At 45.8% G+C, this 144,179-nt stretch overlaps 3 protein-coding genes and 1 long non-coding RNA gene across 5 annotated transcripts; all 4 read right to left on the bottom strand.

The window, feature by feature from the left end:
- Positions 1-9,470: 9,470 nt before the first annotated feature.
- On the bottom strand, positions 9,471-10,100 carry LOC308046352. The gene is made up of 3 exons (XR_013922880.1): positions 10,015-10,100; positions 9,720-9,857; positions 9,471-9,627 (listed from the first exon to the last, which is right to left on the bottom strand). It is a non-coding gene; the product is annotated as an uncharacterized lncRNA (long non-coding RNA).
- A 6,164-nt stretch (positions 10,101-16,264) lies between these two features.
- Positions 16,265-20,338, bottom strand: RPS15A (ribosomal protein S15a). 2 transcript variants are annotated; one of them, XM_080354323.1, is made up of 5 exons: positions 20,318-20,338; positions 19,204-19,341; positions 18,945-19,024; positions 17,624-17,709; positions 16,265-16,400 (listed from the first exon to the last, which is right to left on the bottom strand). In XM_080354323.1, exons 2-5 carry the CDS (start codon positions 19,334-19,336, stop codon positions 16,307-16,309), a joined length of 393 nt encoding a protein of 130 aa, XP_080210449.1. In that variant the 5' UTR covers positions 19,337-19,341; positions 20,318-20,338; the 3' UTR covers positions 16,265-16,306. The 2 variants fall into 2 exon arrangements, with proteins under 2 accessions (XP_080210449.1, XP_080210448.1); XM_080354322.1 differs by lacking the exon at positions 20,318-20,338 and adding an exon at positions 19,764-20,311.
- A 1,029-nt stretch (positions 20,339-21,367) lies between these two features.
- ARL6IP1 (ARL6 interacting reticulophagy regulator 1) lies at positions 21,368-29,176 on the bottom strand. The gene is made up of 6 exons (XM_080354321.1): positions 29,125-29,176; positions 26,573-26,706; positions 24,917-25,036; positions 23,945-24,062; positions 22,668-22,752; positions 21,368-22,428 (listed from the first exon to the last, which is right to left on the bottom strand). The coding sequence occupies exons 1-6, from the start codon at positions 29,158-29,160 to the stop codon at positions 22,310-22,312; spliced, it is 612 nt and encodes a 203-aa protein (XP_080210447.1). The 5' UTR covers positions 29,161-29,176; the 3' UTR covers positions 21,368-22,309.
- Positions 29,177-34,126: 4,950 nt separating this feature from the next.
- On the bottom strand, positions 34,127-103,974 carry SMG1 (SMG1 nonsense mediated mRNA decay associated PI3K related kinase). Its single transcript, XM_080353624.1, has 63 exons — positions 103,716-103,974; positions 94,722-94,885; positions 91,305-91,460; positions 86,401-86,537; positions 84,450-84,508; positions 83,941-84,154; positions 83,128-83,253; positions 82,964-83,036; positions 81,146-81,243; positions 80,065-80,238; positions 77,997-78,221; positions 77,248-77,349; positions 76,010-76,279; positions 75,380-75,510; positions 74,524-74,685; positions 74,209-74,327; positions 73,389-73,476; positions 73,203-73,304; positions 72,641-72,781; positions 72,155-72,354; positions 71,671-71,867; positions 70,832-70,999; positions 68,452-68,606; positions 67,236-67,381; positions 66,362-66,563; positions 64,538-64,647; positions 64,048-64,195; positions 63,529-63,688; positions 62,271-62,391; positions 61,385-61,633; positions 60,797-61,081; positions 59,844-59,988; positions 58,777-58,915; positions 58,289-58,519; positions 58,026-58,203; positions 57,362-57,523; positions 56,811-57,028; positions 56,457-56,611; positions 55,385-55,607; positions 54,258-54,504; positions 53,425-53,654; positions 52,607-52,855; positions 52,077-52,215; positions 51,874-51,983; positions 50,137-50,355; positions 49,532-49,722; positions 48,765-48,937; positions 48,122-48,401; positions 47,124-47,396; positions 45,875-46,109; positions 43,580-43,806; positions 42,293-42,443; positions 42,012-42,201; positions 41,306-41,775; positions 39,787-39,924; positions 38,908-39,060; positions 38,394-38,573; positions 37,958-38,185; positions 37,305-37,516; positions 37,012-37,118; positions 36,124-36,303; positions 35,894-36,000; positions 34,127-34,580 (listed from the first exon to the last, which is right to left on the bottom strand). The coding sequence occupies exons 1-63, from the start codon at positions 103,802-103,804 to the stop codon at positions 34,503-34,505; spliced, it is 10,989 nt and encodes a 3,662-aa protein (XP_080209750.1). The 5' UTR covers positions 103,805-103,974; the 3' UTR covers positions 34,127-34,502.
- Positions 103,975-144,179: the final 40,205 nt, after the last annotated feature.

Below are 144,179 nucleotides of genomic sequence, written 5' to 3' on the forward strand. Positions count from 1 at the left end.
GAGTGGTCTTCCCCAGCTGGAACGCCCTTGCAAAACATCCTCTGCCTAATTCCAGGCCAGTTAATTCAGCATGGGTCTTCAACACTCATCCCTGTCAATACGTTTTTGCTAGCACAACAGAACAAAGCAGGTTCTGCTGCATTCAGAGAACACTTGGAACTAAAATAATTTACATGTGGTACAGCTGCCCTTTAAAAAAGGGAAATCTAACATTTAAGAGAAGATTAATGCCTGGAGAGACTTGGAAGTTCTCAGTTGTGATGGGTGGCTGAGAAAAAGCAACACTCCTACCACCAGAGAAGTTGTTCGGGGTTTACTGGACAGTATCCCCATGCAGGTAATGTGTGATCTACATTATTCCAGCTGCCCCTTGCTGTCTCAGAAGCCAGCTCAACAGAAGTCTCCATCCATCACTGCTCCTCATTAACAGATCAAACACCAACAGCCCAGGCTTAATGATTCAGACACTCCAGGTTCAATCTGCACCCAGGGCCGCAGCTGAAGGCTAATGCTTCAGATCTCCAAACTGTTGTTATGCCCTGGCTGTGCTCACTCAAATTCAAGGACAGGGTCTGCCCATCCCACCACACCACACTACTGTGACACTACATTCCTTTCATTGAGGTAAGGCCAGGTTCTCCCTGCAAATTGACACCACTCACCCATCCTCAAGGCAGTGCAACCTCCTGTCTGTTGAGAGTGACCTACCCTTGATCACTCACCACCATTATAATATGAACGTCTCCTGAGGACTGCCTTTTGTGGGAAGCCTTAAATCTCAAGGCTTAGTACCATTTGTGCTTGCATTTTATATTTTTCTTTAAGATCTCTGTGCACATCAGCAGAGTGAAGCCTGAATCGATGCACACAATCGAACTACAGATGAAATTCTAAGAAATGTCTCTTTGAAAGACATGTTCCTCCTTCTAAGGGAGAGGGGCAACAGCTGGGGTTACATTCTCAACTATCCTGAGCTTCCTTTTGCCATTGTTGGAAGATCATTTGACATGCATTTGGTAGGAGCTGATGCAGAGCCACAGTTGTCATTGCACACAGTCCCTTGGGCAAGAGTCACCGTGTGTTAATCCAGGCAGCACGACAGCAGAAAACATTTCCTCTCAGAGTGAGTGAAGCCTTCTCCAAACTCTCCCTCTGCGACTCCAAAACATAGCAAAGCTGTTGTAAACATGTGGGTGAGGTGTACAAGTCATATCCCTAAAGATGTAACACTCACTTTCAGCCAGCCAGCAGAAGACAGTCAGACTTCTTTTGCCCACCAGCTCCGTTACAAGCGGGGTGGGAGCACACACAGAGCAGGCTGCACCAGTACACCTGGAATGTAAACTCACACCACCTTACCCCAGATCTCCCAGGGAAGCATTAGCAGGAACCCTTCCTCTGTCTACCATCTGCAGTGATATTTAGAGTTCTGGTGGTCCCCCTCACTCTGTAGGCTGGCTCCCAAAGCCTTTTCATATTTGGAATCTGTCAAGTAAATGGAAACACTGACAGGGAGAGTAATTTAAGCATCCAGGAACCAAACTACTATTAAAACACCAGCACACACAGGAACAAATACTAATATCCTAAGGAACAATAGCCAATCTGAAAAACAACAGGTGATTTTCTTCTGTCGCCTGCTCTTTTTAGGGCTCATACTACCTGCCATAAGTACCCATTAAAGAGCCCATACCACAGCATGGGAGAGAGGAGGGGGAACCCAGATCAGACTACAAAACATTGTCCCTCAAATTCTGCCCATCAAAGGGAATTTAATCTCCAGCTGTCTACCATTTAAGAAATATCAAGTAAAATCGTCAGAATAGACTGCAAAATGCCCCTTTTTTGCCATTATATTCACTACTGAGGGAAAACATTTTTGATGGGGTGACCTTTGCATTGAGCTGTATTCATACTGAAATGCATTTTGCAGACCATGAAAAAAGCGGCTCCTTTTGACAGCTGAACTGAATACGTAAGAACTATCTAAGAGAAGCTGTTTTACAGCCAGTGGGTGGCAGATGACAATTAGTTTTATTCTTCTATTATGGTACCGATGGGAAAAAAAAAATATTGCCATTAGTCACAGTGTGCTTGATACAACAACAAAAAGGGACCAGACTGTCTGTGTCTTCTTTGCCATGTTTTATTTGACCCGTGTATCTGCAAGCATTGCCTTTATTCCTTCGTACACACACACACACACTTCATCTTTGGTCTGGTCCCAATTTTATCTCCCTTTGCTTTAATTCAGCCCTAAATATGTTAAATATTCAAATGTGCTAAATGCAAATCCAGGCAGCTTCCTGAGCATTTTGTGTTGGCCCTTGAAGATCAGGATAAAAAGTGGAATGCAAGAAAGACAGGGATTAAGGAGGAAGAGGAGGGGAAGAAAAGCAGCGCAGAGAAGAAAGGGGGCACAGAACAAATCCTCCACCAGCACAAGTTGCTCCCTTTGGAGCTTGAATTACACAAAATTACCTTTTTTCAAGAAACCTGTGCCTCACCTCGATGGAGGGAGCTCATGTGAGCCATTCGCTGCCCTCCAGGGACACTGGCATTGCGGGTCCCACTCCAGGCCAAGGGTTTTGGGCTGCACCAGCCCTCATGGCTGGGCAGAAGGGACACACGCAGGGTTGAGAGGCCACTGGTTTGGAGAAGGCAGCTGAAAAGCAAGAGGAGACTCAGTGTCTGCAAAGCAACAGGGGAAGTGGGGCCGTGGCTGCTACAGCCCTGGCGAAAGTGGGGATCCCCAGCATGTGCCCCCACAGCACTGCCCTTCCCAGAGCAGGCACAGGCAGCAGCCGTGTGGCTGTGACAGGGCTCGGTGGGCAGGAGCCAACCTGTGCCACAGCCCCGTGTCCTTCAGGAGACTCAGGATCCTGAAACTGGGAGCACAGTGTGGTCACCAAGCTGAAACGGGGCACAGTGGGACAGCAGGGTGCCTTTGGAAACAGGGCAAGGAGAGCTTAGGGCATCAACATACCACTTGCTGGCACCTGTGCCACATGTGGAGGGGAAGCCATGTGAGGAGCAGCTGAAGTCCCTGGGTCTGCTCGGCCTGGAGGAGACTGAGGGCAGAGCTCATGGGCTGCAGGTTCCTCAGCAGGAGCAGGAGGGGCAGGCTGAGCTCTGCTCTGTGACAGTGACAGAGCCCAGGGAGCGGCAGAAGATGTGCCAGGGAGGGGCAGTGGGACATGAGGAAAAGGTTCTTCACCCAGAGGTGCTGGACACTGAACAGGCTCCCCAGGGAGCTGTCACGGCCCCAACCTGACAGTGTTCAAGAAGAGACTGGACAACGTGCTCAGACACACGGTGTGCCCCCGGCCTCAGCAGACAGCCCCCACCAGCTCTGTGAGCAGCACCGGGTTCAGAGACACAGCACAGGCCAGCTGAGTCTTCCCATCTCCTCCCCATCATTGCCAACGAACCCACCTGCAAGGAGCTGCTCCAGCTGGGGTCCTCACCAGCACCGTGGCAGCTGCTTCTTGTGGCTTTTGTTCATGTAAGTACATGGTGAGTTCATTCTGTGAGTTGGAGAACACTTCTTCAGTATCAGACAATGGGCTGGGCATGCAGCATCTTTTTACTAAGAAAAGGGCAAATTTGACCACAGCATCTGCAGAAAAGTGACGGTTTCTCTAAGCTCAGCAGACACCACATCAGACCGACGGGGCAGAGGCTGCAGACCCATGTTCAGCGTGGCCCGAGGGTGCTGTGTGAGGCTACAGACACATTCCCATCCAGGCAAGCAAATAAACAAAAGGGCAAGCAAAACTAATAAAAAAGGTATCTTGTAAAGAAGTTATTTGGCCATAAATGAACACGAGGGTGGCAGCATCAGATATGATAGTTCCCAGATACTTTTTTTCCCTGAAGGTCAAGCAGCCCTTTGACTAATAACATTTGAGAACCACAGCTATAAAGTCTATCCCTGCCTCTGTTCTCTGCCTGCAGAGAAAATATATGTGCATGAGTCTGTATTTCAGATAGCTGGGGCCAAGGATAACGCAAAAGTTCTTCAGAAAGGATAAAAACATCCTTTACCGTACAATAGCTCCCAAACCATGACTTTGGTAGAAAATAGGCACAGCCTTCTGAAAATCTACACACAGCACACAAAAGGCAACAAACAAAAGCATGTGAATTCAGGCGAGGTTGAATCATTTCCATATCAGCTGAAGCTTTGAAAATGTGATTAGCATATTGTTAGGAGACACTTCTCCTTTGCATCTAAAAATACCGTGGCAGCTCTGGAAGGGAGCAGCCACCAGCAGAGCCGGAGACCTGCAAGAAGCTCCTGTGAGCCTTTGTCTACACGGAGCAAAAGGGCCCCAGGTGCTTTCTTGGTGTTGTGGGAAATAGCAGGCAGTTTATCAAGCAGTTTGGCTTTTATGATACTCAGTGTAACAAATCCATCAAGGTCAGCCTGAAAATAGTCACAAGACACAGGTATTCACTCCATACATCGGCATACTTAGATGAAAGGCCATGCATCTCCTGTAGCACTTTAAAAGTGATAGCTATTTTTAAATGAAGGTCTAGAAATGGCTGTTTAAAACATTAAGTGGGAAACAACATTTAGAGCCCAGTTTTGTGGCTCTGATGTGCGTGTCCCGTGTGGCCGGGACAAAGCGACGTCCACGGGCTGCTCCCAGCTCGGGCAGCTCTGCCTCCCTGAGCCCGGCGCGGGTGGGTCTCTGACAGTGGAAACCTTCTCTTCCATTGTTCGGGGTCTGGATGACTGACTTGCTCAGACCTTTAAACGTGAGCTCCAGCGAGCTTTGCTGAAGAAGGCCAGTTCAGCACATACCATCCATTAAAGCTCAGCAGCTGGGGATGAGCTTCACCCGGCAGGAGCAGGCGCTGGCCGGGATCAGGCTCTAATCCTGCACACAGACCATGAATTACTTTATCCTTCAGATCAGGTGCTAACAGCAAGTACCTGGTGTCTCCTTCACTGCGAGGGACACCTGAAATCCGGATCTTTGTCAGGTCTAAGCAGGGGCTCCTTCCCTGCCCTTCCTCCCGCTGCCGCCCCGCGCTCACCCCGGTTCCCCACACCCCGTATGCTTCCCATATAATCTCAGTTGTTGTTCTAGGCAGACGGCTCTGTTTTTACTTAAGGCAAAACTATGCCTTTCATAGTGTTTTTAATTTTCATTTCACCAAGATTCACTCCCACGACCATGCTTTCTGGCTTCTTCCAGCTTTTGTCCTTTATTTTTACTGCTAGAGTCAGAGATTATTATCTCTAAGAGATTTCAGCTGCATTATGTGGACGGTAAGTGCTGTTTTTCCTGCCCTGTCTGAGTTTTGCATGCAAGACACTTCTCACATAGCTTTAAGTGTTTCATTATTTGCAAATCTGTTGCCACGTCTCCAAGTTTCCCTTTCCCTGCTGCGGGAAGTGCCAGCATCGCTGCAAGGAGGGGACGGCAGGCCCGAAGGAGCGATCAGGTGAATGTTGGAGGGGACCACGGAAACCTCCCACATACACAGGCTGCTCTGGGGCACCGTGACCCTCTCCTGGTGGTACCACAGTGTCCTCAAGCAGCTCTGCGTGCCCCGGGCAGCAAGGACCTTCCTGTGCCCTGGCCCATCGGGCTGAGACACAGCGATGGGATCCCCGTCTCCCCAGGAGCCAGCGCGTTTGAGTGCTGCGAAATAAGCTGTGACATCTCCATGTGCATCATGAGGACATGATCCTCAAATCACCAGTTCTGCTGGCACCGAGAGATGCCCGGGCAGCAGGAAAGCACTGCTGAAGTCCAGGACAGATCCTGATGTCACCTGAAGTCGAGCTGGACCTCACCAAGATTGTCCTTCTGCAGCGTCATCTCCTCCATGACAGGAGGCTACTGAAGACATCCCACGAATCTCCAGTCACGACTGAGGTCCTGCAGAGAAGCACATTGCCCTCCTTCCCGGCAGAGGAGGTGCTCCATCCCCAGCCCCTCCGGCAGCACTCTGCGTCAGCCTCCCCCGCGCCTCCTTCCCAACTGCTTCGGTCCACCAGCTCTCAGCTGCTCCCTCAGCCACGTTCCACAGGTCCACAGCGGCCTGGCTGGTCCTACGCACCTGTGGCACAGGGCCTGGCAACACCACCGGCTCTCTCACATCACTTGTGCTAGCACCCAAAGGCAGAGGAGCAGGCAGCCCTGCAAGGGAAGGCAAGAGCACTGGAACAGCACTCCTACCTTGCCACAGACCAGCAGCCACAAAAGGTGCAGTCCGGTCCTTGTCCCTACACCTGGCCTCGCTCCCTGTGCGCAGTGGTGGACACTTGTCTGACTTCAGCCACATTGGTGCCATCACCTCGGCATCTGTGTTTTTTCCTCCCTAACTACTCATTGGGTCCCTCTATCAACACGAAGTACCTGCTCATCTGTCAGCTCTGCTGAAAACCAGCAGGTCGGGGCCCACGCAGGACCCTCACACCATACAAAATCCCACAGGCTTGTGAAATAACGTATAGTCAGAACCATACAATAGAGTGAGCACCACTGAAAGCCACGACTGGCTCAGCATTTCCATCTTCAAACAAAGCAGCATTTTGAATTTTTTTGTAATAGTTCTTCCCCCCCTTTGGCATTTTCATTAGAAGATCAACAGGAAAACAAAACAAAACAACAACCTCAACAATCCCTGAGTGAAAGTGATAAGCAGCCTGACACCTGGTAATGAGGTATTTCAAGCCATGGCCTGGCACTTCTATGGTATTTCTAAACCAAGCAATCAAGCAATCATAGAAAGAAAGGAAAGTTTGTTACTCTCAGGCATATGTCTTCAGGTTTTGCATCTTACACTTCAGCAATGGAAGAATACAGTTCAAATAAGGAAGGCAAGTACCTGGCAAGTAAATATTTTTTGCCACAGTATAATTATTCCACTCAACAAAAAGGCTTCCAAGACAGCTCCTGAGACAGTACTCAGCATCCGCAGCCAACCTGAGAGGCTCTTGGCTCCTCTCATTGCAAATGCCTCATGATTTTTAAGGAAACAGAGCTCAGACAGTCCCTTTGTCTGTCCACCCCACTGCCTTCTCTTCCCCAAGCACCTGTGCAATCCACCAGCCAGTTCCACTCAAAGATTAAAAAGGACATAACCAGAAGAAATGAGAAATCCTACTGCTGTTGCAAAGTAGCATCTGAGAGTTGATGCTGAACCACCGGAGCGCTGAGAGGTTTGTCCAGAAGCTGTTGCCAGGGGCCCTTCATCCCATGCTGGCTGCAGCCCACACAGTGACCCTCTGCAGAGCTTCCCGTGGGGCAGGAAGGGCAACTACAGTGAGAAACCCTCCCTGAACTGGCCAGGGCTTTTTAGGGGTGCTGGGGGGTGAAAGCCTGGCCATGAGCTGCCATGTGGACTCACAGCCCAGAAACCAATGGTGCCCTGGGCTGCACCCCCACAGCATGGGCAGCAGGTTTGGGGGGATCCTGCCCCTGTGCCCCGCTCTGGTGAGACCCCCTGCAGTGCTGGGCCAGCTCTGGGTCCTCAGCACAGGACACACATGGACCTGCTGGAGAGGGGCCAGAGGAGCCCCAGGAATGACCCGAGGCTGGAACAGCTCTGCTGGGGACAGGCTGAGAGAGCTGGGGTGTTCAGCTGCAGAAGAGAAGCTCCGGGAGACCTTAGTGCACCTTTCTGGACTTAAAAGGGGCCGATAAGAAAGATGGGGACAGACTTTTAGCAGGGCCTGTTGTGACAGGACAAGGGGTGATGGTTTTAAACTAAAGGAGGGAGATTCAGGCCGGACATGAGGAAGGAATTGTTGCCCTGAGGGTGGTGAGAGCCTGGCCCAGGTTGTCCAGAGAGGTGGTGGATGAACCATCCCTGGAGACATCCCAGGCCAGGCTGGACGGGGCTCTGAGCACCCTGAGCTGGTGAAGATGTCCCTGTCATGGCAGGGGGGGCACTGGGAGCTGGGAAGGACCCTGCAACACAAAATGCCTGTGATTCTACAAAAATTGCTACAGGATCTGAGTCTTTGAGGCATCTGCCCAAACCCCACGAGATGAGAAGCAGCAGGGCAGCAGCAGGGCTGCCGGACCCCGACACAGCGGCAGGAACGAGCAGCTCCCTGCAGAGCCCCAACACCGCTCCCAGCACCAGGGATGCGGCACCTGAAAGCACACGGTGCACAAGCACGGGAGAGCAAGACAAGATGAGCAGGTTCCCATCCGCCAAGCAACCAACCCTATCTCCATCACCAGTCTCCACTCAGAGCCCCCGTCTCCTCAGGAAACAATAAAGCTTTCACCCAGCCACCCACGCATTTTCTATTACATTCCTATGAGATAATCGGGATGTTTCCACTCCCCTCCCGCTCCATCCACAGCTCAGGTTGAGGCTGCCAGGAGTCCCGGGGGCTGACGAGGAGCCTCTCGCCGCGCAGGGCTCTGCATCGCCTGGTCTGTGCCGCGCAGGGCTCTGCATCGCCTGGTCTGTGTCGGACATGAGGCAGGGAAGGTTTTGTCAAAGCACAGCCGCGCCTGGGCCACTCGCTCATCTCCACAACAAATGGCACCATCCAAACAGCGATGCTAATTGCAGAGGCAGGAAAATCATCTGCATTCTGCCCATAACAATCCATCGTTAGTTTTACACACGCACACACAGACACGCGTAAAGAACCCGTCTCATATCAAGCTGTGCTATTGTGCTAACTACAGAGAAATAAACATGCCACAGTGTAGCTAATAAGTGTCATTCACATCAGTATTTATTCCAAACATGTTTCCCCCATCACGCCTGCTCTGCCTGGAACTGCTCATCACTAAAGAGGAGACCTTTATTTCCATTGATTTAAGCAGACAGGAGAGAGTTAGCAATTAAAGCACACTTTTGTACAGTTTAATTCTTTTCATTTCAGCTATCAGGGAGCGTTATCTGCTATCACTGTATCTTTCTATTTCTGGAGCTGCCACCTACCAGCACTGGGTTCGTATTTTGCTGGTTTGAAAGGTGGGTTCTCCCCACGGGGCAGGTGAATGGGATTGGATCTCCACCAGGAAAACGGGCGCAGAGTCATATTTACCGAAGCTCCGACACATAGTGACACCAGCTCGCTGCCGTGGGCTGAGGTCAGTCCCCAGTGAGCATCTCTCACTGCTCCCCTGGGGGATTAACTCCTCTGCTCATCACAGCCTGGTGAGGACTGAATGTCATTCAAGAAAAGGGTTTCCGAGCTAAAAATACCCTCGTTAAACTGCAAATAGAACCGGCTCAGGAATCCTCCACCGGTTGTGGAAAACAAGCGAGGCTTTGACTTGTGCCCAAGAGAGACAGATCCAGCTGCCCGTCCCCACCAGGGCCGACCCACGACGTGCGCTCTGCTCCTGGGCGAGCTGAACGCGGCTCCAGAGCCCAGGCGTGCAGATGCTGAACTGAGGGGCTGCCCGAAGGAACGAATCCCAAGGACTGATCGGGGGCCAGCGCTAATTACCAGCCCACGAAGACTTGTGGATTTTATGCCGAGGATCCTGTTATGCAAGAATAGAGCTGGGCATGTCAGTGCAAGCAAGGAGACGAGCGTCCGTGTGAATTGCAGAGGTGTAGGGAGAAAAGGGGAAAAAAAATCCTTTCATTTTCCCCACGACTTCTTTAATTCTCATGGTCAAAGGCCTGTTTTGTAAAGACACCAAAAACCTCATTGAAGTTCCTGGACTTTGCTTTTTTGAATAAACTCATACTACACAAAACAATGGACCCAATACCAATTAGGCTCCATCCACAGAGCTAATGAGACTGGGAAAGTACACCAGAGGTGGGTTTCAGCAGCAGCTCTTCTTTTAACCTCACTTGTCACCTGCTTTTCTCCTTCTGCTCCCATGTATAATCCTTGCCTGGTCCAGCTGAAAGCACAATTTACTTGCATCAGTGGACAATAATAAGAATGGTTATGCCAGGTTTCTTCCCCACAATAGACGGGGCAAATCCCACCCTAATTTAGCTGGGGAGCGGAAGACGAAGGGGTGTTGCACGTACACGTTTCTATCCAAGATCACATACCAAGTGTTTTGCTACTGCTGCCTTTTTCATATCTTCTTATATTAAGGCAAGAGAGACATCTAGAGCTCACAGGCGGTAGATTGCAAGCTTCTGGAAAAACACTCTTTTCTGCAGAACGGGTAGTATGATGTGATTAGAGTGGGAACAATAAGTAATATGAATGAGATTAAAAACAAATCACCTCCTGGTTGTAAATGACGAAGACCCCAGAGGGAACAGCAACAGATAACAGAGCAACAGGAGGAACACTCTCCATTTCCATGGTTTGTCCTCACACAACACTCCCCCAAACAGGGAAGAAAAACGTCTCCTTGGCAGCAGCAGGTTTGGGGCAGGTCCTGGACCCTGCTCGGGCGCCCTGTCCAAAAGCAGCAGATACAACAGGAGCACAAATGCAACAACCTGCAGCCCTGGCAGATAGAACCCTCGAGGAAACATAACTTAGCCAGACTCGGAACTTGAATCCTGCCGTTCCAATGCCAAAGCAAAGGCCCACGTCCATCCCAGCAGCGCAACTGCACCAGCAGCATCTCTTCTCTCAACTTGGTCACAAGACTGATGAGATGGGGCGTCCTGAGAGGATCAGGAAAATTACAGCCCAGAGCAGGGAGAATGAACTACCCATTTCATTAAAATACACACCTGACCCATTTGCTTTTATCGACATTTTGGCACCCACTTGAACGATGTTTTATGTTGCTATAAAGCGTGTCAGTGGTGGCTGCTGGGTGCGTGCAGCTGGCTGGTCTCAAGCATCCTGCTGCATTGTGCTGTCGCGTGGCATTAAAATTTGATCAACTACAGCTGCACAAGGACTATTGCCCTGATGCCTGCACAGGAACAAAACACACATCACCAGAGGTTTTGCTTAAACAGTTGAGTGTCACAACCGGCGTGTGAAGGAGAGGGAAGAGGGCTGTAGGACACGCAACACAGCTGTAGTAGAGTCAGCTGCATTTAGTCTATTGAAGAAACCAGATATGCACTTGATTACCTTGTTGGACTGAGGCTCGTCACCGGCACATCAGAGGTTTTCCAAAAGGAGTTTTAACTTGCTGGGAGTAATTGCGGTAGCTTTGCTCCACTTGTAAAGGCAGCTCCACCACTGGCATTCCTTCGTGTTCGTGGTTGCTGCCCCACGTCTGTACAGAATGAAATGGTGAAATTCAACAGGAATGAGGTCGAGGGCCCTTGTTATAAAAAGGTGAGAGAAGATAACTGAGTGTCTCTTCTGGACTTACATCCCAACTCATGTTTTAGCAGGCAGAACAATTCTCTTAGTGACAGAAGTATTGTTTTCCCCACTTTTCCTTTGCATATATCTTTTGGCCTGCAGTTTTCCTTCCCCCACCTTCAGCCACTGAAACTCCAGGACTGAAACACTCTCAGAACACAAGTATCACATTTTACCAGGTTGTCAACCAAACATCTGCCCATCCCTTCACTCCAGGTACTGCGTGGGGAAAGACCCAGTGGGTACAGCCTGTCCTGGGGGAGCTGGAGCCCTTTTGGCGATGGGGACGCGATGCACCCAGCAGCAGAGATTTTAATTTGTGCTCTCCATATAAATAACTACAGGTTCAAGTGAGCAGCCACACACTGAGTAAGAATCACTCAGTGGCTGCTCAACCCAGTGCGGTCGGATCAAGAATGCCAGGACAGCTTTCTGGGTGACCACTGGGCCATGCTGGGTACCAGGAATACCTGATCCTGTTGGAAAGCGGTCCTGGCAAAGGTCAAAACTCTTATTGCCTGCACCAGAACCACAGTATTTCTTTGTACGTGTTCTCCTCTGTTTCTAGGGCTTTGATGAGATTTGTCTTACACGTAACACACCAGACTGGATCAACTTAAAAACGAAGCGCAATTTGTTATGTTTCAGACATTCTAATTCACTGCATCTGAGAAGAGCAGGAGATCAATGGATTACTCCCCCCCAGCACAATACGCACCTTTGCGTATGAAGTTTACCCAGTTATTCTTGTCACACCGTATGTCAGCACTTCTGTTTGTAAAAACATTTGTAAACAAAACCGAATTGGGTCACAAGCTGGCAGTCAAAATACAATGTACCAGAGCAAAGAGGTGACAAACAGCAGGAAAAATAAGAGAAAAATAGATAATTGTTTTTTTAAAATCGAACTGCATGAGTGAAATGACAGCACTTGAGCAGAGAAAGCATCGGAGGCATGAGTGAGAACACAGGCCATCAGCTTCTGAAACTCTTTGGCTCTACTAGAATAGTCCTCTGGACCAAATTGTGGTTAAATACATCTAAATACTTACTGAGGGCATAATATTTGCCTTAATGACAGTAACACTGAACAATAGATAGTCTTGGTTTAAATCTAAATTATCTAAATAGCATTAGACAAAGCCCAAAAAAATCTTATCATTTGAGAGCATTTTAATTAACCCCCCTGAAATAATAGCTTGGGCTGTCCCAGATCCTTTAAAAATAACTGGTGTCTCCTACCCTCTACTCATGGCCGCGCCAGGTGCTCAGGTCCCCACAGCAGCCACAAGCGACTTCTCACACCTTCCCTGCTGGAAACAACTGCTCAGTGTCAAACCCTGGTCTAAAGCTGGTCCTAAAGCCTCGCTCACCGCTTCAGCCCGTTTTCTGTCCCTGCTTTCTGCTGCTCCGCCACATGTGCGCCCTTGTCTATGGCCACCACTTTTCGTCAGGGCTCCAGTGGGTGTAAAAGAGCCACTGAACAACCTGCCCAGACACTGGGGATTAGGGTTTAATTACCGCTGCGTTTCTGGTGCAGGTCACTCGCGCAGGAGTTGAGGAACAGAACACACGTCCCATCCAGAGGGGTGGAGCTGATTTGTTTTCTGTGACAGAAAACAAAAAGACGAGGAGAAAGTGCATTTGCAGTGAAGCCTCTCTCATGCACCATCCTTTCTACCCTCTTGCCATATTTTGAAGATCCACACTTATTCTCACCTCTATTATCTTAAATCAGGCTCTGTTGCAGCAAAGACAGAAAAAATGATCTTTGTGGATCAGAGTACAGGAGAAGTCGGGATGTTCAGCTCTGCAAAAGCAGCAGCGAGGCCAGAGCCCTCTGCGACCCCGGCACAGATCACCTGTGGACACAACCTTCCTCTGCAACAATGAATAGGGATTTCTCTTAATGCATGGCAGGTGCTTTCAACTTGGTTTATCCTGTTCTTAAACAACAGCACAAGGAGCAACGGCAGCTGTCACCTGGAAACACTGCTCATGTGTCCAAGAGCAGAACCGAGGCCGTGCTCCGCGGGTGGGCCACCAGCCCCCTCGATGACGTCCCACTCGGTAATTTTCACAACTCAGTTAAGTTCTGACTCCATTTTACCACCTGTGAGCAGGACTACTGCTGTTTACCTCCCTGCGACAGCCCAGCAGGCAGGGACTGTGGGCAGCACATCACTGTATACCATCCATACCATAACACAGCTGGTGGGCTGGCGGCTGCGCTCAGACCCAGCTGCTCCGGTTTGGCTTCACCAGGAGGAGCAAATCTCTGGCCAAAAGGCCAAGATCTTTCAAGGTCCTTTCCAATCCCTGACATTCTGTGATTCTGTGGCCCCTCTCTACACCTCAAGAGGGTGCAGGAGTGAGACGACCCCCTCGGACTCACTGGGTGTTGGGCCGCAGGGTGCCCGGGGAGCAGCCGAGGTGAAGCTCCGCGGTTCAGGGGTTTGCGGCACAGACGTTTCCCCGCTGTCACCCACGCTCCCAGGTTTCCCCACATGAAGCTTGGCCGCCCGTCCCATAGGGTTCTCCTCTGTCATTAACGTCCCCCTCTGCTCCACAGGTACCAAACACCTTCTCTGAACTAACCGTTTGCCTTGACTGCCAGTTACAACCTGTGAGGGGCCTTTTTCTCCTCTCACCTCTCCCTGTTAATCCTTTTACTACTCCAAATGCCAGTTTTTTACCCCCAAACTCCACTTTCCCACGGCATACGCCCTCAGCTCGGCAAACATCACTGAGGCTTAACAAAACACCACTTGCAGATGTTAAACATGTCTAAGGATTTCTGCAAACCCGTGGAAAGCCATTGTGTTGCAGGGCACGTTATAATCCCCGAAGTCAGCTCCTGTGTCCCATGTCAGTTTTCTTGGATCTCAGCCGGCAGTGACAGCCCGGGAATAAAGCTCTCGTCAGGGCGGTACAAGCGATTTACTCAGAGATCATCTCACTAACTCGGTTCAGCCATATCAGCTTCCACATGTGGTAAGCCAGGGTGTAGTTACAAGTGTTACGTACAGCCAGACCTGTCGCGCTGGAGCTCGGGTTCCCACTCAGTGATTCCACACAAGTTGTTGGACGGGCTGTGAAATGTAAGAGCCTGTTCCCAGCCAGCTGAGAGGGCCAGAAATTCTCCTGCTTCACAAGTCACTGTAGTAGTGAAGGATACGCACAGGTCGACGGCTTCAGAGAAAACTGATCTGCGTGTCCTGCACCAAACTAGTTAAATATAAATCAGACTGACTGGGAACCTGAAGTCACAGTAAATTCATCTAAAGGAACCTTCTTAAACCACCGCTGACCTTTGGTCAGGTATCAGGAACACGTGTTCTATTCTGGACGGATACAAATCAAGATTTTATAAAAAGGAACAGTGGAAATATATATATATATACATACACACATATGATACTCTGCTCACGTGCGTATCAGTGCTTAGTACTGCAGAATTACCCCCATTGGGGACAGACAAAAAAGAAAACAACAAACCAAAACCCACGTGTAACAAAATAGTTTGATTTGACAATGAAACGGGGTCAAGATAGACTTTTGACTGTGTAACTGCTCTTTGTAATTCAGTACACAACCTTTATCTTCAGCTAAGCAAATTTGTCTCAAATCAAACTGAGAACCGTACTGATCACATTCCAATGTTTTGATGCCACCTGCAATCTGTACTTTGTGAACTTAACCAGCAGGTGACCGCAAGAAAACAGGTAAATTAGCCTTTTTTGCCATTCCCCTGCTCTTCAGTCAAGCTGCAGGCCCAACATGGGGTGCTAGTGCACCCCACCAGAACACCTACGTTCTTCCACAGCCTCATTGCTGCCTTGTTTCCCCAAGAGGCACCACATCAGGAAACAGCATGCTGCCTGTGCAAATACTGAAGACCTGTTTGCTGAGCAGCATCACCTTCTGCTCTCCATAGAAATTAACAGACTGGAAAGAAACAGGTTACATATTTTCAATGACCCAGCCTGGAGACAACCTCTTCCACCCCACGCTCTCCTAGAAGCGTTGTGATGAACCTTAAAGGCACGATACCTCTAACTCAAGTAACTGCACACAACAAGCAGCAGGAGACATCACTGAGAAGGAAAACTGTTTCCAACTGTTCGTACCAAGGTTCAACAGCTGGTTTAGAGCAGGGTGAAACAGGCGGTTCAAGAGGCTCCTTGCTCACGGCCTCCAAACAAAGCAAAATGAGGTATTTCCAGCCGCGGTGCCCGTCCTGCCGCCTGCAGCGCTCTCCAGCTGCAGCACTGGCTCCGCGAGCTGCTCGGGAAGGCTGCTGCTGTTTCTGTGCATCAAATACATTACGCTGTCATACATCAGATGCCTGAAACAAAGACCAACAACTCATTCAGCACTAAGCATTCACTACGTGAAGGATCAGACATCCTTATTTCCCCACCCCAAAAAGAAATCCCAAAGAGTGGCAGCATGCAGAGGAGCTGCACAGCAGCTACCCTGCCCAAATCTCATGTTTTAAAGGACTTTTAATCTAGAAATCTGAAGATCACTCACTTCTCTGCCTCAGTTACTCTAAGATGTGGAACAAGTTTGTGATCTGAAATCAAGCTTCAACCAGCTCAATTATTGCACAATCCCACATCTCATAACTTCTTAAACCATAAACAATATTTTCTGGCAAGGCAGCTACTATTATCAAGCTAAAAGATGAAACCATGGAGTCACATACACGTAACTATGGAGACACACATATCTAACACGCAAGAGACGATCCCAGCCCGCGACAGCCGAGCGTGCGGTTCAACGTCAGAGCTCCCTGCTGAGGCTGTTCCCACAGCAACCCATGGCTGTCACTCCAGTGGTAACTTTGGAGAACAGGTCACACGATTAACAGAAATGAAAGTTGTGATGGTGCAGAACCCCAACGGCATTTGCAGTAAAGATGCCACATTAAGTACTACTGAAGAGAGGTGTCACAAGCACTATCACAGGCAGTGTTAGAAGTCATTAAAATACCGACTGGAAACACCAGAGTCCTTTTGAGTAATTTATTAGTATCCTCTTTTTTTACAAGTTTTAGAAAAAGAATCCCAGGATTTTGCCTCCTGTGTGTTTTCGCCTTGCCTCCTCATGGTCCATGATGCCAGCTGAGGTCGTCAGTACAATGTACCTGTGAACAAAGAGCAGATGTTCAGTCTACCGCTTTGCTCCGCGCTCGTGCAGCACTGCCAGCACAGACTCCAGCCCTGCGCTGCACCAGCGAGATCCATTCCTGCAGGAACGGGCCCAGCAGAACTGAGATCAGGTTCTCAGACAATGAAAACTCCTCTCACAGGCATAGCTCTGCAGCGCACACACGCCATTCCCAGGCTACTGCTCTCCAAGCATTTGCATGTGTCTCCGCAAGAAGGTTTCCTGCGTGTTCCCCCGTCAAGTCAGTTCAGCTGCTGCAGCAGCAGCAACTCTACAGTCTCCAGACAAAGTCGGCTTCTATTTTAAGCAGACATCTTTCTCCAGAGCAGGTAGAGTTGCCATGGTGCCAGACAGCTCCTCAGCTCCGTGGGCTGCATCTCCCAGTGTTTGAACACCGCACACTGATGCAGACGAGGATATGGATCCAGACTGACACCCAAACCAGCCCAACTCACTGCTAATGCCAGCATGGGGATTATCCTTATTTCATCCACACATGTTGTCCCACCACTCTGTAAATACTCTTAAAAATCTCAATATGATGACACATACCAGTAAGCTGCACCAGTACTGCTAAAGCAAGGGGCTTAATGCTCGAGTTTTGGGAACAGAAATGACAAGAACTGTTCAACCTGCCTCGGATAGGACAGGCTCAGCCCCTCAACACCCATCCAGCTCAGTCTTGCTGCTGCACTGAGGTCTGTTACTCTTGACACCGTGAATTTTGGAAAGGAAAAATGTACTGTGCAATAGTAGGATTTGCTGTGTTGTGGAGGTTTGTTAAACAGAGGCTCTGAGTCTCTTGTCATTCAGCATCTAATCAATTTATACCCAATCGGGAAGTTTTAAGCAGTGGTACAACCTACTTCCATTGACCTGGTAATTTACATGATCCCTCCCCCAGCTACTAAAGGCCCCTTTATTAAACTGAGTAAGAGAAAAATCCTGTTTTCAGAGTGAACTGTAGAAGCAATGAAACCAGGATTTATAAAAGCCCAGTAAAACTAGGTCCTTGCTTAGCAGTGCCCCTTTAAAACTGGTTTAAACAGCATTCATACAGAAGATGGATTTGTTTAGACTGGTATCTACCTCCAGTTTGATAAGAAAGGTGTCAGGTGAGCCTATCTCAGGCAGTACGTAAGTGTTTTAAAACCCCCATGTTTTTTACACGACTCAGATTTAACTTTTCTCCAGACTTACCCAAACTGACGTGAAGGCAGGAGGTTGTTCTGCCACTTTTCCAAATCCTTCAGCTGAACATCAAATCTGGGACTGATCACACCGCACTAGAAAACAGAATTCCCTTACAAACTGAACAACTAACTCATTAACAGCTAAAGCAGGAAGAGTACAAAGTGCAGTAAATCGCTCAAGATTATTAAGCACCCTATCATCAGAATTCCTGCGATCGCTCAGGGATATTCTAATCATCATACAGAATTAGCCAAAAATACCTTTAGATTTTAAACAGGGAGATATAATGTATAAAAGTGATCCAAGTTTTCAAGCTAGTGGTATTACTTATTGACTGTGACCACTACTATCACCTCCAGTTACCTCACCAGCTCTAATTATCCTCATACCCAAGAGAAAAAACATAAATCCTGCACTGACAGACATTTTTCTGAAAACAACCACTCCTCTATTGCAACTATTGAGAAAAAACCACCATCCATCCAGCTGCGCCTTGCAAGATCTGCTAAAAAGTCATCTCAGAAGAGTTCAAGGAACATTATCTCAAAGTTGGCACATTAAGTTTTCATTACAGAGAGGGAACACCAGCAATTTGGAAGATCTCAGAACTCTCTGCCTACTACTCAAGCAATTTTCAACCACAATATTTGTCCATTGTGGAGAAAGCCTCCCCACCCCCAACATATTCTGACAAATTATTCTATTTGTTTAGTAAAGAGCCACCTCTCACTTGAATAACTTAATTGGAAACAATGATGCACATGTCACCACAGAACTAGAAAGCTCAATATTTCGAGATAAACACGTGTAAAAATTGCCAAAGCGCACACGAATACTTCACATGCCCCAGGAACTTAAGAAGCCCTAACTAACGTAATATTTAACTATCCCTCAACTGCAAGCAAAGCCCATCTGACAGCAGGGGAAAGGCTTGTCTTCTCAACACTTACAGGTATTAAACATCACCTGGAAAGCAACTCATCCCTTAAGCCAGGTCTTCCACGTAACTTAAACATCAAAGAAACTGAGGAATCACTAACAAGCCAGAAAGCTTTTAAAGAGGGAGAAACACACAGCACGTGCAAACAGACTGCCCTGGAAACGTGTCCTTCATATCCAGAGTTTAAAAGAAATGCAATTAGTCAACTAGACCATTACGGATCTAAAAAAATACACAGGCATTTGATAACCACTGATAATACCCGAATCACTCCCATTTACACTGACCCAATAAATACCACCTTCTTTAAATGCAATTCTTTCAGAACTGCAGCAGACAAACAACAAGTCTCTACTAGAGAACTGAGTCCAGGAAGACAAATCCTACCTTGTTGAGTCTGCCTGTGAGATTGACAACAATCTTCCCAGCTCTGTGATCGTCAATTATCTCAAACTCGCCAATGTAACCTACAAAAGATCAGCAGACAGGCAAATCAAACACATAATACTTAGCTACATTAATACAACTCAATTAACTATGTCCTACAAAACTAGTTCAAGCATCTTGATTTACTTTTGGTCAGAAAGCACCTTAACGCAACAGCAACCACAGAGACCACGAATGAGAACAAACGCTCCCGACTTACCGTGCTTCATCATCACAGTGAGAAACCGGACGATGACTTTGGAGCACGGCCTAATGAGAACTTGGCGTTTCCCACGCTTCTCTGCATTGTTGATGCTTTTGAGAGCATCGGCCAGAACATTCATGCGCACCATGGTGCCTGCGGGAAGAGGGGAGGGGGTTACATACACCGGCTTCTCAGCACACAAATACTGAGCACTGCGCTTATTTTTAAGGCTAATTTTAGACTAAAAAGACCTCAGAGTGACAGCAAGTGATATGAAATCATAACAAGCTTTCTTAGGCTAAAAAGCAAATCAAATCTCATGCTCAAGTATGCTCAAGAAGATTCACAACTATCATAACAAGTGAGGAAATCTGACACACTTATTTAAACCTGGCTTTATCAACACGCACACTCACAAGATTTAAAACCCACCATCTAGACAATATTTCATCAACGTGACACCTTTCCCAGGTGAAGGGATTTGGACTTTAAAACTCAATTATGCATTATTAGCCCTGTTCAAATACCAGGTCAGACACGGCATTAAAACAACAGACACCGCTCGCCCTGCTTACCTGCAGAACACCTGCAGGATGTAAGTGCAACACAGCGCTCCGAAAGGGGACCTGGGCACCAAGTCTTGCATTCCGGTGGCAGAGCCGAGATCCCGGCCTAGCGCAGGGCACGACCCGCCCGGCACTGCCGCCCCGCTCCCCCCCGGACCCGGGTCCCGCAGCACCGGAGGGTTCGTACAAGGCCAGGGACCCCCCACGGGCCCATTCCCGCCCAGACCCCCCGCGTCCCGCCCGGGATTCGGACCCGCCGCTCGATCCGCGCTCCCCGCAGCCGTCGCTCGGCTCCCCCGAGCGCTGCCCGGCCCGGCTCGGCCTCGGCAGCCGCCGCCCTGAGCGCCCGCCCCACAGCTCTGAGGAGAGCGCGGCCGCTTCCCCCCACCCTCCGCTCCAGAGGCTCCGGAGAGCGCCAGGGGGGACGCCGATGGCTCAGAACGGGCCGGGCCGGTCGGGCGCAGCCTGGCGGTCCCGTCAGGCCGGGCGGAGCGGGCGGCGGGGCCCGGATGGCACCGGGAGGCGGCGGATGCGGCCGGGAGGCGGCGGGAACACAAACTCACCGGTGCAGCAAGATGGCGGAAAAGGAAGGGGCCGGGCGCCCGCGCGGGATTATGGGAAGGCCATGGGCGCGAGGTGGTGCGCGGCGCCCCGCGCGATCTCGCGAGACTTAGCGTCCCAGTCGGGAGGCGCCGCGCGCCTGGCCTGGCTATCCCCATTGGCCGAGAGACATTATCGCACTTCCGGAGCGACGCGCCCGCCTGGGTTCCCATAGCAACCAGGACGCTCCGCGCAGCGAGGGGAACGGGGTACCGGATCCTGGGCCTTGCTGGGCAAACAACCGAAACAAACCAAACCACAGAACAAACCTGAGCTGGTGCCGCTACTGCGGTTCGGGGCTTTTTCTCCTGCTCACACCCTTGGTTGGATGGGTTTGGTTTTTTTGTTTGTGGGGGTTTTGGTGTGGTTTTTTTTTGTTTGTGGGCTTTTTTGCATGTGGGTTTGTTATTTTTTACCAAAAACAGGGCACAATAGAGGAAATCTCACCGTAGTTGATTCCCACTGAAGTTTAGCGGGGCCACACACACCAGAGAGCAGTGTAACTGCTCTGCACTGGCAGCAGTGGCAGGAGGCGCTGAGGGTCTGAGCTCACGAAGCTGCACCCAGCACACAGGGCACGTTTCTACCGCTTTTTACCCAAAAGACAGCTCCGCGACACTGCACAATGTCACCACGTGCCTTATTACACCCAATTTTTCCTCCAGCGAGTCCGTGCTGGGTAAGTGGTGTGTTCTCTAAGCACCAGTTGGAGATGGCACCATCACATCTCCCCACAGTTCGGGTTTATCACAGGTTTTGCTCACTGGGGCTGATCCACCCTCAGGCACTTTGATCAGCACTAAGCAGCTACAGGTGACACCGCACCTGTCCCCTCCGCAGCAGCAGCTCTCAGTGTCACAGCTGACAGCACCGTCACCACCTGCAGTGAGCCATCTCAAACAACAGGAGTATTTCTGTTAGGACACCGCACTCAGACACCATTCCCAGCTCCTCCTCTTCATCAAGATGCATTTACACAACTTTCTGTGTGTTCACAAAGAGCAAGACTCCAAGAAGTTTCTTCTCAGTCTGTATTTACCTACTCAACAGTTACAATAGACACCGAAGAGTTCATTTTAAAACAGTAAACTTTTAAAATGCATTAACACAGGTTTTAGCTTTTTCAAAGAAAAAAAGACCAGTTTTTAAAAAAGGAGGGAGATTCCATAGAAAAGCACAAACAATTCAGACAGGTTATTTACAGAGACAAACCTAGCACATTCCAGGTGATTTTGTACACAGTCAACAACACTCATAAAACCAAACGTGCTACATGGCTCCATGACAACAGCAGTTATTAGAACAATCGGCTGTTAACACCTTAACTCATTTCCTACAGTCTCAGTGCAATGAGTTGAAATTTACACTACCGCTAAATAATTGAGCTACAAATTTATATATTCCAGACTCCTATTCAACAAATAATCTGGTATATGCAGCCAAAAACAAAAAAGCAAACGGATTCAGTGAGACAATGAAATCACCTTGTGCAGCGATTCTGGGTGTGCAGCCCTGGCTGTGATCACTTCTCCAGCCCCCTGTCCCCTTTCCAGAGCAATCAGCAGCTTTCACAACCGCCTTCCACACTTGCTGTAGCCACAAACTAACAATCAGTGACACCAACACAGCTACAGAAATGCTCTCAAGCGTCACAATTCCACTGCTTCTTGCATTGGGGGATTTATTTACGGGGCCCCTCAGTTTGCTGAGGACACTGAATAGGCTCCGCACATGACAGGTCAGGATCTTTCCTACAAGCTCAGCTGCAGAACCCTGGGCAGCACAGCAAGAGACACACAAACCCACAGCAGTCGCTAGAGTGACATTTTCACTGCATCAGGGAGCCAATTAAAAAAAGCCAGTGAGCAACACAACTTCTATTACCTTAATTATACATTAATTCTCAAAACTGTTCCCAAGGAAACCTTTTACAAGAGTGAACATCAGTTCACTCTTCATTCATTTTTCTTTTCCTTGTGCTTGAGAAGTTTGTTTATCTCCCTTTTTGCCATTCCAACATACTTGGTAATGATTCCATGCTGGTTTAGTCCAGGAAACAGCAGCAAGAAACTCACTAGAGGGGGGAAAAGAAAGAAAAGGAATTACTTAATACTCTTTTAATCAACTTCTGTCACCTTGCAGTTCCTTACTGCCATTAAGCCCCATTAACTGCTTGAAAACAGAACAATGTAACCCTGCAATAAGAATAAAATATCACCACACTCATATAATCAAAAATTACTTCTACCAACCCCAGCCCATTTCAGGCAGGTAACAAAGAAGTTCATCCAGCTTTGCACACTGCACACTTACCAATCAGATAGGTCAGGAAGAGATTGTGAACTTGCTGTCCAATCCAGGCAACCACAGCAAGAGAAAAAACCATGGTCAAGAAGTACTAAAAAATGAAAAGAGGGCAGTTATCACAGATCTGCTGGGAACTCTTCCCTTCAGTACCCAGCAACACTTCAGCGTTTAAGATTAACTTGAAGTTTCCTGCCTCTCCCACACAGAGTGTGAGGGGTTGGAAGGGACCTGGAAAGCCCATCCAGTGCAATCCCCCCATGGAGCAGGAACACCCAGATGAGGTTACACAGGAAGGTGTCCAGGCGAGTTGGAATGTCTGCACAGAAGGAGACTCCACAACCCCCTGGGCAGCCTGGGCCAGGCTCTGACACCCTCACCGGGAACAAGTTTCTTCTCATCTTTCAGTGGAACCTCCTGTGTTCCAGTTTGCACCCATTACCCCTTGTCCTGTCACTGGTTGTCACCAGAAGAGCCTGGCTCCATCCTCCTGACACTGCCCCTTTCCATATTGATCCCCATGAATGAGTCCCCCCTCAGTGTCCTCTTGTCCAGCTCCAGAGCCCCAGCTCCCTCAGCCTTTCCTCACACGGGAGATGCTCCACTCCCTGCAGCATCTTTGTGGCTGCGCTGGACTCTCTGCAGCAGTTCCCTGTCCTGCTGGAACTGAGGGGCCACAGCTGGACACAAGATTCCAGGTGTGGTCTCCCCAGGGCAGAGCAGAGGGGCAGGAGAACCTCTCTGACCTACTGACCAACTTGCTGATAGTACACATGCGATGCCTCTGCACAGGTTTGTTAAAATCAAGAGCAGAGAGTCTACAACTCCGTGTTCTCGGTGATTTTCAGAGCAGCAGTTTTACAGCATGTCAGATATCCCTTGGGTCAGGCCACACCATCCCCATGGGCACAACCTCAGCCCCACGCAGCACCTCAGGCTGTTCTCGGGACAATAACTCACATCCCTAAGATGACACATGACTAAGATCCAGTTTTTTGAACAGTTCAGGTACACTGGACACAAGCTGCGTTTCCAAAAACTGACCTACTCAAAGTTACTCAATTTGGCTCCATCTTAACATCAAGGGTACGGCCCTAACTGTACAGCTCTGCAAGTCACGCATCTGGTCGCACCAGGTCTGAATAAGATGTGACTGGCCAGAACTGTTGGTTCTTGGTTTGAAATACCAGTTTATTCAGACACGTGCCTTGCTAAAATATTTAAGACAGAAAAAAAAACCAAACAAAATCTTAAGACAATAGAGATGAACTAGTAGAAGCCCATACCATTTTAGGCTTCTCTTCCTTCAGCGTGAAGAGGCGTTTCCACCAGCCAACAATTCGGCGACGAGATTTTACCAAATTGCTGCAAATCTCATGAAATCTTTGCTGCTGTTCCGTAGTCCTTTTATTAAAGAAGAAAACAAAAGCCATCTGAAATTGTAAAAGTCTCCCATGGTATTTTTCCAGAAGTAAAAAAAGTATCCAGTACTTATCCTGGCATTTACTTCACTTCGTTTTATACCTTTATCAAACACTGTAGTGCAACTGCTCACATCATTTTACTTTAACTCTTGAATTGCCTCCCAGAAGCAACCACATTCACACTAGACCATTGATTTTAATCTGATACCAGTGTGACACACACAAGTAATACACCCAATACCTTGTATTACTTTGGCTTTTATGTTGGTTCATTACCAGACAAAAACATTTATCTAGTTGTCTTAAAGCAGATCCACTAGAATTTAAACTCAAGATTTAGTTTGAATAAAGTTCTGCTTCAGCTTACTGTTTTTATATAAGCCTTGTACTTCTTCAGACCTGTTTCAATCATGATCACAGTCATACTTTCTTCCGTCATCATATTTACTACTGCCAGTCTTTACAAACATATAATCAAATACCCTTCTTCATAATTTTAGTTTTCAATATCTATTTTCCATTAATTACTAAAAACTAGTTGAGTAGAATTAACTCTCCTTAATGGAGAGCAAAGAACGTCCCTACTCCTTGGAAAAAAACCTTAGGATTCTGGAAGGGAAGGAACAATAAAGATATGATGTAGTAGTTCTCTTTCGGAAAAAGAAACACAGACACCTTACTGGTATCCTCTCTTCATATTTATACAGATGGCCGATTTCTTACTACGTGACTCCATAAAGTAAGCATTTGATATTTGTAAGTCAGATATCCATTTTGATAAAGTCCATAATTCATTTAAGCTCAAGAAGCTGTTTTAATTCAAGCTTTCCTCACCATTTATTAGAGCCAAAGATTCTGGGTGCAAGAGCAGGAACAAGATAATCGGCCAAACAGAGGAACATAACGAAGCAGGAGACGCCTGAAAGAACTGATGGGTCCAAGTAGTAGATCATCCTGCAGAAAGAAGATAACAAATGATTTCTGGATGCCATACTGTGAAATACTGGACATGTTTAGTGACCTCTTCAGATCAGCTCAGGACTTTCAACAGTAGAGCCACCCTCTTGCCTTCAAATTTGATCCTATTACAAATAAATACAGATTAAAAAGTTACAATTTTCTTAATGCACTAGATAAGAAAATGCTACAATACAGCAAGCATAGCATGAAGTAGAAATTCATCATTATTGCTCTCTCAGAAATTGACATCTAGTAAACTTAACATTGACCAGGGGTGAGGCAGTAAACATGTGAAATAACCAGGTGGAGTAAGAGCTCTGATCTTGGTTCTTAAGCGGGTGAAGAATTCACTACAGGGTGTCATTTGCTCCATCTCACCTGTGAGATGTAACCAAACCTGTTCTGCACAAGCAGCCAGAGATCTGCAGTCAGGACAGTGTCCCGTGCAGCCCAGGGCAGGAACCAGCTCATCTCCTCGGGGTCTGCTCACACTCAGCTGTGCCCCCGCTAATTATTCACGCTTAACACAAGTTCCTGAGCACTGAAGTAATCGAAGAGCCAACACAGCCCATCGCAGGGCCAGCCTCGCTCTACATCTGGCACAGCGCCCCTGTGCTGAGTGTTCATTTTTGATGAAGTATCAGTTCAGAATCTGAAGTAGTTCTGTCCCTATCCCCAAAGTATTATTGAACACAAGATCTTTCCTGTCACAATCACAGAATTTCTAACAGAATAACCTCAAGTTCATGCAATTCTTTTAAAAGTTCCATCCTTCTCACTGTGCCTTGAAAGCCATAGAATTTACATTAGCCAGAAGATCGATTATCTCTGCTTCAACACTGATTTTTTTTAACTCTCTTCTCCTTACTCCAAAACCACATGCAACTGGGGAACTCCACAGCTGCTGTGGACAGTTATCTGAACGAGGCACATTGGGGTCATCCTGACTACAACCACACTACGAAAAAGCACGTACAAGTGCCTCAAACCAGATCTGTGTCCCCAGTCCAGACACAACAGCCTCCCATTAAACTGACTGGAAGTTACGCACAGTCTTCCCTTCTCCTCCTTTTTCAAAGGACAGGAAATGTAAAAATCAAGTTGTGCAAAACAGCTGAACTCATCCTCAACGCCACATCGAAGATGCAGAATAGGAAAGTTCACAATACAAAACCAAGTTTTCCATAATGATATCGCTGTTGGTTTGGGGAAAAAGGCCAAGGGAGATAGATTTGACTAAGCAGCAAGATACAGAGGATGAGGGCAGAGTCTGAACGCTCTGATGAAGATCACACAGCTGAGCGTGGTAAAACAGGACAGAACCACGGCTGGCAAACAAACAGCTTTGCAGCAAGCGCCTCCCAGCCGGAGGTGACTCACGGCCCTTCCTGCTCTCCTCGCGTTTTTATTTTCAAAGTTTACACACGTTCAGAAACAGAACCCGGAGTGAGAGCCTTCCTATCACGGGTCTCTTACTAATTAACTTAATAGTGTTGCTGCCAGCCATGACAGTGTACTGCTGCTACTTACAGAAAAGAAAAGGAGACAGCGCTCATCAGTGCCAGAGGAAACCAGGCTCTCTCCCAGCGAAGGACTTTGTCAGTGATCAAAATCACCTCTCCCCATCCTTGCAACTGCTCTTCCAAGCTAGCAGTTTCTGAAGCCTACACAAAGAGAGAGGAAAACTCTTATTACTAACCAGAGTATCAAATATTCCCACCTTGAAGCGGCTAAAAAAGAAAGAGAGTCGTAATTAAAGACCCCAGTCACAAACCTTTCTGAGTCATTAAGTTATTAATGTTGCAAATTTTGTACCAAATTATGACATTATAGCAGTGATATTTTAAAATAGTCAAGATCCTAACAAAGCAGCAGTGGTTTATTAGACCAAATGATAGCTCCTCCCACATTTTGCCAAGGTGTTTTCCCCCAGTCCCCCATTTACAGCACTCCTTCCCCCACATTAGTAGAAAGCCAAGCTAAAACCTCACAGGTTTTCTGTGTCAACATCTGGAACACTAAAACACAATAGCTACTTAAAATATATGTATTTTTCAAATACAACTCCACGACACGAAACTGAAGCTTCCTAGTTGCTGTCCAACATCAATTTTGTATTATGTGGAAGATGGATAAAAACTAAGAAGTCACAGTAAAGTTACGCAACTGATCACACTTAGAGTGCACAGAAAGCTTTTCCACAGGTTGCCCAAGACAGTGATCCTCTTAAACTCCTCTTCCTATATTATTTAAATTCCTCTTCCTATATTATTCCCACATTCCTCCCTGCACATCTGCAAGGAGGCCCTGGCTGCTCTGGATCAGCTCGCCAGGCAGTTCACCTGAGGTTCAACACGGCTCAAGAGTTTCCCCTCCGTGGGACAAGGGATCCCAGAGATGACAAACCTCGTGTAACCAGGAGCAGAACCGATCGCTGCCCAAGGAGCGAGAGGCGAGAAGTCCCCAGGTCCTGCACGTGCGGGGCGCAGAGGGCAGAGCAGGGTTCATTCCCAGCCACGTGCTCCGCTGGCCTCGATCAGCAGCCTGACACCACCAGAATAACACAGACAGCTGAGCGCAGCTGCCACGGTAAAGCACAGACTTCCTCTGCAACACTATCGCAAACTACAGTCCAGGACAAAAATAAAGTAGAAATCTATCCAATGTGCAGCTGAACACCTTCCAGTTATTACATCTATTTCATGTCACAAACACAAACTGTCACATGCAGAAAAACAATCTGTGTTTCTCCAGAAGACATTCTATGATGAGTTGGTTTGTTTTCTTGCCTCTGTCTGCATTTAATGTCACAACCAAAACAAAATTTAATGGGAAGCAGACTGGAATAGAACAGTTCCTACCAGCAGCCTGCCCCTGCCAGCCTCGGAGACAACTGCTGCAAGTTGTCTTCTCACTGGGCCAGCTCAGGAAAGCTTAAGTCAGCTTTTGTCAATATGAATATTACAGAATCATTTTGGTTGGAAGAGACCCTCAAGATCATTGAGTCCAACCATAACCTAACACCTGCACTAACCCATGTCCTTAGGAACCTCATCTAAACACCTTTTAAACCCCTCCAGGGATGGTGACTCCAGCACTGCCCTGGGCAGCCTGTTCCAATGCCCCACAGCCCTTCGGGGAAGAAATTGTTCCCCACATCCAACCTTAACCTCCCCTGGCGCAACTTGAGGCCGTTTCCTCTGCTCCTGGCGCTTGTTCCTGGGGAGCAGAGCCCAACCCCCCTGGCTCCAAGCTCCTTTCAGGCAGTTCAGAGATCAGAAGGTCTCCCCTCAGCTCCTGTTCTCCAGCTGAACTCCCCAGGTCCCTCAGCCGCTCCATCACACTTGTGCTCCAGCCCCTCACCAGCTCCGTTCCCTCCTCTCAACTCGCTCCAGCACCTCAAGGCCTTTCCCGGTGTGAGGAGCTCAAAACTGCCCCCAGGATTTGAGGGTTGGCCCCAGCACCGAGTACAGTGGCACAATCACTTCTCTAGCCCTGCTGGCCACACTATCCTGATACAATCTCAATTCTGGAGCCCCACCATCAGAAGTGTTTCTTCACTAATCAAGTTCCCAGGAACATGAACTCCTGCTCCGAGGAGTCATTCCTCCAGAGCACCACACGTATTTCTGGCAATATAACTCCGTGCGCTATTTCTGCGGGAATCGAACCTCCCGGCCCGGCTGCCGCAGCCTCTCCCGCCCCGCTCGGTCCTGCTGCGGAACCAGCCGGGCAGCGACACCCACCACCCGCCCTTCGCCACCGCTACAGACATAAATGCACATAACCTCGTATTTATTTAAACTTTTAATATTTAAGCCCACCCTTGACATTTTTTTTCAGTTCGATCACGCAGCTCCCGCCGCTGCAGCACCTGGTAGCGCAGCCCGAGGCTGGTGGGACACGAACCGCGATCCCCGCACGCAGGTACCGCCAGACGCGATGAGCTCCGGCCTGCGAGCAGCACAGCGGCCCCGCCCGCCCGCAGGGACCGAGAAACCTCCCCACACCCAAACCAGGGCCCTGCGGCCGCCAGCCCCTCCCCAGCACCCCAGAGGGGCGCCCGGCCCGCCCGCCCTCACCAGCTGGTAGACGCTGTTGTTGTCACCCGCCGCCATCTCGCGCAACCGCTCCCCCGCCAGCAGTGCCCTCCCACCCCGCGCCGACGCCTTTTATAGCCTCCACGCCCTTCTCGGAGCTCTCATTGGCCTTCTCGAAATTCAACACCCACCAATCCCAGAGCTCCTGCGGCGTCCTATCGACAGCCGGTTGGCTGGTGGGATTCGAATAGAAACAACTGCCCAATCAGCGTGGGGCTTACGCGCCTCCTCCCCCGCCCTCCGTCGCAATGCGACTGCGAGCGGAGCGGCCGCTGGAGCCGCGGGGCGGGGTGAAGGGGCGCGGCTGAGCTGGGGCCGGTCCCCAGAGCCCGGGTGGCGGCGGGCGGTCCGGCTCGGTCCGGGGCGGGGTCCGGCTTGCCTGCGGGCGGCCGTTGGGACGTGCCCGCTGCCCGCCAGGCTGTCCAACTGTTATCTTTTCAGAAGCTGTAGCATCATGGGAATAAACGCTGGAGAAAAGCACTAGGATGTAAATGTGTTTTTCTGGTTTTTTTCTGACTCGGCTTCCTAAATGTTTGTCACATATTAATGAGCTTAATCACAGTCCCTAGGATGTAATTCGGTTCCAAAATGAGGGCAGAGAAAACCTCTCGTCCTTGCTGGCACCCAAACGGCCATGCCTTGCCAGCTCAGCTCAGCGGCTCGATGCAGGAGAAAAAGACCAAGGATGACGCTGTAAAAGCAAAACCGTGTCCGCTCTGAGCTGCTTGAGCTTCTACAGACCCATTCCAGACCCATTCCACATCGTATGTGAAGAACAGATACTGAATAGCTTCTGAATTCATTTACACGTTGCTCTGTACCTCTTTGCACTTGAAAACGACGGAGTCCGCCCTCAAAAATCTGTAGTTTTACCACAGCAAAGCTCAAACAAAACCCAGTTTCTCAAGGAAGTGATGCCAGCCGGAGCAGCCGGGCCTTGGGAAGCACAACACAAATGAAAACAGGTGTGTATGTGAACAGGGATGTGTTTATACAGTTGGTTGTTAACTCCAGAGTCCCAACACAGACCAGAGTGGCCACAGTGCGCAAAACCTGCTCCTCCCCTCCCGTGCCCCGCGGAGCTATAGGAAGCCAGTTCTGTGCGCTTCAATGTATGACACATGCTTCCTACACTGAGATTATTCTCTCTTAGCGGACGTATAGAAAATTAAACGCCCAAACTAACTTCAAAGTGAAAGGAGGAGTTTAACTGCTCCGTGCACTTAGGACAGAGACACAAATTCAACGTGCTAAGCCTCCGCGCAGCCATTATACCCAGCACAACAAATGCATCACAGACTTTCTTCTTACGCTATTAATAAAAAAATCAGGCTGATGGGTGGCAAAATTGCTCTAATCGGTTATTTACAACAGTAGTTTTATGTAATATCTGTATTTTTACTGCAATGCTCTAACTAAAACATGAACAGTTTATTCCCGAATAACTATTTTTCACTGAAGAACAAAAACATAAGGATGTTATAATGGGGTATTGTGTCAAGAAAGAAAAAGGATGGCAAGTGTCAACTTTTAAACTTTTTTCCTGCTCTTCAATGCATAAAAAAGGGTGTGTTTACCCATTTTAGGAAAAGCTTCGAAAAAAAAGGCAAATAAACGTGTGAAGCACCCGAGTGTGTTAAAACAGGTTGTTCAAACACACCAGGCACAGAACACATGGATGAATAATTGAAGCACGTTGACCTTGGCTTAGAAAAATGAAGCTTTTTTAAAAAAAATAGAAATCTAATGCATTTTCCCTTGGAAAACTAATGCTCTCAAATCCAAGGAATATCTGATTTATATGGGAGACCTGAGTCTTTACAGAGATCTGAAAAATTACAGACAAAATATATTACCACTTAAAACCACCAATCGCTAAGGGCAAAACTAGATGTTGTGAAGGAGAAATATCAAGCATCTTTAAAGTACTAAAAAAAAGAAAGAAGCTAACTGTACATGTCTGTTGTAATTTCAGTGTCAGTTATATTAACTTGGCACTGCTGTTATTCCACCAAGGTAACGTAGAGCAGCGTTAATGACGCGATTGGGAGCCGTCTGGCAGAGCTGATGGTTGCACAGGAGGGAGGAGAAGGGCCAAGGGCATCCCAGCCAGCAGGACGGGAGCAGCGCGGAACTGTGAGCATACTCTTTGTCTTAATAAGAAACGCATGATCTGTTGATAATGCAGCCTTATCTAACATGCAAGGTGCACGCACAGAACCTGCATTTTAAGTTAGAATCATAGAATCATTTTGGCTGGAAGAGACCCTCAGGATCATCGAGTCCAACCACAGCCCACCCCTGGCACTGCCCCATGTCCTGAGAACCTCATGTCCGTCTGTCCAGCCCTCCAGGGATGGTGACTCCAGCACTGCCCTGGGCAGCCTGTTCCAATGCCCCACAGCACTTTGGGGAAGAAATTGTTCCCCACATCCAACCTCAACCTCCCCTGGCGCAACTTGAGGCCGTTTCCTCTGCTCCTGGCGCTTGTTCCTGGGGAGCAGAGCCCGACCCCCCTGGCTCCAAGCTCCTTTCAGGCAGTTCAGAGATCAGAAGGTCTCCCCTCAGCTCCTGTTCTCCAGCTGAACCCCCCAGGTCCCTCAGCCGCTCCATCACACTTGTGCTCCAGCCCCTCACCAGCTCCGCTCCCTTCTCTACACTCTCTCCAGTTAAACCAAGTCTGAGCCAATTTGCCACATTGTCAACATTCAGGAAGAAAAACGCGCCAGCAAACACAAGCCGGCAGTCCCGCTGAGTCCCGAGCGCACCAGCCGTCCCCTCCACAGGGGACACGCAGCTTTAAGAATCCTGCTCCATTATGGGTTTGTTTTGTATGTTTGTATTAAGCACTTTGTTCTCCCCAGTAATTTTTACAAGTAGTTTTGCATACAAGGAAATGCTGAATACAGATCTAGAGATTTTTGAAGACTTTATTAAATGACGCAGTAAGAACCCATCTCCACACAAGTGTTTCATTTTGGGAGAGCAGAGGTATAATACATGAGCCACAGGTGAGTGCATTGCCCCTCCCATCCCCCCCAGCTTCCAAGAAATAGAACAGCAGGAATAACACAACCTCCTTCCTACAGAAATCCACAGGGATCCTTCCATGTCGTTGTTTTGAACTGGAGAAAAAGGACCAAGTGTCTTGTTCTTCACCGCACCATTCGGCGCAGGGTTCAGGAGCAGCCGAATGCATCTGCGCGGTATCATTTGATATATATCTATGACAGCCCCAATCAGGCCATCAGAACACAAAAAAGGGCTGTTTCTCTGTTGAAAATCCTTAGACTTAAGTGCATGTCCACGGAAAACTGGCAACGGAGGAGAAAGTGAATTGAAGAGCTACAGAGGAGGCAGAGCAGTGAGCGCAGTGCAAACACTGAAAATAATGCACAGTCCTTTATTACTTACGCCTGGGTTAATTTATGTTATCTGCAAGTTCCCGGCCAAGCTTTCTGCTCAGCCGAACTGCTGCGAATCCATCCCGTTAAATGAATTCGATGCCAGCAGTGAGCTTGGCACAAATCCTTTAATACTTACATTTTGATTGAAAAAAATAAAATGCCGTATTTAAAGTGTGTTTTGACTCTGAAAAGCGAATGGCATAATGGATGGCGAATGGCATAAAGGATCTTCCCAGGGCTGTCGCTTTCCAGCAGCTGCGCAGAAGGAATTCAGCAAGCTCACAAGAGAGAAACTCTTCACCCACAGCTACACAAAGGGCTCTGGGCTGGGAGCGCCAGCCTGCCTTTCTGCTTTGGCTCTGTAGTCGTAACTGAACTGTGTTACCTTTATTTGCTAGAAGAAAAGGAGCTGCCTTTTCCTAAAGGTGTAAGAAGGAAGCCAGAAGTCTTTTAGACAACCGACAGACAAGCAGGACATTGATTTAAGTAAGAAGATGCCATTTTTAGAGAGACTTTTCTGACCACAATGACACTTTGAGTGCAGAATTGATTAAAACCAAAAAACCTCGGTGGAAAACTCGCTCTCATTGAAGGGCCTATGGAAACAATATGTCAAAGGAAAGTGACTTTGCAGAAATCTTTATAGATCTAGCTGAACAAAAACTGGAGAGTCCTTCATTTCTTGGATGACACGTATACCCCGTGAACTGAAGCGCTATCATTTACAAGTGGAAACTCAAAGGATTGGGAAAGTGAAGCAAAAAGCGTATCACTCTGCCTCCACCAGAACGTCACTTTATTGTTTATCTGTCATCAACAATGTAAAACTCTACGAGATACTCTATCCTGGTTTTTAAAAAGGTAAAGGTTACATTGGATTAGCTACGTCGTACGAAAGAAACTACAGCCATCACAGTAGAATGCGACTGGAGGGAGAATTTGAGTTACAAAAAAGTGTACACTGCAAGCAGAGGGAAGTGCACATTAAATCAAATGCCTGTAGGATTCATTACTTTTAAATGCACAGTGACAATTTTGAGAAACTGTACATAATAGAATTACAGAAATGACCGGAAAAGAACCAAAATTACATTTTGTGTTTGACCATCCAAACTCATCGATGTTCTATATTTTCAGTGCTTTTGGAAAATTCGTTTACCAAACAAAATTTAAGTTGTTAATTTGACTAAAACGTGAAGTAGAAGGATTGAAATCAAAAGTATATTGGAAGTACCGCCTAACCTACAAGAATAAGCCAAGAGGGGAGGGTGCTGGGAGAGGCTGGGAGGGAGGAAAGAAAGGAAAGAGCAAAGGGAGAAGAGAAGAAAGAGAAGAAAGGCTTTTTCTTCTATCTCAGAAGTTCTTCCAATGCAGTGTATATCTGATGTACAGCTCTTTGCTTTCAGTCCATTTCTGAAGTTTACATTTTGTAGCCTTTTTCCGTACTAACCGGTCGACCCGACCAGCGCTGTTGCCACGCAACAAGAGCGACACGAATCCCAATGCATCCAATCTTCCCTTGCTGTGATTTCTTCACGGCCCCATTTTTTCTGGTTTTCTTTGAACAGGGTTCGGTGTTTTCCTGAATTGTTCACAGGGTCAGGTGGAATTGAGTTCCAAATCACTCTGCGGTTTTGTAGCATCCTGATTTCTTTCTGCGGCGAACCCCCGGCCACGTTTGCAGTTCTTCCGTAGCAGAAAGACAAACCGTGTTGCTCAAGCGGTGAGCGTTCACCCTTGACGGCGGGGGTTGCAGACCATTGTGTTGAGCGTATCCCTGAGTGCAGCTATCCTGCAGGATTCACTTCCCAGTGCACCGAGATTTCCTAGGTTTCCTCAGATGAAGCCCCAGTGTGCATCACCACCGGCTGTGGTGCGGCTCCGGATGCCTGAGGCCGAGTGGATTCTGGTGGGAACTGACCTCGCTGAACCAGACCGATCCGCTCTCCCCGCTCACACCCAGGCAGTCCAACCTTCATACAGCTGAGCCAAGTTATCTAGATTAGTTGCTTCCTTAATCACAAAGTCAACCTATTAGGAAGGTCAAACAAGGGATTACAAATAAGCGACATTTTTTAAAGTGATCTTAAAATGTACTGTTGAACATCCCCTGCAAATACAAAACTTCAGTGAAAAAAAAATCTAGAGTAGTTGTAACCTTATCTTGCACAACTTTGTGTCGTCCATGTAAGAATTTGTACTGGACGGGCAAAAAAAGATCATGTGCCATCTCTTTACAGAATCACAGAACCCCAGAGTGTCAGGGGTTGAAGGGCCCTGGAAAGCTCATCCAGTGCAATCCCCCCATGGAGCAGGAACACCCAGAGGAGGTTACACAGGAAGGTGTCCAGGCGGGTTGGAATGTCTGCACAGAAGGAGACTCCACAACCCCCCTGGGCAGCCTGCGCCAGGCTCTGACACCCTCACCCCCAACAAGTTTCTTCTCATCTTTCAGTGGAACCTCCTGTGTTCCAGTTTGCACCCATTGCCCCTTGTCCTGTCACTGGTTGTCACCAGCAGAGCCTGGCTCCATCCTCCTGACACTCCCCCTTTTCCATATTGATCCCCAGGAATGAGTCCCCCCTCAGTGTCCTCTTGTCCAGCTCCAGAGCCCCAGCTCCCTCAGCCTTTCCTCACACGGGAGATGCTCCACTCCCTTCAGCATCTTGGTGGCTGCGCTGGACTCTCTCCAGCAGTTCTCTGTCCTGCTGGAACTCAGGGGCCACAACTGGACACAAGATTCCAGGTGTGGTCTCCCCAGGGCAGAGCAGAGGGGCAGGAGAACCTCTCTGACCTACTGACCACCCCTTCTAACCCACCCCAGGTACCATTGGCCTTCCTGGCCACAAGGGCCCAGTTCCCTTTCCCCTACACTGCTCTCCAAAAGGCCTTTCCCTAACTTATATTAGAACCTAATTCCTAACCCCTATCTTGGAAATGGTCATAAAATTCTACAATTTACATGGACATCTGGGCCCACGGACTCCGTTTCCCAGAGATGGGAGCGTGGTTGTGTTACACTGGTTGCCATGGCCAAGTTCAATCCTTTTGGCCGATGTACAGACCTCGCGTTCTCCCTGGGTACCAACAAACATTCCCTCACTGATATACAAAGGGCATTTTATCCAATTCAGGAGTTTGTGTAAATCTATGGCACAGGAAACAAAAACATTTGCTAAAAACCCAGATGCAGCAGCACACCTTGCTTTGCGTTGGAAATAAATCCCCTGTCCAGAGGGATCCCCATTCACACCAGGATTTCGGTCTTTCAGGCGAACCTCAGCACATACACACACACATCAACTGCCACGTATTTAACTGGAACTTCCCTGCTGCCAACTCACCTGTTCAGCAACAGACATTCTCCTGTTGGGATCCACATCTCGGCCCTCCAGCTTGGCTTTGACCCGCTTCCACACGCTAACTGCATATGAATTCCTTTCCTGCACGGCTAAAGGTACAAAATAAAATCAATTCAATTTTCTGTTCCTGCACTGAGGTGTTTTGGGGTTTGTCGTGGTTGTTAGTTTTGGTTGTTTGGGGGACTTTGTTTGTTTTTAAGCCCTGTATTTACCTTTTCCTGTTTTAGGGTCCCTGGCTGTCTTTTTGGGACTACAGGCGACACTTTTGCCAGTTCCCGGGACTGTGCTTGGAGGAGTATCTGCTGACGTGGCAAGATTTTTCTGAATTAGCTTTCTTGCATTCTGCGACATCACCTCTGGCTGAGTTTTCTGCCCCGTATTGCTACGCACAGCTGTAAGGAAAGTTCAAAGGCACTTCGAGTATTCAAAAAACACATTATAGATGCAAGAAAAGCACCATTAAATGTGTATCAAATGCAGCTATCAACCCCTCAGATAAAAGCATTTTAAACTCTGCACCAGTTCTTGCCTCTTCACTCTGTTAAGGGATTTATTTCACTTGATAAACAAGAGGTTTTGTTCTATTGCAAAGCATTTATTTAAATAATGCAAATTTTTATGGGCTCTCTTAACCTCGAGTTCTATCATTGCGTATGGCAGTTATAAAACACAAATCTTGTACATGACAGAAATCAGGAACCTGCACTTAGTCCAAATACAGAGCAGAAGAATCCTTTAAGGAGAAAGGAATCTATGCTCGCAAGAAACTTTATTCATGTTTTTAACTGCAAAATTATGAAAACACTGCCAACATAAATGCATTTGTAGAGTTTCAGGACTCTGAAGCCACCATAATTTTAATACTAGTTTCAAGAGAAATGACAGTTCAGTTGACATAAGTGACAACGTGCCGTGTCTGTGGGATGAACCCAGACCGTGACCAAGCGGTCACTCAGTACCAAACACTGAACAAATTTAACCTCACGGGCTTTTCTAACCTTACAGAGGTTGTCTGCACTTCAAAGTGTAACAAAAAGTTCCAATCCCATCTCTAATCTATATTCCTGATGTTTTAATGCTTGTACTTTGCCAAGCGTTACCTGCAGCGAAGGTTGGCTGATACGGAGCAGCTGACGTTGGGCTCGAGCACTCGTTTGATGTATCCGTGACTAAGGGTGATGCAAAACCCACCAGGTTATTGTAGACACTGGGAAACACAATGGAGTCGATAAATATTCATGCAACTACCTGACTTAGTGAAAATTCAAAAATGAAAGCTTTGAGGCGAATTTTGCACAAGGATTTGTGCATTCAAAGCAAACCCCACGCTCCCTTTCTGTCACGTGCAAGTAGAAAAGCAAAAGCCGTCACCTAAGAGACGGCGACTCCTCACCTTTGGCTCTGCGTTTTCAGTTCTTTCAAGGTGGGAGTTATTTCCTGCAGCATTTCGACGTGTTCCTGACTGCGGACTTGACCCATAACCTGAACTAATGTAAACAAAACTGTCTGAATATTATCTTGCCACGATTTATATTCGCCCAAGAACTGCCTAACACTGTTCTCATAAGGAACATCTTCACCATCGGCCAAAGCCGCTTCTTCATCCTGTAACAAAGATGTGCAAAAAGGTTAACTCTATGATGCATATTTTGGCTAAGAGAATAAAGATGAGCATTTCCTGGCCTTTTCGGCCCCTCACTGTGTCATTTCACTGCAAATGACCAGAATTTTCATTAATTAAATTTGAAGAAAATCAATTTGAAAAAGATCAAACGTTTTACTGATTAAAAGCCAAAAGGATTTGTAAACACACAGAATCTTTCAACTGCCAAAAGAGAAAAAAAGGTTTAATTGAACCAAAGCCTGATTAGCCTAAGTCTAGAAATAAAGCTTTATCAAGTTCATTTAATCTCTAAGAATTCAGGTCTTGAACTCCATATACATGATCACATTTTCCTGTTTCCAGATACTTTAAAAAGCACATGGGAACTATAAACTGCGCTGACATGGTCTGGAGCAATAAATGCACTCAAGTTCCAGGCTTACCTTCGCCATAGCTTTCAGTAGATGTTTGACATCTCCAAGTTGCCTGTTATGACCCGTGAGCACAGTTTTAATACTATCCACCAGATTCTGAATGGTTTCACAAACGGTCTCTATTTGCTGTTCTCTTTCCGTTTGTACCGTTCTCTGGGTCGAGATTTCCTGGGTCAGCTGCTTGTGAGCCGAGTGGAGCCATTCGGAGCTGCCAATAGGATGTTCGAGACCAGTGCCCTAAAATGACAAACATTTTTGACCTGCATCCAGAGAGAAAATTCAATTACTGCATAGATGCTGCTGCCAAATGTTTAGCAGTGGATGGAATAAACTCTGTAATCCACAGCCCACCAGAAGGTACACATAACATTGATTTAGAATGAAAGACAAAACGGAGAACTCATGATTCTGTAACGTTCCGTGTTTTGCTCTGGCCGTCACTCACCACTCTCTGCAGCAGGCGAAGCTCCAGCTCAGACACCGAACTGTTGAACTGAGACGCGAATGAGCACATTTGTTGGCAGCGTTTGAGAAGTTCAAATAATGCAGCATCGAGATTTAAGGCTTCTGCTGTTCTAGTACGTAAACTTTCAAAATGAATGATATTACTGCAGAGGAAAGTGACCTGAAAATGAAAGCAAGAGCGTGAAAAGTTATTCCAATTAAAGTGTCTATTACACAAACCGCATTTGTTCCATGTCTTTCAAAGGGAGAATTTTAAATCCCGCAGTAAAGCTGCTCTGTTCCAGCAGCACTACCATTCCAGGGTCAGCCAGCCCTGCAGCAATTCTCCCAGAGATTATTTGCATTGCTTCTCAAGTGGGACTCCCAGAAGTATTTAGTTATCTACGTTTGCTCTTTAGATGCCGAGGAGGAAAAATATCTTCCACATAAAACTCAAGTAGGAAATAAAAGTGAACACACTTAGCAAGTCACTATATTGATGTATTCCAGAGTACCTGACTTGCTCTTTGACTTTCTTTCAGTACAAGGTTTCTTCTTTCAGCAATAGTGGCATCAAAATCTTGCAAGACTGGTGCCAGTGCCGGATTAGCGCCTCCTGCCCATTTTAAACGCTGCTCAATACTTGCTTCAAGTGCTGCCAGTTTCTCCTGCATTGGGGAAGAAAAACCAAAACAAAAACCAAAACAGATAATGCATATTGATACATATCACCCTAAGCCTAATTTAAAAGTTAAAATATATAACACATGCAGACACATTCTTACACTCATATATATAAAATAATGTGGTGTACATAAGTGACAAATGTCAGCTTGTGCTGTTTAAAGGTTTATATTCAGCACACACCACAACTGGATTTGATTGTTATGGAAATAAAGTCAGCTGTCCAGGTTTTAACCCACCAGAAAACAGAAACAAAACCCCACACACATCAAAACACAAAAGTAAGGGGATCGCATTGGTTGAATAAAAATGATACAAAAACATAGGAGTCCTGAATTATTTTTACAAATAACATTCAAAAAATTACAAGCATACCTTAGAAACTGAAAATAAAATTAAAATTTAAGAAGCTAAGCAGTATTTATTTTAAACAATTAAACACTCTGTATTACTGATAGTCAAAATTCTAAAAAGCTGAATGAAGCCCAGCACACAGAAGCCTCAACAAAGAGAAAAACTCATTTGCCCAGATCTACACAGGGACCGTCAGACACTGAGCTGGTAAAATGGCAGGAAGGATGACCTAAGTCAGACCAGCTTAAAGAACAGAAGCAAGAGAGAAGATAACGTGGAGGTGGCAGAGAACTCTGGGGTTTGTGTTGGAGTCACTCTCCAACGAAGCGCCGAACGAAGCTCCCAACCAGCAGTACCTGCACCGTTGCAATTGAAGCTTCGATCTGACTGAGCGTGTGGAGCTTCTTCTTCATGCTGGCTAGAATGGCAGAGCGAGGCGGAGGAGTGACCGAGATGGCTTGTGGGCGGCTGATGAGCAGATCTTCGTGTTGCCACTGCAGAAAAACACCAGAAACGCTTGATTACCAATATTGCTCAGCACAAAGTACTTTGCTTCACAAACAGCAATTCTAGTCCTCTGTACACTTTCTAAGTAAGGGCATTTAAAAATTGTGTCAGATGATACCAGCACACTGAGTTCTAAATTATTAGAGAGTGTTAAGTTATATAAGTAGCTGTAAACTGTTTTTCTGGCTTGGATATTTATACCGCTAATCAGTCATTAACCTCCTATACATGATTTACACACATTTCCTCTATCTAAAAAACCCATCAATATTCAGAAACAATTAATTTGTGACACACTAAACCCAAGACAACTTTGCTCTCCGGTCTGTGAAACGCTTTATGAATTGCCATGAGGAAAACCCGTACCCTGGATCTACAAATCACTACAAAATAAAGAGCAGTGGTGCTACAACCCAACTGGATCCAGCTCAAGGCACATGGGGGTGTTTATCTAAAGCCTCAGTAGAACATTTTCAGGACTGATAGTTCTGCTATTTACAGTGGAGCAAGGGGACAGTTAATGCATTAAAACTTGGAAGTAAAGGTACAAGACGACATTCAGTAACGCAGATTCTGCTCCAAGGAATCTCCTCCCTTAAAGTCTTAGTCTGTTTGATAAAAGGGGGAGAAGGGGACAACATTGCTAGTAAGAAAGCCAGTGAAAGACTTCTTTTCTAATGGTTAATGGTTAAAAATGGTTAAAATGGTTAAAATGTTTAAAAATTACATGTATTGCCTTGAAAAAGTATTTAAACATTGTTACATTTGCATCTTATAAAGCAGTCAGTCTGCAAAAGAAGCCAGCTGTAACTTTTTTCCTTACGTATTTACAGAATAATTTAGAATAAAATTAGGGCAACAAAGATGCTGCAGGGAGTGGAGCATCTCCCGTGTGAGGAAAGGCTGAGGGAGCTGGGGCTCTGGAGCTGGACAAGAGGACACTGAGGGGGGACTCATCCATGGGGATCAATATGGAAAGGGGCAGTGTCAGGAGGATGGAGCCAGGCTCTTCTGGGTGACAACCAGTGATAGGACAAGGGGCAACGGGTGCAAACTGGAACACAGCAGGTTCCACTGAAAAATGAGAAGAAAGTTCTTCCCGGTGAGGGTGGCAGAGCCTGGCCCAGGCTGCCCAGGGAGGTTGTGGAGTCTCCTTCTGTGCAGACATTCCAACCCGCCTGGACACCTTCCTGTGTAACCTCATCTGGGTGTTCCTGCTCCATGAGAGGATTGCACTGGATGAGCTTTCCAGGTCCCTTCCCATCCCTGACATTCTGTGAAAATATCAAGTTCTAGTTGTGCTCAGCCGCAGTATCCAGAGCTCACTTTCTGGAGACACGAGCTGGAGCGGAAGAAGGAGTGTTTTACCTGGAACATGGCGATGTGCAGCTGCACTCTCTGCAGACTGGTCTTGCAGGACGAAATGCTGGTTTCCAGCCTGCGCACCAGATCGTGCTTCTTCCAGGCGGTGTCGTAGGAACTGGCCAACACTGTCGCCCTGTTCATCACCAGCTGCGAGAACTTGCCGATCTGGATGTTGTGCTCCACGGCTTTCTTGCACAGGTCGTCCACTGAAACCTTGCTTTCTGCCCCAAAGTCTTTAGCCTCTACCTGAGCAATGATATCAACACCCAAAGCGCTGATGAAACTACACAAGGTCAGTCCCAAAGCTTGATTGGGAAGGCCAATTAAAAGCTGCCTCACAAAGTCAGCTGTAAAAGCCTTGATTGGTTTGGCCATTTGGTCTTCACTGAAGCAAGAGTTTCTGTAAAGGGCTTTGACGTTGACGATTTGCACAGGTCCATTCACTGCGTTCTGGTCTTCAAGTGAACTGATCCCTTTGAAAGGAACGAGATAGTATTTTTGTTATAAACAAAACATTTGATGCATCTAGGAGAATATTATCTGACTTCGAAATACAGCTAGATTACAGGGATTAATTTTTAGTCCACGCACACTTGCCAGATATAAAGGGTAAGTTACAGTAAAAGTGACCATTTATACACCCTTCTCAACAGGGCACAGGACGAGAAGGGGACAAGGCAATACTGAACATTTGATAACATTTATTTACCTGACAGTGTTTTAGAAAAGGTACCACAGAGCCTGAAAAATTCTTTAATTGTTTGCAGTCTCTTCAGAAAGAAAATTTCCTCTAGAACTTGGCGATTATTGTCATCATCAAAGAAGTTCACTTGGGTGCTGCGGGCTTCCCTAATTATGTCAATCTTACGCCAAGCAACAGGTATTTCCATCTTGTTTAACTGAGCAATGAAAAGGCAATAAATTAGTATTGTTTTTATAAACTTTCGTATTCCTGACTCAAAGAGGACTCCGGTAGGAAGAAATCCATACCTTTTCAATCAATAAACCAAACGCAGTTTCCACTTGAGCAAACATTCCATCAAAGGCCACCAAAAGCATCTGACCAGCTGACATCTTGGGGGTTTCATCAACTGAACCATTTCTTGGCTGAATCAGCTCACCATACTGAGCATGAAGTACTCTTAAAAAAAAAAAACATGTTTTTGCTTAAGTCTACAAGAAATAAATAGGATTTTCTTAAACTGATTGATCCCACAACTAGAGCGGACTGGAATTAAGCTGCATCTGAAGAAGGTCGAAGTTGTGCAGGCTGCTCTTAACCCCTCACCCCACTTCCCACGTGAGCGCTTGTGCTGGTCTCATATGAACAACCAAGGATACCAAAGAGACGGGGTTGGATTAAAGGACCAGATACAAAACTGACTTAAAATACAGGTAGAGGATACAGACCGTACTTTTTATGAGCATGGTAAAACAAGTTATGAATACTAAGTGATGTAAATACCACCTTTCCTTCCCTGAAAACCAAGTAGTGGTTTTATAGTATACACATATAATTGGGTGAATGGATTACGGGGCAAAAAGGTAGAAGATGAGGTCTCGGGGTACGGCTGAGATGGTTTAACACTGTGCCGCTCCTGAAAGAGCGGTGTTATCCTCTCCCTCCCAGCACTTTTGACCCTCAACCAACAGGCTGAGCAGACATGCCAATGGGTGAACCTGGAAGAAAATTAACCCAAGAGAAAGACACCAAGTTGTTTGATACTAGTCCAGCAGCCTTCCCTATCCCACGGGACCATCACTGGCTCAAGGGAAGCAGCGCGATCACATCTGCTCTGCAGGAACATTCTGAAATGTTGGAATATTGTCTGTTTGTAGGGTTTTCTTGTTGATATATATATATTTCTTATACCAAGTCACTGATTCATTACGCAAAAACTGCACCAAACCTCCTGACGAGAGGAGCGCCACAGTTACAAGCTCTTCCTTTCAGAGGTTCTTCCCACCAACTAACAGACTGGTTCTTATTCTTAGCGTCCCTTAAACTTCAAAGAGAAAAATCACAACTATGTAACTTGGAAAAAGCTGATTACCGAAAGTCAGCTTTAAGCAGATGTAAATTGCCATAGTTCCGTATTTCTATGTATGCATGTGCATAAACGCACAAATACACAGAGAAGAAACAAGCGCAGGCATTGCCTCTGCTTACAGAGGGCAAGAAAAGCCCGTATATTAAACAAATAATAAAATTTAGTCAAATTAATGTTTTGCAGCCTTCATTCTCCCATATCTGAACTACCACAATAGGCGATTTACCTCGCGACATCGATGTAATGAGTGTGTGTTTCCTCCTCCAGCCCCATGGCAGCATTTCGCAAGTAGGCTTGAAGAGATTCAACCAGTGTTTGCAGAGGGACCCCATCGGTTGTTTGCTCAATAAGATTATCCAATTCGTGGAGCATACTTTCCAAAGTATACTCTCCTTTCATTAAGCACCTCAGCGCTTCTGGGAAAATGATCTGTCGGAAGTTTGAGTTCAATTCCTGTTGGGAAAGATGAAAACATAATAAATTTTCCTCTCTCAGAAAGTATTACACACAAAACAACTTTCTCAATGTAGTATCACACCACACAATGGTAACATGATGGTGGTCAGCCAAGGGTCAAAACCTAGTATTTTTTTTAATTTCAAGAAATCAGGAAGACATTAAACCCTGTACAAACCCAGAGGTTTGACATTTGCACAATGTCAAAGTGCCTCAGCAGCAGCACCTCCCAGAGCATCAGTGGTACAGACCACACTTTGCCAACCAATTTCATCTGACTATGTAGCTTTTCTTCTCCATTGTGTAACTATAAATGAGTTACATTCTTCACTGTATTTATGATTTGCTAATCAGACTTGGCAAAGGAAAAGAATTAAAAACTTGCCAGACGGTCATTATTTTGTGAGAGTCCTACCGAAATCGATGCGGGTAAGAGAAACGGTACCTTAAGCGGCATGAAGCAATTTTCCTCGAGCAGAACGCATCAGAGGGCTAAAGGCAGCTACAGAGAGAACCAACCAATGCGCTCGATCTCCAAAATGAGACAAGACACACCAAAAACATTCGTTATCTTGGCTGCTCATACACATCTCACCCGGGAGCTCACAGGGAGGACAACACATGCAGGTGAAAGATCTTGGCTGCAATGCAATTCAATTGCATGCCCATTTTTGAAACATTTCTGAAGTGTTAATACTTTGAAGAGCAAAGAGCAAAGAAAAAGTGATGAAAATCTCAATGTGCTCACACATGTTGGCAGGACAACCTTTCTCAAATAGAAAGCAGTGGAACGAAAACCCTCAAAAAGCGCTTCACACCAGCCACAGTTTATAAACCACCTCAGTTTTCAGCAGATATTTCAGTCGAGCTCCTGCTAATGTTTGGTTTTGTTTTATTAAAGTGAAAACATTTTTAGAACACAAGATTATAAATATATTTTTCTCCTTCTCTGTCTCTGAGATATGGGCCTGTAAAACAGGTTTTCAGAATTTGTTTCAAACTGCTTGTTTCAGGTGAAAATAAGTAAGGTTTAACAGGAGAAGAGAACAGAACAAGCACAGATTAAAGAGTTTGAAAGTTATTCTGGACTGTCAGAATAGAAGAATGAAAGCAAGACACGAAGCGGTGTGTCCATAAATCTGATCCTAACTTCTGATCCAACAGTGTGCCCAGGTGGCCAAGAAGGCCAGTGGTATCCTGTCCTGTATCCAAACCAGCGTGGTCAGCAGGCCAAGGGCAGTGATCCTTCCCCTGTGCTCTGCATTGGGGAGGCCACACCTGGAGTATTGTGTTCAGTTCTGGGCCCCTCAGCTCAGGAAAGAGATTGAAGTGCTGGGGCGGGTCCAGAGAAGAGCAACAAGACTGGGGAAGGGACTTGAACACAAGCCCTATGGGGAGAGGCTGAGGGAGCTGGGTTTGTTTAGTCTGGAGAAGAGGAGGCTCAGAGGTGAGCTCAGCACTCTCTAGAACTACCTGAAGGGCAGTTCTAGCCAGGTGGGGATTGGGCTCTTCTCCCAGGCATCAGCAATAGGACAAGGGGCCATGGGCTTCAACTCTGCCAGAGGAAATTGAGGCTGGAGATTAGAAAGCAATTCTGTGCAGAGAGTGGTCAGGCATTGGAATGGCTGCCCAGGGAGGTGCTGGACTCACCGGCCCTGGAGGTTTTTAAACTGAGATTGGACATGGCACTTAGTGCCATGATCTAGTGAATGAACTGGAGTTGGACCAAGGGTTGGACTGGATGAGCTCTGAGGTCTTTTCCAACCCAGTCAATTCTGTGATACTTTCTCATGGTTACTTGGCAGCAGATATTACTCTTTGTCGTGTATAGATCAAAACGGTTTCTTTCAAGCAATAAAAATGTAAACAGCAGCAGTAAATGCCTGTTCAGCTCAGCCAAATATGGGAACCAAGACTAAGGTCCAATAAAAAAAAAACCAAAGCTCTTGGCAGCATCATATGCAAACATTTAGCTGTTAAAGGAAGATGCTTTTAAGAATGGCTTAGCTAAACCCTGGAAGGTTGGGGATGAGGGAAGAAAAGGTGACATAAAAGCCAGTCTCACCTGAAGTGAGATATATACACCATTAGCTAAGTGAACAGCTTCCGACGCTTCGATCGGGTTGGGAATGTCCAGGTCCTGGGGTACAAGGTGACACTGCTTCAGCAGCTGCACAAGGCACGTCACGTTCCCGCTCATGCTGCAGAGCTCCTCCAAGAACCAGGCTCCATCTCTCGAGGTCAGATCAACCAGCTGCTCCCCAGCACTAGATGCTGCACCCTCCATCATCAGATTGCGCCTGGACGAGTTACAACAGTCAGTGTGGCAGCCCCGAAGCACCCCCTACCCTTCGCGAAACAAAGGACTCAATAATGGTGCGTGTTTATGCCTTAAACAGCTGGGGTTTGCAACTTTGGGCAGACAATCATAGGTGGCTGTGAAGGCAGACACTATATTTTCCCCTCAAGGTTTTTAACAAATGAACATTTTGGAAATAAAGGTAATTAACAGCGTTGTTTCTAACAAGGACTCAGTTAATTGAGATGACCAAGATGGGTCATCCAGTAGACAATGAACCGCTAAGAGAAATCACAAACCACCAGCTACCACGAATACACAAACCAACTCACTTCTAGTCAGTGCTGGGACCATCCCTCTAATTTCTTGACCACCAACTAATTTCTGGAATGATCCTAATTAGCATGAAGAGCGAGAAGAGGGAGGAGATGAGCCGTCCCTCTCCTGTCTCACGTGCAAAGGGACTGGGTTATAAAACTTCCTCACTTGGGACTCTTTGGAGTCTGTTTTTGTTTTGTGTGTGTGTTTGAGTGTGCGCTCCGCAGCATTAATGAAGTTTTGCATCCACCAAGACAACTACAGAGAACACTGGAGTGCTGAGATTTTACTTTTTCTTCTGATATCTTACCTATCTCTGCTTTTCCACTCTCTCTCTCTCTCTCTCTTTCTAACTTTATTCTGGGTACGTAAGAGTAACAGCTCATGAATTTTGTTGTTAAAAGCCTTGCTAAAGTTTTTATGATAAAGTTACAAACTTTTGTCAAGCCACTGTTCACTGTAATTCCGCTGAGTGTTTTTAGCGAATTCATTATTTAATTGAACTTCTCAGGGGACTGTCATCACTTTGTGTTAATGCACAGAGTGTTCAGTTAGCCCAAATCTCACCTGGTGGGACGGGACAGTTGGACAACCTGTCTGCTCTCGCATTCTCCACATCATTATGTCCCTTGAACATCCCTTTAATGCCATCTCAAGCGTAAGCACATGCAAACCAATTTCCTGAGAGGCAACTCACCTCGTTAGCGTACAAAGAGCAGAGATGATCACGCTGGCTAAGCTCAGCGAGCCCTCCTCTCCGTTCTCGTGGAGGAAAACCTTTATGCACCGTTCAATTTCCTTCAGCTGCTCTTCGCAAACAGGTACAGTAACTGCCTCCTGTTTCAAACGCTCCACCTGCCTGATCAGTCTGTTATTGATATCTGCTGCGTAGCGCTGGAGAGTCATCTCTGTAGCAGTTATGAACTGGCACATACTCGGGGGTGGTTGAGGAGCGTATTGCATTTCATACCTGTAAAGCAAAAGTTCAAAGACAAAACTCTCCCTTTCTCAAGATCTAGCAAATTGCATCCTGCTCTGCAGGTAGGAAAAATAACTCCCCATTTGAACTGTTCCCGAATCACCTCTGGAATCCCACAGCACTTGCTGCCTACGCCAACCACACTCACATGAAGTCCAAGAATGCACCATATTTCATAACCATTTGCAAGGACAGAAGACAATCAGTAGCCCTTGAGGCAAACAATAAATAGAAGACAAGAAATAGGAAGGAAACATGTTCAAGTGTAAACTCTTAAATACAATCTAGACCCTGTAAGCCAGGCAGTAGTAATGCTGAAACAGCTTGACTTTAGAGGAAAAAGAACAAAAAAATACTTGCTTGAAAATCTGCTTTTATAATAATAACTAAAAAAACCAAACTTTAGTGGACTTAAGTAATTTTTAAATACTGGAAGTTGCTAAAACCCCAAAATCTCACTACCCTATAGCCACAAACAGGGATCTTCATTTGTTCACTACAGGGCAATGATACTTGGTTTCCTTTTTACAGTACACGGGTCAAACTCTGGAACAGGATTTTTAAAGCAGTTTTTAATCTTTTTCTTTACACTTCTGGAATTACAACTTAATCTTGTCTTGGTCCTTGCAAAAGTATTTCTTTTAATTGGAAAATTAAAATCCTGAAGTAGCTTGAAAATGAAATTCTTCAAACAACCCATTATTCTGTCAACTTACTTCCTGAAGATCTCCTGGCAGCGCTCTATGGTCATGTTGCGGATGAGTTCTTCCATCCAGGTTTTCCATTGCTCTATTCGGTGCTTCTGGAACACGGCTTTGGGATACTGCAGGGCTACTGTTGCGTAGTTGTGCAACTGCTCCAGACAACCCCGTAAGACGGATCTCCTCTGCTGCAGGAGCGCACCGACTTCGCCTTCCAGCTGCTCGCACTGACTGATGAGATGTGCCTGGCCTGCATTCTGCAGAAACGCTGTTGCTGGTACGTAACTTGGGGGCCCTTTCAAGAAAGATGATGAAAAATTAAGCTTTGCTCATCTCTGAATCATACACATTTTCTAGCATACAGGTACTGAGCGCTAACATCCCCTCAAAAACATTTTTACCTGTGATAAAGGAGGCACTGAGAATTCATACTGGTAATTTTGAGCACAAGGTTAGAGAACAAATTCATGCAGAGCTGGGACAAGACAGACATTCCTTCAGGCAGCTTAGAACAGAAGCCTTGAAGTGCTCTAAATCGCCCTTTTCATTTATTATATACAGGGCACTGCCTTTAAGGTAGAGGATACTCATAAAGCCGCCTGATATTAAATTGTAATTACCTTCAAACCACTGAAAACCCCACAAATAGCATTTATACCTAGGTCCATTTGTGTGCTGATTTCTTGAAGGAGACTTGCAAGTTGCGTTGCCTCTAAATTGCTGAAAGCCGTTTGGTAATGCGATATCCACTGCTCAAACTCGTTCAGCTTCACCTGGATGGCCTCCTGCACCGCTCTCTGCTGAGACTGCAACTGAGTGTGCTCAGAATACCTGAATCATTGAAGACACAGAATCAACTAAGTGCTACATATACTTCACTATATTGAATACAAAGCCTTATTGAACAATACAACTACCTTGTTGACCAGAAAATGATCATGTTCTCACTAATTGCATGCAACTCAAACAATATTGTGTTAATAATGAATTCTGTTTTCCTACAAAATAACGAATGTGTGTGCGTATTCATGCAATTCTGGAATCCTTGACCAATTTCAAATCAAGTCACAAAATAGTTTAAAGAATTAGAAACCTGGATGAAAAGATTCTGTGCTATGTATCCACAGCTGCATTACACGGATTAATTTGATGGGACAGTCTCTTGCCTTGTGAGTCACGCATGGAACATGAACAGCACCGGTGATACCAATGGAGTACGAGGTGCAGGACAAATAAGATTTAGTAGGAAAACGGTTTTGATAGCACTTCTGTACAAGGAGTGACTTGCTTACTATACAAATACCTTTTAACCAGCTATTAATCTCTCTCAAATACACATTTTAACATGTAACTCATAAGTACACCACTAAACCACCAACTCTATCAATGTGCAAGATTCCTGACAGAATTCCTGGCTTCTCTTACCTGTGCTGAAGCGTGTGAGAGGGGTGATCCGCTCCTTCTGCGCCCTCCAGAAACTCGATCTCCTCCAGTAGTTTTCCTTGCAACTTTTCTACATCTGTCAACTGTTCTTGCAGGTTCAGATACTCTTCTAAACTACTGTCCAATTTTGGCAGCACAGCAAGCATTTCGTCTCTGTTCTTAAACCAGTTGACCTAGAACCAAGACACAGACATTGTAGAACGGGACTTAATTGAACATTTAAGAGGATGTAACATACAGCAGCACTGAACCCTTCACCGATGTCCATCTAGGGTTACCTCCAGTGCTACAAGTGCTAAAGCTCAACAGACGTCGTTTATTCAGACTGCCCTCTAAACATCTGTTTTTATTCTTCTAGCTCAGATTAAGGCAAAACATTAAAACATTTTAGAATTAAGCATGCAGAAAATGAAAACTAGATATTTGCAAGTTCCATACAAGCACATCCCTCAAACTCAATTTAGCTCAATAAAATTTGTGAACTATTTCTAAGAAATTATCACCTCTTCCACCACCCCTAATGCATGTAAATAAAAGCATAGGGTCTGCTTTGGTTATAAAACAGCAAACGATTTTAGCGAACTCACCTTGATCTCAGCCACTCTTGAAGAAAAGAGACTCCGTGTGATATCTCTTTCCATTTCTCTTTTGCTTTGCTTGTTCTCGGCCTGCTGGCCGCCCCCGCCATAGACAGCTCCAGCAAACCCCGCTTCGCCTCCCGCTGTCCAGTCCACCAGAGGGTCGTACACAAAAGCTTCCAGCAGTGTCAGCAAAGTCTCTCTCCCACGCCGCATGATGTGAAGGACCTGCCATCGAGTTTTAAACAGACTCATCTTACATCATCCTTGGAGAAAAGCGGCATTTTAAACGCAAAATACTGCACTTGAGGAGGCACAGAAATCCCTAACTTATGCTCTAGCAACAGATACTTGAGGGAGAAAACTCTCCTCTGTTCAGAGTTTTTTTCTTTTTAAAAATATATCTATCATGTTTATAAAGGACGAGTCCTGAAGAACGGAGGTAAACAAAACTGCACCAAAAAAGCCTCCGGGAAAACCACTTTACATCTGGAGCTGCAAGTCACAGAAACACAGAATCCCAGAATGTGAGGGGTTGGAAGGGTCCTGGAAAGCTCATCCAGTGCAATCCCCCCATGGAGCAGGAACACCCAGATGAGGTTACACAGGAAGGTGTCCAGGCGGGTTGGAATGTCTGCACAGAAGGAGACTCCACAACCCCCCTGGGCAGCCTGGGCCAGGCTCTGACACCCTCACCCCCAACAAGTTTCTTCTCATCTTTCAGTGGAACCTCCTGTGTTCCAGTTTGCATCCATTGCCCCTTGTCCTGTCACTGGTTGTCACCAGCAGAGCCTGGCTCCATCCTCCTGACACTGCCCCTTTCCATATTGATCCCCATGAATGAGTCCCCCCTCAGTGTCCTCTTGTCCAGCTCCAGAGCCCCAGCTCCCTCAGCCTTTCCTCACACGGGAGATGCTCCACTCCCTTCAGCATCTTGGTGGCTGCGCTGGACTCTCTCCAGCAGTTCCCTGTCCTGCTGGAACTGAGGGGCCACAGCTGGACACAAGATTCCAGGTGTGGTCTCCCCAGGGCAGAGCAGAGGGGCAGGAGAACCTCTCTGACCTACTGACCACCCCCTTCTAACCCACCCCAGGTACCATTGGCTTCCTGGCCACAAGGGCCCAGTGCTGGCTCATGGTCACCCTGCTGTCCCCAGGACCCCCAGGTCCCTTTCCCCTACGCTGCTCTCTAACAGGTCATTCCCCGACTTATACTGGAACCTGGGGTTGTTCCTGCACAGATTCAAGACTCCACATTTGTCCTTGTTCTATTTCATTAAGTTTTCCCCTGCCCAACTCTCCAGCCTGTCCAGGTCTCTGATGGCAGCACAGCTTCCAGTGTCAGCCATTCCCTCCAGCTTGGTGTTACCAGCTGGATGACAGTCACTTGCTGACAGTCACTCTATTCCCTCATCCAAGTCATTGCTGAATATATTGAATAACACCGGCCCCAGCACTGCCCCCTGGGGCACTGCACTGGATACAGGCCCCAACTGGACTCTGCCCCATTGACCACGACTCTCTGGCTTTGTCCCTTTAGCCAGTTCACAGTCCACTGAACTGTAGCTGTAACACTACTTGCACATGTATTCATTTAACATTCTCCTATTTCTTAAATACCTACTATAAGATGTATCTAAAATAAGGTGAAGGCTTTCTAAATCAACAGCAGAATATTTAATAGAGAAGTTCTAAGGTGGCGTTTGGCAAGTGACAGCCCTCAGTTTTCTGCCAGTGTCCTACTCACCTGTTCACAAGAAAGCCTGAAAACCCCTTCTACTCCCGTCACTCCTAGTGCTGTTTCAATATTGTGCGTCATCCGAAACGGAACCTTCTCCGGTACCCTAAGGCTTTTCCCTTTAAGAGAGAAATTTAAGTTGTTTGTTTGTTTTTAATTACCAAGAAGATAAACCTTTTATTTAAATAACATATAGCATTTTTTTAAATTACCTTTTTCAAAGCAAACATTATAATCTATGTGGACAACTTCTCCTGTAGTCATATCTATAAGAACATTATCCAGATGTCTGTCTCCAAGACCAATGATGTAGCCAACCATGGACATAACTGCAGTGGATCTTGCATACGACTTTAAAGAGAGTTTCAGGAAAAAATTATTGGTGGGAATCCTCCGCCAACACATCGGACTGACTACCATCTTGAAACATTACTTTAAACGTAAGTGCAAGACAAATCAAAACCAACTTATTCCAAGCTGTTTTCTATTTGTTGTCTGATGATATAAGAGTTTTTCACGTCTTAGGCTGATAATTCTAGTTTAATAATGTAGAGCTATCAGGTATATACCTTTTTTTTTTTCCAGATGGCACAGTTGCCACCATTTCCTGTTACATGAGATTTTGGCAGTGCCAGCTCATCTAATTTAGGAGTATAGCTTGAACACATCCCAGCCACTTGGTTCCCCTCATCCCATTAAAAACAAGCCTTTCAGAGGGAAAAATGTATTTGCGATGACTCACCTGTGTAACTCTCCACCACTCATCCGGTGTGGTACACGATGACCAGAGCTCCTTTGCCAGGAGATTTGGGGGAGTTGCTTCCATCAGCTCTTCCAGAACAGCCCTCATGACATTCAAGGGCCAGTCACGCCGGGACACGTCGAGGCTGAGCCCGACCGCCTTGAGAGCGGGGCCGATCTTACTGTAGTAAAGCTCACTGGGTCTAGGCACTATTCCAGGATTCTGAGGAGTCTGGTAAGAATCCTGAGCCTAGAAGAGGTACAAATGGTGGATTATTGTTATTTACTTATTATTTATTATTATTACTATTATTATTTATTACTCATTCCCATAGAAAAGCATCAAAAATTTCAGTTTGGTGAGAATGAAATATGAAATCTACTCCTCTGAAAATCACTTCTACAGCTCAGAGAACTCCTTCAAAATTTGATAGTTAAGAAAGCCTCAATAAACTCAAAACTTTTGGCCTAACTCTACTCTTATCAAGGTAAATTTCAAACATGGAAGTTTAAAACCTATATTTAAAATGAAAAGAAAATGAGATGTGCAACTACAATAATTTAAAGCAAGGTTAACTCTTTTTGTGCAAAAATACTTCTTCAATCATCATGCCAGAATAGTGCATTTGTTACATACTGTAATAAATATATACATCCAATTTCTAGTGAAATCCCAAGAGAGATGAACACAGCTCCATTCTGCATCATTATAAACAAAACACAATCCTCTTACAACTGCGTGATTTAGAATTGTAAAGCAAATCAGAACAAACGGTTCCCTTCTGTATTGTCCCAGCTGGCATAAAACACAGTTGTCACCTTTTGTGCTTGTAAAGCAGCTTCTCGCTGTTGCCACCGCTTGTACAGGCCGAACAGCGGCGTCGCTCCGTCCACCCACTGGATCAGGCCCGACCTCGTCCCCAGCGGTGTCACCGAGTAGTGCCGCGCGTGGAACCGCGGCGTCTCTTGGCGGTTAATAGTAGCAAACATTGTGTTCACAATCGATAAGAACTGCATGATTCTTTCATCTAGATGCAAGTCTTCCAAACCTGCGACATATTTATTTTGTTTCAAATTTAGTTTCTGGATTAAAAAAAAAAAATCCCTAAACAACGGCGTTTTTTGAAATTGGAATTAATTTCAGACTACGAATAGCTTTAAAAATTATGCAGATCAAGGATGAGCTCTTCAGCCTAAACCTTCACGCAGCATTTGCCCACTAGAATCACCAGTTTCCAACAGTTCTCTGTGAACAGTACACACAACAGTTACCAACTTAACAAATGGGTCTTGTCCTTTCGGGGAAGACGTGAAGTCCCACGTGTTCTCTTCTGGGTGTTACCTTGGGCCTCTGGAAAAACGCATCCAGCTAATTCCATCAGTACGCAAACAGAAACACTGTTTCTGATGCAACCCGTCTAACAAAGGGATGTGAAATGCTCCTGATCTACAGGTTCACAAGATAAAACTGCTCAAGAATGTACAGTGGGGTGAGAGATGGGGAGGAGAGGGAGCAGGTGCACCAAACACCATGTTCCTCATATGAAGCAGCAGAGAAAGCTCAAGTTGCAACTATGTGTCTTCCCAACTTTAATATGGTCTGATTTGTAACAAGAGACACTAACTTGGATGAGAAAATATCCATTTCTTACCTTTGAAGAGGTAGGGATAGTTCTTCCCATCCGAACCCAGGAAAAGCAGCTTTTTAGGTTTGGTTTTGGTTGGCAGAATCGTGATGGTGCTGCCCACGCTATGAATTGTGACCGTGTCTCTGGTGGATACTTCTCCAGGAAGAGCTATTTCTGTGTTGAGCATGGCAGCCAGCCAAGGGCTGATTTCTTCAAGTCGTAAAAGGTAACTAGCCCGTTTCTGTGCTCTTTGCTGCAAACTTAGCATTACCTATCCCAAAGAAACGTTCTGGTTTAGGGTGAGGTTCACCTTAACAACTAGCATTATAAAGAAAAACAAACCAAATAAAACTCAAACCAAAATCAACCAAAAACCCACACACAAAACCAAAAAAAAAACCCCAAACAATTAACACGACAACAAAAAAAACCCCAAACCAAAAAACAAATACCAAAACCAAACACCCAAACCAACTTAATGGTAGTCAAGCACAGAGATTTTTCTTAACCTACCTTTCATCTTCACCACCCTACTAATCCACTTATAGCTTAGCATGAAGATGACAAAACCTAAACCCCCATCCTTTATGCAGCAAATATACCCTACCTGGTGATAAGCACCAAAGTCACAATATATCAAAGTGCTCAGGAGGTTTGCTCCTGCATTTATAAATATTTGAGCTTTGGTTAAAAGTAGCAGCATTCAGCACTCTCTTGTTTACATATCAGTATCATCACCTGTTCTGCAAAGCAGAATGGGAACTACAAAAACACCCAAAGGTCTGTTAGTGTGTAAAACCTAGGACCTGTCTATCAAGACTTTTCAAAATCAACAGGTTGGCTCTGGTTGTCCAAGTGAATACATATTGTTTCTCCTCAGACCCATAAGACAAGATCACATAACTGAAAAATCAGAGAGTATCTGAGAAGGGTTGAGATCTGAAGGTTGCCACACAGCCTGAGGTCTGTGCTTAGATAACCAGAGTACCAACTTGTCAGAATTTAAATCTACTAAACTCAAATGGCATGGAGTTTCAGAAAGACAATATTAACAGAATTATAGCCCTCTGCCCCAAAAACTGACAGAATCTCAGACAGCAGAAGATGCAAGAGTGTCACAAGTATTATACGCACAATCTGCAAGTACAGACCTCTTTAAAAGGCAGCCAGCTGCTTCCAGGTTTAGCAGGATTCAAAGGATTCTTAAGTTTCTCTAGTGCGTTTTCAATGGCATCTCCATAGTTGTCCTGAAACCACTTCTCGTGAGGAGTTTCTGCAGGAGCCGCAGTGATGCTCCGCACGTGCTCCAAAGCAAAGACAATGGGCTTCATCAGAGCGGTGTGCTTCTCACGCATGATTGCGATCTTCTCCTCTCTATTAAGCAAACAAAATTTTCTCTTAATTCCATAAAGCTTCATAAGCATAGCATTGAGATAAAGACTTTAAATGTGCTAAGAATTCACAAAAACGGTTATATGTCCAAATGAGGTCTTTGAGGATGGCCACATGAAGAGTATTTCATTCCACATCGTACACGTCTTGCTCTAAATCATACTCTCTTGTTTTCTGGGGGTTTGTCGTTTTGTTTTTAAACGAAAACATTTGAACCGGGCTCTTCGCTAACTGGAAACGCTGAGGAGAAGCTCAGAGAGCTCAAACCACCCTAAGCAACTATTTCCTTTAAAAGAAGAGCTCCTAATTAGTCCTTCCCAAGTGTACCACGCTATGAAGAAAGCGAAGAGCACGAATCAGACACGGCTCTTCTCCCAATCACAAGAGAAAGCAGGTGTGAGAGAAAAGACTTGCTGAACACTGAAAACCAAAAGCAGATTAAGACACTCCATTTACTCCAAATATCAGTGTTTACAGTAAACTCCAAATAAATTACGTTCTTCAACCTACTTGTCCTCATTCCAGCTGACTTGTAAGAAAGACTTTGGAAAGAAGAACTACAGGATCCCATAGTCCAGGACTTAATATACATTGGGTTCTAACACATTAAGGAAATCACAACATGGAGCCACAGGTAGCCTGTGGTTGTTTCTCGTTTGATTGGAGTACTAGCTATAGCATCAAAATGTTCTTGAAATACGGTCAGTGACTTACAAAGCAACAGGTAGGATACCACAAATTCAGGAGCAGCAACACCGCTGATTGGTTTGTCCTCAAGAACAAACACTTGTTACAATCATCACTTGAATTATTAAAAAAAAAGAGACATACTTCCGTAAAGTGTTGTTGTTTTGGACCCTCTTGACTTCGTCTTCCAGTTGTTGAATCCTTCTGAGGACGTACATGTGCTGCTGCAGTAAGACTCCCAACCAAAGCTCATCCCAAAGAACGGTAACTCTGCGCAACTCAGCCACCAGCATCTGAACCTGGATCAAATAAATTAACATTTATTTACCTTTAGGAGTACTAGTATTAAGACTTATTCTTGAAGATTAATTTGATACAAGACAACAGCCTAACAAAAAAAGATGCACCAAATTTTCAGTAGGCCTTCCACAAAACAAACAAATTACATAGTTTGTGGTTCAAATAAAAGCACAAGTAACACACATTTGGATTATTTACCTGCAATACCATTGTTGGATTTGCAGCAGAGAGTTTCTCCACAATTTTGCTGTAACAATCTTGCATCATTGCTTGGTCTTCATTTAACCCCACTTTTGTATCATCTTTACTGCTTTCTTGAGAAGCTGTGGGGCTCCCTCCATCACATTCACCACCCAGCAGTTCTTCTCCTTGAATATTACCCAGCAAAGTGGGGATAGCAGAAGGCAGCCTGTTCCCTACATTAAAAACAGATGTTGAAATATTATCTACACTGTTCTGGCCTTGAAAGATACATCACTCAATACTTCATTTAGCACCAGGTCTCCATAATATATTAAGTACTGGCCGAATATACGATGATAAAATTGAAAAAAACAAAACAACTTATTTGACAAACTGGTATATCAAATGAAAGTTATCAGTGAGGTCCATAATAAAAATGGTTTTAAGACATAAAGTATCAGTTACTGGAAAAAAACCCCCACAAACACCCTCAGTATCATCTTATCCAGTACAAAAAAAAATGTATCAGCTGAAGTGTACTTAAACATTTATTTTTTCCTCCATACCTGAAGTCTGGGATTCACTGCTGAGTGAAATGGTACCCACGATTGCAGGATACAGTATGAGGTGAGGAGAATCTTGAGCCACTCGACACAATAAGTTGCAAATACTCTGACGAACATACACTTCGGGATGATTCAGGCGGGAGAAAAGCTGGGGAATAATACCTGCATAGACAGGAAAGAAAATATGCCGGTTCATTTCCACGCACTTCAAATGATACAGAATTTTATTTTCAAAAGTATGCTGGTTTTGCATTAGGAGAACATAAACATCTATTTTCCCCAATAGAAACTTCTTATTTTAAATAACTGTCTTTCACAGTACAGGCAACAGCTTATTTCCCTCTACTATTCAAATTACAGATATTATCAGATGCAATATAGAAATCCTCCAGTCAAGTTCTAAGAAATGAGTTTTGTGCATTGTATCTGTCATATAACTTTTTTAAAAATAAGGAGAAGCACATTAGTATTTCATGAAGCCAGCACAGCTGGATGTTTCAAAAGAAAGTACAATTTGGCAATCGTTGGGCTCCTCTGCTGCCACCTTCCACATTTAATTCAATAACCTTTTGTGGGAAAGTCCCTGAGCGACTGAAGCCAGTTGTGTTATATTTAGGGGAAATGCATCAAAATTCATTTTAGCAAGTAGATAAGATGTCCTTACCTCTCCAAGGAGCTGTAGGGGTAGTTTCCAGCCCATGCTCCAGATACTGGCGAAGTTCTCCAGCATGTTTCACGAGCAATCGTAACAGCCTGAGAGTTGCCATCACAATCACATCATCAGTGCTTTGCTCAGAAGTGTTCCTTAAGTGCAGTCTGGGATCATCTTCATCAAGTGGAACCTTGAAAGAAAGAAACTCTGCTCTAAGTTCATGTCATTATTTAAGGAAGTTTGTAACTGGCTTCCTTATCAGCACAAACACTGACCTGACCAGCGTTGAGTTTGAGGAAGGTGAAATATGCACTGCAGGAGAGTTTATAGAGACTGAAGATTCTGTCTACAACTTTCCTCCACACTTTAATTAACCCTTCTGTTGCATTTTCATCAAGATCTGAAAGCCAGGGACAAGTTGTTAATAACTGACGCCATATAACGTCCACCATATCATCTTCCTCGTTGTCTTCGTTTTCAGTGATCTGTAGTGTCATATCTTCATCCTAAATGCCAATAAGGAGACAATAGATTTGATTAAGTCTTCTGACCATTTCCATAAGCAGTATCAGCTCTTAATCCAGCTGCTGTCTCGGGAATTCATGCAATCGCACCACTCCATCATATTACCACAGTCAACAGAACATGTTACCACCTCACTGATCTTAACTTCAAAACATTTACAAGAGTTAATACAAATCACAAGTAAAGTAGGTTTTACGCTGAAGCTGAACAGTTTCTAAGCAAGCAAACTCACACTTACTTGAATCCCAGCTGGACGACACACTGCCTGCCCAAGGATCCCGTAGATTTTCTCTTTATCTTCCTCTGCTATGTTGTCTGGAAGCAAGTTCTGAACCTCCGATTTTTCCCGGGGCAGCAGTCGAACGCCTTCTCCCTGACTGTAACATGTAAGGAATTATTGATCCTCAATATATTAGTATTTGTAGAGCTACTGAACACGTTAACATTGAATATTGTCCTGGTTTTGTTAAAAAACAAGTTTCTCTTTTAGTGACTTTGCCCGTCAGCTAAAGCTTCATATGAGCTGCATTTTCGTGGAGAACCAGATACATGTTTTGGTAAACCTAGCAATGGAATGTGAAGTTATTGATCAGCATGGATGGACATCTCGGGAGAGGGGCAACGAGAAGCAGGTGACCAAGAAACTGACCAACTGTGTATAACATCCCATTCACGTGAATACTTCATACAAAAGTGGGAGATCATGAGGATCTCGGCCCTTTTCCTTATGGCGACATTAGGAGAGGACCTTGCGAGTCGTCCCTGTGAACTGAGGCCAGTGACAGACTGAATCCAGCTCCGGTTGGCTGCAGAGTCCAGTCCAGGACTTCGGGTGCCGGCTCTGCAGTTGCTGAGACTTTCCAGATTGGTTTTGTATATTTTGTATTATTTTCCCTATTCTTATTAGTAGCATTAGTAAAACATTGTTAATTGTTACCACTCTCTCCTATCTGTCCTTCTTTCCCTCCCGATCACCTGTGCTGAGTGGGAAGGGGGGAGAGGGAGGGGAAAAAGGAGGAAGGGGGGAGGAGGTTAACAACACATCTGCCATGGTCTTATTGTCACCCTGTAAGCAAAACCCTCAACATATACAACTTCTTGAAGGAAAAAAATCTTCATCCTTTAACTCAGAATTAAACTTACTTCTTCTTAGAGATGACAAGTAACCAAGAGAACATCCACAGTTCTCTGCTCACATGTGACTTGCGACCACAAAACACAATAATGATAAATACAAAGCTAGGGTTTATCTTCAGAAAGAAAAATAGTTGTGCCATACAAATGGAAATGTTCAGATGAATTTACCTGGCATTATCAACTACTTTCCGGCCCCATCTATAAGCCCAACTAGCCAGGGCTGCCCAGGATTTGGCCACCTCAGGTGCCTGCACTGAAGACAAGTGGTAGAGCTGGCCCAGGATGAAGTCTGGTTCTCCAACGCCGATATTTACTGTGATGGCAGAAAGAGAGCGGTGTGCGTTACCATGTAAAACCTCATTTCCTCAATATACAAAATAACAGCAACATATTTTAAGTACCTAATTTTTTTTTTTTGGTCAAGTTAGTACCCAAAAGGGTCAAGTTTTCCAACATGCAGTTATTTTTCAGTTCTGACACTGGCTGCAAAACAAAGACCAGTTTTTCATTCACTAACACCCATTGCCGACACTTCACAATTTTCTCTTCCACAAAACGATGGTGCTGAGGCAAGAAACTCATGATCTCCAGAAGAGGAAGATACTTCAGAAATCAGACTTAGGAACCACCCAGGGCAGTTTGTGTGTTTATTTGTCTATATATTTATTTTCATCACCATCAAGTCAAAAAGCCCCTACTACTTAACATCCATTAGCAGCTCTAAAATAATTATGATTCTGCAAGAGAGGAATTAAGTTATTTGTGAAATCCATGCTTAAGCAAAGAAAGAACTTTGCATTTGAAGAAAAGTCTGCCAAAAACTGGGAATTCAGGTATGTTTTGTGGCAAGAACGTGTAGATCAAAGATTACAAGAAAACCTAAGGTTAGTGCTTTTCACCTTTCTCAGGGCTTTCAAAATATAAGTCTCATCCATGCTCAGTCTGAGAGATCTAATTCAAACTAACAGTTATAGGACCTGAAAGCAGACAGAATTATGACAAAATTTGATGCCCTCCTCATAAAATGAACACATTCCAGTTTCTTGTTCAGGCCACGATCACTCTAATCAGAAACGTGTGAAAGAAATATGAAATATCAATATTAAGAAGAACACCTCTACCTGTAGATTCACTTTCAATCCTAGGGTATTCTTCTTCCAGTGTATTAACAGCTGGCAGATCAATCAAATTATATATGTTTTTAGACAAGGTAGACAGACCAGTGTGATTCTGCTGCTGCCGAGCTCTATACACTTGTTTCAGCTGTCCCGAAATCTCTTTCCATTCTGCTTGAATCCATTTTGCCAGCGTGAGAATAGATTTAGCAACTGCATATTCAGCTTTGGCAGATTTGCAGAAGGATATGGCACAAGAACTCAGCATTTCCATGGCATGTGTTGACTGACCTGCACATCATGAAAAGTGTATCAGTAGAGTGTTCACTGCATTCAAAACGCTTCCAAAATTCAGCATACGCAGCTTGTAACAACATATTTTTACAAAGAAAATGCTCTTTTGAAGTTAAAAATGACAAGGAGAAAAAGACTTGTGAAAACGCTTTCAGATTGAGACAACAGTTAATAGGATTAAATCAATTCTTAATGATACTGCCCCATAAAGGGGAATTAGCCTTGTTATAAGGACAAGAATTAGCCTGGTTATAAGGACAAGAAGTCCAAGTAGCTCCAACATAATCAGCAAATCCTCACCTGCTGTGTACAACAATTTTGTTTTCTCAATGTCAAGTTCAGGACCCCATTTTTCATCTATCTGACCAGGTGCAGACAGTTTTTTGAAGTGCTGGACTAAGTCCTGTGCAGTGGTGGTTCTTCCCAGCTGAACTTCGCTGCACTGGGCGAGCAGCCGCGTGGCCAGGGCGATATTTCCTCGCTTCCGGGCAAATTTCGCTGCTGTTAAGCCCAGCTCCATCAGATGGCTTTTAATTGGGACTGTTGGTTCTGAAGAAGAGTGTGAGACATTCTTAAATAAAGTTATTCAACAGTGATTTGCACTGGGGGGATAAAGACATTTTCTGCCCAAGGTATTCTGTATGTGGCCATCAGTAAAAAATTGCTCAGCTCTTCTGTATTTCCTAACCCTTCCTTCAGAAATTTAGATGACTTCATTTCTGCCTAGAATACTTATATACCCCATCTGAAACAAAGAATATACATCCAGAGATTTTCTGCTGGGCAAAAGAGTAACTTATTCAGTATAAGCATTCTTCTTCACTAAGACATCTACTTGTCCCCCAATACAACTTTTTTTCCCGCTACCCCTTATTATACTGCACATTTAAATGGCTTTTATGACTGTTAAAGACCCATTATTGATAGTGTTGAAGTGTTTAAAAGCGAAAGCACTTAAAGTGTGAAGAGATGAGCAAGTAAAACGCGATTAGAAGAGCTTAATATAGAACTGCTAAGCCTTTCAGAAGATATTTCTTCTTTTTAGTTGTAAAGCAAGACACCTAAATAACCAAAACCTGGCTTGTAAAAACTAAATGCATCTAAATAAAAGAAAAAGACACCGCTGCTGCTTTCAGTTCAGATTCTGCCTTTACCTTTCCTAATGCTAAACTGAGAGCGTCTGTACCTTTCAGCTTCCCCAGCAGCTGGTTCTGGTAGGCGGTGTAGCGCAGCGCATGCATCCACGGCCGCACGTCATGCTGCTTGCACGACCTCAGAGCCTCGTTGAAGAGAGGGATGAGACAGTCCTGGAAGAGGCGCACAGGGTGCACAGTTGTCACTAAAGTGTATCTTCATTTATCAAGACAAAAGACCATTTTAGCGCATAAGAAATATTCTTATTTGTATTAGTAAACACTCTTTAACTATTAAAATGCAAGTAAAACTAATAAAACGCCCCTCAGTTCCAGAAGGACAGGGAACTGCTGGAGAGAGTCTAGCACAGGGCAACAAAGATGCTGAAGGGAGTGGAGCATCTCCCGTGTGAGGAAAGGCTGAGGGAGCTGGGGCTCTGGAGCTGGACAAGAGGACACTGAGGGGGGACTCATTCCTGGGGATCAATATGGAAAGGGGCAGTGTCAGGAGGATAGAGCCAGGCTCTTCTGGTGACAACCAGTGACAGGACAAGGGGCAATGGGTGCAAACTGGAACACAGGAAGTTCCACTGAAAGATGAGAAGAAACTTGTTCCCGGTGAGGGTGTCAGAGCCTGGCCCAGGCTGCCCAGGGGGTTGTGGAGTCTCCTTCTGTGCAGACATTCCAACCCGCCTGGACACCTTCCTGTGTAACCTCATCTGGGTGTTCCTGCTCCATGGGGGGATTGCACTGGGTGAGCTTTCCAGGGCCCTTCCAGTCCCTGACACTCTGGGATTCTGTGAAATATGTTTTATGCAACTCTAGAAAGATATGCTTCATTTTGAGAGGACAACACAATAGCTCAAAATCAAGTGAAATTGTTTTCTGAACAACATAATTAGAAATCAGAACTAGATAATGCACACTGGTCAAAGCTTGACGGTGAGTTTTCACTTGCTGAAGTAATTGGTTTTTGATAAATATTTTAAAAGTAAACTACACGTGTGTGTTGTAGGAATAAGTGTTACAATGCAAAAATATATCAACACTTCTCTAAAAAACAGCTGCCAATGAACCTTTAAAAATACTGTAAGTAATTGAAAGAGATGGTATATTTACAACTATAGAAAGCAGCCCAGCGGAGATGTAAATTTAAAATAACCTGGGTCAAGGCACGCTAAAAAACTAAACGTGGTCTTTTTACAGCATGATTCACTATAGCCAAAACAATGAATGAGTTTTCTATACTCAATAGCTCATGACATGAGATGGAGAAAGACACGACTCCAGGTGTGAAACACGCAGTGGTACCTCTGATGTCAGCCTGTTGGAGACGGTATTTTCCAAAGCAGAGCAACAATACAGCTGCAGAGTGCTCAGCACTGGTAAGGACTGCGACACCGTGAGCGTGGAGAGTCTCAAAGGTCCAATCGCGATCCGGGATGTCTGCTTTAAGTACTTGATCACATTTCTGAAAGAAAATATTCAGGTCGGTTTTGTTAGTGAGACTTTCAGAGTAAACAGCGATATCAAATTTACAAAAGAAAACGCAAATTCAGCTTCAAGAGATGCGGAGAAAATGTTGCAATATCACGCACAAGTTCCCATATGATACTTTATTAATAATAAATTGACAAGAAGCAAAACTTCAGCAGCTCAAAGAACTACACAATCTCCGAGTTAAACATCGCCTTATTTTTCCACAGTAAGCTGATCACTCACAACAGCTAAAACCAGTAGTAAACTGCCCTGAAGCACACACTTTACACAAAGTTCGGTTTAACAAAGCAGAACAGATTTTCCCAGTATATTCCATTTATTCCAGCTTACTCAGATATGGCCTGCCACTTCTGCTCCTGCTCCGGGTGGTTCACAGCTGTTGCCAGACACACGGCGCTTCTTAAAAGCTGCACTTCAACTGCTTTTTGAAGTTCTCTTGGATCAGGACTTAGCATATTGGGGAGGAGCTTCTTCATGTCTGCAAGGAGATTCAACAATTCAAATCAACTAGAACTGTCACATTTTGTCATCGTTTGAGAAAGCAAGAAAGGTTTTTAATATCTATATGTGTATGGGTTTATTCATATTAGAAACTGATGATAAATTACTTAGAAACAGACTCGTTAACTCCAGAAAACACACTTGTATTGACATTTAGAATGAGCACTACCAATCATTTTGAAGCTCGACTCGTAAAGATTACGGTCAGTCCACTGAACACAGCAAAACTGCATGAAGAATTTCAGTCTGTTGTTTATAGACACAGATACATGAATAGTTACTTCTGTATTTAAAGTAACATAAACTTATGCATTCATACCTATTTTCTCTTTGGATCCCCCTGCAAGCAGGTTGATATTTTCTCCTGGTAATAATTCTAGTTGTTCAGTGCATTCAGTAAGTTGTCCAGACTCAAAGCTGCTCAAAGATCTGCAAATCAAGTTACAGTTTTATTTTCACATTTCTTACTTCATACCAGTTGCTAACTAACTTATAATTACATAGCAAGGGAGGAAGTCTCGAGCTTAGCTCAAAGCCCTTTTGATTAATCCCGGTTTTTACAGAGAGCAGTAAAGGACAATAGTGCAATAGGGCAATTCAATATCCAAGTGAAAGGAAAACACACCTCATCAGCTATGAGGCTTTTCATCACTCTATACATAATATTCTTCTAGCACAGGCAGGAGGAAAAAGGTCGACTTTGGAAGAGTTTAACAGCAAACAAAAATCCAACACTTCTTTTAACCCCGACTACGCAAAGAAAAATAAGTTTTGGGGCAGAATTTCATGAGGCCATGGTCTCAACTCTTCATTTCAAATTCCAGAAACACCAGAATATCGTGCAGGTCATACATTATACAAAAATTTATATTGCTTAACAGCCTGAAGGAAATAATATGGGCATTATAGATTTTTTACAGAACTGCACAAAAAAGGCACTGAAAGGTTAAGGAGGTTGATGGCTCAGAATACAGAAGACCTGATGGTTCCAAGAACAGTCACTTTTTCAGACCCACAAGATTCTATTTCAAAGCCTCCTTCTATGCTTTTATTTTCAACTCAAGAAATTCCAGCCAAAAGGACTTTATGATGTTTACTGGAGCGGGTCCAGAGAAGAGCAACAAGACTGGGGAAGGGACTTGAGCACAAGCCCTATGGGGAGAGGCTGAGGGAGCTGGGCTTGTTTAGTCTGGAGAAGAGGAGGCTTAGAGCTGAGCTCAGCACTCTCTAGAACTACCTGAAGGGCAGTTCTAGCCAGGTGGGGATTGGGCTCTTCTCCCAGGCATCAGCAATAGGACAAGGGCCATGGGCTTCAACTCTGCCAGGGGAAATTGAGGCTGGCGATTAGAAAGCAATTCTGTGCAGAGAGTGGTCAGGCATTGGAATGGCTGCCCAGGGAGGTGCTGGACTCACCGGCCCTGGAGGTTTTGAAACTGAGATTGGACATGGCACTTAGTGCCATGATCTAGTGAATGGACTGGAGTTGGACCAAGGGTTGGACTGGATGAGCTCTGAGGTCTTTTCCAACCCAGTCCATTCTGTGATTATAGAGATGGAAAGTAATCAAGTTCTCAAATGAAATGGAAAGGATTCTTAAACCTTGAAGGACTATTTCAATGCCACAAATATTTTTTTCATGAACCGGGAAATATTGAGGGTTAGGAAATAAAAGCACAAACTTCAAGTCTAAATTCTATTTAAAAAAATGAAAAAAAATAGTTTAAGCAGCCACAACCACCACCTTAATATACTTTTTACATTAAATTAATGAATTAAAGTAATTTTACAAACTGCACCACTGACAGGCATTTTAATTTTTACTATTTGCGTGAAAGGATTTATCTTCTGCCAATAGAAGCAGAATGAAATTGATATATTCTATTTTCAATTAAAAGACATATTTCTGTAATACCAGGAAGCTTCAGTAGCCAGAAAGCCACAGCAACTGTTCAGAATCACGTTACCTCTTTACTTATCTGTATGGATAGTAAACATCAGGGCCAAGTTTTCCCCTCCTAAGAACACAACCTCATCACGCCCCTATTTCAATGACAATCACTTTCTAAAATCCATAAAACTTTAACATTTCCCTTCTAAGACACTGAACCCAAGGTACCGCTGAATACCTTCATTATGCCCTTACTTTATGTAATTAAAATCTGCTTTCAGGTTGATTGAGGTATTACTATTGCTTTTCTTCAAGTCGTGGACCATGTTTTGCCACTCCTGCACCGCAGCCCAGTCAGCGATGGAGATGTAACATTCACACGCCTTGTTCCCCAGGTAGTTTATCACCTCCGGGGACGAGTCGCTTGGCTTACTCAGAACAGTTTTTCTAGTTTCTCCTGTGAAATGAAAAAAGTAGTATATATACTTAAATATACATTGATGCTTATATATTTTAAAATAGCAATTCTATTACACAAATGTAATTTCTACCTCTTTTGCCAAGAAAACATATTTTTTTTAAATCAGTTACATAAGATTTAGAGTATTCATCTTCCACTTATACATTAAAAAAATAGAACATTTTCAAAGGAGGTTTTAAAAAAATTTAGTCCCCAGCTGAAAAGAAGCATCAAAACAGGAAAAAAAGAACTAATTTAGGAACAAAGAAGATCCCTTTTCAAAGATGAAACAGAATACTGAAACAGTCTCAGCAGTTAAACAGCTCTGACTAACTAGTGTGTTCATGATACAGTTATGTCATAAATACTAAGCCTTCAGTTATGATGATCTAAAGTAGTATAGAACTAAACTAGTAAATTACAAAATGTTTTACCTATAATTTTTAGTCTCATTCAGCTAGACCTCAGTACTGCAACCCCTCATATCTACACATAACATCGGTTTCAAGGGCATTAAGCAGCTCAGTTTAACTGCAGATGGAAACAGGTTTTCAGGTTTAAGAATTAGACGCTATAATTACCACAGCTATACCATTGCACGTTCTGATTGTATGTACACACAGCTATGAAACAGTTATTTCTCTTCAAAAGAAACCACTAAATACTGACCATTGACGGAATGCTTTGGGCTGGCGTTGTTGACGCTGTTGGAATTGGCCAACTTGAGCACAGTTTTGTCGAAGCCCGTGATGCAGCAATCCATCCCCGTCATGGAGCACAGGTGCTCCTGGTACTCCGCAGTTGCTTTCTCAAACCTTCAATGGTTTAAGAACTTCGTCAGCATTTGATAAAAACAAGTTCTCTTTTCTGGTAAATCGACTATATTTAACATTTCTTTACCACAATGCTCAAAAAGCTGACGGCGCCTTTGGCAAAAGGAAGGGATTAACACGGAACACAAGTTTACTGGTTGAATTTCCAGGTTATGGCACAGTATATAAGTTCTTCTGTTCAGGTTTTAATGCCAATTTCAAACCAAGTACAGGTTGAAGGAGATACATGAGTTTTGTATTTGACTGCCAAGCTTTTAACCTGAACGAGTAAAGCTAGATACTGATGAGCTACATATCATTTAACAGATGATTGCAAAACTGGATCTAGGGCACCAATTTATACCTTAGACTGGACACTTCTGAGAAACTTCTCAGATATTACAAAGATGCATATTATTTACAGGAATCTAACGAAAACAGGAAAAAGCTATAAAACCTCATTTTTCGGTCTTGTCTGGGTTTTTTACATGGCAGGTAAATAATGAAAGGTGGCTCTTTTTCATTGCGTAGAGATAAAAGGATGCATTCCCTTCAGGAGGTGAAAACATCAAAATGAAGGCATACCCTAGCTGGAACATTAACCCACTTATTTGTATCTGCAGCCAAAGTTTCTACTTCAACAGCCATAGAAGCCACTTTTTCAAAGCTGAACTAAAACTGCAAGGCATCTCCCTCGGAGTCCCTCTCTTGGCAAACCGCGGCAGGTAATCAGATCACGCCGTTTGTCAGAAACTTCATTAGAAAGTATCTGAATTAATAATATTTTGCAATAGAAAATTAAACACAATACAAAAACAGTATTGCTGTGTAGGAACAACTAAAAAAAAAACAGCTTAGGAATGCTGTTTATAGTTAAATCCTGGTCATTTATTTAGAAGTTAAAATACGTAAGAATGTTGGATGCATTAGGTATCTCTGCAAAACACAATGACTTTAATTGATATAGAAATTAGATCAGACTTATTTACGCCACAAGATTAAGAAGCAGAACTATGCATAAGGAGGAAAATAACGTCCGTGTTTGTAGCATCCAGTGATGTGAGAAAACTCACCGGCCTTCTGCTTGCTGAGCTACGGAATGGATCCAGGCCAGGCTCCTCCCCAGCACCGCTGACGACCAGACCGCGATGCCCTGGATGGCTTCGGGACAGTGCAGCTCGCACAGCGCTTCCACCAGCATCATAATTGTCACTTCCAATTCATTTCCCTAAAGCCAAACCAAAAGCTTTACTTAGCTAATCTCATATACGACAAGAGCTATAGACACAGTTAAATATTTGGAAGCGGTACAGTAATATTTCGTTATATGCATCCACAAGTGAAGTATTAACGCTCCACTGTTAATACTATTAATATTCTGCATATCCATCCATCCCAGTGCTTTTGGAGAAGGGAAGAGGATACGCAGGGAATTCACAGCCTGAATGTCAGTTGTTAGCAACGTGACATGATGGTCTATACCTGGAGAACCCATAAAGAAGTGGTAAATAAAATATCTAGCAAATCTCCTTTGTAAAAATGTTTACGCAAAGCAAGTCACATACTGATGAAACTATTCAACCTTTCCAAAAAGGCTTAAACACTTGATCCACTCGCCCTATTCCTGCACTTACCTGCTAGTTCCTCCCAGAAGGACACTCAGGATCCACCTCCCTCCTACACATACCCACAGGTAAGCAAAGACCCTGCACAACCTCGGGAAGGCCTCACACCAATACAAAGTTTTAAAAAGGTTTAAGAAGAACCTTCTGCTCAAAATTGCTCAATTCAAATAGTGAACAAACTATAGCATTCATTTCTCTATGGGACTTGACCACATGCACACAGCACATCCTCATCTCCAACCTCCCGCAAAAGCCCATCAATACAGAAGCAGTTTAAAACATGGCTTTAAATAACACAGAATCGACTGGGTTGGAAAAGACCTCAGAGCTCATCCAGTCCAACCCTTGGTCCAACTCCAGTTCATTCACTAGGTCAGGGCACTAAGTGCCATGGCCAATCTCACTTTAAAAACCTCCAGGGCCGGTGAGTCCAGCACCTCCCTGGGCAGCCATTCCAATGCCTGACCACTCTCTCTGCACTGAATTGCTTTCTAATCGCCAGCCTCAATTTCCCCTGGCAGAGTTGAAGCCCATGGCCCCTTGTCCTATTGCTGATGCCTGGGAGAAGAGCCCAATCCCCACCTGGCTAGAACTGCCCTTCAGGTAGTTCTAGAGAGTGCTGAGCTCAGCTCTAAGCCTCCTCTTCTCCAGACTAAACAAGCCCAGCTCCCTCAGCCTCTCCCCATAGGGCTTGTGTTCAAGTCCCTTCCCCAGTCTTGTTGCTCTTCTCTGGACCCGCTCCAGCACTTCAATCTCTTTCCTGAGCTGAGGGCGCAGAACTGAACACAACACTCCAGGTGTGGCCTCCCCAATGCAGAGCACAGGGGAAGGATCACTGCCCTTGGCCTGCTGACCACGCTGGTTTGGATACAGGACAGGATACCACTGGCCTTCTTGGCCACCTGGGCACACTGGTGGCTCACGTTGAGCTTCCAGTCCATTAGTCCCCCCAGGTCCCTTTCTGCCTGACTGCTCTCCAGCCACTCTGTGCCCAGCCTGGAGCGCTGCAGGGGGGTGTTGTGGCTAAAGTGCAGCACCCAGCACTTGGCCTTGTTGAACTTCAGCCCATTGGAATCGGCCCATTATTCCAGTCCATCCAGATCCCTCTGCAGAGCCCTCCTGCCTTCCAGCAGCTCGACACTCCCTCCCAACTTGGTGTCATCAGCAAATTTGCTGATGATGGTCTCAATCCCCTCATCTAAACCGTCAATCAAGATGTTAAACAGGACTGGACCCAACACTGACCCCTGGGGACACCACCAGTGACTGGCCGCCAGCTGGATGCAGCCCCATTCACCAGCAATCTCCAGGCCTGGCCCTCCAGCCAGTTCTTAACCCAGCAGAGAGTGCGCTTGTCCAAGCCAGGGGCTCCCAGCTTTTGCAGGAGTATATTATGGGAGACAGTGTCAAAGGCCTTGCTGAAGTCTACATAGACCACATCTACAGCTTTCCCTTCATCCACCAGCTGGGTCACCTGATCATAAAAGGAGATCAGGTTGGTCAGACAGGACCTGCCCCTCCTAAACCCATGCTGGCTGGGTCTGACCCCTTGTCCATCCTGAAGGTGCTGTGTGATTGCATTCAGGATGATCTGCTCCATAACCCTGCCAGGCACCGAGGTCAGGCTGACAGGCCTGGAGTTGTCAGGGTCAGCTTCGCAGCCCTTTTTGTGGATTGGGGTAACATTCGCCAATTTCCAATTGTACGGGACCTCCCCACAATCTTTTACAAACCAGTTGGTTTAATAACCACTGATTGACTTAGTTTAATTCCCCTAGAACAGCATGGGAATATTTGTGCAAAAGTCCACATAGTCTGAGAAGAGTACCTGAGAGAGACTATTATTAGTTTTCATTTCGGTGAGCAAATCAAAGCCGTGCCTGACGGTCACCGCGGGCTGGCCAGCCAGCAACCCAACTCGCATGATAGAAAGTCTAATCCGCGTTAGCCAGTCTTGGCACGTCTGACGATTAGTATAAAAGAACGTCCTGATAACCTTTAAAGACAGAAAACATATATTTTACAATACCATTCTTCTGTAGGAATCAGAATAGTTAAAGCACTTAATATTTATAACAAAGTTGTGACAGGTTTCTTTTTTTCAGATGCGTTTTAAATTGAGACATGAAGAAACAGGTAAAACTTCACATTTTGAATTTTATTAAAACAGATGGTCTGAAGTCTTGTGCAGGACGCAACTGGCCAGGCACACTGCCAAGCTGAAAATCTTGACATGAACTGGCTATAAATTATATCTTACCATCACATCAGAGTCCAATAATTAAACTTGGACAGTGAAGAATGTTCTGCAGTGAGGACCACACAGAAGGGTATGTTTTTTATAAATAACAATTATATTCCTCAAGAAGCAACTTAAAGCCTTAGATAACTGTGTTACTTTATAATAGGACTGCTGACAAGCTACTAATAAAAGTGACTGCTACAAATCAGAGGTGCAACAGACTTGATTCGTAGCTCTACACAAGTTACTACTCCAGAAAGAAGTCCTGTTTTCACATGTTCTCCAGGAATAAGCCCAATTCAAAGCCAGAGTCTTGGACTTGGGAGTTCTTCTGAAGTTCCATGGTTAAAACATGAACAACCCAAATCCACAGTTCATTCAACCAGACTGTTCCAACCAACATCAGCGCTGCAGGACAGACAAACCTTGGGTGGAGAGGTGAGGGCATTGGCACATCCTTCGTACGCATTGTACATCAATTTTTCCAAGTTTTCCAGGTACTGCAGAAGGAGAACAAGCCTGAGCTGGTTGTTGCTGTGTCCTTCGTCATTGTCGGCAGTAGTCCACTGGCTAACGTCTTGGTCAGGATTTAATGTATGGGCTGCAAGACTCCTAATAATACCTACACATTTTATCAAAACATGGAAGAAAAGAGTTACCAGACAATATTTTATTTAAATGTGTCAAGGGATAGCAATGCTGCAGTAAAATCTCTGAAAAGTTAATAATCATTATGCAAATATTCTTCGCTATTGCATTTCTTGATGTGTCAGACAAAACTGTGCTAAAAATCTACAATCACTGAAAAATAAAACCATTGTGCTTCTCAAGTTGGACATGAAGTTCTTAGCTGCACAACTTCTTCCCAAAATAAACACACATGAAAATAAATCATGTTGCTCACGTTACCTTCAATGGTTTGAAATGTGTCTTGGGCTCTGCCCAGAGGTGTCCGGAGCTTCGAAAGAACAGTGAACTGAGCTGCTTCCCAGACAGCCCATTGCCAGAGAACAGCATCAGTCTTGAGCAGGTTCCGCGGGATGGCTGATTGATCCCTCTTGTCCAGCCTTTGACAGCTATAGAATAATCTTTCTAACCAGTTATCCTTCCTGGAAGGAAACATCAGCACGTTAACACCAGCTCATGTGGGAACACGTTCATACTCACACACTTCGGGTCCCTATTGTTCTCAAACAAACCTCTCACAGGATTATTTCCAAGTGGTAATCACAGGCAAATAAGCAAACGGGTGAGCATTTGAAGGTATTAATGAAGTCAGAAATGAAGGTAAAGCAATGTAATTTGTAAAGGTAACTACAAATTTTAAACTAAATACAGCTTAAATTGTTTACTATAAATTCAGCATCCACGGATTTCAATTTTAAAAGTTCTTACCCAGTTCGGTGACAGTTTCCATACAAAATAAAACTAATGACATCAGAGAAATCCTGCGGGTGGAATGTATTACTTGGAGCTTTGCTCATATGACTTCTTATAGCCAAAGAAATTTCTTGTATTTCTGTGTGGGTACGGTTACTGCAGGAAGAGGAGGGGGGAGAAAAACAACCCAGGCTATAATCTACTTGAATAAATTTAAAAAATTGCGCAAAAAAAGTTACGCACACACACACATATTTGCAATGACTGGAAACAACTAAGTCCTCTAAGACAAATTGCAGGACATAATATTGCTGAAGCTCTGGATAACACGGACCTTGCCAGGATTCATATTTGCTACAAGAAATGCTGCACTTCATCAAATTTGTTAATGACTTGGTGTACCACCTACTGTTCCTACACCTGCAACAACGTGGAAGAAACAGCAATACACTTGATGTTTTTTGATTTTAAATTAAGACAGTATGACAACATTCAACTGGTGTTATTTTTCAGATAAATGTCATTGAAGAAAGAAACTAAATCATTCTCTGTATTGAAGTTAATCTGGACAATTTACCTTAACACAACGTCTAAAGGAATCGACTTCAGAAGTTTTCCAAAAGTCTGTCTGACACGAGCACCGCTATGCACTAGTTGAACACGACACACGTCAACACACCTGCATCACCAAAACAGCAAAAAAAGTCATAACGTTTCCATTAACAGCATAATTCAAATAACATACGGAATTCTGTGCAAGTACCTTTGTAACAGGTCATCTGGGAGGGAGGAAGACAGGGCATGGAGGCTGCTGCATGCTTGAAGACAAATGTTCACATCTTCCAGAAGGGCTGAATTAAGGAGTTGAAAGAAGAAAAAGTAACTTACGCTTTATTCTGGTTGTGGTAGAACATCTGAAGACATTTTTATAGCATAGCTGGTAGCGGGAGACACAGGCTTTAAGCAATACTTTGGATTTAGTTGGCTGGTTGTACTATAACAAGTAAATGCTTAGTAACAAGAAGTGACTTGTGCTACATGCTACTTATCAGCATGTACTGACAGCTGACAGATTAATCCTTCAGTTGTCTCCATACACTGGCATCACAGAAAATATATCTCAGTAAGAAAAAACTAAGGCAAAGTTAATAACTCCCGGCCTTGGGAAGTTACTGCTCCTACTAGCATTATGTTACTGAAAGCATTTGTTCCCATATTTGTATTTCCAGGTTGTTTTGCAATCCAAACCAGCATATCACATCACAGGAAGGTTCCACTGCTTCTGATAAATGCAATTGTACTTGTAAGATTTGGCACATCACTGACATATTTGGTAGGCCGATTTCACAACCACAAATTATTATTTTAAGAAAGCAATTGTTTGTGTAAGTAATCGTTAAGGATCCATTTGAGAAAAATGATAAGAGGGTGTAAGTTTTTACACAGCACAAACCAGAAGCATCCCTAAAAGTAAATGAAACAACAAGCAGTTAGAACTACCAGTGGCACATGACAAGGTCGCTTATGTACTCAATTATGCCACATAAAAGACAGCTAATCAGTAAAAACATGCAACATCTTACTGTTTGCTAAAAGTCCTTTACAAAACTTATGAAAAGATGGGAGAGAAAATAACGGTGCGTATGTCTCTGATTTTTTCATCAGAACGGCCACTTCCAAAGCCCACGTCATAAGTAGTCGCCTGCAAAAACCAAAAGTATTAGTCACTGTATATATAGTTACAGAAAGACACCTTTCAATAGAACTTAAACTACTTGACCTAACAGATGAGCATTAGACTATAACTCACATTTTTTAAACAGAAGGTTGCATAACATTAAAAATGTCCCTGGCTTTCACAGCATTTTGGTAACTATTGCAAAAAGGTAGCTAGTTACCTGGTATCTTGTATGAGGTTATCCTTCTTAAGCAGTAGTCCCAAAAGGTTTAGTATGATTGAGAAATGTTTCTTTGTTGCTGTGGTTACAGTACTTATAACCGCCCCGTCAAACAGCGAGGGAGAGGAAGAACTGAGGCTGCTGGATATGAAATGGTCATGTCTGAAACGGCAAGGAAAGCCATGGAGTGTAAAACCATCCCACGATTAGGGATAATTCCTCAAACTATAGAAGAGGGGAGAAAAATAACAACAAACCACCCAAAAAACCAAACCAATCCAAAAAAAACCAGCAACAAAAGTCAATAAACACCCAGATAGTTACTACATTATGTTAAAACCCAAATATTTTGATCCTTGGCCTAAAAGATCAAAGCTACAATTTTATATTAATCCATGCAGCCCAGTAACCTGGTTTCAAATGCTTAGCAAAAAAGAAATCAAACCCAAGAAATGTACAGATTAACAGTTAAACTAGTATATTCCCTTCCTTTGACGACATTCTATAGTAATAAGGTTCAAACTGTGTTTAAATCTGTTGTTTACACTTCATTACCTCTCCTAGATCTCACAGCAAACAAATAGTAAATCTTATTTACTTTCAGTGGTTCTCCCTCAGTTATCTCTAGTCAAACACAAGAATTCTAACCTGCCTTTGAATAAAATGCCAAATTTTAAGCTCTCTGGGCTGGGATACAGACTCCCTGCAATTAATGAAAGTAAAAACTGATTTTGGAAGTTTGGGCACCAGCTTGATTATAATAGCCTATTTAAATTCAGCCCTCGAACAATATATTCTATTCACATCAGTCCATCCTCGTGCTCTCAAAATACAGGTGAAGTATTGATCTTCATACCTGGAGCAGTGTGAATAGAGCGTATAGAGCACTGCATACTGGACAGCAGGAAAATGAACTGCGATGTCACCATGAACGACCATCAGGTTTTTACTCAGTAGTGCAAACACAGTCGGCGAAAGGGCCCACATCTGTAAAACAATTGCAACATAAGCAAAGGAACACAAGAAATAAGACCTATTTCCATAACGTTAAGTATTGTGTTTTACTTCTTCTCAAGGGATATTTAATTTTCTGATCTCAATTATAACTATTTGCTTTCTCTTTTTAAAATAGCCTATTAAAAGCAGTTTGTTTTTATTTAGGAAGAGCTGGAACCACCAGAGGACCCATTAAAGGTGTCTTGATTTTCAAGCTGTATTGCTACGACGATCTTAAAATGAATAACACTGACAAGATGCTCTTCCCTAGAAATTGCTGCTCATTATGCACCAACTAGAGATACACTCCACTCGGTCTGGTTCCAAATGTTAATACTGGAATGTTTTCTATAATATAAGTTTTGGAAACAAATGCGATCACTTTAATTACACATACATACATTACAGGTGAAATACATCATGGTATATCCTAAGTTAAAAAGTGTTTTTGCCCTTACTGCACAAACTGTATCTATACAGTTTTACTCACCCCAATTAATGAGTTTTTCGCATTTCCAATAGTGCTTAGGGCACTGAGATCAAATATAACAACGAACTTCGCATTATCCACATTGAATATACGCTTCTTGAAAGAGTCGTGCTGGATTTCAGCGCAAGCCTCGGGCAGATGTAAACTATAGAGCAGACTGTTGAGAGCACAGGTCATTTCCCCCAGGATCAGCCTGTACGCGGTTTCCAGCACAGGAATGTTCTTCAAGCTCAGCACAGCTTGGTACACAGCGTGGGCTGCTGCCACAACCTGCCAGAGACATCATTACAGCGAGAACTCGTTAGTACAACATCATAACACATACTCATCACCAACGGAGAATTTCAAATTATGCTTCTTTAACTATTAATAGCCTAGGCTGATACACAAACCTGTCTTCAGTTTCCTATAATGAAGTACTACATACTTAGAGAATCTATTAATTACTTTCTGGATCATACACATGTCACACATCACAGAATCAAAGAATCAGAGTGTCAGGGGTTGGAAGGGCCCTGGAAAGCTCATCCAGTGCAATCCCCCCATGGAGCAGGAACACCCAGATGAGGTTACACAGGAAGGTGTCCAGGCGGGTTGGAATGTCTGCACAGAAGGAGACTCCACAACCCCCTGGGCAGCCTGGGCCAGGCTCTGCCACTCTCATCCCAAACAAGTTTCTTCTCATCTTTCAGTGGAACCTCCTATGCTCCAGTTTGCACCCATTGCCCCTTGTCCTGTCACTGGTTGTCACCAGAAGAGCCTGGCTCCATCCTCCTGACACTGCCCCTTTCCATATTGATCCCCATGAATGAGTCCCCCCTCAGTGTCCTCTTGTCCAGCTCCAGAGCCCCAGCTCCCTCAGCCTTTCCTCACACGGGAGATGCTCCACTCCCTGCAGCATCTTGGTGGCTGCGCTGGACTCTCTCCAGCAGTTCCCTGTCCTGCTGGAACTCAGGGGCCACAACTGGACACAATATTCCAGGTGTGGTCTCCCCAGGGCAGAGCAGAGGGGCAGGAGAACCCCTCTCTAGTACGATGGCCGATTTACCAATTCGTGATCAAATCTAAATGCCCAAACCAAGAACGAGCTACATCTGCCTTTTTGGAAATTTCACAGATATATTCTTAGATTTAAAAATATATATTTCAGATGAACAAAGCTTTGCAGCTTAATAAATACATTCTAATAAATGCATGAAGGTGGTTGTAGCAGACCTGGAGAAGTCACCTACTCTTACCTCTTTCTCCTTATGATAACGAAGAACAAGTAGTTTAGACTCTGGTATAAATAATTTCTCTACAAACGACGATGGTAGTTTTGTATTTATTTGTTCAACGATCTGGGGATAAAAAGCAATGATAAATACCTTCACCTGGACTGATTTTTATCAGAAGAGATTATGAAATATTAATTAAAATACTTATTTTTCTAGCTTGTATACACTATATTTATAAAGAACAGATTTCCAGCAATGCAAGTATTTTGTGTTTGCTTTCCCGAATTCACATACAGAGAATGAGTTATTTCCAGGCTTTAACAGCCCAGCTGAGAAAGTTGTGTGATAAATTTCGATCGACATGGGTTTAAGACTTTGTGATTTACACATTAAGAGCTGTGTGTTGAATAAATCTGATTTCCCAGGTCATGGTGTAAGTAGATATATAAAACACATGAAGCACTGAGATTCTGGAACTCATCAGGTGGTGGTATCAATTCCAGAGGCCACAGAATGGGGCTGTCCAGTCAACTTAGACAGGGAGAAAACCCAACCAACCCAACAACAACCCCCCACCACCACTCAGGCTAAAACTAAACAGCACAAGCTGGCAGCATAAGCTTTACAGGAAAGAAAAGCATTTAGAAGAGGAATTTCTTGCTTGTGATCAGGAAGAGTTTTAAATATTTACCTAATACACACGCAAAGAAGTCGCTTGGAAAATAATATTTTCTGATGGGAAAACAGTAATAATAAAAATATTTACAAACCAGCGTCAACAGATTCAGGACTGAAATGATGTAATCGGTGCCACAAGTCTGACAGTTCTCCATTTGATCTAATCCATACGTGATGACCATGTCACAGTGAATGGTCATACTGGGGTCCAGGCTGCCCAGTAAAACCCCCACGCACTCGTTGGCGGCGGTGAGCACGGCTTCCGAAAAGAACACCTGGTTTGCTGCAGTCACACATCGCATCACTCTGTACAGAACCTGCCGAAGGAGAAACGTACCTCAGTTCAACTCCGATCCAAACAGACAAGGACTGCAGGCTAGTTCATCATATCCACACTCATTTGATATCCTGTCCCCTCACCTACTCTGCAGTTTAGTAAATTCTGGCAATAGAATATTGTGAATAACAACACACTGGACTTCAGAAGTATAAGGAAAAACAAACCTTCAATTGTATGGTTTCCTACTCAGGTAAAGACCTGCCAAGGCCTAGAAAACCTACATTTTTTATTCCGAATTCTGCTCCGTTCCAATCGACTTCAACAGAGCCCCTCTTGTAAAAGACAGACTAGTTCTCCTGAGCTTTTGTCACAAAAATCCTCTTCAGATTAAGACAAATTCCACAACCGCCTCAGCCTTAACAGGGAAATCATACACTTATTTGGCCGCGAAGTTTTGTTCCTCACAGAACTCTGCAGGAGCATAAATTCCAGTTGTGCAGTTTTTGCAGCCACCGCAAAATTCTGACTGCAGGAATTCTCGTATTTTCACTTGTTTATTTTTAATCATTCACACCTTCTAGAGTTTCTGTTACAAAAGTATAGTAGCTACTTAGCACATTCTGTAATATTTGAATTTACACCATACTATACTACAGAACAAGAGGACTTTGCTAACAGATCTGATAGATATAAATTTCAGTATGGATTAAAAAACCCCTACATTTTATAAAAATCAAACTCAATTTGAATCCAGTTTTTACAGCATCACAGCAATGTGAATAAATGGTAACCTTATGGTTACAAAGACACATAACACAAGTGTAAACCTAGCTGCATGAAGTTAAAATGCCTAAAAAAGTTAAGTTTCCACTATATATGACGCCCATATGCTGCTGTCGCAATCTATACTTGAATACTTAACAAAAATCTTGTAGCATACTTCTTCCAAGAAAATGCACCTGCCCAAAGCTGAGCTTATCACAGAATCCCAGAGTGTCAGGGGTTGGAGGGACCTGGAAAGCTCATCCAGTGCAATCCCCCCATGGAGCAGGAACACCCAGATGAGGTTACACAGGAAGGTGTCCAGGCGGGTTGGAATGTCTGCACAGAAGGAGACTCCACAACCCCCTGGGCAGCCTGGGCCAGGCTCTGACACCCTCACCCCCAACAAGTTTCTTCTCATCTTTCAGTGGAACCTCCTGTGTTCCACTTTGCACCCATTGCCCCTTGTCCTGTCACTGGTTGTCACCAGCAGAGCCTGGCTCCATCCTCCTGACACTCCCTCTTTCCATATTGATCCCCATGAATGAGTCCCCCCTCAGTGTCCTCTTGTCCAGCTCCAGAGCCCCAGCTCCCTCAGCCTTTCCTCACACGGGAGATGCTCCACTCCCTTCAGCATCTTGGTGGCTGCGCTGGACTCTCTCCAGCAGTTCCCTGTCCTGCTGGAACTCAGGGGCCACAACTGGACACAAGATTCCAGGTGTGGTCTCCCCAGGGCAGAGCAGAGGGGCAGGAGAACCTCTCTGACCTACTGACCACCCCCTTCTAACCCACCCCAGGTACCATTGGCCTTCCTGGCCACAAGGGCCTAGTGCTGGCTCATGGTCACCCTGCTGTCCCCAGGACCCCCAGGTCCCTTTCCCCTACACTGCTCTCCAACAGGTCGTTCCCCAGCTGATACTGGAACCTGGGGTTGTTCCTGCCCAGATTCAAGACTCTACGCTTGCCCTTGTTACATTTCATTAAATTTTTCCCTGCCCAACTCTCCAGTCTACAGATATTCATGTCAAATTTACAAAACCTAAATAAACTCAACAGTGAACAGCATCACTTTATGGTAATAAATCAAGTTATCAAAAACCAAAAAAGTGAATTCTCACATCAGTGACATATCCTTCGGTAATGGGTGGACCCCGGATGGGGCTGAAGCGCTCCCCAATGCTCCTCACCACCGTGCTGAACACCCGCAGCAGTGCGGCCAGTTTGGGCAGCGACACGGAGGGAGGAGGAATATCTTCATCCACCGACTCCCCGGACGCCACGTGGCTCAGATCCTACAGCACACGAGTTTGACGTGTCAGTGCACACAGGAACAGTGATGATACAGGCATAAAAGATCAAAATATAGGATTGAAAGTACACTGTTTTCCAGACATATTATAGATACCATCCAAGAACAGATCTATCTCTCCAGTATCTCTAACTTCACATCCATACAAAGATGCAGGCAGACAATGATGAGCAAGTCACCGAGCAGTGATGAGACGCTGCTCGTTAGTTTACCACAGAAACGACGTACTCGCGCTACATCTTGCACATTAAAACAGAGGCTTGTGATGTTCCTGACTGCTTGAACATGATCATCCACAATGCTGCCCCGTTATAACACTTGTCTGCACACTTTTACCCACCGAATTATAAGCATATATATATATGAGCACATATACATATACCATTCCCCCCCGCAAACCCAAAATCTTCCTTTAATGACAACTTCAGATCAACTTTACATCCTGTTAACTAACCAAAGGTTAAAAAGTCAAAACAACGTGTGTTAAATGAGCATGCTTTCCTTTTCTATCAGTTCCTGCCACATTATTTCCTTCACAATATAATCCATTCCTTTATTTAAAAGGAAGACAGCTTGACAATTAATCTATGGAAGCATTAAGGATCCTTTTCCCCACAGGGAATCACCACTAAAAAGCTCTGGAGTTGGACAATTAGAGAAGACACCAAAGAAAGACAGTGAAGTATCTTCACTGCAGCTTTTTAAAAATGAAGGCATTCCTATTTGGCTAATTGCTTTTCTTTTTATTATAACCTGACACTCGCAACAACAAAGGCTGAAAGCTTGGCTATGATTCTGTTTCAGTGGTTCACAAGGATTCATGAAGAATTGTCACTTATTAAGAAATCAACAACAGTTAACTCTGGTTTATACCATAAAGTCTTATTTACCTCAGCATAAGCTTCCATATCTTCTAAAAACTGTCCCAAGAGCGTGGTAGAAAAAGTAAGATCGGCCACCCAAAAGGGCTCCAAGCTCTGCAGCCATCCTGTATAAAAACACCAAGGCAATTAAAATAGGGGAATAAGGTAACAGCAGAAAATTAAATCTCAGTTGCATATTGCTGAGCTATATGTTGCTGAGGTAAGAGAAAGAGAAGGTCATCTGCATGAAAATTTTAACATAAGTTGTTTTTAAAATAAATATAAATTGTATTTCCTTCTTTTGTCCCTATGACAAATTGACTTCAAGGTTCAGTCCTGCCCCACAGCAGCTAAACTTAAAGAACAGAATGTCACAGGAAACATAACACATTTGCTGCAAATGAGTCCAAGGCAACTGCTATAACTATAGGAAGAAGTTCCCAATTTCTTAACCACCAGTACAGTGTCTTTACCACCAAGGCTTTCACAGGAGAAAAACTATTCTTTCACAGAGAATGCATTAAGATCTACAACTCATTAAAAACTGTTAAAAAGTTCCACAAAACACATGATGTTTAAATGTAGCTGGAATAAAGCATCCCATTTTTCTAGCTATCGCGTAAAATGGCAAATGCAGATCTATTTCAAAAATTAGGAACAAAGTCTCTTGTTACATAGCCAGAAACTCATTTTGGTGTTATGTCAACTTGCACATCAGAGGATCAGACCTGTGGAAGTAAATGCACACCATTCTCCTAGACAAGGTGTCCAGCACACAGCTGGGTGAACACACAGTGCGCTGGGTGAGCAATCGGGTGATGGGCCGGGCTCAAAGGGTTCCAGTAAGTGGGGTCATGCCGGGCTGGCGACCAGTCACTAGCGGGTTCCACAGGCACCCATCTCAGGGCCAGCGCTCCTCAATGTCCTTATAAATGACTTGGACTCAGGACTTAAGCTTGCCAATGACATAAAATCGGGGGGAGCTGTCGACACTCTGGAGGGCAGAGAGGCCCTGCAGGGGGATCTGGACAAACCAGAGAACTGGGCAATCACCAACCGCATGAGGTTCAACAAGGGCAAGTGCTGGATTTTGCATCCAGGACACGGCAACCCCAGCTGTACAGACAGACTGGGGGACGAGATGCTGGAGAGCAGCTCCACGGAGAGGGATCTGGGGGTTCTGGTCGATGGCAAGTTGAACATGAGCCACCAGTGTCCCTGGAGCCAAGAGGGACCCGTGTCCTGGAGCATCCAGCACAGCACGGCCAGCTGGGCAGGGGGGGATTGTCCCGCTCTGCTCCGCGCTGGGGCGGCCTCACCTGGAGCATTCACTGTGTGCAGGGCTGGGGACACAGGAGAAAAGGAGATAAAGCTGCTGGAGAGTGACCAGGAGAGGCTATGAAGCTGGTGAAAGTTTGGAGGGGAAGCCGGACAAGGAGCAGCTGAGGTCACTGAGTTTGTTCAGCTGGAGCAGAGTAGACTGAGGGCAGAGCTCATGGGCTGCAGGTTCCTCAGCAGGAGCAGGAGGGGCAGGCTGAGCTCTGCTCTGTGACAGTGACAGAGCCCAGGGAATGGCAGAAGATGTGCCAGGGAGGGGCAGTGGGACATGAGGAAAAGGTTCTTCACCCAGAGGTGCTGGACACTGAACAGGCTCCCCAAGGAGCTGTCACAGCCCCAACCTGACAGTGTTCAACAAGAGACTGGACAACGTGCTCAGACACACGGGGTGACCTGTGGGGTGTCCTGTGCAGGGACAGGGGTTGGACTCCATGAGCCTTGTAGAACCCTCTCAACTCAGGACATTCTATGATTCTACAAGCCAGAGTGATTTTTGGCCAAACTCACCAGACACCTGCTGCGTCAGGGAAGGTTTCTGCGTATGATCTATGTGCCACCCCACCAGGATGTCCACTGTGTCCTGAAAAGCAATTTTGAAAAAAGGTTAATGACCTTTGCTGCATCAATGTTCCTACGTGAGAAAGAAAATAGAGAGGACAAAGCAAGCTTACCCTAAAATTGGTGCTGAAAATGTGGGGGTAGCAGCGGGACACCAAAAGGATGCACTTGACACATTTGCACAGTAACTCTGGCGTATCCACGTTTTCCAGAATGGACTGCAGGCTGGTCATCACAAGCTACAGAGTAAAGCAAAGCCGCTAGACATTTCACTTCATTGTAAAAACACGTGGAAAAGTTCCAATATTAGCCACACAGATTTATTCAGTGTTGAACACTTTAGCAAGCTACTTTAATTCAAACAATACTCTTTCTGCAGGAAGGAAAAATGTAAAAAGCATCATCTATACTGCACGAAAATAATAATTGCAAGCGGACATTTGCTTGAGATATGGCAGACCCAGGTTCAAGGCTTGGCGATACTGTTTCCTTTAATTCTTAGCAACAGAACAACTAGTTACTCAAAGAGATCCTAAAGCTTGAACTAGGGGACCAGATTTGTCTGCATGCATCCTACTCCCTCTGAGATCTAATTACAATTCAAATTAGAAATGGTAAATAGGAGACTGCACAAAGCAATCACCAGGTTGGATTTTGTGTGCTATTCCACTTGATTTCTTTTTCGGTTTCAATAAGATCCTTCATCTCAGATCTGCAATATATACTGAGAAGTCGCATCAAAATATATATCCCCCTACAAAGGGTTGACATTCCCTTCTAACACCAAACAATCCCATTCAATCAGAGTGTAATTATATTTATGATGTCAACATAGCATTACTTATTGTTCATCCCAGTTTAAAAAGTTGATTCAAGCACCACACTGGAAAAACCATCAATATTCCTGTTTTAACTTGTAGTCTTACCTGCATTAAAGATGAAAAGGCTTTCTTTTCTCCTACAGTCTCTAGTGCTTTGTAGGTTGCATACAAATAAAGAAGTTTAACTTCATCTTTTGTGGATGAGCTGAACTTGCTAAAAATCCATTTAAAGATCTTCTCAGCCTCGTAGCTCAGAGAAGCACAGAGAAGGCCGAGGCAGCAAGCTCCTTCCTGTCTCAGCTCCTGAAGCAATTTGCTACTGCATTTTGGGGGAGGAAAACAAAAGAAATGTGGAATCTCCAGACACGACAAAACAGAAGAAACCGTGAATAAATAGAAACATTTTCTGAAGCAGAAAAATATATGCACAAATGAAGCTGCTTCTTTCCTACTTAATGGTAGCAATGATGAAATTCATAATCTGAAAAATTCTATGAAATATTATTTCTATGGAATAAATCGGCTCAAATAAAAGCCTGCAGTAAATAGGCTACTTGGAACACACTACTCGGGGAAGAAAATTCTTAACATGCAGCTGAGTTTTTCCAGCTTACCTTTCATTGAGTACATCGTGAATGGCAGTCAGGATATTATCCAGTTGTTTCACCAGTACCTGTGAGATACAGACAGGGCATAAGCAAAATAATTGCACAATAACTTCTGCAAACTAGCTCCTGTTTACACCCACACTAAAAGCGCCACTGCCAGTTCTGTTTGCTAATAGAATGTGACTATGCTTCCCATGACCACTGCAGGCTACGATCAACTACACTAAGTAATACCGCAATATTATCCTGCATGTTATAATTCATATTTATTTACAGTAGCTACAAAAATACACTGGTAGCCCGCTATCAATGTTTGTTCTAAGCTTAGTTCTTGGTGAAAACATTATATCACAAACTAAGACTCACCATACAGCTCATCAGTAGCATCAACAACCTAGTCTCCTAAACTAATAATCAATTATATCAGCAGAATATTTAATTGATCAGATAATACAATGTGAAGTATTAAAATTTCTCCATAGGTAATCCTGACTTTCAGCACCATTTGGGGAGATGAAACATTATTGATGAACCAATGCTCCTGAGGAAACAGCACCAGAAATAGATGTTTTCCTAACATGCACTGAAAAAACCCCACATTAAGTCAGTTGAGCTGCCAAATACACCAATCGCAACTATCTAAGATATCAGAATTCTGTTAAACTACACTTAATAGTGTCAAGAACTGCAGTGGCTACTTGAGGTTAAACACTGTCCATTATATCGTTTTGGGCTGGACAGCACAGGTATCACTGGACACCTCGTCTTGTTCTCATTAGCAAGCAGGAGAAGTTTAAAGAAACTCAGTGACAAACGTTTAACATTCTGACCACTAACAAGTACAAAATTTGCCACCGAGTCAGACATGAGAATGGCAATTCCAATATGTTCTAGGATACCAATAAATCTAAATAAAATGCAGTCACAAAATGGGGAAAAATGCATTGAGAATAATTAATGAAAAACTCAAGCATGGAATAAGTATTGAATGCATTTAGTCCCCAAACCTTTGCTTTAACAAAGACTTTGTTTCAGAGGAAAGCTCAGTATTAGCTAGGCCTGCACATGGCCTGCTTAAACCTAGGTGCAGAGAATAGACAAGTCTGAATATTTAAGTGCCACATCTTTTGTTAAAGAGCACAATTACCACCGTTTAATTAATGTATAACGAGAGAATGAACCAACTGCTTGTAAGTGGGGATAGACACATAACCCACAACTGCAATAGCCCTGTGGTGGGGAATTAAACCAGCACTTGCAGCTTCTTCAATACTTGAGAACTCTGCGGCTCTCCAAAGCAGCAGGGAGATGCATCAGGCAAAATACTGTTAATACATCGCTTCAAAATAAGTAAGATTAAAAAACATTCACCCACAGTGAAATATTTACACCTCCCAAATCATTAAAAAAAAACAATTGAGGATATTAGAGCTCAACAACTCATTAAAAAACCCAAAGACGTAATGAAACGAAGACTGACTTTATTCTCTGCCCATGAAAGGGAATCCACACACAAAGGTGTTTACCTCGAAAGCTGAGTAACTCCAAGATGAGCTATTCACGAGACTATGTCTGCATATTTTTAATTGAAAATACACAAAGTTCTTGAACAACACATTGCAATTCATTTTCCTCTCTGTCCTTGCTGGAGGATACAAAGGATATTGCTAAGACCAGTCCAAAAAACCCAACCACCTGCCATATTTATTCCTAACAGGTCATTCAACCCGTACTTTGCTTTCTGGCAATATGTCATAAGTAATCAAGCAATAAAAAATTTCCTCAATGTCAGAAAAAGAACAGCCAATCCAGGAAAACACTTTCTGTTGTTGTGGAAGGCAATTCCTTGTATACAAGATATTCTTTGCAGACACGTCCCAATGCTCAGGCTTTTAAAAAGACAGTTTTATATGAAGAGACGTACTTCAGGTGCTATGGAAAAGCAAAACTTACTAACCAGTTTGTTTTCTGGTTGCTGAATGAATTCTTTCAATTGCTTTACAGTAGCCAGTCTTCGGTCTCTGTCGTCTTCCCGAGTAATCCTCCGAAGAAGATTTGACAGTCGAGACTCGTCAGAATAAGACAACGATCGCTCTGAAAAAGAAAAGACAATTCTTTTCAGAATGCACCGTGCGGAGGTGCAGTGACTATTGATGTAAGCGGACCATAACACAGGAGAACTAGCATCTTCCTAAGAAAACATTTCATTTAAGTTAGCTAATAGCACTCCTGATACCAGTGAAGGTGGCAACTCAGTTTATCTGGTTTAGGTAGAGATTACAATGAATTAATATTAATAATTCATTTTCCTCATTTGCGAAAAGGAAACAAAGTTTCTTGTTAAAAAGTTTAACATTAGATGTTTCGTGGTGACTAAAATTAGAGGATTTGTGGAACATGAGGTTTTCTTAGTCACCGTGGCTCTTACAAGAACACCCAAGACAAGACATGAGTGCAAACTGGAATGCAGGAGGTTCCACTTAAAGATGAGAAGAAACTTGTTGGGGGTGAGGGTGTCAGAGCCTGGCCCAGGCTGCCCAGGGGGGTTGTGGAGTCTCCTTCTGTGCAGACATTCCAACCCGCCTGGACACCTTCCTGTGTAACCTCATCTGGGTGTTCCTGCTCCATGGGGGGATTGCACTGGATGGGCTTTCCAGGTCCCTTCCCATCCCTGACATTCTGGGGTTCTGTGAACTCCAGACAGCTTTTTTTCTCCGCTTTTCCACATCAGTCACCCGAGGGGAGCAGCCAGAAAGGCAACCTGGATATAATGTGAAGGTTATAATGGAAAAACCCTGAGAGCAGATGCCATCTGCCAACCTGGGAACCTGGAGCATCCTGGAAGGGCAGCTGAGTACCGCACAACCTGAGACATCCCAAGATACCCTCAATAAAACAGCATCACCTCTTGGATATTACAAGTGAAAACCAGTAAAAGCTACTGTTGGATCCAGGTGGTGTGTTCTGCAGCCCCACATGTCTATAACAGTATCAAAATAACTCATTTTCTATCCAAAATGGAGCTTCTCTGACAGCTTCCCCTGCAAAGACTCCAGGACACAGAGCAGCTCTAGCAAGAGACTTGGTCATCAACCAGTCCCGCTCCTGGGAGAAGTTTGGTGAGTGCTGTACCAGTAAAACCTCAAATAATATATACAGATGTACGTATAACTAATTAAAGTATATACTTGCTTTACTAGCGGTAAATTGTAATAAATTTAAGAAACAAACCCCTTTGTGTTGTTGTGTATCACACAATCCTGTGAACCACCCCCAGGCCAGTAACTCTCACAGGTCAGGGCATCATCTACAGGAGAGCAGCTCTTCTGCATTATAATCATGACAAATATTCTCAACTTTATTTTCACGTCTTCATTTTTTGAATTTTAAGAGAGGCTTGGATAATCTGTTTCTTGCCAGGCATCAGTTTAAGCAATTAATTTTGAAGACACCTGACATTCTGAAGGATTAGGCAGGCTTAGCAAACATTAAAATAGCAATAAGAGTCTGAAGGATCCAACCTATGTTTTGTTCCTAGCTAGAACATGTTGAGATGTTATCTGACAGGAATGAAGAGCACTTTTTAAGTGTTGCTGATTTTACAGAACACTAAGGCACACATATCCACTTAGGAAGAATTAAGGTGGTGCTGGGGGATGGTGCCAGAGTGGTCATCACAGTCCCTGCTAGACTATCATTTCCACCTGACGATCTCCTTGTGCTGCAGCCCAAGGCTTCTCAATACATAGTCAAACTTCCGAAAGATGGACCTAGTGAAGTTACCCACCCAAAAAATCTGATCCGCCCTGGTGGAAGGAAGAAAAGGCCTATCAGGAATGATGCAGCCTGCCCGGGGCGCACCGCGGCTGCTGCTTTAAAAGGTCACCAGATCAGGGAAAAAAACTCAACATTATTTGAAAGTTCAAATGGAGTAAGTTCGGAAACAAAACATATGCAAACAAGAACGAAAGTTCTTGTAAAGCTTGGTTAGAATGGAAATTAACACAGACTGCGGTACACAAAATAAAAAGTGTAACTGCTCTTCATGAAGAATTTCATGTGAAAACTCTTCTGCTAGGAAAGTACCGTGTTCTCCCTTACTGGAAGTATCTCAAAAGCTTAAGCTGAGTTGAATCTATACATTGTTATATATGAAGTCTCTCAAAACAGCAATTTGAATCTGTCCTTGAACCTGGACTAAACACCCGGCCCAGCACAGCCCCCCAGCCCTCCCGGTCCGCACTGGGGACCAGCCCAGGCACAGCACGGCACAGCACCAGATGCTGCTCTTGAAGGGCAAACCAGGGCCAGTGATTTGGAAAACGCTGAAAATTACTTCTGCTAAATAACTTTTTGTTAAGTAATTCTAGATCTTTGTAAATTCCCTAAAAAAGTCCCCCCATCCCTAAAAATATTGGTGGATTCATCAGTGTTAGACGAGAAGTCAACAGTATGTATAAGCCTTGCGTTAATTAAATCCACAACTTGCAGCTTTTTAGTGTTGTCTTCTCCGCATTTATCTTTTTGCTTGTAATCTCTCAATGGAAAACTCATTTTTTAATATGGTTGTGCTGTTCTACACACAAAAACCATCCTAAAACGAGAACCGTATAACTAAAACCACCACCACCAAGGTTACTGGTATGAAACACACCTTTAACTGTTGCTAGAACAAGATGTACTGTTCAAAACTCTACTAAAAGCAGCTTTGTTTTTATTCAGTTAATATCTGATGAATATCTAATTCCCTTAGAGAGTGTTAGCTGTCTGTTGAACCGTAATCATAACCTACAAGTAAATCTTTTCAAAAAAGAGTGCGACTGAAGGTATAATAATCAAAGCACTAGTTAACGAACACCTCTATGACTTCCACTTTGTGAAAAATCAGCAAGGGCTCACCCACAGAAAATAACTATTTTAAAAATTGCTTAATGCACACACTAACAAACATGAGAATAATTAAAAAAATAAGATCTTGTCGCAACATAATCCCACTGTATTTTGAAGAAGACAACAAAAATCAAAATGACTTGCTGAAACCTCTAACAATTGCAAAGACAGCCCAGTTACAAAGGAGGAACTCTCGGGATCCGGCGTGTAGAGGACAGACCACATACAGAACGTACGAGTCACAGGCGATGAATCCAGTCATGCGAAATTCTAGTTCCTAACATTTCAAAATTAACAAGGTGTTCACATACCCAGGAGAACAGTCTGAATTTTCTGTCAGTACCAACAGTAAATTCATACACAAGTCCACTACCAGATGCACTATTTACAGAGATCTCTGTTAAACAATTCTCTATTTCCTCTACACAGACAAAATTTAAGATACTGAAAGGAACGAATAATTTTTATATCAAGACACCAGAATGGGAATATAAAGTCTGAGTTTAACCCATTCCAAAGAATGGGATTTTGCACCAGTCCTGTCACTGCTTGCCCCTCAGTTCTTTCACCCATAACACACTGAACACTGACTTCACCTTTTGTCTCCTCTGAAACAGGGATCCCTGAGTAGAAACACAGTGTCCTCACATGTTTATAGCAGTCCTGGCATAAAGCAGACACGGTTTTTGTCAGTGTCTCAACTACCACTTACACTAAATGATGCAATAAATGACAGTGCTTAGTCATAACAAAGATTTATTTTCTTTCAAAAGTCCTTGGAACAACCTCTTTTTTTAAAAAAAAATTAAGATTTAAACGCAAATAGTGGGCAAGTGAAGCTTGCTTCTCAAAAACATGTGCCCAGCATTCTTGCACCCTCTTTTGCAACTCTAGATTTCCTCTCGCTGCATGTCCCAAGACCTTGCCCCCATTCTTAGAATCATAAAATCATAGAATCATTTGGGTTGGAGGAGATCCTCAGGATCATCAAACCCAACCATAACCCACCCCTGGCACTGCCCCATGTCCTGAGAACCTCATGTCCGTCTGTCCAACCCTCCAGGGATGGTGACTCCAGCACTGCCCTGGGCAGCCTGTTCCAATGCCCCACAGCCCTTTGGGGAAGAAATTGTTCCCCACATCCAACCTCAACCTGCCCTGGCACAACTTGAGGCCATTTCCTCTGCTCCTGGCGCTTGTTCCTGGGGAGTAGAGCCCGACCCCCCTGGCTCCAAGCTCCTTTCAGGCAGTTCAGAGATCAGAAGGTCTCCTCTCAGCTCCTGTTCTCCAGCTGAACCCCCCAGGTCCCTCAGCCGCTCCCATCACACTTGTGCTCCAGCCCCTCACCAGCTCTGTTCCCTTCTCTCCACTTGCTCCAGCACCTCAAGGCCTTTCCTGTAGCGAGGGACACAAAACCGCCCCCAGGATTTGCAGTTTGGCCTCCCCAGTGCCCAGCACAGGGATGGTCACTGCCCCGGGCCTGCTGGCCACACTAATGCTGACACTAACCAGCTGGCATGACAGAATCACTAGCTGACCTGCAGGCCAGGGAGAACTGATAACAGTTTTGCTCACTATCACATGTTTTCCCACACCAGGGACTCTTCACTGACGACTTTTTACTCAGGCAATAATTTTCAACAAATCTAAGAGCAAAATTCTCCTTCTTGGAGCCCTTGATCTTTTTGCCAAGTTTGGCTCTAGCCTGAATAAAGGTTCAAAAGATACTTAAAGGAACTGGAAAGATTGATAGCATAAGTCAAGAGATCTGCCTGAAGTGTAGAAGTCTCAGTTCAGGCAACTGTAAAGATTAATACAAGATTATAGTTTCCATCAACATCATCTCATCGTGTATCACAAATAATAAAATCTACATAGATTGCCTGATTGTAGTGAATTTCTTTCCATATTCTAAACATGAGAGGTTGCCAAAAGAGATCCTCATTTCCTTAACATCTGTGGTATCCTTACCCTGTGATTTCCTCATGTCTTTTGTGGCTAAAGCACGATTCCCATGCGGAACACTGGTAAAATCAGGGTTGGTCACATTGTTAACTCTCAGCTCTTGCCCCAACGACTTCCGACCATAAGTATTTTCCCCAGATCCTCCATTGACACTGTAGCCACCTGTGGAAAAAAACATGAGATTAAAACAGGTTGTCAGACCATATATTTAGTAGGGTCATATGTTATGAGCTATTCAATTCATATGCAAATTAGCAGCCCTATCCTCTACCCCCTTCTTTAGCTTCCTTTTTCACTCTCACATGCAGAAGTGTTTTGTTGTGCCCTGTAAGTCTCCAGGTCACATTTTCAGAACCTCGTGTTTTTGTATCATATGAAGGAAACTCTATTGCAATAAAGTTTAACATCACTTTTGTTGCATTTGGGGTTTTCTTACTATTACTTTTGACCCTGTATTTTACAAAGCCCTTCGTGTCCAACTGCTAATACACATGGCTTGAGGCATTTGTTTACTTGCTCCTTAATTATACACATCAACTTTCCACTGTTTTTGTTATAAATCCACCACACAGGCTCAGTAAAACTGCCAAAAAAATTAGAAGAAAGCTTGTAAAAAGCCACAATTTATACGTACAGATTGAACAACTCTCCTTAAATGTACAACAGTCGGTACTTTCATACACTGACACTAATTAACTAAACTCAATCCTACCTTCTCCCACTTGAGATACACACGGTACATCTTTGGTAACAATATAAAGCGGAAATAAAAGCGTCATTTTGAGTAATCCAATTATTTTTACTCCTAGACTCACAAGACTTTACACACTCAAATGCTGAAACCAAAGCTCTTGCCACAGGGAAGTGACACCGTCCCCTGGGCAGGTGACAAGAATCAGCTCATCAAGTTAAACCCAGAACAACACAAGATATGCAAGAGGTATTTCAGAACAGATGTTTCCATGATTCCACTGGCACGCGTGTATAAAGGGAAGCCAAAGGACAGGTGGGTCCCCGTGAAACCTACCAACCCATCAGGACTACGGGATGGGTTAAAAAATCAGTTCAAACATGAAGTGGAATCTGGACCTCAGAAGATGTGAAGAATGACATTGTGAAGGCAAAGCTTTCAGTAAAAAAGCAGCTGTGAACTACTAATAGAACTTCATGTATTTCTACACACACAGGACTACCCTACCAGAAAATCCTGTGCAACGTCTCGGCTGTAATTCGTTACAATTACAGTAAAGATGTGTATTTTTGGATTTGCAACACTAAACTCCATTTTTAAATGTGAACTAGTATGTCTGCCACCTTAATGCTATTTTGTCCTAACAAACCAACACTGCGTATGAAGGAAGTTACTTCTAACAGCAATAATTACATTTATGACTAAACAAGTGTATCACTAAAATTCAAAGCAACAAAGAAATTAATTAAAGTGATTATGTCAGATAATCATGCATACAGCCCACAAGCATTGACTATCAAAACCAGACATAATATCATATACTGCTGGTGTTCTTAAAGTTATTTCATACTTTATCATAGAAAAAACACCAGCTTTTTTGTCTATAAAGGCATGTAGTATTTCTTACAGCATATTTGACATTACCTTAAATGAATTAAATATAACCCTATATTCTCCCTCTTTGCACATAGATGGTACATCTTTGGTAACAATATGAAACGAATTGTCATTTAGAGTAATTAAAAAACAGCAGGGCAATCAGGTTTTTTGGCAATAAGCCTGTAAATACGACATTATAACTCTTCAGTTATCCACCGGTCTGAAAAGTTTTTGAAAATCCTAATACATACGAATTCTATTCACTTCTCTTTATATGTTAAATCTGAGACCAAATAAGAACATGATCAGGTATGTTACTGTCATTAATTTTAGCATAAACACTCAGATACCAAGTGCAGTATCTTTTTTGCAGTAAAGACTCTGAGCACATGAGACAGCTGCAAATCCAAAGGGAAGAGAATGTTGCAAGAACAGACGATATCTCCTCTATAAGTAAAAACCAAGGAGCCTTTTAGTCCATTTTAAAAACTCAAATCTGCAAACTGTTTTATAAAGACGACAGAGGGGAGAGATCTAATTGCAGCCTTCCACTGGTTAATGTGAAGGGTTATTTAAAAAGAAGCAAACAGTCAGCTAGACTGATCTTACAGATGTAGAGCAAAAGGACAGGAGTCAACAGCCATCAGTTGCTACAATGGAAATTCAAACTGAATTTGAGAAAGCAACTATTTCCTGGGCACTGAGCGGGCTGCAGAACCTCCCATCCACAGAGGGTTTCAAACCTCAACAGCTTCCAGAAATTATCTTCATTATCAATACCAATCAATATGTAACTTCAAACTGCTTCACTGATTTTGTCCGTAACTTACTATTTCACTATACTCTCAGTATATTCTTTAGATACCGGCACACTTCAAAGTATAAGAATAACCTCCTGTGCCAGTCAGTGTGAAACACAGTAAAACTGAGTAAAACTCACACACCGACAAATATACTCACTTTCTAAGCAGTTTCTCTGCTAAAATTAACCAAATCTTAGGATTCTCAAGGTATGCAGATTAAAAAAATACTTGTTTCACGCTCCTGCCTCCTACTAACAGTACCTACTACTTCTAAATAAAAATAAATGTGCATGAGCGCACCCAGCTGTAACTTCCCCTAAGATGCAGCAATTCTTTACAGACAGTTAGAAGGCAGATATAGTGGGAGTGTGAATGCTTTTTAGGTTCCTGAACAAGAACTCCCACACTAATATTACTGTCAGGTTTTTTTGAGTCTGGCCTGCCTGAAGAAAATTTACATGGCCTAAGAAGTGAGTCTGCAAGTAAAAAATCCTCCTATTTGGTATCTGTAGATATTTTGTAGAGAAAGTATTTCCATTCTAAAAAAAAAATGGTATGAGCCATATATCACCCCACCTATATATGAAGTGAGAATGAGGCATATAAAAGTAGAAATTCCTATTCATGACAATATATGGATTTGATTCCCAAACTAAGATTTGAGTTTGCTGCAGTTAAGGTGTAATAGATAGTAGATCAGATTAGCAGTCCATTTAGTCAGGCAGTTCATTTTCAATACCAGAAGCACTAGACAGAGTTCAGGAAGAAATGACAACTCGTAGAGCAGACAGATCCAGAAAAAGGGATGAATCTGTTCGTGCACAAAGTCTCTTCCATTCCTCTCCTAACACAACTGCAGAGTTTTCTCACTATTCACATCACCCACAACATTTTGTTGGTCCCTGATAAAACCTCTCAGCACAGTGATCCTGTGGCAATGAGCTCTATCAGTTCACTGCCTTTTTGGGGGAGAAAAAGATCCTCCATCATTTCAAGTTTACTGCCTCTGTGTCCCCTCACAAATCACACACGAAACAGCAATCTGAATACCTTTTTCTTCATTCTGTATGTCAGTGTGGACTCTGATATCATCGTGTCTTTGTCGAGACACCACAGCTGAATTTGAGGGTTGTAATCCATAGGAGGCAGAACTGCCCCGATCTCTGGATGAAGAGTATTTTAAATTGTCCTGGTCAGCTGATGCACTGTCAGTTCTATAAAGAGAAAAATATTTGTTTTTATGTAGGTGTATAACAGGAGTGGGATCCACATTCACTTACAAATGCAACATATTGAAATGACAATCCCAAATGTATTTTCCTGTTTTACGAAAGTTGTATGTCTAACCTGTTTAAGAAGTGACCTTAAATTCCTACTGGGGTTAGAATTCACTAATGATTACAGCAACATGCAAAGGAAACGCATCCTAGCGTGCCACCACCATTTCTCTGGATGGTCTCAAGTCTCTTATCTGTTAGATGCCTATATAAGATACAAGGAAAAATTACTTCCCAGAAGTGAAAAATAACATACAACTAGATATGGGTATCCACCACCTGAGAGTCATTACTGATCCACCCATGGACATTTACATAAGACACTACGGGCCTTACTGAGCAACGTAAAACCACTTACTAGATGGAAGTGTCACTAGCCTGTCACTGACAAGCAATATAGGAATCATATTCATTTCCTGAAGAACAAGCAAACGGGCTTTACTGTGGAAAAACCTGGTGTGTAAACTAAAAGCTGTTATCCTTTAGAGTAAATGCTGGGAGATATAAAGCAAAGCTAAAAAATCTGCATTAAGTTTAAGCCTCTCTCATATCAGAAAAGTGATTTATAGCCCAGGATAAAATTTAACGGAAAAGGTGAAAATTATGAAAGGAAGTCTTCCCACTGGACATCCCAAGTGATCTCGTCTTTTAAAGTACACTGACTTTAACATACTAACTTATGCACATGAGAATTCAGAATCTAAATTCAAGCAATCTTTCTTACAAGCAATACTGGAGGTTTTATATTAAAACTAGTAAAACAATACCGATCCTAAACAAAAATCAGCAGAATTTTGCTCAACTCAAGTATACTTGGAATCACGCTATTATTTACAGAAGGCTATTCCTAAGCAAACTCTAAAGATCTACTGGTTTTATTTTAAGCTTTGGATAGTTGATTTGATTATTTAACGAAAAGCAGGACAGATCATTCCTGTGAATTAACTACAATTTGTGTAAGCACAAACACCGCATGTTCTTGGAAAAAAGCCTTTCATTTTTACTTTTCAAGAGAACAACGTGTTTAGAACCATGAGACAAAAATCAGGGAAAAGTAGTTAAATCCACCTCAAGGCCAAAAGGGAAAAACACAGTTAAAATGTTTGACAAGCAGTTGTTAGTTAAGCCATCCTGAAGGCTTGTTCTTCTCAAACACAGCTCGTCCTCACGACAACTGGAAGAGTAACAGCGCAAGGGCTGATATTTGCAAAAAACAACTGGAATTAAACCCACACCCCTACACTTCATTCTCTTGAGAGTGTTAAAAAACAATATACTGTCAATGTGGAACAGGGTTCAAAATAAGAATATTGTGGTCTTGCCCTGTTTTCCCAGTGAAAGGCTGACACTCTTGGCAGCCAGTATTGCCTTTTGCCCTGTAAGCAAATTCACCTTTAGATATACCAAATAAGACCTTTTCCTCTTTCAGTATTCACTGTGGCCTCACATCCATTGAGCACTCGCTTGGACTATTTTATAAAACAAGCTATGCTGCTCAAGGGACAAAGCCTTAGTAAACATCTTTGCTCATGATGGTCCACTAGGATTGTACAAATACTTACACAAGTTGGACCTTCATCACCCTTCTAAATCACACTTAAGGTTCTGCGCTGAACCTTCAAGGCGTATGAAGTTTAAATGTCCCTATGCCACCCTGGATATCCCCTCCCTGCTCTAAAGATCAGGAGACCCCCAGCTCACTGAGGAACAGCACTTTAGTACAGAGTATCCCAATTATTTCAGCTTTTCAGAGAAACCCACTGACAAATTTTCAACTAAATATAAGTTGAATATAATATAAGCACTGATATGTAAGTCCTGATGGGTTCGCAATAGCATCACTTCTTTTAAGGTGATGTGCTGTGCTGCAGACATCATCGTCTCCAATTGTCAAGGATTAACTCTGGAATTCTTAAGTCTGAAGGCAAGCTGATAAAACATACAATTTTTAAGACCGTTCTGCATATCCCAACCAATGGAAGGACTAATGTGTTCTAAGCTAACCTCAATTCCTGCAGCACAGCCTTTGAACATTTAGTAAAATTTTCCATTGTGGTAAAAATCCATAAGCCCATTGTTTTCCTGGGAAGAACCACATACCTGCTTTGTTCTGTCTTTGGGGACAGATTTCTACAAGCTAACCTGTTCACACTTTATCATCTGACTAAAAGGTGAGCATAATTTTATTAAAAATATAGAATTTTTCAGCTTTGTATCAATTTAAGAGGCAGTAGTTCCCACTGAAGATATTGTTTCCATTACAGGTCTGTTGAGCTGGAGCAGAGCAGACTGAGGGCAGAGCTCATGGGCTGCAGGTTCCTCAGCAGGAGGGTTAAAACTTCTTCACCCAGAGATGCTGGACACTGAACAGGCTCCTCAGGAAGGTGTCACGGCCTCAACCTGACAGTGTTCAACAAGAGACTGGACAACGTGCTCAGACACACGGGGTGACCTGTGGGGTGTCCTGTCCCATGTACCCACCTTGTCTATGGTGGGAATTGCACCACAGGCTCCTGCACCAGTCTGGTTCAAGAGCTGGGGACCGAGCCCAGTACCGATCATCTCTGTCCCCTTACTGAGGAACCCTGGGACACTGGGTGAGCTCACACCACGGCCTGCGTGTGCAGTGAGACATTTCTTTCAAATACTATTTTTCATGTCAGAGAATCCCAGAGTGTCAGGGATGGGAAGGGACCTGGAAAGCTCATCCAGTGCAATCCCCCCATGGAGCAGGAACACCCAGATGAGGTTACACAGGAAGATGTCCAGGTGGGTTGGAATGTCTGCACAGAAGGAGACTCCACAACCCCCCTGGGCAGCCTGGGCCAGGCTCTGACACCCTCACCAGGAAGAACTTTCTTCTCCTCTTTCAGTTGAACCTCCTGTGTTCCAGTTTGCACCCATTGCCCTTTGTCCTGTCACTGGTTGTCACCAGAAGAGCCTGGCTCCATCCTCCTGACACTCCCCCTTTCCATATTGATCCCCATGAATGAGTCTCCCCTCAGTGTCCTCTTGTCCAGCTCCAGAGCCCCAGCTCCCTCAGCCTTTCCTCACACGGGAGATGCTCCACTCCCTTCAGCATCTTGGTGGCTGCGCTGGACTCTCTCCAGCAGTTCCCTGTCCTGCTGGAACTGAGGGGCCACAACCGGACACAATATTCCAGATATCAGTAACTTATTTGTGATTTTGAAAGAGAACAACTTGGAACTCAAGGCGCAGCCGCTCTGCAGACAGGACCTGCGGAAGTGCCACAAATAATGACCGTCACCCCTCCCTCCAGCAGGGCGGGCAGCGCTGCGTCCCCACCTCTCCACTGTCACTACATTGTGACAAGCACACAGGGGGTGACAGACAAAACACTTGGCATCATCTTTCCAAAGAAGTCTATGTAACAACAAACTTATCAGTTAGATACATCGACATTGTCACAGACCCAAACAAACATTGTATACTCATAAAATCACAAGGGACAAGGTGAGCAACGCATAAGCACAAGTACAAATAAAAATGTGATATTAGACAAAGGTGGCACAGGAAATTGCAAGAACAAACATGCCGACGATTACCTTGTACTGTATTTGTCTGTTTTATTTCCATCTGAAAAGCTCATTGATGTAGACCAGGAAAAATACTTCAGGATCTCACGTGACAGTTTTCATCTGTGCTGGTTCTGGTGGAAAACCACCCGATTTCCACCAACACCAATTAATCTCCTGCACACACCGTTTTGGCAGCATCATTTAGAGGGAAGAGCCTGCACTCAGTTTTCTGCAGAGTGATTTTTAACCTGTCTCTATCCAGCAGAAATAGAAAACAGCTCACCCACCTAAATAAGCAGAAATGGCCACTAATTCTGCCTTTTAAAAAAAAGCTGGGTTTTTTTCCCCCAGGGACATTCCAAAGGAAAGTTAGACTTTTCCAAAACTAAGTGTACATCTCATTCCAGCAAGAGTATCAGCATGATTTGACTGGCCAGTTTGTATGACTGAAGGAAGCACGGCTGGGAAACACTGGTTTAAAATGGAAAATCAAAACACCAAACTTTTTATCTAAAAAAAATAGGTCAATCAAAAATATATCATTCTTCTTTAATGATATGGAAGCCTTAAGAATTTGTGTTTGTAACAAGTTTCTTGGACAATCTGGTGCATACTATTCACTATCTGTAGCTCTTTCAGAACAAGCCTGCCATATGGATATTATTTTGAGACAAAAATCACTTAATTATTCTATTTGATTTTACTTCCAAGTAAGGGATCTACATGGAGGATTTATTCTGAGACAACTCTACTTTATAAGCTGTATTATTGTTCAAGTCAGTCAATTTTATTAGCTGATTTGCTCTATTTGCCAAGTTTGTTTGCTATAACCCAGTTAAAGGTTTTAAGTAATGAAGAATTCATCATTTAAAACTTCGAGTCACTGTATCCACTCAAATTAACTCTTTCCCACCAGGCTTCTGACTGTTCTCCCATGACCAGACGGAGCAGTGACCACCTTCCTTTGCCACACTCCTTTACCATCCCCTGATCCATCTTGCCAAGGCCAAGCCTGGCTGAGCTCAGCTCCGAGCCTACTTTGGAGAGCGCAACAGGAGTGTCAGCAGCCATTCTTTGTACTAGTGAAATAACGAATTACCTATTTTCCTCCTGCAGTTCTGCCACCTCTGCTGCTGGACAAGCACCTGCAGTCATAGCAGCTTTTCAAATGGCCTCTGGAATCTGCATCGCTCCCTACACAGGAGCTCAGGAATTTCCTTCTGTCCTGTGATGGACATGGGCAGGGAAATGTATCAAATATATGCATTCTGTTCTTATTTGTCCATAGGCATCTTCTGATAGTCATTTTGCATACAGGATACTACACCAGCTAAACCCTTGGTCCAATCTAGTATAGCTTTTCTTGTCTGGAAGGCTATCTGCACTCCAAGTTCCTTTTACTTCCCACTGACATGCTTTCATCTTCTTTCATCTTTCTCACATCTCATTCTCCTGTGTTTGCATTAAAAACAAAGGCTTTCACATTACAAACTTAGGCTCCTCCATTTTACTTCCCCTCCCCAAAAAAAACCTCTTTGATCTCGTACCTTCCCAACCTGATCAGCATATTCACCACACTCAGGTGTGAAAAGAGATCAAGAATTACTTGTTGCGGGTTCAGAACTGAACCCATTCCTGCTCAGCATCTCCCACACGCCATCCACTCGATCTCCTCCCAGGGTTTCTGTTGACCTCCTCACCCTGACACTGCATCTTGTTCTCAAAGCTGCCTCCAACAACACAGACCTGCCCGAACTACGACTTCAGCCTATTTCTAACAAACATATTTCTATGTACTTTGTGGCAAGTGCAGAAGAAATCTTTGTCTCAGCTTTCCGTATACACAGCACCCACTGCCACCACCCTGCTGGTCAGCCAGCATTATGAACACACAACATCCACAAGGAGCGCTTGCCTTTTGTAAAGGACACACTGCTGCCCTTCAGAGCAGCAGAAAGCATCCCTCTAACCATCCCTTTCTCAGCCCTTCTTTGCTCTCCGCCCTGTCTTTAATTAAACACAGGGTACTTGGTCTCAATTATGAAGTCCTGGCCAATACTGCTCTCTTAGGTTATAAGCTACCCGTAAGGAGAGCCATATTTTAGTGTCTTGTCTCATCGTGTCTAGACCCACAGGGTCCTAAGCGGTAACTCGTTTTGGCAGGCACCGTGCTAACAAATCAGTAATTCCTAACACCGACTTACATTGCTAGAGAAGGATACACTTCATTTTCAAGAACAAATTTCAGTACAGCACCTAGTAAGATGCTTCTGGAACTTTTCTCAGATGTGATAGATTTTCTTTTTCACTTTTCCGTATCTAACCTACAATTCTGACAGGAGAAACAGAAGTCCTGTTAATTAAAATCTTATCTTCCTTTTCCCATTTTCGCCTAAGAAAAAGCAAGCCCCGGTGCATCCTGCACTTGTTAACCTGCTCCCCTGCACTCCTGCTCAGCACCATCAGCACATCGAGCTGGCTTTGCCACCCAGAGCATTTCCCATCCAAGGGAAATCTTGCTTATTGCAGTATATAATTACCTTTCAGTACTCTACCGAATTAACTCTGCTCACACGCGAGACCTACACACTGACATTTTATTCCCCACCACCTCCAGAAGTCATATCAGGGAAAATGCAGTGAGATCTGTCAAGCAAAAAGAAACAAAGGTGTAGAAATCTATATAGCTTAGAAGGGGGAACAAGATCTTATCAAGCCTTCCCAAAAACCCTCACTGTTCTCTGTCACATACATCCTAAAAAGCTGTTGTGGGCTCCAACTTTCAGTTTCACCCCAAGTGCCAATGCTGATTAGCATTACTAAAAGCTGAGAGAACTCTGGTCCTAGTAATGAGAATCCATCTAGTCACTTTTACACACACAAAAACAGACGTCTAAAAACACAGTCCATCTGATAATAAATCCGTGTGTTAGCAGGTCCTTTTTTCTCCATTAGGAACTTGAAGCAACTACAATTGCTACAATTTCATTCCTTCGGCCATGAGCATTCTCTCTTCCACGCCCTGCAAAAAGCATTTACCAGCAACATCACCTCAGCTAAATGAAACTAGCAGAAAAAGGAAAGAATATATATATATATATATATATATATATATATGAAAGAGTATATTTTCAGAGGGGGGTCCAAGAGCACGTTTGAAACAATCAACAAAAAATAAATACTCGTTGCCAGTTCTATTTAACAGATCTCCTTTCAACCATGCATGTGAATCACTTTCAAAACTTAGTTAAAGCCAAAACAACAAAGACTGATTTAATCTCTACTTCATTCTTTAGGCTCTTACTCCAGACTCACAGGTTCCATATCACCAAAGTTATCTTTTGGTGGAGATTTAAAAACGTGGAGCCCAACATACACAGAAAAACGTGCTCTGTGCTTGGGACTGTGTGAACATTTCTGACTCCTGGGCTCTCTCACCAAATTAAAAAGAAAACTAGTTAAAGGAAAGGCTAAAGTTAAATTCTTACAAGTGACAGGATCAGTGAATAGGTGTTACCTATTTCTTAGCAGGAGCCCTAAGCACACAGTGCAATGGAAATACTTTCTGTAGTGCTTTCAGACTTTGTTGCTGCTGTGGCTTTTCGGATCATTATTTTAGCAGGTCAATTTACAGCAGCTGGATTTGGGAGCTGCGGAGGCACCAAACTACAGCATGGGGAGCAGGTTGGTCAGACTCCGAAAGGCCAGACTAACTTCTTAAAGCAGCCTTCTCACCTTCCTTTCACCCCTAACACAACAGAACGTATTGCAGACAACGGTCTGCTGGAAAAAGCCAGCTTCCTAGTCCCCGTAAGACATATTTTTAGGCTGAAAAACAGAACTTAAGACAAATTAATATATCCAAGCAGCAAACATGTACAGAAGCCATCCACTGCACAGACAGAAGACATACATGCAATTTCATGCCGGGGGGAAGGTCAAGAGTTAGTGTCCAGAATTCCAGACTGCAGCCCAGAAATCTGAAGGAAACCAGTAATTAAGAAGAGAGATACCAGACTACTTTGTTCCACCAAAAAAAATCTAGGTGCTATAAGATGTCACCAAAGCGATTTGTACGTTAAGTGAGGAAAAAATATTAAGTTATTTGACCAAGTAGTTCAATAACAGAAGAAATTAGTATTTAAATAACCATGCCCCACACACCATTAAGAATGGAACAGCCCCTGGGCTCAGCCCTAGAGGCTGCGCTGCCAGCTGTTCAAGCAAAAGGAAAACCTCCTGCATGGTAAATAGTGAAGTTACATCTGTGTTTCATAAGATCTACCTTCACATTCACCCAGTTCTCCTTGTCTAAATCACATGTGACTGGAATGACATCTGTAAGTACAGTCCCAAGCACATGCAACACTGTTCTTTGCCAGAAGTTTAAAAAGTAGGATCCTATATTATTTTAAAAATAAATTAAAAAAAAAAAAAACACTAAAAAAGGCCCAAATCTTCCACATTAAGAAACAGCAATTTCTACAAGACAATTTTAACTATTAAAATAGCAAAGCAGAGTAGTGCAGCAAATACAGTGGCATCAGGTGTACTAGAAGCAATCAAGACCTGAAATACAGTCTCTATACTTGACTAAAGAAGTCAACAGACTTTGAATTTTACTTCCTAAGAAGTAAAGCACCAGGTACAAACACACCCTACAACCTAACACATCGTATGAGCCCTCACCCCGGTCTACTCACAGCTCAACTACTTTCCACGGATAAAACGATAATAATAATGATACTGGACTGTTTTTCTAACCCTCAAAAGACCACCAGCGCTTCTGCAGTCTCTGCTCTTCTCTCCTTAACTGCCAGCGGAGAACCGGGCCGAGCAAGCCCGGCAGCAGGCCCGGCCCCGGTGTGCCCCCCCAGCCACTGCCGGTACGGCCGGTACGTTACAGCCCCGAGCCCGAGGGGCCAGCGGAGCGCTCTGCCCGGGGTCCCGCGCGGTGACAGACCTGTCCCCGTCCCGCCTCCCGCCGCCGGCACCCGGAAATCCCCTCCGCGCCCCGGCCCGGCTCCCCGCGGGGCACGGCCGCCCCTTCCCCGGCCGCCCGCCCCGCGCTAGGCCCGGCGGGGCCCGCCCGCCCCTAGGCCCAACAGCCAGGAAGTGGCTCCGCCGGCGCTGCGGGCCCGCGCCGCCCCGCTCCGCTCCCCCGGGCCCGGCCGAGCCGCCGGCCGCCGCGCCCCGGCCCCCGCGCCCCCTGCCCCGGCCCTGCGCACCTGGGTTGCCAGTCATTCCAGCCCCGCGGGTGGTAGTGCTGCCTGCTGCCGGTGCCGCTCAGCCGAGACCCCGGGGCTCTGCGGCTCATTACCTTGCCCGAGACGGCATGGCCGGCCGGGCAGCGGCGCGGGGCAGGGGCGGAGGAGGGCGGAGGGCGGCGGGGCGAGGCGCGGGCGGCGGCTCCTCACTGGCGCTCCGCGGGCGGCTGCCGCCTCTGCTGTCTCACACCGCAGGGAGGGGACGCGGCCGCCGCGGCTGCTCCGGCTGCTGCCCGGGCGCGCGGCATGCCGGGATGGCGGACATGGGCCGCCCGCCCCTCCGCGGGGCACGCCGGGAGGGCGGGGCCGCGCCGGGCCGCTCCGCCCCCGCCCGCCCCGGCATGGGCTTCCCCGGCCGCGGGGTCCCCGCTGCCGCCCGCCCCGGGCACCGGCCGTGGGGGAGCGGGCGGATCGTGGCCAGCCCGCCTCGGGGCGTGAGGGGAGCGGGGCCTCCCCGTCCCCCGGGGGAGCCCAGGCTCGCAGCCCCTCAGCTGTGAGGGGAGGGCAGCCAGGGGATCCCAGCGGCGGGAAGGGGTCTGGGGTATACTGGGGATGCTGGCACCCCAGTACCCTGAGGAGATCGAGGTCCCGGGGGTCCCGGTCCCGCAGCTGCCCGGGGAGCCATAGGATCCCAGATCTGAAAGGCTGAGGGAGCTGGGGCTCTGGAGCTGGACAAGAGGACACTGAGGGGGGACTCGTTCCTGGGATCAATATGGAAAGGGGCAGTGTCAGGAGGATGGAGCCAGGCTCTGCTGGTGACAACCAGTGACAGGACAAGGGGCAATGGGTGCAAACTGGAACACAGGAGGTTCCACTTAGAGATGAGAAGAAACTTGTTGGGGGTGAGGGTGTCAGAGCCTGGCCCAGGCTGCCCAGGGGGGTTGTGGAGTCTCCTTCTGTGCAGACATTCCAACCCGCCTGGACACCTTCCTGTGTAACCTCATCTGGGTGTTCCTGCTCCATGGGGGGATTGCACTGGATGAGCTTTCCAGGGTCCTTCCAACCCCGGGGTGGGATGGCAGCAGCGCTAGTCCCTGTCCTGCTGCCATCTGCCTTGTGAAGGGGACACCCACATCCCCCTGCCCTCGAGCTGCCCCAGGCCCTGCCACAGCGTCTGCGCACAGTGGGGGCTCATCCCCGCTTTTCTCCCTGTCAGGACATGTCACCCGTATGTGACCGCCAGGGACAGGTCTGATGCTTGGCAGGGGGCAGCAAAAAGCTGCCTAATCCCACCCTGAACACTAACGAACCCGCTAAGGTTTCTCCTTCTTCCTCCCAGCTGCTAAGCCACTTCAAAAGCAGACTGGCAACATAGTGTCTTTCTAAGCCTGGATGACTTTTCTACATCAAGGGCATTTAGTGCCTGCCGTGGCACAAGCCTATCTGTAAATGGGAAGGCAGCCAAATCTGAGGGGAAGAAAAAAAGCTCTTTAATTCGGTAGACATTCCGAGTACATTTCCCAACAAAGACGTGAAGACTGTCCTAACCATATTTTTATTTCTCCTGCAGGACCTGGAAACTTAGATTAGCTGATTTGGTAAACCTAGTTCCTGACTGCAGAATATTTCCTTAGTTATGAAAAATTATTATAGTTTAGTCGGATACTCAGCAAAGAGACCTGAATAGATCAAACTTTTTTTTTTTTTTTATTTCAATATGCGAGATTTGAAACCACTGAAAGACCTGAAGAAAGATTTTGAATCCCCCCCGTGCCCCATGTGCCAGGGTTGGTGACTTAGCTGGGACAGACGGCATGCTGCCACCTCCCTTGGCTTCTGATGAGTCCATAAGCAATGCGTGCAAGCCACGTACAGATACCAAAATCAATTTCAATACAAAAATAAAGAAAATTATATCAGAAGGCTTCATTGCACCATAATACCATTTTGATGCGATATAACCCAGTGCCCATCAGCCTGCGTTTCAGCTGACATACACTTGTGTATCGTAAGCGAATCTGTTTTGCAATCGGTTCCATAAGCGATGATAGATCTTTTTTCCTCTTCTTTATGATTGAGATGGACATCTAGAGTTAGACAATATGCAGCAAAGTTACGTTTTTATAAGTATAGCAACCATACTTGCTGCGAATTTGCTCACCCTTTCCAACCAAGTCTAGCAGCTCCCTTGCCCCAGGGATGTAGCGAGTGATGATTTTGCTTTTTATTTCATGGCTGAGTAGTATTCCAATGGTAACTATTAATCACTTGAGTGGCAAGGTACTACGAGGAAAGTATGTTTAACTATGTTTCACATTAATTTAGCAAGGGCAGGCAAGAAAGCAAGTTGTCGTACTATGTCCAACATCTGCCTGCTTATAGCAAGAGTTTAAGAACCACTGATTCAGCATTTGGTACCATAAATTTTGTATCAGAAATCTTGTGTTCTAGTAGTGAATTCATTGCAGTCTGTGTTGGCTCATGCTGGTCCCCATTCTGAGGGCAGTTGTCTCCGTTTTCAGAATGGACCAGCGATGTGGAGCTTTATAAACTGCTGTTGTGCACAGCTGTAAAACTGCAAAATGTTACAGAGTTGCTGAATTAAGTGACAGTCTCGATCTGTTTCTACAAGATTATTATAGGTATTATAGATAACAGTTAAAATGCTCATCAAGATTAGTGCGATAGAGCAATAATTATTTGGATAGCACTTTCTCAGTTGCAGGTTTCAACCAGCCGTTTTGCGAAGGTGCCATTCAGACCTCACAATGAAGCCCGGGGAAGCTTGAGGACATGATTTTCAAAACAGATGTCTAATTTTCTGTCCTCAAGTTGGGGACTTCAGGTTTGGATATTTAGCGGCCAGTACTGATGCCAGTTGGAGCTGTAGATTCTTGTGTCTTGTTAATAAATGACGTGCTTAAATCTGAACCCTCTCTAAATAGAAATGTATGGACTCAGAAGACCTGTCTTAATCCTCAGAATGAGTCGGTGACACTCGCAGAGATACGTCTCCTGCCTCACTCCTTGGCATGAGCTCAGTCCTCTCCATCAAACCCTCCACATCCATCCTAATGCAGAACTCTGGAGCAACAGACGCTGTGAACCACACTCCTCCTGCTTTATAATTCATAGTCATGATTTCTCTGTTCCATATATAAAAGAAAGATGTATTAATCTCAATGTTATTTTTACTTGGAATAAAGTTCAGATTGTATATATTTAACATGCTGGAATAGGGCACTAAGTACCATATTGCATCTTTTATATCTTATATCTCCTTACTAAGCAGTCTGTCTAGAAAAACCTGTGTGTGCTGAGGATTACGAGTCACTTTTGGCCCTTGGCTCCCTCTGATCTGCACCAAAGCTACAGATTGCAAGAAAAACAATCACCAACCATGAGAGGTAAAGAGACGCTATTTCCTCTTCTGGAAATAGGACAGAAGCCAAGGAGCAAAGCGGTAACTAGAGCAGAGAAGTACCGGATGCCAAGATTCTGTATATTGCAGTCGGCTGCCTCTTAAAAATTAGAAAAGATTCCTAGAATAGTTATTCCCTATACCTGCCAATTTTCGTGCTTTGATGGCAGGATCCTGTTTTTATCAGTAACCCACCAGATTTTCAGTTGAGTGGTCCCATATACTATTTTCTGGTTGCAGCAGACCCAGAGCTCTGGCAATGTGTGGCTGATGCGGGGTGTCCAGAGCCCCTGTGCTGGTGGCACGGGCACAGTCGCTCCCTCAGGACTCCGACTGATTTCTTTATTAAAAGTGTTGGCGGGTATAATGTCTATCATGAACAAATGGTGCGGTCCGTACCGGGGCCTACCATGTTTCATCCCAAACCGGAATTTTTCCTTATCCTATGGGGCGTATTAATACAGAAATCCAATGTACAAACAGTCCTAATTGCAAGGCATATTGAACCATCCTAGACTTTTGTGTTGAAAATATTTTTAATGCAAAAAAAAATCAATTCTATATTTTAGAATTCCATAACAAATGCACCGTGATTTGAATACTAACAAAAATAATTCTTCACCTACTTTTCTTTACCTAAAAGGCTGAGGAAATGACTGCTTTACTTTTTCTGAGTGTTTCTAAGACCGCTGCGAATTTCAGTGGGATGGCATATGGAGCCATCTGCTCCATTTCCTGAAGGTCTCTTAGAGGACAGCTCTTGCTGAACAGTGTTCCTCTACAGCAGTGCAACAAATACAATACAGTCGCTTCCTTAGAACTTGCATTTTTTCTCCACTGAAATTCTTTAAGGATATTACATCTTTAAGGCACTTTATATCTCCTAAGTGGGGTAGCATTATGTACAGTATATGAGTAAATACTTGTGTTCTTGTCACAGGTGTTCATTATAGATTTATTACACCACGGACCACAGAAGTCCTTGGTTGAACATAAAATCTGTTTCTTCACATTGTGTTTATTAACACCACGCTTTTCTGTTTTTTAACTATATGCTTCCTTAAATGTTCTAGATGTCATTTACATATTACCAGTAACAGTCATATATATATGTATATATATTAAAAAATATAATATATAATATATAATATATAATATATAATATATAATATATAATATATAATATATAATATATAATATATAATATATAATATATGATATATGATATATGATATATAATATATCATACATCATATGTCATATATAAACCGAGCACTTCCATTCCTAACCTCCTAAACAAGCAGTTGTTGGAGTTACTTTGGCCTGAAAAATACACAGCCTAAAACTATTGTAGGTCTTTAAATGTTTAGGTCCTGATATGTCCAAGAGAAAATGGTAGAAAAGTAATATTTTTGTCAATACAGTCAATCATAGAATCATTTGGGTTGAAAAAGACTCTTAAGGTCATTGGGTCCAACTGTTAACCCAACACTGCCAAGTCCACCTCTACCCCATGTCCTGAGAACCTCATGTCCGTCTGTCCAGCCCTCCAGGGATGGTGACTCCAGCACTGCCCTGGGCAGCCTGTTCCAATGCCCCACAGCCCTTTGGGGAAGAAATTGTCCCCCAGATCCAACCTCAACTTCCCCTGGTTCAACTTGAGGCCGTTTCCTCTCATCCTATCAGCCATATTACATCTGTGACATTCCAGGCAGTGTTAAAACAGTGAGCAGCCCAAAGCAGGAGTTTCCATGCTGGTCTTCAGGAGAGCAGAAACTGCAGCAATCCTTGCAGGAGTTTTGGAAGCCACAGAGAACACCCCAGAAGAAAGTCATGGCCTGCGTGTTATGTAGTTACACTGACAGCATCGTGGCAACTTGCTTAAAAAATTTTCTCACTTGAAAGATCGGACTTTTTCTCTCTGAAAATCGGACTCTTTGTGGAACAGTTGCATTGGTAGACAGTGCTTGCTGAGAATCAAGCGTGCTTTTACCCACACGGAATAAAATGTGTGCCATGAGCAGCAGCTCGCTCACTGCTGGCCACGGAGACAGCGCTGTCCTGAGGTCCTGTCCCGTGCCAGCTGACCCGCGCGGCTGCAGAGCCATTCGTGTGCTGCGAGAGCGGCTGTCGGGAGATCGGTGTTGCCGGCGTGATTTCTGGAGAGCCTGGGCAGGACCTCAGTGAGAAACATTGCGTCCTGCATGAGCAAAAAGCTGAATCAGGACTTGGGAGCAAGGGGATGTTATGAAATGCTGCACAGTGCTGGCACGGAGCTGCCGGTATCTGTGCTGCACTGCAGAAAAAGCCCAAGCTGGAGCAGGAAGCAGCTCTATTTTACCGTGGGTGCCAATAGTACAAGACTATTACACTGTGAAGTCCTTTTGAAAAATTAATAGTGTACTTCATGCTTCACCTTTCTAGTGAATCTGATAATTTCCATCTGTTAAAATAACTGCTCTCTCACATGAATTTTCATGCTCTGCAGACCCAAGTTTATGTCATGTGTGCTGAAGAGGTAATTTGAAAGAGGCTGCCAGAAAAGTATCAAGCCCTTAAGGCATAATAAGCCCAGGGAAATTTGTTTGGATGGTGTAATGAATCCTACGTGTTAATTTAGCTCATTTTGGTGCTTATTGCTGATAGCAGAGTGCTATGAAAATTAAAAGAAAAATTGGCCTAAGAGCTGCAGCACAATTAGAAGTGAAACATACAGTAAACTCACCCAGGTATTTATCCTTTAATCTTCTCTAATTTTCACTGCTTTTTCCTGTGCTTATTTTCCTACCTGGTTTATTACTGTGTTCCAGGTATCAACATTACCAAATCCTTATCACAGAATCACAGAATCCCAGAATGTAAGGGACGGGAAGGGACCTGGAAAGCTTATCCAGTGCAATCCCCCCATGGAGCAGGAACACCCAGATGAGGTTACACAGGAAGGTGTCCAGGCGGACCATGAATGAGTCCCCCCTCAGCCTCCTCTTGTCCAGCTCCAGAGCCCCAGCTCCCTCAGCCTTTCCTCACACGGGAGATGCTCCACTCCCTCCAGCATCTTGGTGGCTGCGCTGGACTCTCTCCAGCAGTTCCCTGTCCTGCTGGAACTGAGGGGCCACAACTGGACACAAGATTCCAGGTGTGGTCTCCCCAGGGCAGAGTAGAGGGGAAGGGGAACTCCACTCCAGCCCACCTGTGGCTCTGCCGGATGGATGGATGGAGGACGAGCATCCCTGTGGCCACTGTCAACTGGCACTGTCTAGAGCAAACCCAGCAGAGTTCAAAGTCTCCACAGGGGAACTGAGGCCCCAGGTGCTACTTGTTTGAAATCTCACCAGCATAGTTGTTATCCCCTGGTATTTTTGTGAAAAGGCTGTGTCCCTGTCTAAAAATGACACAATTCAAGCTGAATCAAAAGAGAATAAATTGCCTTCTACTGCCAGATACATTCAGCGCAAAGACCCGGTATTAAATTGAGCCGGTGAAAAGCTTTGTGTGGGAGAGCTGTCTCGCATTATGTAAAAGAGAATCTGATTTCCCAAATAACATACATGCATTGTAACCACCACATCATCTTCCTCTAGTGCCCTATCGAAATCACTACAATTTCCAGCTTCTCTAACAACAGCCTTACAAACCACAGCTTCCTTCAATACGCAGCTTTGACTCATCTCCAGGGCAGGCTGAAAAAAACAATACGTGTTCTTGTGCATCAAAACGTACATTGTTCCTGGTCAGCCCGAGTGCCGACTTCTTCCCAGTTTGCAAGTTTTGCTTTTTCAGCCTTAAAGTTCTCTTAATTCAGTTTTTGTGTATTTACAGAGAAAACTCCAATGATTTAATCAGACATAAACAGAAGAAAACCAGCAGATCTCACCATGTAGTATTGACATGTTCTTTTTTTTTTGTTTTTGTGATTTACACAATATTGATACTTCTTAGTCCACGCTACTTGTAAAAAACATGTTATTCTGTAAAAATGCATATTGTAAAGCTTTCTAGGCAGAAGTTGCATCTTTCCTTATGTTTAGCACAGTAAGACCTTGATCTAATTGGGATCTTGGAGCGCAACATAACGTTAAATGTAATAATTCCACTATAGAAGAGGCCAAGAGCCTGAAGTCAGTGGAAACTTCATCATGTGAAGCAGAATGAGCCCTTGAACAGAGCAGATCTCTCACTCTCTTTCTCTTTCCTTTGTTTTTCAGACCGTAGTTTCTGCTGCACTTGTGCCCGGTTCCCCGTAGCGCAGCCGTCGGCCACAGACCCCAGGGCGGCAGCGTCACAGCCCTCTGACCAACACAACCAGCCTTTCCTTCAGCTGGGAAGTCATCAATAAGTGACATAAATGTATTACTGTCACCCCAGTTCCTTTAAATTCTAATTTGATACATTAATTTTATTGTTTTCAGCCTATAGTTCATAAATGTTTAATTCCCTCGGTTCATTGATCTCGTCGTTCCTCAGTCTTGCAGATCAGCGATCATTCAGAATGAAGAAAATTAACCTTGAAGTAATTAGTAATGCACAAGCATAGTGCTTCATCATGGGGCTTTTTCTTGTTATTTCTGTTCACTGATATAAAAACAGGCAATATTTTACTCTCTCAGCTCATTCATTCAGATGTTTTCGTAAAACACTGACACTAGAAGCTGCTCTGCATTTATTCTGTGTCTGATGTGCCCATCAGTTAAACACCTGCTCTCCAGATAAATGGAATTCAGCTCCAAGCATGCAGACCAGTCCAGCAACCCCAGAATGATGCGGTCACAAATCCATAAGTCCTCTGTCACCAACACACAGCTGAAGAACACGGTGAGCATTTAAAAACCCACAATGAGAGAAAACAGTGACACTGAGAAGAGAGCAGAGCTGCATGTGTATGGCGTATACATACACACACATATCTGGATCAACATCATTGATTTCCTTTAAATCTGGAATCCACGTTGAAAAAAAAAAGAACATCTAAGTTTGAATAAAATATATCCTTTACATTTTGAACTTCGTAAGATTTTAAATGACACCGAAGCCAATTAGAAAGCAACCCATCACTTCTAAGACATATAGAAATTAATTGTTTGAGGCAGATTTTTAATGTGTTTCCCTTCTCTTGTCACACCGTGCTGCCCCGAGTGTCTTGGCTGTGGTGAGCTGGTCCCAAAGGCCGAGGGCACCTCGGGGCTCGGCTCCTGGACCAGACAACACACAAACACACGGCCCAGCACACACCGGGGAGATGCACATCAGCGTCCTAAAGCAGCTTCACATGTAACTAACTTATTTTGTAAGGCAGTGAATAGAGAGTGATTTGCTAAGTGACAGGGTGTATGTGATTTCTTTCAGTTCCTCAAATCCTGCTTTGATGTACATTTTTGTAAAAGGTCTGAATTGATTAATTACTTCATTTTATTTACATATGTAGATTCTTTTAGCTGGGTTAGGCTGCTCCTAGTACCTGCTGAATATTTATGGCTTGGTGTTGCGCTGCAGGGGTGATTTGGAGGCTATCTGGCTACTTATCAATTTGTGGGTACAGGTGGGCTCTGTCTACCCAGGGAGATTAACGAGTGACTGTCCCCATCTCAGAGTGCTCCTGTGGGCTCCCATCCCACAGCCGAATGACCGTGTATCTGTTCCTCAGTTACTGCAGGGCTCTTAGCGATCTATTAATGAAAAGTGGAATTGGGAATCGTGCAAATATGTCAGACTGTGCCCAGGAGTGGGGAAACAGGGCAGGGAGCTGAGAGCTGCAGCTGCCATCTCAGCAGGAACCGCAGAGCTCATCAATTCCTACCTTGAATGAGGAACTTTATTATTTTATAGGCTTCCTTATCTAATTGTTGATTGCTCACTCGCACCCAATTTGAAAGGGGTCGTCTCATGGTACTGAGTCCCTCTTGGACCAGGCTGCAAAGATTTTTTTCCCTCCTATCTCAGAAGGAAGATGCCCTGGTGTGCACAAACTCGCTGCTTGCTGGCCCTTCAGCTTTCCCGTGTACCAGCTGTTGTAAAACCCAAATGACAACTTCTCTTTTTTCTTGGGCTTCTTAGTAAAGCCACGCTTCTGTGGTGGCCAAAGTGGTTTGAGTGCACAGTGCCAGCACACGGTCAGGTTCCTCCAGCCTGCTGCTGCCCCGTCTATCGTTGGGATGTTGCAGCTGCTTCTGTTGCAACCGTCCCACCGCTCTTCCGGGAGCCAACGTGTCACCACACAAGTGACACAAGCTCCGGTCCTGCCCTGAGTGGGTGCAGCCTTCACCTGCAGTGTCAGGATGCTGACAGTCACCTGGGAGCTGCTCAAACCAAGCTGCAGATCATAGAATCATTTTGGTTGGAAGAGACCCTCAAGATCATTGAGTCCAACCATAACCCACCCCTGGCATTGCCCCATGTCCCTGAGAACCTCATCTCTGTCTGTCCAACCCTCCAGGGGTGGTGACTCCACCAGCTACAGTTCAGGACAAAAATAAAGTAGAAATCTATCCAAAGTGTGGCTGAACACCTTCTGGTTATTACATCTATTTCATGTTACAAACACAAACTGTCACATGCAGAAAAACAATCTGCGTTTCTCCAGAAGACATTCTATGATGAGTTGGTTTGTTTTCTTGCCGCTGTCTGCATTTAATGTCACAACCAAAACAAAATTTAATGGGAAGCAGACTGGAATAGAACAGTTCCTACCAGCAGCCTGCCCCTGCCAGCCTCGGAGACAACTGCTGCAAGTTGTCTTCTCACTGGGCCAGCTCGGGAAAGCTTCAGTCAGCTTTTGTTGACACCATCTTATAGAATCATTTCAGTTGGAAGAGACCCTCAGGATGATACCATAACCTAACACCTGCACTAACCCATGTCCTTAAGAACCTCATCTAAACACCTTTTAAACCTCTCCAGGGCTGGTGACTCCAGCACTGCCCTGGGCAGCCTGTTCCAATGCCCCACAGCCCTTTGGGGAAGAAATTGTTCCCACATCCAACCTCAACCTCCCCTGGGCAACTTGAGGCTGTTTCCTCTGCTCCTGGCGCTTGTTCCTGGGGAGCAGAGCCCGACCCCCCTGGCTCCAAGCTCCTTTCAGGCAGTTCAGAGATCAGAAGGTCTCCCTTCAGCTCCTGTTCTCCAGCTGAACCCCCCAGGTCCCTCAGCTGCTCCCATCACACTTGTGCTCCAGCCCCTCACCATCCTCTCTCCCACTCCTGGTCCCACTGTGTTGGTCCCTGTCTCCTGCCCTGCAGTGGTGGCCAACAGAATTGTTCCATTTCCCTCTCCTTTGCATCATTTTAGTGAGGCAGTTTCCTTGGTTTCATCTGTTTTGCTTCATGTAGTATCCATGAAAGATCACCACTCCTGTGTTCTCTGTCCCAGTCCTCAAGTTTGTGAGCTGCTTCTGATCTTATTCCAGCAAGTTCAGACTCTCTTTGCTATTTGGAGACTTGCCTCTTAATAGTCCTTCTTGTAATTACATCTCCTCACAATAAATAATTAGGAAATCCTTAAGGTCTCCAGAGCTACAGTTCACCCACAGCACACCAACGCTTACTCCATCAGACATGGTCTCTTTCCTGGAGGCAGCGATGGCATAAGAACTTGGCAGAACACAATCCGAAGACCTGAAAGCTTTGCCTCACCTTCAAAACTGTCCCCATGGAAGACCCCTTTTTGTAGCCCTGCCCTTAAAGCCGGCCCTGCTGTGTCTGATCAGAAAGTCTCAGCTCGGCCAGGCTGGACAGTGCAGGTGAGAGGCCAAAAATGAACCAGCCCACCTCATTCTGAGCAGTGAGTTATGAAACACACATTCCTCGTGGGGCACTGGGAGTTGCTAAATGTGTTGCTGATAGTCTCCATAGCAATGGAAAAGAACACTAAGAAGAGAAACCACAGAGAAGACGTGTGCCAGAGATGTGTCTCCTTGACAACAAGCGAGGCCTGGGACCGAGGGGCCGCCGGGAGCAGCTAAAGCTGGATCCCCGCGTCCTCCTCTCCGCAGTGACTCAGGACGTCAGCAGGGGCTACTCGACATAATAGCAACAAGCACTGGGAGTAAATGGAAACGCTAACACCAGGAATGAAACCACCACTGATTTAAGTGAATTGGGAAGATAATGTCAGGCTCTATCCGTTTCTTTCCCTACCTATATGAATTATGGATGAGTTTTACATATTCACATGCTGCCAAGTCAAGTATTTAAAAATTATCAGGCTTACTATAGGCCACGCAGCTGCCTCCAGTCCTCCTGTTCCTTTGCCTTATGAGACATTCCTTAAAAATATGATCAAGGCAGATTTTTCTATAGGACCCCTGCCTTGCTCAGCGCACTAGGCAGATGATGCTTACTTGAAATGGGGAGACAACATTTTGTCTTTTCCTTGTTGTCTGCTAGCTTGCCTCAGGCCTTCTTTATTTCACGCTGTACAAACATATTCACAAAGACAGAATAAATCCCCTAATGATAAGCTCCGCAGCAGTTATCATAGCAGCAAGGTTAAATGCTACCAAACTGGAATAATGCCAGAAATGCTAGCAAAGAAAAGAAATCGCAACTACAAAGGCAAAAAGAAAGCAAGAGGAAGCAAGGCACAGCGGCCCACAGCTGTGCCGCTCGCCCGCGCCGCAGCGCTCCAGCTGCCGACTCATCCAGCTGCTGCTTTTGCTCTCGTTTCCCTTTCTTTTCACACAGATTTCGGTAAGTTTTTCCAGCCTGGGAGTACCCGAACACCCCTCTCACCCCCACCCCAGCCTCTCCAGCTACTGCGTGCTCCATCAAGGAGCTACAAAACCTGGGGGAGGTGGCTAAAAATATGATTAATAAGTAATAACAAAACAAACAGGGCATCATCCAGCTCAGTTCTGGGTTGTCTCAGTGAACTTTGGCACTGAGGGCAGACACAGCTGTACAGAGATTATAATTTAAAAACAAAGTGTAGTGCCCTGGTTTATTTTTCAGTCAGGTACTGAGTCTTAAGCAAAGTCCATACTGTGGTTTATCACGGCAATGGTGAAGATAAAGCACAGTGTTTCCAGGCACATAGACTATCGCAAAGCAGGAAGTTCTGTCACTTTTGCGTTAAATAAAAATCACAGCTGAGATGGTTGAGATTTTATTGAAATTAAATCTGATTGTTTCCCCCATCTTGCAATTAAAGGAAGTAATTGCTCTTTGATTGCTTAGGTGATTTAAGATTAATTCCATTGTTATGCCATACCGTGGTCATTAGCTGAAGGAAACCTCCCGGGACAGCTGAATCGTTCCTGCCGCGTTCCCGCCTGACTCTTCCCTGCCTCGGTGTTTTCAGTATTTCCTGGAAACCAGGCAGAATCCATGAATCTCCTGCAGCAGTGTCAGCACACAGAGCAAAAAAAAAGAAAGAACAAGAAGAAAAAGAAGAAGGGAAACCCCGGTTAGAACCTGGGCCCAGCAGGCTCTAGTCTGGACATGGCAGATTGCAAAGACGGGCTTGCCGAGCAGCCCTGAGCTCAGGTCAGCTCCCAGGGTCCTGGCAGGTCATCCCGGAGCCCAGTTTGTCCCCATGAGAGGGAAAGGGCCACTGAGGCGGCAGGATGAGACCACGGAGAGCTGCGGCTCATCTACAGATGTAACTGCTGGGACAGTGTAAAATACAATCACATGGGCTTTGGGATCATCCAACACATCCTCTGCTAGCAGTCAACGTTATTATTTCCTTTTCTCTTCCTAAGCATATTTTTTACTTCCTACTTGAAAAAGTGGGATTTGTTCTGCAGTTAGCGCAAAGCTGCACGTATTGCCCCTGCTTCCCGAGGAAGTTTTGCTTCCAGAGATCACGATGTCGTCAGTGACTTGGACCTGGCTATTCTGGACACTGTGCAGGCACCAAGGTGCCAAATGGAAAAAAGAACAATGGCAAAATACTTCATGGGCTGCCAATAAGACAGACTGTATCGCACAAGGTGCTTGCCCGTGAAGCCAAGTAAATACACAGCCCTTGAAGAGAGCTTTGAAATGTGAACACAATGTGAGAGCACAAACCTGGCAAACGGGCAAGTCCCAGAAAAGACAACACATCTCAAAAATAAGGGATGTTTCCTTAGTGCCATTTTTTCCACATGTGCAAAGCTCATGGCCTTCACGAGCCCTGGGACAGGTCTTGCTCATGTTGTGTTCGTTACACCATTTGTCTTATGACTCTGTGTCTGCTGTGGTTTCACCTCCCGGCTCCCGACCCCGGGTGTCTTGGGCTGCTTCTGCACCGCGGCCGTCACTGGCACAGGCAGCAAGAGCTTGAAATGCAGCTCAGCGATTCCCTGTGGCCAACACAGGGGACACCTGTTCCATTCCACACTACGGGGCTGGCTCAGGCCCTTCAAAGGTCAAACATTCTCCTTGAAGTTCGGGGAGTCTATACATAAAGATGCATATGGCCCAGGCTGATACAGCAACCCGGACTGTATGTCAACTTGCCCTCAGCTGAGCTACGGGCAAGCAGAACCAAGGGGGTGGAGGTCAGGAACTTGAACATGAGCCCACAGAAAGGGCCCTTTCTCCTCTCCTCCTTTGTCAGAGCTGTTTTTTCTTTAATTGAGACAGAAGATGTGAAAGGGGAATGCTAAACAAATCAACAAAGAACTCAGCATAAAAGGACGTTTTCATTAATATCCCAACCTCCCGTTCTGTATGGGATCGATATTCATTCTATACCAGATGTGGGAAGCATAGCAGTAGCACTATATGCTGCTTAGGATATTGTTAAACCATCAAAGAGGAGAAATTGGAATACAATTGAAAGGAGGGCTGTTAGGCCACAGGTAGATCTCAGCCACGTGTGGGAAGACTTTCAGTTGTGATTAAGGGCTGTGGTGAGAGAGTACAAAGTGTTTCATTAGCAGGATGAGGGAATTGCACAAGATTTTTGACTCAAGGAACATCTGACTCCTGGAAGCCAGGGTGTCCCCTCACAGGGAATTTGTCCCCATACCTGTGACACGAGTCCCTTGTTGTTCTGTATGACATCTCCACCCATTCCTTCGATATGTGGCGGGTTTATTTTTTAGTCTAGGCCAAAACAAACCCAAAATGCTGCAGCAGAACTGCTACAATGCTGTAGTTGAGCTCCCTAGTGCAGCCTTGGCCGCATTCGCTTGAAGCAGAAGCTGGGTCCAAATTTTGCCAATTGTTTGGCTTTTTACAAAAAGCCGAGCTGTGAGCCCTGGAGCAGACAGCTCTGTCCAAAACGTGCGGTTTCAAGTTTGAAGATGTGCACTGTCACTGGAATAGCTGCAGGAGAGACGGTGAGAAATGTGAGATGAAAATCTGAGTTGCGAAGCAAATGAGCAGAACCAAGTTTGACACTGCCTGTCAAACGGAGAAATGAGAATGGAAAAATACATATATTCTACAGAAGCAGTCAGAAGCCCTACCTGGCATGAATTCCCTGCAGCAGTGGAATGACCCCAGGGCTGAACCAGTGACTGGGGGCGTTCAGGTGATGACTTTTGACAGATGATGGGAATTTCTCCTCCGCGAGGAAGCGGGAGCAGCAGCAGTGCCACCCCGAGCACCGCTCCTCACGGGGCGCTCAGCGCTGCCGGCCCGGGGACCACGCTCCTGTTGAACTCCACGTATTCAGCATCCCTGCCCTTTGTTTGTCACCTTCCCATACCCAAGTCTAGCTCTCACTCCAGAAAAAGCTCCTCTGTTCCCTGCTCAAAACCCACAGGTGAGACTCGGGATTTGATGGATACAGGTGGGACATGACGGTGCCAGAGGCCCCCATCTCTGTTGGCGGGGCTTGCAGGGCAAAACTCTGTGCTGAGAAAATTTGGGAATAGTTCAGTGGAAGGAAATGTAAAGAGCATGTTTAGGAATGAACAAAATAAACACAGAATCATCTGGCTGGAAGAAACCCCCAAGATCATGGAGTCCAACCACAACCCACCCCTGGCGCTGTCCCATGTCCTGAGAACCTCATGTCCGTCTGTCCAGCCCTCCAGGGATGGTGACTCCAGCACTGCCCTGGGCAGCCTGTTCCAATGCCCCACAGCCCTTCGGGGAAGAAATTGTTCCCCACATCCAACCTCAACCTCCCCTGGCGCAACTTGAGGCCGTTTCCTTTTGTCCTGTGCTATTATTTTACCTGTCTGTTCTAGAAACATTTCCTGACTCACTATGTTTCTGTGGGTCTAAAAGCCAAGTCCTCTTTTCTCACCTCCTAAACCCTCTCCTCAGCACCTCTGTGGGGTGGGAAGGATGAAAATGTCCTGAGTCTCCCTCTGATGGGAGGAAGATAAAATAAAGAGAGATTGTCAGAGCTCACCCCAGTGTGTTCTGCTGGGCAGGCTGTAAAATCACATCCCTATATGTAACCTGTTCAAAAAGCACGATACCAGTGTTCTGCAGTACATGCGTGTGACAGGGGAAGAGCAGGAAAAGACTGTGAAGGCTTTAGCACCAGGTTCCCCAAGGTGACACAGGGTGCCCATGTCCTTGTGTCCCCCTGGCCAGACCACCGCAGTGCTGGCCAGCGCTGGCACATGGAACAGGCACCAGTCTCAGAGAGGAAAAGGAAAACAAAAGAGAGACTAAAACTTTAACCAACTTATTTCGGTTTTGAAATAGAGTTGAGCGCATCCCACCGAGCCGAGAACACAAGTTCTGGTGCTGGCAGGGTTGGATGGAAGCTAAAACGTCCCACACACCTTCTCCCCCAGGGCACAGCCCGCGCCAGCAGAGCGGGAGCAGAGGGGACTTCCAAGGGACAGGTTTCTATATATCATGGCCTGGAGGGCAGATCCTCACTTCTCCCTTCTGAGGAGAGTTCATCACTTCACCACACCTTTCTCCTTTTCTCATCTCCGCACGTTCTCTCATCAACTTTTCCTTCCTCTTTCATCCTCCATGTCCTCCCTCACACAGCCTCGACCACACGAACCAGGACTTTCTCACTTTCTTTTTTATGTTGACCTTTCTCACTTTGTGGGGTTTTTTTGGTTCTTTGTTTCTTGGGTTTTTTTTTCCCCTCTCATCTCCCCTTTTTTCTTCTCCCACCTCTCCTTTTCTTCTCTCACTGGTCATTGTGCCCTGGTTTTGTTTCCAGCTGTGGTCCATGACCCTCCAGGTTACAGGTACCAGGCAGCAGTATCTCCAGAACCACCTCCAGCCATGGAAAGCAGCAAGCGGTCACCAGCGTGGGGACAGCTGTCGGGGTCAGCACTGTCACCTGCTAGCTACCATCCGCATTACTGACCGAGGTGGTGATGCCAAACCTGGATTTGGGTTTCTCTGGGTGTCAGGAAGCCTGGATGAGGCTGTGCCCCCACAGGGTGCTGGGGTCCCCATGGGTCCCTCATCCCACCTGTGGCTCCCACAGGAGCTGATTGCAAGGGGTGCTCCGCTCTACCCATGCAATTCTTACTGTCATCAGCAGATGGCCAAATATTACCACACATTCATAACATTTACATCAAAGAGGCCACATAACTGGGTAGAAAACGCCTTTCCTTGCCAGAAACATTTATTTATAAAATGGCATATGTACACTTGACATTTACCTTTCTATATGCAATATTACCAAATGGGAGACAAATGTTAACGCCCATTTCCTTTCCCACTCTTGACACGCTTGCCAAAGAGCATTAAGCAAACAAGTAGGAGGATCAAGCTCTGCCCTAAACCACCTAAATATTATCTCTTATTTCAAATTTGTTTTACAATAAAGAGAAAGGAAAAAGCCCAGGCCTAGAGCTGGCTGCGGTGCAGCCAATATTTGCGGCAGCAGGTGGCAGAGCGAAAGCGCTGCTGCAGACAGCGAGAGGCAACCGGCATTCGAATGCACACAGTGTTCCATCAGAAGCAGAAAAAGGCCCAGCGAGGGGTGGTTTCTGCAAACACACAGGTTTATGGTCCTGGCAGTTCTGAAGGAAAGCATGCAAACCTGCTCTCCCGCTGGGGACAAGGGCGGAGAGGCTTTAACTTCACGCTTTAATGTTGCATAATGCCTGAAAATAATCAATACAGGTGCAAGCGCTGACATGACTAATAGGAGCAAAAAGCCAAGGAATAACCTCTCTGGCATCACCTCGGGGCACAGCTGTGCAGACACCACACAGTGGAACTGCAGCGAGGAGCACAGACACAGCGGTACTCCATACGCCATCACCTTTTTGGGTCCACGGCAGAAACACGCACCCACCATTTGCTGCTTTGGGCAGTAATCTCAGGCCATTGCTGCTCTTGTCAGCCAGATCCACCTTTCCCATGGTTGGCTGGGAAAAACAACTTAGTGACCAGCCCCACATCCTTTCCTGTACATCAGTTAAAGAGGACAAAGCGAGAGGAAACAGCTCCATCACTCAAGCATGCTGTGAGGGATTAATTTTCCCAAAATGCTGCGTTTTCGGTAGCTCTGGAGTTGCCATTTAATCTTTAAGTAATGAAATATTACTCTAGGGCACCAAACACAACCAGACAGAAATGCCCCCTCTGTTGTGCATTTCTGTATTTTACCTTTCCTCAAATTTTTGGAGCTTTGTTCCAGCTTCCCTGCAAGCTAGGTAGTGACACTGGCCACCAGGAAGGTTTTTGGTGTCACTGTTATCTCCAGGAAATGCAAGACTGTCCCACTGCCACTCCCTGCTAATTCTGGATGACTTTTACCAACAGTGGTGGCCTGTAACTCCCAGTTAGATGAAGGATGTAGGACAGCATTCTAAAAATGCATGATCTGTGGACCAAGCTGGCAAAGGCGGCTGAATTCGCACTTGATGCCTGCCTTTTATGCTGAATTAATAAGAATACAGGTACACACCCAGGGCTTTCATGCTGGGAGCCAGCGCTCCCACCGCTTACCCTGCGCACAGCCCAGCAAGGATGAGATCCTGGGCGTAAAAAACACAGCAACATAAACTACCCTGGATCAAACAGATGACCTCCCTTGAACAGGACTCTGCTCCCTGGTTTGGATGCTGCAGGGCTCCTGGCGGCTTCTGACCCGCAGCAAAAACCTTCTCCTGCCTGTGGTATTGGGGCCCTGGTGCCTGTGGAGACCTTCTGGTTCACAAACAGCATTGCTCCCGAAATAGCATCTGTCCTTGTGATGACACATCCCTCCTTGATAACGGGGCTGCAGGTTATCGTGGAGATTCCAGACCTCCATTCCCTCCCTCAGCTACCCAGATCACACCCCCACTGCCCTCCCCATCTCTGTGCTCAGAGACCCGTTCTCTGCATCGCCACCCTCCCAATCTCTGCATCCCCACCCTCCCGCTGGGCTGCCCCCAGGCAGACCCGTTCACATGCAGGGAGGTGCAAGTGCAGGAGCTCCGGCGTGTCCCCGTGTTTCCTGTGCGGACAGGACGGGGCTGTGTCCCAGGAGGCACACACAGCCTCAGCTGGATGTTTTCGGTTTAATCAGCGTTTCCACTTTGTGTGATCTCCACATTTTGCTCCACATGCAAGCTTTTGATCACTCTTGACAAATATCATTTGCACTGTCCTGGAACTTGAAAGGGATTAATAGTGCTAATGAGGGGGTGCTGCCTCCAGCTGGGACCCCGCTGAGGAAGTCCTTATTCTACAACAGCTCGAAAGGAGAGTGCTTGGCCAGCCCACGGCCAAGGGCAGCATTAGGACGGCGGGTGCTGTGCTGCCTTCCTGCCCACCCATGAAAGCCCCTGTCTTTGCCACCCGACCCCCAAGACCTGCCTGTTGCCTTACAGAGGCTCCTTGGGGCCCACGCTCTGCACAGCGTCCATCCCAAAGAGGCACCGTGTAACACCGCTGCGGAGCAAGACCGCCCTCAACAGAGGCTGGAGGACAACTTTTTGGCCTCAACAGCTCTTGTATTAACTCCTAGGAAGAGCTGCAATGCTCCAGCTGTTGGAAGGCTGCCATGGTCTCCATCACTTGGCCAGTAGCTGGGACGTGCTTACAGCCATGCATCATGCTCCTGCCTCTTTGGAAACCAGTTCCCAAAAGTCCTTTTTGTGTATTGCATTTGTACCTTCAGTAACTCATTTCAGGATTTTCCAGCTTTAAAAGGAACCTGACAGGGCATGAAAACTTAGGAGATTTTTTTTCTTCAGCTTAATTAATTTATAGAGTTACCTGTGGGTCAGCAATCTGATTTAATCAATTTAAGCAGGCTTAATTCAAGTACCAAACTTTTCAATTTGAGAAAAATAACTCCCTTCATCTCCTGAGAGCCCTGTTATGACTGAGGGCATCGCAGACTTTACGACAAAACGTAATTCCACTCTCAGACACCAGCAATCCTGGTAGGCAGCTTTAGAACCATGCAATTCTGTACGTGCCAGAGAAAACAGATCATCTGAAAGTAAAATGGCTCACCAAAGAATAAACAAAGCATCCTGCCGATCTTTTGTGCTCTGCGTTTCCTCGGTTGCGTGTTAGGGATTACCACAGGGGCATATTTTGAGTCCAGGTCCCTTTTTTGATGCCTATTCCCAAACAGAGCAAACCAGAGCGAAGGGTCTGCTGTGCCCAGGACTGGGACACAGGCAGCTGAGGCTGTCACCGCTGCACACAGGGGACATCAGCGCCGGGGGCAAACCCCCAAATCCCCAGCCCCGCACACCTGGGAGCCGCCAGGTTTTTGGCAGCAGCCAGGTGGGAACCGCAAGGTGATCTCGGCACGTGTGCGTTAATAACCGCCCGCCGCCATCCCCGTCACGCCAGCCGCGGGGCGGCTGCTAAGCAACTAAACCCTGGTGATGAGGCATTTTTGAGATAGCGCTAAAAATAGTCCCCGACAGGCGAGACAGAGCGAGCAGCGTAGTGGGTGACGTCAGGTTTCTCATGGCTGCCCTCCCTGACGGCGATCGCAGGCGCCGTCCATGACCGGGCAGGCTCCTCCAGCCCCCTGGGAGCAGTGTCACGGCGGGGACCAGCACCACTAGTGTCCCCAGCACGCTGCTCCTGCACACCCCCAGGCCCCAGCAGCACCCCCAGCCCGGGGGAGGTGTCAGGGCGGCCCCCCAGCCCTGCCCGCGCTGGGGCCTCGTCTGACCCAGGCAGAAAGGAAAGGAGACCCTGAGCATCTCTTGTGTTAAACGGAGCAATTTGATTAAACTGGCAAAAGTCACACACACGAATAACATCTATGACTTCAGTGTAAAGGAGAGGCCGAGCACACGCGTCCCTCTCATCCATCCATCTTTCCAGTCTGTTGTTCTGGGCACTTGCGTAGCTAGACTGTGCCAAACTCGGTTTGCGTCCATCTTCACGCAGGGATGGAATAGAAAATAAGCCAGAGCACAGGAGAAGGTGCACATAGCCTTTATGCAGCAGCATCTGACTTTCTGGGCCAAGAGAGAAGTGGCAGGACGAGCTCTGTGTGTCACCTGCTTGTCCCCAACACATCAACCTCCTCCCAAGGGCAGAGCTGCCCCAGGCACAACCTCTCCCCACCAGCCCAGTCCTGCCCAAAATGGGCCACTACACATTTCTGGGGGTGCAAACAACACACCAGGGAACTGATCCAGTGCAAGAATCACCACCCTTCTGTACTGGTTTGTCTCATTTTATGATTCTTGAATAATGGCTGAAGTCAGCATAGCTGTGATCACCTCTCAGGTGTTTCTTTTAGCAGCAAGAAATTTCTCAAGCACCCCCTTCCTCCATGAGCAGCCGCCCCTCTGGATCCCCTTAACCACATCAGGGAAACTATCAGGCTGAAAATAGCTCCCAGACCCCTTTTCCCCGGGTTGTTTTGACCCCGGTTTGCTCACGCAGAGCCCCGTGCCAGCCACCTGGATGCCCAGAGGGCCGGGGTGCAAGGAGGGCGCCCGTGGGGGCCATGGGCAGGGGGTCAGTTACTCACGGGGTTGGGCAGCAGCCCCTCCATCTCCTCGCAACACCAGCAGGTAACAGGAAGGTTCAGGTTCCACCCCACGTTCAAGGGTGAGTGTTGCTTTAAATAATGCATCCGAAGGGTGTTCTTTACTCCCCAAAATACCCCTTTTTATTTAAAACAGTGGCCCAAGCTCACAGGAACTGAGAAGCAAAGCTGCTTGAGCAGAGAACAGCATTAAACCCCTCCCTGCTTAAAGCAGCAGGGGAGCAGCCCAGCAATCGCAGTGCCCTGCATAAGGACACCTGGAAGGACCAGGACAAGCTTAATCCAGTAACCCAGGCAAACACCTTTACTATGGTTTACTCCTGCCTCCTCTCTTCTTCTGGTAGAGCAGAAGTCCTCAGTACCAGCCTTGCAAACCTCTGCACCGGACCTGACAGCACTTCCCATGGTGGCACCAGTGACATGCTGCCTCCTCCTTCAGCTGCTGGTCACCACCCCGGGGTGCAGCTCCACAGCTGCTTCCACCTGCAGCCCACACATGGGATGGGAATTGGGTCCTTTGGTTACTCAAAATAAGGCCCAGGAGAAGGGAGCGAGCTCTGAGGTGAGTCCCAGCCACCACCAACCTGCTCAGTCCTTCCAGGAGTTTCCTCCCTGTGCACAACAATGTACTGAAATAGAGAAAGAGCAGAGCTGGAAACCAAAGTTTCAAGTTCACCGCAGAGGAAATGGCCTCTCTGCAGCTGGGGAGAAGGCCATAAATTTCCCGGCGAGCATAAGCAGGGATGTGAGTGCACATATGTCTCCAAATACCAATGTCGTTTTCAGTGGGAGTAAAAGCTAATTGATCTTTAACATGCAGAACTTCATTTCAATGCCTTTTGTACAGCAACACTACTAGTGAAACAAATACCAGATTTGACTAAAATGAATATGTGTCAACATATTGATGACTCACACACCCAGTTGCAAAGGGAGACTCTGAATTACTCAGAAGGATTCTGCTCTGGAGGTTTTTATCCTGCAATAATAGAAACACTCCAGCTGGGACTCCTGGTGTGTCCTGGGTCTTTCTTTCTCTTGCCTCCAAGCTGAGGTCTCAGTGCATTCACAGAGACATTTCCAAGGGATAAATATTGTACCTGTCAGCTGCTCATGTGTGGCACTTAAAACATTAAGCCAGCAACCACCACTGAACCATTCTACAAACCATATGGAGAGGCTTCAGCCGAAGCAGGACCCTGTCAGCGTTTTACAGCGGGCTGCTCGTCACCCTTCCCGGGCCAGCCGTGCTGCGGCACACCGGCCACGGGACAGCGTGCCGGGCAAGCAGAGCAGGCTGTGGCTGGAGCCTGCCACAGCTCCACACGCACTCGCTGCTTCCCTTTACAACTTGCTCTGACTGAATTATCATTAAAAAGCTGAGAGTTTGATACCTCACAACAGTGAAGTATAAAGACAGCGATATCTTGCACCATAAATGTACTTGCCTGCGCTGGTCTATATCTCGGTGATAAATGAAGCCCAAGACGCTTGAAAGAGCTTCTTAATCTTCGAAAAGCAAACCGAAGCCAATAGTCCTTTGTAGTTTTATTATACCATCCATCCAGTTTCTTTTGCTCCGCTCCCAGAAGCGGCTGTGGCATCCCCAGCCGGTGGGGCTGAGGAGGAGCAGGGTGAGGAGTGGGGAACCAACCCCAGCTGTCTGGAGGAAAAGGGACATGGAGGGACAGCCTCAGGTTCAGCGAGATGTCCCCAGTTTCGAGACATCACTTTTCCTCACCGCGCTCTGCTGCTGCCGCAAAGACTCTCGCAGGCACCACAGCCAGAAGCAGACTCTGGTTTCTCCTGTAGGAGCATGAATGCTCTTTTTCAAGAGGTATTATAGTGTCCCAAGCCACCTCTGAACTGTCTGAGCACCTATAACTCTCAGCAAAAGCTTCAGCAGTTCTGGTTTTTCTGGTTTCTGTTCCAAACCACCTCTCCCTGCCGCAGCCCTGACCCATGCCAGGCAGCCCAAGGACTCTGGTCTACTCCCTTCTCACTGTTTCAAGGAATAAAGGAAGAGATTTTAGCTCCTCATTTGTGGACCAGAACATTTTCAGCCTCCAACCCTTGGGGCACATACAGGTCCTCCATGTGTGGAAGGGAATATTCCTGGGAATGAGTGTTCTGTGTGTTTGCTAGTGAAAGGTGTTAGGAGGTGACTGAATGTGAATTTGCAGTTCCAAAGAGCCAGTCTGAGGATCTGAGCTGTTCAGGAGCCGCAGCTCAAATCAGCCGAGACCTCTGCATCCCCACTGAGTGAACCCCACTGAGTGAACCCCACTGTGCCAGCCGCAGACCTCACCAGGTTTGCAAGCCTTCTTCCTCAAGGCTGATTCTGACAAAACCTCAAATCTAAACCAGAAAATTCAGGTTGACCTTAAACTTCTACCAGATATAGCTCCACAGGACATCTCTCTTCTCCTGGCCAACCTCCTTGCAGAGCGTTGGCAACCTTCGCAAGTCCCAGGTGTGAACCCCAGCCTACAGCCATCCATGACTCTCTGCAGACCCAAACCCAGCCGACAAAGACCTACCACAACCCCACGGCGAGGTGGGAGGATGCTACAAAACCAAGAGCACGTCGCTGTGCTTTATTTCCCTGCTAGGCTCCACCATGAAGTCTCTCCAATAATGCTTTTATGGCTCCATCAATCTTATTTAAACTTCAGTACAAATAAATTGGAGTACATTCACAGTCCCATCACAGCCCTCTGACTCACACAGTCCCAGCAGACATCGTATATTAAATTAATTTTGGGAATGCATTCCAAAGAAATTGTTTCAGCTTCCTCAGCTAAGAACTCCCCACGCTGTGTGCTAGGGCAAAGCAGCACAGGATATCTAATAGGAGGACTTTAATTAGCTGGTGATTAGTCTCATTAGGACTCAGCTCATCAATAATGTAAGTCACCTCCTCGCTCCCCCCCTCTCTTGGCTCAGGGGAGGCGGGGGAGACAACTCTCCCACTGATGGGGGAAATACAGCGTTGATCTCGGGTTTCCTCCTGTCCAGGATGTGGATTCCTTGTCAGATGCAGGGACAAATTCTGCAGTTCTTTACACCTGCAGCAACTAATACATCAAATGAACTTCAGATTTACTCTGGTATCACTCAGAGCAGGGTTAAGCCCACAGACTAAAATGTTTGCCAATTAGGTGGGAATAAAATGCCTTTTCCAGCTATTAGTTTCTGCCCATCCAGTGCACACGGCTTCTCTTACTTTCATGGGAAGCATTTGAGACTGAGGAAACTGGAGCCTGGGGTAACCAGGGCACCTGCTTAATGCAAAAGATTATGTACTGCTGGCTCAGCACCATGTGTCTCATTAAAAACTTTCATTTTCTACTGGCTCTGCCCCTCTATAGCAGGCTGAAAGCTCACATTCGCTATGGGTTTGTCTTTTGGCCCCAACATCGAGATGTAATTCAGGGTCCCATGGAATCCAAAAATAAAACCACGCAAACAAAGACCAACCAGCCACAAGAACCCAAACCCCAAGGTCTTGTCCTGCTTTGCTTTAGTGCAGCAGGAGCAAAGCTCCCGCAGAGCAGGGGCTGGATGGGCTGCAGCCTGTGCAGCTCCGCAACAGCGCCTGGGGATGCCAAAGGGCCAGATATGCTTCTGAACAGCAAAAAAAAAAGTGTGCTTAAACTGAATTACTGGCTGACGAGATAATTACTTGTCCCACACAGCTAATTAGCAAATTCCTGAGGCTGCAGTAACCAAAAGTCAGACCAAAAGCATACCAAAGTCCTTGCTAATTCAGCCGTGCTCCCTGTCTCCTCTATCTCCCCTGATTATGCATCCTTATCTCCATGAGAAAATAGGAATGGGAAACACCTTCCTACTTAACTGCCTGTGCTCTGGAGTGGTTTCCAATCAGCGGACATCAGCACCAGCTTTGGATGCAGTTAATCTAATCTGCCCAGCTGGCTGATTAATATCTGTGAGGTGTTGAAGGGAGAAGCCTGCACAGACGGGCCCAGGCTGACCGTGCTGGTGGTGATGACCGTGCAGGCTCACACTTTCCCAATCCCGTTGCTTTCTGTGCAGGGAATCACCCAGGCAGCGAAGAAGGATCTTCCTGCAGGGCAAAGCCCAGGTTGTGCAGAAGCAGCAGCTTCCAGCTCTGCTCCTTTAGAATCAACTGCAATTCCACTCCCAAGAAGAGGCAGAGAGGAGCTGCGGTGACAAGGACTTCCAAGGCAAAAGGGCATCTCTATTGACCTTGAAAAGCTACTGAAATACTTTACTCTGTAGCAAACTGAACTAAATCCTCCTGTGTCAGCGTGTTTCACCATTTGCTGTTTGTGCTGGTGCTGCGGGTATGGACCTGCGCCCACAAAGACTCTGGTCAGCTCCAGCCGCAGACTGACCTTCTGCACCACGCTGGCACTCCTGGAAAACAGCCGCTGAGGCTTTCCTTCTCAGCCAGGTCAGGCTGCTCAGCAGGAGCTTCCCAGCAACATCCATGTGCTGCAGCTTTCCTAGAGAAATCCAGCTGCTCCCGGTCTCTGGCCCTGAGCTGGGACACCCGCTCCACTGGCCCTCCTGGAGCCACCAGCCGGGAGGTTTAGGGATGGGCAGTGAGGGATGTGGCAGGGGGGGTGCTGAGCGGTGCTTGCTGCCTGCAGGATCATGGGGAGCCCCAGACACAGACCCCCATGCTGCCTTTCTCCCAGGAAGGAGCTGGATCCCACCAGCCTCACACCAGCTCTGTGCAAGGGGATGCGTGCAGGGAGCCCCAGTCATGGGTGTGGGGACATGCCCTGGGGGCATCTTGAATTCGCACTGGGCCCCAACACTGCCTGTTCCCACCCCACAGCCTGGTCTGCCTGAGACAGGCGCTCAGCTGCACGGAGCAGGAGGTGCTGAGGTACAGAGGCAGCCAGCTCCCCTTCACTTTAATCACAGAACAGTCTGTGTTGAAGGCACCTTCCCAGCTCCCAGTGCCCCCCCTGCCATGACAGCGACATCTGCACCAGCTCAGGGTGCTCAGAGCCCCGTCCAGCCTGGCCTGGGATGTCTCAGGGATGGTTCATCCACCACCTCTCTGGCCAACCTGGGCCAGGCTCTCACCACCCTCAGGGACAACAATTCCTTCCTCATGTCCGGCCTGAATCTCCCTGCTTTAGTTTAAACCATCACCCCTCGTCCTGCCATAACACGCCCTGCTGAAAAGTCTATCACAGACAGACATCATCCCCGCAGAGACGGGCTGGGGAAACATGGACTCTGCACCCACAGGGATGCTCTGGCAGCAGCTGCGGTTGCACAGGGGTGGACAAAGGGCAAGTGGGGGACCATGGGGCTAAACCCAGACTTCTACTTTGCTGTCTCTTGCAGAGTTCCCATGTCATTACCACAACACTCAGACCCGGGGCAGTGTTGGGGCTTTCCAGGCAGGCTGTGCACCTCATGGCCCCTATTTCCCAGGGCCCTGTCTGCCATTGTCTCCCATCCCAGTGCGGGAGCGGGGCACCACATCTTTTGGGTTTGAAAATAAAACGTCTCTGGCTCCTGAAGCTACATTCCAGCTGGGCGGTCGTCAGTTTAGTGCTGAGGGTGGCCGGGATCGGTCCTGCTGCTGTGCACAGAGGAAGGAGCGCGTTTCGGCAGCCTGCGCTCCGAACCGCCGCGAGCACCGCGGCAGCTGATCCCGTCTGCCCGCGATGACTCACTGCTGTTGATTCGGGCAGAGGCAAGAAAAACAGCGCCAGTTTGGCATTCATATTCTCAGCCATGGGCTATTAGCTCAGAGCAGATCCCCGTCCTATCTCCCCCTGCATCTTCTTTCAGTGCAGCACCACTGACATTTATTTTTCTATATTGCAAAAGTGATATATTGACAGCCTTATATCTGGGAAAGCAGCTTATGTCACTGCAAGAGATGTCACATTCAAATGGATCACATCTGCATCAACAAAATACCTGACACAGTTTGAACCTCTCATCTCCCCAGGCAATTTTTCTTTCTTGTTTTTTTTCAAGGCGGCTGAAATATTGGCTTTATTGCCACGGGAAGGATAGGGGTGACATGTAGAGCAAATGCTCATGATAGCTTTTCAGAGGAAGCATCAGAGGATAGCTGTTCTCCCAAAGGCATTCACCTCAAAAGAGACGTTAAGTCAGGGTCATCCCCCAGGGATGTGTATTTCAGCCTGATCCTGCACAGCTGCAGCCAATCCATCGGGCAGGACCGTGGTCGCGATGGAGCCGAGCACTGATGGCCTGGGAAGGGATCACAGAGCACGAAGCAACCTCCATGGGATTCAAAACATGTCCCCGCAGCGTGGGTGACAGCTCAGCTCCAGCCTTGCGTGGGAAATGAATCGCCAGGTCGCATTTCCTGTGTCCAGTCTCAGCAGCCACGAGTATTCACTTGTATTTGTCCAGTAATTTCCGTTTTCTTTTCCTTTTCAAAGGCAAAGGACCACAGACGAGCGATTTGGATGCACACACAAATGAAAAAGAGAAGCCAAAGTACTGATGAATAACCTCTGCAGCCCATAATGCTCTGGAGCTGTCAAAGCATAACCCATTTTCTCCAAGAGAAACTGGTGGATTTTGTGGTGAGGGATGGAGTCATGCTTAGCTCTGGGTGCTGTCCACCAGACAGGGACCCATTATCCTGAAGTTCATTTCTGAATCCTGTGGTGCTTAGCGGTTGTATTTACCGTTCAGTCCTAGACAACGCACACACACAATAAACAGCCTATAAAAAATACAGCGCTCAGTTGTTTGCTTTATTTACGTTGGGTTGAAACACTAAAAATAGATACTTGATCTAACATTTTGTTTTGAAGAAATGGATGCTGGTGTCCCACAACGCCATGTGCTTGCTTGGGTGCTGGGATGCAGCTGCCACCGCAGTGTCCCCTCAGCCAGCTCTGAGCACAGGCCAAGGCTCTTGCTTGGCACCCACAGTCACTTCACATGGCAAAGGGAATAATGCATGGCAATGGGAATAACGGTAAAAATACACAGAACAGAGAAAAGTGGTGCACAAACAGCATTTTCCCAGCCAACACAAGTTGCCGTAGGACCCTCCTGTGTCCCTCTCCTGATTTGCATAGCCAAGAGATGGCAGCACTCTCTCACGTATGTGCCGCTGCGAACGCTCCCTCTCTCCCCACAAATACAGACAAACACGTATAACTTTAATCCAGACGTGATGCACATCGGAGGAGCCTTTTCCTGCCTCACCTGCGGTGGCTCCCGGCCAGGCCGATGGCCGCAGCGGTGGCCGCGCAGCGACGGAGCTGCTGCCTGTGTATGGTGCCTGATGCAGCAGCACCGGCCTCCTCCCAGCCAGGAAGAAAGGGCAGAAATCATTTCACACTCGCCTTGTCACCCCCAGTGTTGTTTGGGGGAAACAATTAAAAAAATGTTAATGAAATGATGCTTCCTCGCCCTCCCGCCCCCTGCACAGTGCAGCCCCCAGCTGGCCCCTGCACACCCTCTCCTAGTGCGAGCGCCCCGGCAGAACTCAAGCAGAGAAACTCAGAGAAAATGTTCAGTCTTGACTGTTGCCTTTCCCAAGATGATAAATCTACCATGTGATTCCATGCACTTGCTTCTTTTTCCCAACCTTCACCTGTTTCTTGCCTGACTTTGCTGAGCTGGCTGGCGTGCGCTCCTGCCAAGGCTCAGCTCCCGCGGGATCCCCCGGCTGGCACCGCAGCCGTCCTTCCGTCAGCCCTGGCGCTCTGCAAACAGAACCACCCGAGCTTTGCTTTCTGTAAGTCTGATGCAAAGATTTGCCCTGCAATCCCTATGAAAACAGGAGGAACTAAGAGGAATGGAGATCTGCAGGGAAATTCAGATTTGCAGAGGAGATCCTGGCATCTATACATGGGGAAAAGCTGGAGGTGAGAGTCCCTCCCTGCAGTGGGTGACAGGGGTGTCTGCACACAGGGGAAGCTGCTGTATATCAAGAAGCCCATCAGCAACGGGGCGTAACGGCGTGACAGAAGCCGTGTCGTGTTCGGATAATCACATCTGTGGTGCATGTTGAAGTCAGGGCTGAGCATTTCCAGCGCCCCAGGGACCAGTCTAGCAGATCTGGAGAGCCCGCAGCTGGGAAGCTACCCCAGCTCCATGAGTCAAATCATGCCAAATTAAGGAGAAAAAGCTTAATTTGTCTGAGCATGACAAGCCCAACATGCAGCAGGTGGAAATGGGGAGGGGAAACGCGGCTGCTGTTGGGCACTGCTGGGTTTGACGGTGCCCTGCTCACCGCCGACCTGCTCCTTTCCGCAGGGACACGCCGGTGTTTGCTGTGTCAAGGGAGGCTGCCGGGGTCCTGAGCCTGACCAGGCACCCCCAGCCAGATCCCTCATGCACACCCCTCTTCCCACCCACAAACCTGCCCCAGTTCCCAGTGTTTTGGTTAAAACATGGCTTGGTTTTTATCTTAAGGGGTATAAACCCCTTTCCAGGGTGCTTCTGGGACTCGCACCTCTGGGGACTCCTGGCCTGCAGCACCACCTCCCAGAAGCCGCCCTGCAGGGCAGCAGCCTCGGTCTCTGCTTTTAGAGAGGGACAGACCCTTTGTCCCCACTCACTGTTTGCCATGACCGCGGACAGATCTCGTGTGAAGCACGAGCGTGACCTGAGCCCTATCTGCTTAACGCTGGCACATCAGAAGTAGCAACCGTAAAAGGTGCCGCTCCAAGAGCTGGGGACAGAAAATGTTTGCTAATTATGATAAATTTTTACAAAGAAGAGCCTCTGAGGTGAGCCCGGTATGTTTGGGTGGTACCACGAACCAGAGATGCCCCCTCACCATTGGGTTTCGGCAGGACTCACAGCTCATCTCCATCACCTCTGGGAGCCTCTGGCTTGGGTCTCCACAGCAGAGAGCACACTGCCAGCAGTATGGGAAATCTAGGCAGAGAATTAAGGACAGAATTAATTAGTGATAGCATTCATCAGAAGCAGCAAGGTGGCCTCACCCGCAGATGCCACCACCCTACAGCCTCCTGGCCTGTCCCAAGAGGAGAACACGGAGCTGGCAGCACCTTCCACAGGACCCACCTCCTCCAGGCAATGGGAAACATTTCCTTAGGGGCTTCGCTTAAAGAAAATGCATACAACATTTCCCATGTGCCAGCTGCTCATTAAGCCTGACTGCTTTCTGTCCTCTGTCCGCGCAGGCATCACTGCTCATCCTGCCGCTCCTCGGCACAAATACCCAGAGCACGGCAAACTACGAGCCCAGATCCAGGCTTTGCAAAGCAAGGAATTGGGGATTTGGACCAACCGTAAATAAAAACTGACAGGAAACATACTGAGCATGCTTGGCTTAGTGTTTTCGCCTTCCCACAGACGTGATGAGTTTCCATTGCAGCGCTCCCCAGGCCGTGGGGCAGACGCCCTGTCGACATTTCCCATGCAGTCACATCCTTTCCCCTCCTTTTTCTTAGTACTTTCCGTGCTGTCCGAGCAGCTCCCAGTGTCCCTGCGCTGTCCCTGCGGGTGCTGCTGTCCCCCCGGTGAGCAGAAACAACAGGCTGCCCAGCCAGGCCACCCGCCTCACCGCGGGGTAACCTTGTGGCAACCCTGATGTCACCCCTGTGCAATGCGCAGGACCCGCCAGCCTGGGCAGAAAGACATCTCCAGCAGCGGGGCGGCCTCTGTCACACCTGGAAGCTGCTTTAGGATGTGCAGTATCTCAGCCCCCACAGATTTTTGGGATTACTTAAAAGCCTCTGCACTGGTTCAGCCCTGGAAGGATCACAGAATCCCAGAGTGTCAGGGGTTGGAGGGCCCTGGAAAGCTCATCCAGTGCAATCCCCCCATGGAGCAGGAACACCCAGGTGAGGTTACACAGGAAGGTGTCCAGGCGGGTTGGAATGTCTGCACAGAAGGAGACTCCACAACCCCCTGGGCAGCCTGGGCCAGGCTCTGCCACCCTCACCCCAACAAGTTTCTTCTCATCTTTCAGTGGAAACTCCTGTGTTCCAGTTTGCACCCATTGCCCCTTGTCCTGTCACTGGTTGTCACCGAGAAGAGCCTGGCTCCATCCTCCTGACAAATGATGACAGGGATGCAGCAGGTTCTGCCTCACCCCCTGCACGGCCAAGGAGAGGCCGGCACTTCCACCCAGGCTGAATCTGGCCCGCAGCCCCGGTGTGACCTCAGCAGCATCGCTAGGGAATGAGCAGCAACAAACATTACAGCGACCTGCCGCAGAAATAGGATCTTTATCTTCTCTCTTGCAAAACACCGAGCATAATGTCTCCTAGATTTGCTTTTGCTGGCAATCGTTTCGTTTGGTTTCTGGTGGCACTTGGGGATGTCTTGTCTCAGCTAATGGGAAAACCAGACACCCAGAGCCATTTGGAAACTACGTGTTCAAAATGAGCATGATAGAAAGAAAAGTGCCCAGCACACAGGTAACTACGGGCTCCCTGGGAACTCAGCCTGGGCAGAAAGAAAGCCCAAGCAGGAAAAATTGTTGTCCAGGGTGGCAATCAATAAGCTTCAAGAAAAGGAAGAGGCCAGCAGAAGTCATGGCTTAATAACAGTGATTTTAAGCTTTCTTTCTAAACTGCTCATTTTGTATTCCAGAAGGCATTTTACGATTAAGGTCAGGATCTTTCTCAGGCTGGCATATGGGAGATGTGCTGGTTTACACCCTGGGCCTTGCCAGGCAAGTTGCTAACGGGGCATGAAGTAAATCAGTGCAGAACTTGGCTCCATGACAAACCTGTCACTCGCAGAGAACACAGTTCCCCAAACGAGCTAGCAGGGACAAACCATTTAACTGAAATAAATCACTGCAAGGGAGAGGAAACTGCTTTTGTTCTTCAGTCACCAGACAACTGAACCGCAACCTTCTGGCCTTGCTCACTGCTGCTCCCCGTCTCGCAGGGATACTTTGGGCATTTCCCCGTGCAGAATGACCAATTATTTTTATTTTGCATGTAATTACCTCTATCTTCCGGAAAGATCCTGCTCAGGTGTGTTTTCCCCATCGCTGCTGTGTTGCAGCTTCTGGTTTTTTGTACCTCTGGCTGCAATTTCTCAGCTGGGGCGTCTGATCCCAAACACTTCTGTTTGTTTTGCTCCAGCCAGAACAATAGTCCCTCACCAGCAACTCGGGAAAGGAAGAAAATGGTTATAAATGGTGAGCCATTGTCATTCCCACCACTTGGGAAGTCCTTGCTGGTACCCGCTGCAGCTCCTCTGCGCCGTCTCAGCTTGAGCATCTTACCTTATCTTGGAGCCTCCACTCAGCAAAAAGATGCCACTGGGCCCAATTCAGATCACATAACAATTTGGATGATGGCAAAGGAATTGATAAGTAAATCAGCTCTGTCCCTGTCCTGGCCCTGCAGGGATGGTTGGAGGTAATAGGAATAACACAAGGAGGTAATAGGAAAAACACAACCAGCCCGCTCTTTAAAAGGGAGAGCAAACCAAACCAACCAAACAAACACACACAAAACACAAACAAAAAGAAACACATCAAGTCTGGGGTGTAATTCAGGGCCAGCTTTAGCACCAACTTCTACCCTTTGTTTCTCAGACCCACGGAGATCAAGGAAGGGAAGCAGATTTTGTGAAAACTGCCATAATATACATAGCCCTGAATCAGCCCATTTCAGAGCCAGTTTTGCACCAAAAGGCTCGGTGAAGCTTTAAAAGCTGAGGCTCGTACAGAGGCAAACTTGCTGCCCAAGTGGGATTTTCTCTCCCAGACTGTGAAAGCTCGTGAAATAGAGGCAGCAGGTGGATTTTGACCCAGCTGAGGGACACCCCCAGTCCTCGGTCTGGCTCAAACCCCAGCAAAGCCCGTGGGATTTGAACTGCCATTGAACTAGACCTTGCACAGGATCAGGGCCTAACCTCACTCCAACCCCACAGCACTGGTCCAGCCGCCACGTTGTCACCCAAAATGGTCATACAATATTGACTATGACAAGATCCAAGCTGGAAACGGCTTCATGTCAGCGGTGGGAGTGTGATTCATCCCTTACAGCCCATAGCTCGTGCAACATATGGCAATGCTTTTTTAGAAATGTGGGATGGAGAGAGACAGCATACACCAAACCAGGGAGCACAGCTAGTTGCCTGTCTGGTAACCAAGTCAGCACACGGCTGCAGAACAGCTCCTGCATCCCTGTGTGCCTGGAGGAGACACGGGGACCCTGGGAAAGCCACCACAGCTGCTCTCCATCCCACCGTTCTCCATCCCACTGCTCTCCATCCCACCGTTCTCCATCCCACCGCTCTCCATCCCACTGTTCTCCATCCCACTGTTCTCCATCCCACCGCTCTCCATCCCACCGCTCTCCATCCCACCGCTCTCCATCCCACCGCTCTCCATCCCACCGCTCTCCATCCTGGCATCCCATCTTTGACTTTTTCAATGGTGAATCTAAGCCAGAGGATACTCACAGCAAACTGTCTGTCTTTGGGGAAATTAAAAGAGATCAGCTCTACCTTACAAAAGGAACGTGTGGCTCTTCTGCTGAGATGCTGACAGGCAAATTTAGCCCAAACTGCAGACAGATTTTAGTTTCAAACACACAAATATAAGTCTAGAAGCAATTTCACTGTCATTAAAGGTGTTGTTCACCCTATTAATGAGAACCTGGCCCAGGACACAGGCAGGGACAGATGAATTATCAGTGTATAACTATGTCCACCTTCTCCTCCTCTTTCTTCAAAGCCATTCAAGAACAACCTACCCTTGTTACACATCTTAGCAGCTTCTTCAGGGGACCACATTTGCAGGACGCCTGGCTCTGGGTGACCACTGCCAGCACAGCACCCACGTGAGCTCCGACGCAACATCAACACAAGCCCATCTGTCTGGGCAAATCTCATTTAAATGGAACCGCGCTGAATTCGGGACTAAATCATTTAAAGAAAATCACAAAAAGTATCCAGGAGTACAAACATTCAATAAGTCATCAGTGACGGCTGAAACTTATTTAAACCCATGGTTGTGGAAGTGGCACTTAATTAGAATTCTTATTGCAGAGTCACACACTGATCGTTCAAAATTGTATTCAAAAAGCAGCCAGAGGAAATCATACTGATGTCAGGGACTGCGAGGGATGCAGCGGAGATGTGCTGCACCATCCGCATGACGATAACTCGCAATACAAGAGCCTCCAGCAGCCGAGGCCTCTCCAAGAAGGGGCCTCGGCCTCGTGGCAGCCGCGTCCCCGCAGAGCCAGCGGCTCTCGGCCAAAGCAGAGCTGGAGGAACCACCCACCAGAGGTACAGCAGACTGATTCTGATTTACTGGGCCAAGATCCCCAAAGCACATGATGTAAAACCAGCTCCGCCTGGGACTCCAGAAGGCACCAGAGATGCAAATTCCCAGGGTTAGTTTTCCCAGGGCAATTAGTGCCATGGAAGTTTATTTATTCCTCAGTCTCTTTCCCATCTTTTAATCAAACCTGACATTGGTTTCTGTTTGATGAATCACAGAATGTCAGGGGTTGAAGGGCCCTGGAAAGCTCATCCAGTGCAATCCCCCCATGGAGCAGGAACACCCAGATGAGGTTACACAGGAAGGTGTCCAGGCGGGTTGGAATGTCTGCACAGAAGGAGACTCCACAACCCCCTGGGCAGCCTGGGCCAGGCTCTGACACCCTCACCAGGAAGAACTTTCTTCTCATCTTTCAGTGGAACCTCCTGTGTTCCAGTTTGCACCCATTACCCCTTGTCCTGTCCCTGGTTGTCACCAGAAGAGCCTGGCTCCATCCTCCTGACACTGCCCCTTTCCATATTGATCCCCATGAATGAGTCCCCCCTCAGTGTCCTCTTGTCCAGCTCCAGAGCCCCAGCTCCCTCAGCCTTTCCTCACACGGGAGATGCTCCACATGAAGCTACAAGTGCAACCGCCTCCTCTTTGCTTCCAGGGGGGGGTGAGCACGGGACAGACCTTTGCCATGCTGCAGGGGACACGACAGAGCAGTGACCAACACGAGCTGCCATCCCACAGTTCCCCTCAAGCCCCAAAAGGGGTTGGGGTCCCCAGCAGGCTCAAGTTGTGTGCTGCCATTCAAGGAGCCGGAGCAAGAATCACAGAATCACAGAATGGACTGGGTTAGAAAAGACCTCAGAGCTCATCCAGTCCAACCCTTGGTCCAGCTCCAGTCCATTCACTAGATCATGGCACTAAGTGCCATGGCCAATCTCAGTTTCAAAACCTCCAGGGACGGCGAGTCCAGCACCTCCCTGGGCAGCCATTCCAATGCCTGACCACTCTCTGCACAGAATTGCTTTCTAATCTCCAGCCTCAATTTCCCCTGGCAGAGTTTAAGCCCATGGCCATGGTTAAATCCACTAAATCCATGTTTGTCCACTGAATCAGGGGGGCTTTAAGCACACATTGAGAGCCCTGGGGCAGGCAGGCACACATGTAAAACCACCATTTAAAATTTAAAAAAACCTCTAAAGTGAATGGCTGAGCTACAGGATAAAGTATCTTAAGTTGTGTGGCCCAGGCTCCCATGTACAGCCCCGTGTGCCTCGAAGCTCTGCACACCCTGATGCTCGGCTGTGGCAAGGGGAGGGCTGAGACTGAGCTGGCTCTGCCCCCGCACAATCCCAGCTCCAAAATCAGCCAAGATCTGTTATTTCCAGCAGATCCACCATAATAGGCATGGGATTAGAGGAAAAAAAAAAAAAAAATCAGAGCTCAGTGTGCAAAACTAATCTAATCAGGGGATGTCTGGGTCTCCCAGCAGAGCTGAGCCGCACAAATAGCCGCTTATCCACAGGGCCGATCCTAGCACCCGGCTGATCCCCAAATCCCCACAAACAGAATTGACCCCAAACCAGCAAATATACTCTGCTGCCAAAAACCTTCTCGGCTATTCGGCCTTTTTTCTCTAAGCTGTTCTCTACAGAGCCCAGAGGGCTCATCCTGCAACTCAGCCAGCTAATCAGGCTAATGAGATGCTACACACCACAACTTCCTATGGTATATAATCAGCCTGAAATTAGGTTTTAGTGTAAATCTTACAAGATATGTCACTCAAAACGTTGAAGTGTTGTAATTGGACTCTTCTGCAGAAGAAATGTCCATGGGTGAGACCTCAGTGCTGGTTACTCAGCGTGGGGTGGGAGAAAGGGAGAGCGAGGTGTGCGACATGAAGAGGATATATGTGTGTGTTTGTACATAAAACATGTATTGTGATATACATATAGTGTGATATAATAGCTGTGTCATAGGCAAATATCTGTGTGTATTTAAATACGGTTAAACACATACATATAGTGAATATATATGTATGTACATGTATGTATGGTTAAATGTTTTCACTGGGCTTACTGGACACAGAGCATGTGCAGGATGCTCCAGAGACATCAAGTTTTGAAAACACAGCTCTGGGGAAACCAACAAACGGACAACAGGAGGAGCATAATCCTCCTTCAACTTTGGTACCCTTGAATAACTTCTGCTAAACTAGGAAAGTGTTGTTTAAAGTCACACTTCAGGTGGTGTTTTGGAGGCAAGAAGTTCACAAATGTAAGGGAGAACGTATTTCAACTGTTAAATAAAGTACCATTATAAAACGAGCATATCGCCTCCATCCGAGGTGGGGTTCAGACAGCCCAGATGGTGCATTTGACCTCTTCCAAAAATAAACTCGACCCTGTTCTCCTCCCTCAGGACTCTGCATTTGCCCTTGTAGGGGGCATCTCTCACAAGGGTTTGTTTTTTCCAACATCTTAATGAGGACTGTGCTTATTAGAAGAATTTCAACAAATTCCTAATAAGGAAAAAGTGTTAAGTGTGTTGTATCTAAAAATGCCCATAAGAAAAGCAATGTATCCTTTAAAAATACATAGATGGTAAATCCACTGCATTAGGGTGCAGCCATTTGATATATGCTATTAATTGTGTAGGTTCCCTTAGTGAGCACAGCCACAGCTGGAAAATTCAGACCTATCCCCCAAATGGCATATTAATAATGAGATCTTTCAGAGGACGATACATGACTCATCTGAGAAGATAAATGGGTCATTCACTGCGCTGAGCCATCAGAACAAAACAGCAGCTTTTTTGGGGTTTGCTCAGTTTAAACCAGAAAAATGAATGTGAGAGAGGATGTGGTGGATGCAGCTGCCAGATAACAGGAACAGTGAGAGTCGGCATGGCATTTCAAAGTTAAAAACTCCACTCTGACAGGCATTCTGTGCCTCGTATGGTTATACACTAAAACCAGGAGTGCAAGGATCCTCCGCCACTGCCTCACCGCGCCAGCCAAAGCCACCGTCCTCCCGTCCTTCCCAAAAGTCACGTCCCGGGAACACCCAGCACTGGGATGCTCAGGGAGCCCAGCGGCTGTGGCCCTGGCAGTTGCCCCCATGAGGGATATCCCTGCAGCAGGGAGCAGCCCAAGGGCCAGGATGACATGCCGTGAGGGTTTACTGTATGGGCAGAATATACCTCAAAATGTGAAATCTGAGGACAACTTTGCAGTGCCCTGCATGCGTTGCTACCAGAGCGGGAGCCGCTCCGTGTGACCCGTGTGGTCATGGGGCACGGGGTAATTAATAATGCTGAAATCCTAATCAGACCAGGCATGCATGGGGGAGTAGAGGGATCACGTGCAAACCAACACACAGCCCCCAGATAGTTACAGCAGGTTGCTCAGTGGAGTCAATGAAGACAAAAGGGCAGGTTACAAATCTGACATTTAAGATTTCATTAGAGCTGTTAATCTTACTGCTTTTACCAAATTATAAATGCTTTCACAACCCAACTAAATCCAGGGTAACTATCCATACTAGATGAAAACATTTGTCACTGACATTCAACTTTTACTTGGGACTGTGACTTCACGTGATGCTTTGGAGATTAATAAAAGCTACAGCCCTTTCCTGCAAGTCCCTGCCCTTCACACGGATGAACAACCCCATTTAATTGCTTTAACTCTCACTTCTGCTGTTTCCTTCTCCTCCTGCTGCCTGGGACCTTCACGCTGGGTGTCTGCTGGGTGCAACCCATGGCCAGTGGTGAGAGGATGGAAGAGGCTGGCCGTGATGGAGGAGAGGAGGTCTAATGGGCCCTGTGCTCCACGTGGGCACCAGTGCCAGCACCGATGAGCAGAGCAGGAGTACACGAGGGTGCACTAAACAGCTTTGATCTGCAGACCTGTCACAACGTCCTGCTCTTAATTTAATTATCTCAACAAGCCAAGGGAGGAATTAGTGGCAAATGGATTTCCACTGTTAAACAAATACTTGACAATGAACACCAAGCTCTTAAACTGCTGCTGGACTGTGGGACAATTGGCTTTCGAGAACTCATGGTTGTTCAGTCTAAACAGCATCCAAATCAAATTAATTTTGTCTTCAGAACAACAACAAAAATAATAACAAATAAGCCTTCCCCATCCTTCTCTACAGCCACCTCTAAAAATCCAAGCCAGCCATGCAGCACTGTCCCTTCCCACTGCTCCTTAGCAATACCTTTGCAATACCAAAACCTGGTAAGCGTTTCATCTAAGCTGGCGTTTTCCCAAACCTCAGAGTCTCCTCTTTTTTATTCTAGTCCTGTGCACATTAGAGAGGCTCAGAAAGCAAGCTTCTCCTGTCCTGGCCTTGACAAGGTCTCCACAGCGGGTCACTTGGCTTTTGTGTTGTCCCAAGCAACCGCACGAGTACAAATGGATGTCGGAGGAATGGGCAGAGCAAAGACACGCTTCCTAGGCCAGGGGTTGTGCAGGAGGGATGCGGTTATAACACACACCGTGCTCCAGCAAAGTTCCCATTCGGAAATCTGCTTAATACCAGCACCAGCCACTCAGTAAAGCCCTGACAACCAACCATCTACCGCCCCCCTGACAAAGAGCTTCACAAACGATGCAATCAGCAGCCCAGCGTAATTTTCAAGAAACACAAATGAGCAAATACCTAGTTGCCATGGTAACCCCAAGAGCTGGACTAGACTTTTTTGCAGATTACCAAATGCAGCTACATTTTCCAATGCAGCAGGAGTGCGGTGCTCGGGACAGCAAGCAGGCATTGCTGGGAACTATCAGCTCTTGTGGCAATCTGCCCAAAAAACCCTCCACTCTCACTAACTGGCTCCAGGTGATTCACGTTGACGTGCAGGTTGCGATTCATTTCTCTCTCCCTTCACCTGCACTTTGGCTCCGTGCCCTTCAAGGCTGACCGGCCGTACCAGCAGAAACCACAGCAGGAGTTGCTCCTGTTAGATCTGTGCTTTATGTCTGATCAGCAGTGTCTCTGACAATTTACACCCAGGAACGAAAGTTTCCAGCCCAGTTACCAAGCCCCTACAGAACTAAAGCAGTTAATAACAAAATCTTTGCCATTGTTTTTAGGCAGCTGTGCCGCAGAGCCCTGTGCAAAAAGCAGGTCAGGGCTGCTGACCGACGGGCTACCGCTGCCCATCCAGGCAGTTTTCACAGGAAACCTGGAAATCCTTGGCCACAAAAGATGGGGAGACTTTGGGGGTACCTGTGCTGGTTTGGCTGAAAAATGGGTTAATTTTCTTCATGCAGTTGGAAACCTTTCTTTTCCATAGCTAGCACGCTCATTATTGGGATTTAGTCTGAGAACAAGAGATAACAGCCCAGCACAGAGTTAATGTTTGTAATTGCTCTGGTCTGAGAGCCAAGGACACTCTGAGCTCTGCCCACAGGGGTGAGGCAGCGAGGAAGGGGACGGATGGACAGAGCTGGATGGGCACCAGACCAAGCAATGAGAGTGTTCCAGCCCATTGGTGTCAGGCTTCATATTTAAGAAAAGTCGGGACCTTCGGGGTCGCTGTCTCTCTCTCTCTTGCTCTCTTCGGGCGTTCTCGCTCTTTTTTATTTAAGGAGAGCTGGGAGTTGGGACGGCTCCTCCATTCTCTCTCTCAGGCGCTTTCTCTTGTGCACGTTGTTTTGTTTTCTTCCCTGTCGGGACGTTTCATTCAGCCTTTTGCCGTTTTGCAGAGGCCTCTGAGCCTTCTGCCTTTTTCCTCTCTTTTCTCTTGCTGGGATCGGCTGTGGGACCAGGTGCTGTTTTCCTGGGACTGGCTGCTCAGTGTGTTCATGAGGAATTGCCTTGAGTACCTTTTCTTTCTACTTCATATATATATTTACTAGTAGCGTATTAGTATTTTGTTATTTCATTAAACTGTGTTTATCTCAATCCAAGTTGCTCCCTTCCCTTTTGATTCTCTCTCCTATTGGTGGGATGGGAAGGGATGAGTGAGCAGCTGTGTGGTTGTATTGCCA

This window comes from Nesoenas mayeri (assembly GCF_963082525.1).
Source record: "Nesoenas mayeri genome assembly, chromosome: 15".
Classification (NCBI taxonomy): Eukaryota; Metazoa; Chordata; class Aves; order Columbiformes; family Columbidae; genus Nesoenas; species Nesoenas mayeri.

Excerpts from the sequence above, each read along its gene's own strand:
- RPS15A (XM_080354323.1), bottom strand. The coding sequence starts at position 19,336 with ATGGTGCGCATGAATGTTCTGGCCGATGCTCTCAAAAGCATCAACAAT. Across the intron at positions 19,025-19,203 it reads CACTGTGATGATGAAGCACG|GTTACATTGGCGAGTTTGAG; the intron begins GTAAGTCGGGAG and ends GATCTTTTGTAG. Across the intron at positions 17,710-18,944 it reads TCACAGGCAGACTCAACAAG|TGCGGTGTGATCAGTCCCAG; the intron begins GTAGGATTTGTC and ends TCTGTTTTCTAG.
- ARL6IP1 (XM_080354321.1), bottom strand. The coding sequence starts at position 29,160 with ATGGCGGCGGGTGACAACAACAGCGTCTACCAGCTG. Across the intron at positions 26,707-29,124 it reads ACAACAGCGTCTACCAGCTG|GCTTCAGAAACTGCTAGCTT; the intron begins GTGAGGGCGGGC and ends CTCTTTGTGTAG. Across the intron at positions 25,037-26,572 it reads GCTGTCTCCTTTTCTTTTCT|GATGATCTACTACTTGGACC; the intron begins GTAAGTAGCAGC and ends TTCTTTCTGCAG.
- SMG1 (XM_080353624.1), bottom strand. The coding sequence starts at position 103,804 with ATGAGCCGCAGAGCCCCGGGGTCTCGGCTGAGCGGCACCGGCAGCAGG. Across the intron at positions 63,689-64,047 it reads AAGTGGCAGGCCATATCTGA|AAATGTGATCAAGTACTTAA; the intron begins GTAAGCTGGAAT and ends ATTTTCTTTCAG. Across the intron at positions 41,776-42,011 it reads CTTTTCTAAAACACTGTCAG|GGATCAGTTCACTTGAAGAC; the intron begins GTAAATAAATGT and ends TTCCTTTCAAAG.